At 36.6% G+C, this 144179-nt stretch overlaps 1 protein-coding gene across 1 annotated transcript; it reads right to left on the reverse strand.

The window, feature by feature from the left end:
* Positions 1–87402: 87402 nt before the first annotated feature.
* LOC145165182 (uncharacterized) lies at positions 87403–88850 on the reverse strand. The gene has a single exon (XM_079083869.1). It carries the CDS (start codon positions 88758–88760, stop codon positions 87651–87653), a length of 1110 nt encoding a protein of 369 aa, XP_078939995.1. The 5' UTR covers positions 88761–88850; the 3' UTR covers positions 87403–87650.
* Between the last annotated feature and the right edge of the window lie 55329 nt (positions 88851–144179).

Genomic DNA, 144179 nt, shown 5'->3' on the forward strand with positions numbered 1-144179 from the left:
GCCCGGTTAAAGGTCATTCTAAGGAGTTTTGAGCCTAATACACTTAAGGAATAAGTGTTAGAAAGTAATTGCTAGAACGACAGTGTAGCAATTCAAACCCTAACCTCATAAAAATGAGTTCACGGCCACAAGACCATGAGTTTACGGCTGTAAACTCATGTGGCCGTAAACTCAAGGGTATATAGATGATACTTGGCCATTTTTCTCATTCTTTCCTTTCCTTGGCCGATTTTCTTCAAATCCTCTCAAGTATCATCAAGACTTTCTTCCAAGATCTTCATATAAGTAAGTATTCTTCCTAGATTTGTTGATACATCTCTTAATCTAGTATCCTTCCATGATTTCATCCATAGAAATCATTCTTTTCTTAGATCTTCAAGTTTCACCAAGAACACACACTAGTGTTCTTGGCCAAAACCGACCATTTCAAGCTTCTAGATCGTAAGTACTCTCCCCTATACTTCTTATCTAGTTAGTATCCATGCTTAGAGACTTGAAACATGCCTTTTCCCAAGAAGATCATGAGTTTACGGCCCAAGATCTTCCTTGGCCGTAAACTCCATGTTGAAGCATGTATGGACCATAAACCCTATAAGATGCAAAGTTAGTGACCCAGAACCCTTCCTTGATGATTGAAGGACCTTAAACTTCACTCAAAATACATAAAGGATTATGAGTTTACGGCCGTAAACACCTTTGGGCCGTAAACTCATCAAAAGCCTCATTTGAGGTGGTCTCCTTCATACAAGTGTAGAACAAATGTCCCTAAAACATCCCAAGCTTTCAAACCAACACTTAGCCATGTTTGACCATGAGTTTACGGCCGTAAACTCCCTTGGGCCGTAAAACCATGGGCATAAACTCATGTGAGTGTCATTCTACTCTCCTTTGTTGAATCACATGTGATTCCAACACTTGGTCAAAGTGTTTCCTAGTCCCGGAAGGTGTTCCCTTTCATATAGTTGCTTATAAACACTATATTCATGCCAATATATGTCATTTACGACTTATTGTGTCTCGGGACTTCATTCGTGGAACTTCTCATCCTTACACGCATACCCGTTTGAATCACCCACATCAGGTGAGTTCATACCCCGTAATGAATCTTTTAACTGTTTAAGGGGGGAATACAAGTTGAACACAATGATAATTGTGTAAATGTTTGTTATTAAACATCTTTCAAAATGTTACTTATGTCATTTATAAGTTGTCAAAACATTTCAAAAACTCTTTTAAAGTTATGTTACTTTATAGTTATACAAAACTCCGTTTTTTTAAAGTACAATCATAACTTAGTAGATAAATGAGTCTTTTCAATAACAGTCCAAGTAGAACATTAGTAAACTATAATAGGTATAGTTTAGGAGAATGCTATTCATTACTTCTAGTACAATGAAGCATACAAAGAGTCAGTTCATACATGAGTCAGAACATACATACATACTAGACAGAGAGAACATACAATACAGCTAGTACAAACAGAACATACTATGATGAGAAACAAACAGAAAAAACATATTAAGTTGCTATAGCATGGAACTACTACAGGATCTAATTATACCAATGAATCACTAACTCATTGTTTTAAACAAAAGGTGATAGTTATATTGGGTATACATGATCATATAAAATGTGAATTACACGGCTTGCAAGAATTTGCAGAGGTCGCGTTTGGTTCCCTTAATCTCTAGACAGGGAGAGCGTTTAGTAGGGGTACTAGCCTTCACATTATGACCATAATAAAACAAACATGTTTTAGGTCATTAGTACATCCGCATGTCATTTTAAACGACAACCGTGTACTTACATTTCCCATTTCTTTCATAAAGTGACAGTACCACTTGAAAGACAAAATCAAACTATTTTCGAGTTAAGATAGTTATAAATTAGGGAAAACATACATTTTTACAAACGACAAACGGAACAGTCGATTCTAGCACATAACAGTAGATGCCTTGGTAGAAGGCTACGTTTAACAGAAGATGCCTTGGTAGAAGGCTACGTTTAAAAGAAAGGACCATAATGCTAGTCTTATGATTCCTTAATGTATACATCACAGGATATATATATATATATATATATATATATATATATATATATATATATATATATATATATATATATATACCAATAGGGTCCGACAGGTAATAGGATGTGTGCTCTCCGCTTCATTTCTTGTTCCTTGTTTGGTTGTGGGCTTGGAACGAATTTGCCCAATCTATTTTCTATCCGATTCTATATATATGTATGCTTAGTATACATTAAGTCATCATAAGGGTACCAGGTATGGGTCAGGTTATAGGACACAAAGTCAAAGCACAGTTTTTCTAGTACAAAACATACTTTCCAAAATCAGTACTTTTGGTATTCAAAACTAGAAACTTCCCAGTAAAGGGTTTAATCCATTTTATTAAACCAGTACAATTTAAAGGACCTTAGGTGAGTAACTCTATAATACCTTAGTTTATACACCATGTTTATATATAAAACTAATACCCAATAGGTAGTTGGATGGGTGCTTTCCGCCTTACTCCCTGTTCCTCATTTGGTTGTGGGCTTAGGGCAGATTCACTCACTTAACTTTCTATCCGATATTAGATTATATATAGCAGTATAAACTAAGCTATTATAAAAGTAGTCACTGTTGTCACCATTTTACTATAAGAAATATAGGTTTTCTTAAAGAACTTTTCATTAGATATAAAGGAACCATTACAATTAACTCCATGAGTAACAAGTGACTACACCAGGGTTATATATATGACGATGATCTAACAACCAATGGGGTGTGTGCTATCCGCCTTAATTTATGTTCCTCGTTTGGTTGTGAGCTTGGGGCAGATGCGTACAATCGATTGTTTGTTTACTCTGAGTCTTATATAACTTGTACCCACTTAGTACCCATAGAAAGGGTTGTAGTGTCATTTTACTTAAACTTCCACCAAAGTAGGAAATATAGGATTTTCTAGAGGAACAGACGAACTTTTCAAAACAGAACTTACAACTTACAACATTTTACAACTACATGTTACAACTACATTTTCAACACCATTTTACATCTACATTTTCCACAACACTTTACAACTTACTTACATCACTAAACTCTAATGAACTCACCAGCTTAATTCCTGATCAACTCTTTCAAATAACTTGTATTCTCAGGAGACTATTAGACAGGTGCTCGTGCTGGGAATTCAGAAGATGGAGCATTATAGCTTCAAGTCTTGTTTTGTTATTTGTTTATGAATTCTATGTTTTGTGAACACACACTTTGTAAACAATTTCTTTCGAAATGAAATGGTTGTTCATTACTTGCTTACCATATACATATCTCGTGATACTAAACATGACGTCCTCCACCCCTGAACGATTCTGCCGTTCCGGTTTTGGGGTGTGACAGATTGGTATCAGAGCATTGTTTATAGTGAACTAAGTATATCAACCAATAAAAGATATACAACTATAAATACAATGGGGCTTAAGTGCTCTGGATAATGAGATATTTTTAGAGTATAACTACAAGTTATAAAAATATACCTACTTGCTTATACATGTACATAATAGAACTAGTGTCACGAGGAGAACAGAACTAAAGTATTTAAAGGTTGGGCACTGTCATCAACCCGAACAGTTTTGTAATCATAGCTAGGATCAATATAGCCTGATCAACTATATTCATTCGAGATGTGACCGACATGTGTTTGGGAAGGATGTGGTGTTGCAACAGTGTTAAAACATACCTGAACACCAGTCAAGAGAACGCCAGAACAAGTACATTTAGAGTTAGAATACTATAGGAGTATTCTATGATACGATAGCGCGATAGCAAGTTTAGAACATACCAAGTACATTACGTTGAAATACAATAGGAGTATTTTAGTCCATATAAATAACTTATGTGATAACTTAAAGACCCTTACGGATAGGTCTATAATCTTGCAACGTATATTCCTAAAGTTTTATATATAATCAAGATCTTATAAACTTAGAATCTGTGGTCTACACTTCGCTATCCATTCCTCTTAAGGGTGTAGTTTTGGAGTGGGATCACTTATTCGAAGTAAGACGGTCGGAAACATGTAAACAGGAAATCAACCGCTTTTGAGGATGGGACGTTAAATCCTCAATCATTTCATTTTTGTCATCATAAGTGTAATTGATTGGAAACATGTAAACACATACTATTGTATAACTTTTTCAATTATATTTATGATGGTTGTATTTACTTTGAGCACTATTATACTCGTTGTTGTGATACTATACATGAAGTCCTCCACCCCCGAGCGTTTCCGCCATCCTTGGTTTGGGGGTGTGACAGATGTGCTTGAGAACGAGAGAAGAAACAAAACCTAAAAGAGTTATCAGCAGAAAACATATCTAGAATGTAGATATCGCTAATAAGATTCGTTGATAGAACAGTAACACTATTGGAATCAATAACGTTTTCTTCATGCTTGTTGAAGTGAACTTCATAACCAGCATCACATAACTGACTGATGGAGATAAGGTATGCTTTAATCCTTTGACATAATACACATTTAAGGATTGAACCAACTTGAACTTGATGGCTCCAAAACCTTTTGTTTTTCTTTTTCCATTATCTCCGAATGTGACTACAGGGCCATCTTTCTTTACATAATCCTCCATAAGAGACTTAACTCTTGTCATATGTCGAGAACATCCACATTCGCGATACCCGATATGCTCTTGACCCTGCATCATTCATACACAATTAGAACACTTTTCTTGACCATTTTGCAATGGGTTTTATGACGGAATTGTTAGCAGAACCAAAGATGTTGTAACATTCAACAAGAAGGCAATTCAAGGAATTTTCTTTCTTTAACTAACTTTTGTTTCGAATCAAAATTTGTTCTTTCCTTTTTGTATTTTTCCCAAAAGTACAATTATCAGCCTTATGAGAGGGATCACCACATCTATAGCACTTCCTAATTCAAAAACATGGTTTTACTTTTAGGGCAAGACTTTATTTTTTAAATAACTTAGATTTCCATGCAGTAGGAGTATTTTCGGTCAATTTAAAAACCCTTTCTTTTATTCTATAAAAATGAGAATGATCAGAACTACAAGATGTGGATTCAGTGGTATTATGCTTAGAAGATGAACATTCAGAATCAATAGTGTTAGAAGGCAACGTACAATCATGAGCATTACATTTACTGGTGGTACATTCATGGAATTCACAAAGAATATTTCTAAAAGTATGAATATGACAATTGGATAGAGAAAAATTAGTTATAATATTAGTTTTGGGATTCACATAATCATGATCAGCGGGTTTGACAAAAGGATCAATAGCATTTAGAGGAGAAATGCACGAGGTAAGGCCATCAAAATTAGTGACACAATTCTTGTTTATAAGGTCTTGATGATTTATAATACCACTACTTACAAATTTAGTTTTATATTCATTATTAAGTTTAGTTTTTGTTGGAAAGTTTGGTCCAGTTTCAATTTTGTTTGGAAATATCAATAGATTCATCAAAATTTCCTCAAATAATTTTCTCGTACTTATGAGGTATTTGATCATTAACAATTTGAAGGTTTTAAAGTGAGACTGAGACCAGTTATTGTTAATACTTTTGCATTTTTCGGCAAATTCAATGGCAATACTTTTTAATGTTAAGATCATGAATGATAATAGAAACATTACGAAACTCAAGCCTTATTAGTGAAAAAGACTTCTCATTGTTGGATAATTCAGTTTTTAAAAATTCAATTTCCTTTTTCAAATTAATCATTTCTTGATTTGATTTTGAAGGATCATAACGCAGATAATCAAATATAGTAGAATTTTCACTTGCAAAATAATTTACAAATTTTTTAACCTCATACAGGGATGAGGACTCTCAGTTCTGAAATTTTGAATCACTAGCAACTTTACAAGATCAACTTCAAACGTACTTGAGCTGCTACTATTTTCATCAATGACAAACTTGTCAGTGCCAACCATAAAACAAACATCCTTCTTAACTTCTTCATCTGATAATTCTTTAGCATCAACCAACTCTTCTTCTTTAGCGACAAGAACCTTTAACTCAAGATTTTGATTTTTTAGAGCGCCAACCAAACACTTGTACTTTTCTTCATAGTATTCATCGTTTGGATTGTTCTTCTTGATTTTGCAATCACAAGCAAAGTGAGCATTTCCTCCACAGTCGAGACACTTTCCATCATCTTGTTTGGTAAATAATATAGAAGATTTTTGTTTGAAGCTGTCTTTCAGTATCTATTTCCTCAGAACGTTTGTTTCTTCGAAAATTTTCAAATTTCCATACAGGTTGTGAAGATACATAGAGTGGATTTTCTCACTGTTCTTTAGTACATCAACATGATTTTCCCATTTATCATCGAGATAATCTACAAACTTTAGGACTAAGACAGATTCATGTTTGAAAATATCAAATCTTCTCATTTTGCTAATTAAACATTTAAAAAGATTAAATGTCTGAGTAAGAGATTCATTCCTTTGAGCAAAGAAGTGTTCATATTTGTGATTTAGATTGCTTTCCCTGGGTGATTTGACTTCCTTGGTTAATTCATATGCTACTGTCAGCATATCGATCATCTCTATCGTAAAAACACGATTCTTAACAAGGTGATAATATCATAAGGAAGTCATTTTCCTATAGTATCGCGAGCTCGAACATCAAGGCTATGCAGACGCCTATCTTCCTCACTAAACAAATGTTTACGAGTTTTCTTAATAACACCGGTCTTCACGCCATCTTTTTTCATCAACAGTGGACCTGCTCTGATTATGTCTAGCTGGAACATGTGGACCTTTTTTTGATTATGTCTAGCTTATCATGATCCATGGTTTCAAGAACAGCCATAGATTCGTTTTTCCACATGGGAATGTTCTTTTCATCGAAAGCATGAATCTTGTTTCCAGAAGTGGTACTAGAGAAGATTTTAGAGTCGGAAGAAGAAGAAGGTTTAGTCATTGTGAGATAAAGTAACCTGCTCTGATACCAATTGAAGGATCGAAATAAGAACAAAAGATATCAAACAAAGACAAGAACAAGAAAAGATTAATCAAAACCAAATTTCGATTAAGATAATCTCTCATAAAGAGAGAGTACACAAAGCTTTATTTTACATGCAACCCTAGTGTAACTTATATACTAGGTTGATGATTATTCTAGATTCAAATCCCTACATATAAGGGATTTGAATAACTACGATATCTACCCTATATTAAAGATATATACTATACAAAACAGATCCTATCACAAAGATAACATCTATAGAATTGATGATGTGTTTAACCTGATAAAGGTTTTACACATTACATTATAAGGTTTGACCTTACATCCTTTCCTATAAATAGGGGGGTCATTGGTCGGATTTGATGATGAGTTTTTCACAAACCCTAAGCAAAAATCGATTGCCTCCTTCTTTTTCCTGTAACCACCAAAATCCCACCACCGTGGCGTGGTGGATACACTACCACGGTGCGGTGCCGCTGCAGCCAACAATTCCAGGTTTTAGTGTCCTAGTTCAATGTGTTCGTTGGATCGGTTGTTATAAGATTTTCCAGATATGAGTGCCTTGGGTGAGACTATGAAAGAGGATTCTACGGGGGACTCTTAGCACTCTTCAATCAACTAAGGATCTATGAAGGTTTCGACGATTAAAAGGTATGTATTCTCACATAATAAAGTTGCAATTGATAGGTTGTTCATAGATCTGTTTCCGGGCCTATTAAGGATTAAATTTATGTTGCTTCCGTTTTCCGTTAATGTTATATAAGGATCCTCGTATCCCAACAATATGTCCCTTTTGCAAAATTATTATCACTAGTGGTATTTTCTAATTCCATTTCAATTTTAACACATACAAAACATAACCCATGTAATTTTGATTTTTTACAATCAATGTTGACTTCAACAGAAAGTTAAAGTTGTCAAAGTGTTTTCTTGTTAAAAATTGTATGCCATTTCCATTAATTCAATCTTCTATCCATGTTTACAATACTATCCAAATCTTTTGTTCATGCATAGAATATTATACACATGTCCATGTGTCAATTTAGGATAATCATTAACCATTTCCAAGTATTTTTGTAATCTTTTTCAAGGCCTTGAGAATATACCTTTAATATTTCCAAGTATTGAAAATGAAGACATGGAGTTGTTCTAATAATAAAATCATACCAAAGATGCCAACCCCGACCATATACTGTTGTCGGTAGCCTCCTATTGTCGTACAAAAGACCATCAACAAACATGAAAGTAGCATCAATGTTTTTGTGCCCCTTTGTTATTTACCCTCTCTCTCTCTCTCTCTCATATTGTGGTGAGTATCATTGTCCTCATCAATTTCTCCCTTTTCTCTCATTCTGGTTTTGTTGATTTCATTGTATTTATCTATCCCTTTCTATGATTTCCAATTAATAACTTAATTTTAGCATAATACTATAAACCATGGATCGAACCTATTATAGAATCATCAATATATAAAGGAAATTCATATCTTTTATTCATTGATTAATTATGACATCTTATTGATGCATAATTTGGACGACAAAGTAGAATTTGTGTGTGATGGTCTTCCTCAACAAAGACCTTAGTATTTCTTCAAGAAATCCATGATGATGGGGATCAAAGATTATGCAATAGATGGGTGTGGACTTGCTTGTTGCGGACCATCCACTATTTATATACAAAAGTTTAGAGTTCCCATTAAACTCTAATTTATGAAATTAGTTTAATGATAAAGAATATCCCTTTGTAGCCATCAAACATATAATACACATATTAATGGTTAGTATTTATATAATAAAATAATCTTTATTATTATAAATTCTAACAATCTCCCACTTGATTGTTATATGTTTAAGATTGTTTTACAAATTCTATAGGCATGTTGCTATTCATTTGAACTTTATTTCCTAACTGACTATTTTGGCTATCTTATGCATAAGTACGGGACCAACACGGATTTGGCAATATACATGATTAAACCACAATTATTACTATGCATACACACTTAATGACATAGATAAAAAGTGGATGAAAAATACATGTAACATAATATTATGCATTTCCATTTCCACGTGGCCAAATTATAATCTTTAGTGAGGTCATTTATTTATGCAACATAAATATTGCAAGTTCTTGAATTCTTGATAATGATCAAATATATCATCAACTTTATTATGTAGAAATTCATAACAAAAATTTCTCAATATAAACACATACTACATAACTACTCCCACTAAACCAAAGTATTATCTATAATAATACACATACGAGAAACATGCCCACAAAACACCTTATGTGTTAAACCTTAGTTAGTGAGCCTATTAGCACTAAATCATTTCCCATGTGTTATATCGAAATTTCTCCACCCTGAAATCTCTTAATGATGTCGATAAAATTTGACTTTCTTAAGCTACCTATATGAAATTAGGTAGATCATTTTCTTAATAAATCTTTAATGGCTTATCAATGTCAACTACTACTCATAGTTTAGTGACAAAGGCACAATCTGTAAAATAGATACATCAAGACAAGATATAAGTATTTGTTTAGCATACTTCCATAGTTAGACTTCTCTAACCACCATAGTATGATGTTGTAATACCCATTTTCGTTAACAGGTATTGTTTCGAGGAGTATAACTTGTTTATAAGGCAAGTAGGAGACATAAAGCATGGAGTTTACCGTAAGTCATTTATAGAATGTGTATTGGTATTAAGTTGTGAAGTAGAAGGAGAAAAATAATGAATACTAAAGTAGGTTGGCATTTTTAGAAACTTGTGGTGTGAGTTTACACATGTGCGACACGATGGGTTGGGTCAAACCTTGGCCAGTGGGTCAAGGTCAAAGTCGTGGTCAACGAAAGTCAAGAACCATCCGTGAAGAAAGTGGTTTATCATGACGCAATGAAGTTTTTGGTGTTATCAGAGCCTTAGGCTTGTTCTATAATTTGCACATTTGTGAAACCGTAAAAGAAACTACGAAAATTGAAAATACCTAGCCCTCTAGGGTTTTCTAAAATTGTCTTGCCTCCCTGCCTTTTTCGAAAATTGCTAGGGTTTCCTAGTTTCCTTATTTGTTATTTTAATTTCCTTAAAATTTGGACAACTAAAATTAGATAACATAAAGCCCAATTTTTTAAAATAAGGAAGGGATTAAGATTAAATAGATTAACTGAATAATAGTTTAATTAAAGATAATTATTTCCTTCTTAAGTTATTTAATTAATTTAATAATTGTTTAATTAAAGGATAAATATTAAATCAGATGGTTTAAATGATACATTAATTAATTGTTAATCACGATAATTAAATTTAAAACTTGTATTTTCAAAAGGTTTTAAAATACACCCTAAAAATATATAAGATTATAATACTATATGTATAACTAAAAGGTCAGTCAAATCGTTAGTAGACCTCATTCACGAAGCCACACTATAAGGTAGGTATAAATTAACGCCTACAAAATGACCGTTGAATGAGTTTCCTTTTCACCCACCGCTTCTTTGTGTAGTGGATGGGCATTAGCCGAACGGGTTTAATAGTACATAATCATATTAAAAGTATAATATATAATTACTAGAACCTTCCAAAATCCCACTGTAGTTACTTAGGGTAAAATGTGAAATTATATGTTAATCCTTAAAAACGCACATTGGTTCTTTGTGAATCGTTAGTAGAGTGTGCGTGGTTAACTGTCATACTAATTAGGGACTACAAAGTTGATCAATGACACAACTCGAGTTATGGTTGTTGATGGAGTGTGTGTGGTTAATCGATACATCAATCTGATATCAGAAATGGGAATGAGGTTATCACGCGGGTTTGCATGGTTATTCACATCTTGTTTGTGAACCTCGGCATCCTAGTCACAAATCGAAGAGCATAATCTGAGATTAAACATGTCATTGAAAAGTTCAATGAATCTCAAAAGGTCTTGGAATTTCAAAATATATTAAAATTGTAAAGTTCCTTACATACCTTAAATAAATTCGAGATTAAATTATAGCATCCCTATTCTTATTTTCGAATTGTATTTCTAAAACCTAGCCTTGAATATTAATTTGGATTAAAATATTTAAGGTTTATCAACTAACTAAAATCTTATCTTCTGTTTTGGATGTTTGGAAATGGTGATCTTCTTCTTCTACCTCCTCCTCGTAATCCACCCACTCAGAACTGATGGGGTTTATAGGTTATAAAATACATGTACATGCAAAAAAATCAATTCACATTTAAAGCGCACATGCAACCTACAAGGATCTATGTCACAATACTTTGATGGTAACATACAATGAACAACAAAACTTACAAGAACCCTAATATAATCAAAATTCATAAGTTAGGGTTACATACCTTTGTGTTGTTATAGCAAAAAACACTTTTCAATCCTTTTTTATCTTGAAAGCTAGCACCAAAATTATGATGCCTCTAATGGCTCACACCCAAAACTAAAGAAACACTAGATGAAGAGGAGAGAGAGGAAGGAGAAGGAATATTCGTTAATAAGCCTCTTAGAAAGGTTGTGTACGAAATTTGGCTCCCAATGGGTCCTATTTATAGTTTAGGAAACTTGCATACAAAGCCAGATTTGAATTTATTAAATAGTAGATTTAATCCTAGTTAAAATTATTTCCTTATATGCAACCCGGAGGCTTCCAGAAACCCTAGGAATCCCTCCAAAACCCTCCATGCCCTGATGGTTATAGAATTGCTTCTTTTGTTCAACTATTGAGCAATTACAATTCACCTCTTGCACTTTTAATTAATTCCGAATTAATTCTAGATTACATTGATTAATATTTAATATAATCTTATTGTTTTATATTAATTAATTAATCATATAAATTGTCACACCCCCAAACCGGAACGGCGGTAACGTTCGGGGGCGGAGGACATCATATGTAGTATCACAACACATGCATCATAGTAATCAAAGTAACAAACAACCATTGCATTAATATTAAAGTGTTTACAATGTATTAGATTCACAAAAGATTGATTCCAAAGTAAATAACAAAACAAGAAATGAAGCTACTATGCTCCATCTTCTGAATCCCAGAGCGCGTACCTATCTACTAGTTTCCTGAGAATTTAAGTAGATCAGCATTTAAGCTGGTGAGTTATAAGTATTTTAGTTATGAAAAGTAAACTGTAAGTTCTTTAGAAAAGTTCGCCTGTTCCTCCAGAAAATCCTATATTTTCTGATGTGGTGAATGATAAGTAAAAATGACTCTACAACTCCTTCTATGAGTACTAAATGGATACAAGTTATATATAATCCAGAGTAAACAGACAATCGATTGTGTGAATCTGCCCTAAGCCCACAACCAAACAAGGAACAAGAAATGAGGCGGAAAGCACACATCCCGTTGTTTGTTAGATCTTCATTTTATATAACCCTGACGTATTCATTTGGTACTTACGGAGTTAATTGTAATAGTTCTTTATATTTTATGAAAACATTATTTAAGAAATCATATATTTCCTTTAGTAAAAATGGTAACCACAATAGTTCCTTCTATAATCACTTAGTTTATACTAGCTATATATAATCTAATATCGAACAGACAGTTAAATGTGTGAATCTGCCCTAAGCCCACAACAAAACAAGGAACATGAAATTAGGCGGAAAACACACATCCAACTGCCTGTCGAATATTAATTATATTTAACCCTGATGTATAAACTAAGGTATTATAGAATTAACCACTAAAGGTCCTTTAAGTTACACTAGTTTAATAAATGTGAATTAAACCTTTTATAGATAAGTTTCTAGTTTCTCTTACTTAATGTTCTATCCGAAAAGTATGTTTTTGTACCGGAAAGCGGTATACTTAATTTGTATGCTATGACCTGACCCATAGCTGTTACTCCCTATGATTACTTGGTGTATACAGGGTATATATAGCTAAAATCGAATAGATAGTAGACTGTATGAATCTGCTCTAAGCCCACAACCAAACAAGGAACAGGAAATGAAGCGGAAAGCACACATCCTACTGCCTGTCGGATCCTATTAATATATATCCCTAATGTATCCACAAAGGAATCATAAAGTTAGCATTATAGGCCCCCTTCTAACTGAATGTTCATGTTACTAGGAAGTTATGTGGCGCTGTTCTATTTGTTAAGAAGACTACTAGAAGTAATGAAATCATGTACTTTAAACGCCTCATTCGATACTGTTGTGAGTTTTATATACTGTTATGTTTTATTTATTATTGTCCGGTACTTTGTAGATGTACCCTTTTTAAATAAAATCCAGTACTTTGTAAATGTACCCCATATATAACTCCGGTACTTTGTAGATGTACCCCATATATATATATATATATATATATATATATATATATATATATATATATATATATATATATATATATATATATATATATATATATATATATATATATATATATATATATATATATATCCTTATACCTTGTATATTATCATATTTTGTTTTAAACAATGAGTTAATGATACGTTCCCTTCCTAGGTTACTGGGAGTGTAAAGTATAAGTTCATGAATCATGATTTGTTCCTCTGTTCTAGAATATAGTACGTTCCTTCCTGTTCTTGTTATAGTATGTTCCTTCCTGTTATAGTTACAGTATGTTCCTTCCTGTTCTAGTTATAGTATGAACTGAACCCCTAAACTATACCTATTATACTTTACTAGTATGCTTGTTTCAACTGTTACTGACTTGAAGAAAAGACTCAATTATCTACTGAGTTAAGCATGTACCTTAAAACCGGAGTTTTGTAAACAACAAACTAACATCTTTTTAAAAGAGTTTTTGAATTGATTTGATCACTTACAAAAGCATAAGAAATCCTTAAATGTGATGGTTATCATAGGTAAATATTAACATAATAAAATTGTATTCAACTTGTATTCCCCCCCCCCACCCCTTAAAAGCATTTAAAAACATTTAAAAGATTGATTATAGGGTATGAACTCACCTTATGTGGGTGATTCAATTGAAGATTCGAGTAAGGATGATAAGTTCCACGAATGAAGTCGTGAGGCACAAACGAGTCCTAAATGACATATATTGATACATATAGGCATGTAATTAGTGAATCTAACTACAATGGAGATTGGGAAAAAACCTAGGATGCAAGAATAACTCACCAAAGGAGTGTTTGAAGCAAGATAAGAGGCTGATAGGGTGTTCACGGCCCAAAGGAAGAATGGTTCACGGCCCAATGGAGTTCACGGCCCAAATTGATGGGTGTTCACGGCCCACTTGATGAGTTGTTCACGGCCCAAGTTGATGTTCACGACCCAACTTGATGAAGAACACTTGAAGATATTGGTATTTTGGTGAGTGTTTGAAGATCCTAGTAAGCTTTTATGAAGTATCAAAGGAAAGAGGGTGTTTAGGAGTGAAAGATGGTGTTCTTGAACTATGATACTTGAGAGAGAATGGAATGATTTCGGCCAAGAGAAGAAGAAGTGAAGGAAAAGTGGCTAAAACTCATCTATATACCATGAGTTCACGTCCTAAGAGGGGTTCACGGCCGTGAACATGGTCCTTGGCCGTGTACCTCTCTTGTTGAGGTTTTATGGCTCAAATGTTGTTTTAGGTTCTTGGTTCTTACGTGGTTCACTTCCTAACACGCAACCCTTACGTATACTCGGTCTAGAAGCCTATAAGTTTGACCCTAAGTTGATGTGTTTGACCTAATCAAATAAAAAATTTCGAGTTGTGACATTATCCCCCCGTTAAATGGAATTTCGTACCGAAATTAGCTTTCTCAGCAGTACTCTTGGGGTCGTGCTCCTCTGAGTGGTAGAATACCCATTTCGTAGACCTGGGCAACTTTGCCCTGACGTTCATGATAGGATTCATACCTGGTCCATCTATCATCACCTCGTGTATACAAGTCTTATATAATTAAGATTAGTAAGACGGTCGGATGTGCGACTCTGCCCCAGGTCCACAACCAAACAAGGAACATGAGATAGGACGGAAACACACATACTAAATCCGCATAATCATAATTATATACCACCCTCGCGTATACACTTAATAGTGATAGGTGGGCTGTATTCGCCCTTAGCCTCTGTGTTTGAACTTGATCTGCTGGACGAGTGGTAGTTCGGGAAGGTCTGCTGAGTATACGGTGGCAAGGTTTCGGAGGGCAAACTACTCCTCGCGTGAGTACTTCGGGGTTGAGAAGACAAGAGAAAATTGTGAGGTCTGGGGTCGGGTTGTCGTTACGAATGACGAGGGCTTCATTAATTTGTTGGTTAAGGCGATGGGTTTTCGAAACACATGAACTTGGTATTGTGAGGACCACGCCAATCCACGACGAATGATGACGACGGACTCTTTATAGAAACAACTGTTAAGTCGATTTGAAAGAAACGTTTGTTATACCATGGTGTATCCCTAGTGTGCTCGACAATTTATTATGTGAAGACTTTCTAGTGCTTTCAGTTTTCTCCTTGATATTACCACTGCCACAAATCGTACCGCGATAAGCGAGTACTAACAGTGAAAGTGCTTTGATAACTAGTGTCGGTACTTTATATTATGATACTCCTCGGTACCTCTATGATCGCTTGGCATATACAAGTTACGTATAATTAAGATGAATAAGACGGTCGACTGAGTGACTCTGCCCTAAATCCACAACCAGACAAGGAACAGGAAGTAAGGCGGAATCACTCACTCTTAGTCTGCAAAATCTTAGCTATGCACAACCCTGATGTACATACTAAGCCATCATAGCTCACCTGAATGGATCTTTAGTTCACTTATGAATGTTGTGACTTGTTCGGATTAATAATTTATAACTACTTTTTAAATTTTCCCCAAGTTTTAATCTTAATATCAAATATAAATTAAATCTTTAAAGTAATTTTATTTAGAAGACGTACCAAAAATCTCAAAAAAAGGGGTTCCTCGTTGCTCCCTTATGTTTTGTCGTTAGAGTCCTCCTTCTCCTCCGTCATTTCTCTCTGTTGGGCAGTCTCTCTTGACATGTCCCATTTCACCATATGCATGGCATACTTGAACTATACCAGCATCGGTGGTTGAAGTGATGTGCTGAGTCGGAGTTCTACAGAAGCGAGCTCCTTCGTAATTTCTCTCTATTAGACATTCCTTCCTGAAGTGTTCAGATTCGCCGCACTTGAAACAAACCTGGTTTACTTGGGAGATTGGTCGTGTCGGTGCCTTGCAGAAACAGGCAGTGTGCCCCTTCCTGCGACAATTCGTACACTGCATCTCTCGGAAATCTCGGCTGTGGTGGTAGGTGCATTTGTCACACCTTGGAAGATTTCCAGCATATCGTTTGACGGGGGTTGTAGTGGTAGGTGAAGTGCCAGATGTTGTGACTGCTGTTGTGACCGCAGGGGTAGCCACGAGCTGTCGTCTCTCGGTAGAACCTTGAGCCGAATTTTTCCCCTTTTTATACCAGAACTTTCGTTTCTTGTTCTTAGGTTTGTGGTCTGGGGTGTCCTTGTCAACACACACTTGCTGGTTCCCTTGATTGTTACTGCGCTTAGCATAACCGGCACCGCTTCCGCTTCTGCTGGTGTTATTAGCATTGAACTGTGCCATGACGGCTGTCACAACAGCTGTGACCGCAGCCTGAAAAGTAGCGGAGTCTATCTGCAGAATTGGTGCCTCGCCTGTTGGTTGGTTTCCTCCTTGTGAAGACATGATTCTGTTGTATGGCGAAGAATGATCTCGTGAGTAATGATGGTCATTTCTAGTTGTATTCCATCAACTTAAATGTACTAAAAAATTTCACGCTTTGCTGGACTATTCTCAATGTTTCTGTCAACATTTTTGAGATATGTCCATGGTAGTAAGTAGAAGTAGGTATTGTACGAGTGATATTTAAACTAAGTTATCCCTGTTTCCTAGTGTATCTGGTTCTGACTTTCATAGGGTTCTGAAAAACAATTCATAATGGGAGTCTATATAGAATAAACTTTATGAATCAGAAGTGGCTATCCTCGAATGAATTCCTGGGAATTGAATAACTGTTACTGGCTGCATGAAAAAGAAATAATCCTAACATATAGTGCGAGTAGTGTATTCACTAGCTCACTAAGTCATTGAAGGTTATTATTTATTAGTGTGACGCATAAGACGTTTTGATTTCTTCGGCTGATCCCTTATTGGAAAACTCCTTATGAACCTCTTCTTGTTCCTCCTCGGCTCCTCTATTGACTGCTATGATGGAGTGGTTACATCTATCTGGGTTTGTCGTGCGAGAATGGAAGTGTCTAATGAATCTATGAGATTAAGTGAAACATTATGGGGTGATCCTTACCGGGTCCTCCTATAATGGCGCAGTGTATACAAGTTGTATATAATTTAAGATTAAATAGACCTTCGAATAAGTGATCCTACTCTAAAACCACAACCAAACAAGGAACATGAAGTAAAGCATAGATCACAAATTCTAAGTCTATAAAATCTCAATTATATAAAACCTTGGGAGTATACACTCCAAAATTATAGACGTACCAATAAAGGTCTTTTTAATTTTCACATAAGTTATTTATAGTGCCTAAAATACTCCTATAGTATTTTAATAGTTTGAACTTGGTAAGTTTTAAACTCTTTGGTATCTTATAGTATCATAAAATACTCCCATAGTATTTTAACTTTATGTTCTGATCTAGAAATCCCTTGTGTATAGAGTTACGTAAGTTTTAAGACTGTTGCAACACCACATCACTCCCAAACACATGTTGGTCATATCTCAAATGAATATAGTTGATCAGGCTATATTGATCCCAGATATTATTACATAACTATCCAGGTTTGACCGCAGTGTTCAACCTTTAAATACATATATGTTGTTCTTCTTGTGATACTTGTTTTAGTATGTATATATGTATTCACGTATGTATACTTTTATAAGAATATTGTTATATTTTAAAAATATACTTTTAGTCAGAGCACTTCGGCCCCATTGTATTTATAGTTGTATATCTTTTATAGGTTGATATACTTAGTTCACTATAAACAATGCTCTGATACCAATCTGTCACACCCCCAAACCGGAACGGAGGAAACGTTCGGGGGCGGAGGACGTCATATGTAGTATCACAACACATGCATCATAGTAATCAAAGTAACAAATAACCATTGCATTAATATTAAAGTGTTTACAATGTATTAGATTCACAAAAGATTGACTCCAAAGTAAATAACAAAACAAGAAATGAAGCTACTATGCTCCATCTTTTGAATCCCAGAGCGCGTACCTGTCTACTAGTTTCCTGAGAATACAAGTTATTTTGAAAGAGTAGATCAGCATTTAAGATGGTGAGTTCATAAGTATTTTAGTTATGAAAATTAAACTGTAAGTTCTTTAGAAAAGTTCGTCTGTTCCTCCAGAAAATCCTACATTTTCTGATGTGGTGAATGATAAGTAAAAATGACTCTACAATTCCTTCTATGAGTACTAAGTGGATACAAGTTATATATAATCTAGAGTAAACAGACAATCGATTGTGTGAATCTTCCCTAAGCCCACAACCAAACAAGGAACAAGAAATAAGGCGGAAAGCACACATCCCATTGTTTGTTAAATCTTCATTTTATATAACCCTGACGTATTCATTTGGTACTTACGGAGTTAACTGTAATAGTTCTTTATATTTGATGAAAACATTCTTTAAGAAAATCATATATTTCCTTTAGTAAAAATGGTAACCACAATAGTTCCTTCTATAATCCCTTAGTTTATACTAGCTATATAGAATCTAATATCGAACGGACAGTTAAATGTGTGAATCTGCCCTAAGCCCACAACCAAATAAGGAACAGGAAATGAGGCGGAAAACACACATCCAACTACCTGTTGGATATTAATTATATATAACCCTGATGTATAAACTAAGGTATTATAGAATTAACCACTAAAGGTCCTTTAAGTTACACTGGTTTAATAAATGCGAATTAAAACTTTTATACATAACTTTCTAGTTTCGCTTACTTAATGTTCTATCCGAAAAGTATGTTTTTGTACTAGAAAGCGGTATACTTAATTTGTATGCTATGACCTGACCCATACCTGTTACTCCCTATGATTACTTGGTGTATACAGGGTATATATATAGCTAAAATCGAATAGATAGTAGACTGTATGAATCTGCTCTAAGCCCACAACCAAACAAGGAACAGGAAATGAAGCGGAAAGCACACATCCTACTGCCTGTCGGATCCTATTAATATATATCCCTAATGTATCCACTAAGCAATCATAAAGTTAGCATTATAGGCCCCCTTCTAACTGAATGTTCATGTTACTAGGAAGTTATGTGGCGCTGTTCTATTTGTTAAGAAGACTACTAGAGGTAATAAAATCATGTACTCTAAACGCCTCAATCGATACTGTTGTGAGTTTTATATACTGCTATGTTTTATTTATTATTTTCCGGTACTTTGTAGATGTACCCTTTTTAAATAAAATTCGGTACTTTGTAAATGTACCCCATATATAACTCCGGTACTTTGTACATGCAACCCATATATAACCTGGTACTTTATAGATGTACCCCATATATATATATATATATATATATATATATATATATATATATATATATATATATATATATCCTTATACCTTGTATATTATCATATTTTGTTTTAAACAATGAGTTAATGATACGTTCCCTTCGTAGGTTACTGGGAGTGTAAAGTATAAATTCATGAATCATGATTTGTTCCTCTGTTCTAGAATATAGTATGTTCCTTCCTGTTCTTGTTATAGTATGTTCCTTCCTGTTCTAGTTATAGTATGTTCCTTCCTGTTCTAGTTATAGTATGAACTGAACCCCTAAACTATACCTATTATTGTTTACTAGTATGCTTGTTTGAACTGTTACTGACTTGAAGAAAAGACTCAATTATCTAGTGAGTTAAGCATGTACCTTAAAAACGGAGTTTTGTAAACAACAAACTAACATCTTTTTAAAAGAGTTTTTGAATTGATTTGACGACTTACAAAAGCATAAGAAATCCTTAAATGTGATGGTTATCACAGGTAAATATTAACATAATAAAATTGTGTTCAACTTGTATTCCCCCCTTAAAAGCATTTAAAAACATTTAAAAGATTGATTATAGGGGTATGAACTCACTTATGTGGGTGATTCAATTGAAGATTCGAGTAAGGATGATAAGTTCCACGAATGAAGTCCCGAGGCACAAACGAGTCCTAAATGACATATATTGATACATATAGGCATGTAATTAGTGAATCTAACTACAAAGGAGATTGGGAAACAACCTAGGATGCAAGAATAACTCACCAAAGGAGTGTTAGAAGCAAGATAGGATGCTGATAGGGTGTTTACGGCCGAAAGGAAGAATGGTTCACGATCCAATGGAGTTCACGACCCAAATTGATGGGTGTTCACGGCCCGCTTGATGAGTGGTGCATGGGCCACTTGAGTGGTTCACGGCCTAAGTTGATGTTCACGGCCCAACTTGATGAAGAACACTTGAAGATCTTGATGTTTTGGTGAGTGTTTGAAGATCCTAGTAAGCTTTTATGAAGTATCAAAGGAAAGGGGGTGTTTAGGAGTGAAAGATGGTGTTCTTGAACTATGATACTTGAGAGAGAATGAAATGATTTTGGCCAAGAGAAGAAGAAGTGAAGGAAAAGTGGCTAAAACTCATCTATATACCATGAGTTCAAGGCCTAAGAGGGGTTCACGGCCGTGACCATGGTCCTTGGCCGTGAACCTCACTTGTTGAGGTTTTATGGCTCAAATGTTGTTTTAGGTTCTTGGTTCTTACGTGGTTCACTTCCTAACACGCAACCCTTACGTATACTCGGTCTAGAAGCCTATAAGTTTGACCCTAATTTGATGTGTTTGACCTAGTCCAATAAAAATTATCGGGTTGTGACATAAATTAACAAATTAATCATTTAAATATTGATCTCATATTAATTTATTAATCACATAATAAATAATCAAATCAATTACATATTTCTAATTAATATATTAATCACATAATATATTAACAACCCATTTTCCCATAATTTCCAACTGGTTTTTTAGTAATATAATAATTTAATAAATTATCATTCTCTCTCATAATATCATTTCTAGCTATTTCTAGTTATGAGGGCAACCCAAAAGGACTTTGCCTTTAATTACAAGTATATATCAAGTTAGCTATAAGCATACACACCTTAATCCAACAAGAACTTCCACCTCTTGTTGATCCACTAAAAAGAAAAGATTATTGGTCCAAATTTCATGGAACGAATGTGAAATTTGAAGATGACTTTCCGATACGAGAACAAACAATATTTTCTTGAGAATCCAATCGCAAAAATTGACAAAGAAACTTCTACTCCTGAGGAACTTATTGATTATAATCAACCATGGAACTTAACCTTAGAAAGTCCTATGAGAACTACTGGCCTTATAAGATGAACTTGGAGCTTGATCAACTGTTCCATAAGAAAGCAATAGGTTATAAAGTTGTAAAGGCCCTCATGGCATGCAAGCTGAAAGAAAGGGAATTTGTGTGTACTCATGTGTAGAAGATGCAGAGACACGTAGAGAGGCTAGAGAAGCTCAATGTGAACTTTGACAATGAGCTTTCCATTGGCATGGTGCTCAACTTCCTGCCCAGTAGTTATGATCGGTTCATTTTGACTTACCATTTAAACAATACTGAGACCACATTCATTGAGCTTCATAACCTATTTCAAACTGTTGAGGCTGGAGTGAAGAAGTCACATTCTAACTGTTCTGCAAGCGCCCTAGTCATGGTTATTCAACAAGGAAAGGGCAAGAAGAAAAAGGCCTATTCCTAACCCAAGTGGAAAAGGAAAGCCCATACTGGAGATTCCAGTGGGTAAAAGGGAAAGGTCAACTTTGATGCTCCTCCTTTAGGTAATATGAAAGAAGTCATGTAGTTTCATCGTAGCCAGAAGAGACATTGGAAGAGAAGTTGCCCGAAGAACTGGCAAGAAGTGAGAGAAGCTAAGGGAAAGGTGTCTGGCTCTACATCTGGTATGTACTCTATATTAAAATCAATAAACACTTATGTTTTGAACTCTTGGATCCTTGATGTGGGATGTGGTTTTCACATTTGTTCAGATATGCAGCGACTAAGGGAAAGTGAAGAAATCAAGCATGGAAAGTTGAACCTAATCATGGGGAATAAGCGAAAGTCGGCTGTTACCAGGATTGGGACTTATGAGCTAATGTTTGATAATAAGGTTAGGGTTGACTTAAATAATTGTTGTTAATCATCATAAATGACAAGAAACATAATTTATTTCATGTTTTATTTAGACAAGTTTATCGCTATGGTTTTGATAATGACAATGGTGCAATTTTAGTTCATAAAAATGGTGCATTTATTTTCATAAATTTTTTTTGTAATGGTGTGTATGAAAGTATTGTATGCGTGAATAAACTTGGAAATTGTGTTTATAATATTGATTCTTCTAATGGATTAGACAATGCATGTTTATGACACCATCGTATTGGACACATAAACAAGAAACGCATTGCCCAACTCCAAAAGAATGAAGTGTTGGAATTGTTTGACCTAAATTCGGACGAACAATGAGAGTCTTGTCTATTAGCTATTGAGCCTATTAACAATTCATTACCTCTTCTTAGATCCAGTGGAGTTACCATGCCACGTTTGTTTTATGGCTTCCATATAACGATAGATGGGGACATATTTATCAGTGATAGTATATTGGTAAATTTGGATGAGCCAACTAACTAAAAGGAAGCGATGGCAGACCCTGAAGCTACAAAATGGATAGAGGAAATGGATAGCGAGATCCTATCCATGTATGATAACCAAGTATAGATTTTGGTTGATCAGACATCTGGTCGAAAGACGGTAGGGTGGAAATGGATCTTCAAGAAGAAGACAAACATAGATGTTAATGTACAGACCTTCAAGGCAAGGTTTGTGGAAAAAGGATTTACTCGAACACAAGGGATTGATTATATGATCCCTTTTCACCAGTTTCCAAGATTAAGTCAATTAGGGTTATGCTTGCCATAACTGCCTATCATGATTATGAAGTGTGGTGGATGGATGTTAAAACTGCTTTTCTTAATAGGAAACTAACTGAGGATGTTTATATGGCTCAACCAGAAGGCTTTGTGTGACAACCCGAAATTTCTATTCTGTACAACCATTCACTTCAATAGGATTCAGAACTGTTTCTGCTAATTTTCAAGCTTTTTGGAATAAGTTTGAGTATTTTAAGATTAGTACTTCAGGAGATAACAGGAGAGAGGATGCCCTAGGGTTTATTGTGCAACAATATTATTCCAAAACTCCAAGAGTTTGGAGTTTACGGCCTAAACAAAGGTGTTTACGGCCGTAAACCCTAAAAGAGGGTATAAATATGACACTTAGTCATTATTTATCACTTTTCACAATTTCAAGATCCAAAACTCAATTCTCTCTCAAGTATCATCGACTTTTCTTCTTGATCTTCAACATTGTAAGTGTTTCTAGCCCTAAAAAGTTGATATCTTACTTAATCTAGTGATCTAACATGATTCCATGCGTGAAATCATTCCAAAAGTGTAGATCTTCAAGTTTCACCAAGAACACACACTAGTGTTCTTGGACTTTTAGCACCTTTTCAAGCTTCTACCTAGTAAGTACTTCTATCCTAGAGTATTATAGAGCTTGTTACACTTCTAAACATCAAGAAAACACCCAAGAAACCAAGGATCAAAGGTGTTTACGGTCCAAGATGTTCTTGGACCGTAAACCCCAAAAAGGGTGCCAAAGTGTGCCCTAGTCCCTTCTAAGCCTTAGAAACTAGCCTAGATCCATTCCTTGATGTTCTTAGTACTTGAAAACATCAAAAGACCATAAACCATTTGGGTTTATAGCCGTAAACCCAAAGGGAAATGGTCCAAGGACCGTAAACTCCTAAAAGGAGTGAAATGGTGCCCTAATCTCTTCCTAAGGCTTAAACATGAAGTAGGAATGCTTCTTGTGATCTTTAAGGCTTCAAAACACAAGATGGACAAAGAAACATGAGTTTACGGCCGTAAACTCATGGGTTTACGACCGTAAACTCAATGAGTTATGGTCACAAAACCGTAAACTCCAATAAAGGGTTCCCTTGAACCCTAAACTCAATAGCAATGTCCTACAACACTTAGATGCAATCCTTAGGACTTATAGCACTTAAATCAGGTGTTTTACATGTCCTAGGATGTCTTAACTTTGTTAATTAGTTGTTTAAAGACTAATTGGATACATATATGTGATATTATATGTTAACTAGGATCATCGTGTGTGTACAAGTCTTCACTTGACACCTAGCATCCTATACATTCCGTTCATCCAAACCACTCACTACAGGTGAGTTCATACCCCTTAATTAACCTTTTAAATGTTTTTAAATGCTTTTATGGGGGGGGGGGGAATACAAGTTGAACTATTATAGTTATTATATCAATCACATGAGATTAATAACTACCAAACAAGTGGATTTCTTACTTTTCAAACTGTGTTACCAAACTGTTTTACTTCAAACTGTCTTACAAACTCTTTTACATACCAAATGCTTTTATCAAACTCTTTTACATGTTAAATACTTTTACTTAAACTCTTTTAACTTATATTTTGTGTATCTATATGGATATAATTATATAAGTAGGATTGAAAAGACTTAGGACTGATAGCTCACCTTACTTCCTATTCCTTGTTTGGTTGTGGACTTAGGGTATTCAGGTTATTTGTCCGAAGGTCGTTTGAATCCTAGTTATATATCATGTATATGTGTATAGATATAAAAGGTTACTTCTTTCGTTCAGTTCAATGCCTTTGGGGTAGCAAAGGTATACAAACATGTTCATATACACAAACAACATTACTAGTAACTATAATAGGTATAGTTTAGGAAGATACTATTACTAGAACAATGAAACATACAATGAGTTAGTTCATTCATGAGTAATACATAGTGATGAGAAACAAACATAATACATAGTGATGACCCGTTTTGTATCCAGAATCTCCTTAAGTGGAGAGCATATGAGTTTGTGTATAGATCTATACTGTATTGACTATCCTACACCTTGCTGCTCGCTACAGTGGGACTTGCAAGTCTACGGGTGCCAAACGTCATTTCTTACGACGTCTTACATCGTCGTTTTTCTATAGAGTCGGTAGCAGGATACAGGCCGATCACATGGTACTTTAAATAACAATTGGTTTTAAAGTAATTGGTACAGCAGTAGTTACTTAATACAACACTACAGTACTATTTCATTTTCCCTTTACATTTACTTTGTGATATTCACACAATAAACAATAATGTAAAAACTATATTTTTGGTTAATGATAGTCAGATTTAGGAAAATACACACTCTTACAAGAGACACACACAGATACTAGATGCCTTGCTAGAAGGCTACTTTTAGTAGGAAACATAGGGTTTTTTAGGAGAGTTCAAACAATTACAAACTTTTACAAAACTTATACATTACAGACTTACAAACACTTTCATACAAATACAGACACAAATATACTTATGAACTCACCAGCTTTAAAGCTGATAAACTCTTTCAAAATAACTTGTATTCTCAGGTCACCAGTAGACAGGTATCGGTGCCAGGTTTTGAGAAGATGGAGCTCGTTCAAGACTCATCTTTTATTTTTCATGTATATTTTTGGTGTCTATATAACTTGACAGAATACACTTGTATGAAATTATATTATTAATGCAATGGATGATGTTGTTGCTTGTTTACTACTTTGCATTGTTGTGATACTGAACATGACGTCCTCCACCCCCGAACGTTTCCGCCGTTCTGGTTTTGGGGTGTGACAGCTTGGTATCAGAGCATTGTTTATAGTGAATCGAGTGTATCAACCCATAAAAGATATACGAACTATAAACACAGCGGGATTAAAATACTCTGATAAAGAGTTTATACTTTTAAATAATAAAATATTTAACCAAGTATACATACCTGCATTCATACTAAAATCAGTGTCACTAGGACAGAACAAAAGTATTACGATTGTTGGGCAGCACAAGTAGACTTAGAGACATATGGTCAACCCTGGGAAGAAGTAGCCTGATCAACTACATTATCCGAGGAGTGATTAGCATGTGTCTAAGTGTGGTTGTGAGGTTGCAACAAGTCTAAAAACTTACCAACACTACTACAACGAGAACAGTAGAACAGAACATAAACTTAAAATACTATAGGAGTATTTTGTGTTGCTATTAATTACCTATCTGAGAACTAAAGGTCTTTATTAAGTATGTAAATAGTTGCGGAGTGGATACGGTAAGGTTATATGTGTCTAGGATATCATAGACTTAGAATCTATGATCTTTGCTTTACTTCCTGTTCCTTGTTTGGTTGTGGTCTTAGAGTTAGGGTCGCTTATTCGAAGGTCTATCCTGTCTAGGTTACATATGACTGGTATGCACTACGCAAATGTTGGAGTAACTGATAAAGATCATCTTATAATTATCTAGTTAGTTCGTCTATTAATTATTTCCTTATCCCTTTTCTCGCGTAGATATAATGGTTGGATTCCATCTTCCCGGAGACCGTACTATCCCCACCACGGCAATGCAGGATGGCTGGGAGAAGAGCCAGAAGATGATCACCCAATCCCTTTGGATGATAACGAAGTTGAAGGCTTTTCTGATGGTTCTGACTCAGAGCCTGAAGTCAACAACCTACCCCCAGCTGCTCAAGACCCAAACCTGAATCCTCGTCCAGCATTTCAAGGACCCACTCCTCTGTGGGCCACAAACTTGAATAGATGGAGTCAGGAACAGGGTCAACCCATTCCCTACAATGGAGACATAAGCTTTTACAACCTCACCGAGGGAGGTTCAGCTGACAGGGTCCTACCCATAATGGTCCGTAGGATTGCTCGGAACACCGAGCAAGGTCGACCAGCTATCGACCGAGTCGTGGAGATTGACGCCAATTCCGGCATTAACACTGTCCGCATTCGCCAACGAGAGTCTGCTCATGAAAGGACTCAGGTCCGCAATGTAGTTCTACAGAGGGAACTTGCTAAAACCCAAGCTGAAGTCAGGGAACTTCGAGCTCATCAAGCAAGATCTGATAGGCACGTGAGAGACATAGAACGTCTTCTGTCGGAGTCAAGAACTCACTCTAGTAGTTCTCGTCGCCGTTAGAGTCTCATCGACTTCTCTTTTGGATGTAACCTAGTTAGTGTAAAAACTCTAGTCTAATTTCCTATCCTTGTAAATCTTAGACCCGTTAGGTATTGATTAGGTAGTAGTCTGTCAAAATTTTCCATCTTGGTTGATGTAAGACCTACTTCTAGGTAATTTTTCCCGAACTCATTACATCTGTAATTCCAGTATTATTGACAGATATCTAATCTTATGGAAATCGATATCCAATTGCTATCATCTGTTAGTACTAGATCTTCATTCAATCATGCTATTCAATCGTGCTATTCAATTGTGCTGTTGGGCTATGGAGAGTTAGTCCATGAATCATTTTCATCAATTTCCCTTTTAAATTCTTATCAATATCTTCGTCTTTGTAAACTTATAGTTGAAAGATGCCTCCACGTCGATCGATAAGACGCGATCCTCCCGCACCAACACCACCTGCTCCTCAATTCGACACGGCAGCCCTGAATGCTGTTGTAGTTGCGGCTGTGGCTACAGCCATGGCTCAATATCATTCGTCTGGTTCCACTGGAGGAGGAACCCCTGTTCACTCTACTCATGGTGAAATCCCTGTGCGCTTGAGAGAGTGCTCCTACAAGGACTTCACAAACTGCAAACCATTGTCCTTTAAAGGGACTGGCAGAGTCATTGCCCTATCGCAATGGTTCGAAAAGACAGAGTCGGTCTTCGAGATCTGCTCCTGTCCAGAAGGGAGCAAGGTCAAGTTTGCTGCTTGCACCTTCGAGGCAAAAGCCCTAACATGGTGGAATAGCCATGTCAAGTCACTATCCCTTATAGTGGCAAATGCTATGGGCTGGGAAGCCCTGAGAGAGCTAATGGTTGAAGAGTACTGCCCGAGGGGCGAAATCCAAAAACTGGAGGAAGAACTGTGGAGCCTAACCATGAAGGGCTCCAACATAGTCTCCTACACCGCCAGGTTCTGTGAACTGGTGGCCCTCTGTCCCAACATGGTTCATACAGAGGGGAAGAAGATTGAAAGATACATATGGGGGCTGGTGCCTCCATTCCAGGGAAATGTTTTGGCTTCAAACCCCACTACATTTGATAGTGCCAAGCGATTGGCACAACGGCTCATAGACCATGGGGTTCGTACCCCGGCCGCAACAACAACCCTGGCCATCTCAGAACCCGCCAGAACCGCTGATTCCAAGCGGAAGTTTTGGGATGACAAGAGAAAGACAAAGACTGCCAAAAAGCAGCAGGTCGTGGCAGTTCATGCTGCGATAGCACCTGACGCTGCTGCTCCAGTAAAGCAGTACGCTGGAAGTTTGCCCAAGTACAACAAGTGCAACTTCCACCACGTAGGACCCTGCCGAGAAATGCAGTGTTTGAACTGTAACAGGAAGGGGCACACTGCTCGTTTCTGCAAAGATCCGGCGAGGCCAATCACCCAAGTTCCCGGCGCTGGTGTGAGCCAAACTTGCTACGGTTGTGGCGAGGTGGGCCACTACAAAAGGAACTGCCCGAAGGCAGGGAATGTCGGTGGAGTGGGAAGAGTTCTGGCCATAGGCCACGAGGAAGCAGTTACCGACCCCACAGTGGTCACTGGTACGTTTCTCCTCGATAACTCTTATGCATGCATTCTGTTTGATAGTAGAGCGGAGAGGAGTTTCGTGAATCAAAAATTTGCTCATTTACTTAAGCAAAAATCACGAGCACTTAAAGAACCGTTCACTGTAGAAATGGCTAATGGAAAGACGGAGAGTACTAGCAATATATTCATAGGGTGTACCCTAACACTATATAGCCATTCATTTTCGATCGACCTCATGCCGGTTTCTATTAAAAGTTTCGACGTCATTATCGGCATGGATTGGTTGAGTCTTCATCGTGCCGACATCATGTGTTACGAAAAGGCTGTACGCCTTAATATGCCGTCTGGAGAAACCTTAGTAGTTTATGGCGACAAACCCGGCACGAACCTTCGTATCATCTCGAGCATTCAAGCTCAGAAATTCTTGCGAAAGGAATGTTGCGCATTCCTTGCTCATGTGGTCGATGTGAGCCAAGAAACGAAAGACATTCAGAACATTCCAGTAGTACGCGACTTTCCTGACATCTTTCCAGAAGAACTCCCAGGATTACCTCCGCAACGTCAAGTCGAGTTCAGAATCGACTTAGTTCCAGGGGCTAGCCCCGTAGCCAAATCGCCATATCGTCTAGCACCTGCAGAGATGCAAGAACTGTCCTATCAACTTAACGAACTGCTCAGCAAGGGCTTTATAAGACCAAGCTTCTCACCCTGGGGAGCTCCAGTCTTGTTCGTCAAGAAGAAATGCGGATCGTTTCGTATGTGCATCGACTACAGGGAACTCAACAAACTGACCGTCAAAAATCATTATCCCTTGCCTCGTATTGACGATTTATTCGATCAACTTCAAGGGGCAAACTTATTTTCAAAAATCGACTTAAGGTCCGGATATCACCAACTACGAGTGCTAGGGGAGGATGTTCCGAAGACAGCCTTCCGAACTCGTTATGGGCACTACAAATTCGTAGTGATGTCGTTCGGATTAACAAACGTGCCTGTTGTATTCATGGACTTAATGAATAGCGTGTGTCGTCCTTACTTGGATCAGTTCGTCATCGTCTTCATCGATGACATACTTATCTACTCTCGTAGTAAGGATGAACATAGTCAACATCTGCGACAGGTCTTAGAAACATTACGCTCGGAGAAGCTCTATGCGAAGTTCTCGAAATGCGAATTTTGGATCCGACGAGTCGAATTCTTAGGGCACGTAGTTAGCGAAGAGGGAATACACGTGGAACCTTCCAAAATTAAAGCCATTGAGAGCTGGTCAGCACCGAAGACGCCTACAGAAATTCATCAATTTCTAGGCCTCGCTGGCTACTATCGCAGGTTCATTCAGAACTTCTCCCGCATTGCGAAACCTCTTACAACACTGACCCAGAAGGGCGTGGCCTTTGACTGGGAAGAGAAGCAGGAGAGAGCGTTCCAAACGCTCAAGAGAGCCTTGTGCACCGCACCAATACTATCCCTCCCCGAAGGGATAGAAGACTTCGTTGTCTATTGCGATGCGTCGAATCAAGGACTCAGATGTGTTCTGATGCAGCGAGGCAAGGTCATCGCCTATGCCTCGAGACAGCTAAAGACACATGAGGTCAACTATACTACCCACGATCTTGAGCTAGGAGCAGTTGTGTTTGCTCTGAAGATGTGGAGACACTACCTGTACGGTACAAAGAGCACAATCTTTACAGACCACAAAATCCTACAACACATATTCGACCAGAAGGAGCTCAACATGAGACAACGACGGTGGGTCGAGCTACTCAGTAATTACGAATGCGAAATTCGTTATCATCCGGGTAAAGCCAACATAGTAGCTGACGCCCTAAGTCGGAAAGAATATTTTGGTCGTAGAGTCAAATCATTGACTATGACTATCCATTCACACTTGTCCACGCAAATTAAGGAGGCTCAGCTCGACGCTTTGAAACCTGAAAATGTGGCGGGAGAATCCTTGAGAGGGATGGATAAGAACTTGGAGGTTAAGGGTGGCGGAGCTTATTTTCTCATGGATCGGATCTGGACCCCGAAACGCGGTGGTTTCAGAGACTTGTTCATGAACGAGGCGCACAACACTCGTTATTCCGTCCACCCGGGTTCAGATAAGATGTATCTAGATCTTAAAAAGTTATACTGGTGGCCTAGCATGAAAGCAGAGATTGCTACCTTCGTGAGTAAATGCCTTACTTGCGCAAAGGTCAAGGTCGAATACCAGAAACCCTCCGGTCTACTACAACAGCCAGAGATACCGGAATGGAAGTGGGAGCGGATCACTATGGATTTCATAACCAAGTTGCCCAAGACAACGGGTGGACTTGATACCATATGGGTCATCGTCGACAGGTTGACCAAGTCCGCACACTTCCTGCCTATCAAGGAAACAAACAAGATGGAGAAGCTTACAAGAACTTACATTAGGGAGATTGTACGACTGCACGGTGTTCCCATATCCATTATCTCGGACAGAGATAGTAGATTCACTTCGAGGTTCTGGCAGTCGTTACAAAAAATCTACGCTGATAAACGAAGGAAACCGTTGGAATTCCAGGTGGGCGACCGTGCTCTATTAAAGGTCTCACCCTGGAAGGGCTTGATACGCTTCGGAAAGCGTGGAAAGCTAAATCCAAGGTACATAGGGCCTTTCGAGATTCTTACCAGAATCGGCCCTGTAGCTTACAAACTTAACTTACCACGCGAACTCAGTAACGTACATTCTACTTTCCACGTCTCGAACTTGAAAAAGTGTCTGTCCGACGAGACTCTTGTAATCCCACTCGACGAGATCGAGATCAACGAGAGCCTCAACTTCGTGGAAGAACCAGTAGAGATCATGGATCGGGAGGTCAAGCAAACGAAATAAAGCCATATCCCGATAGTGAAGGTTCGCTGGAACGCCAAGCGAGGACCTGAATTCACTTGGGAGCGAGAGGATCAGATGAAACTGAAATATCCTCGTCTTTTTACTTAGTTATTTGTAACTACTTATTTGCTTAAATTCTAATTTCGGAACGAAATTCCTTCTAACGGGGGGATGATGTGACAACCCGAAATTTCTATTCTGTACAACCATTCACTTCAATAGGAGTCAGAACTGTTTCTGCTAATTTTCAAGCTTTTTGGAATAAGTTTGAGTATTTTAAGATTAGTACTTCAGGAGATAACAGGAGAGAGGATGCCCTAGGGTTTATTGTGCAACAATATTATTCCAAAACTACAAGAGTTTGGAGTTTACGGCCTAAACAAAGGTGTTTACGGCCGTAAACCCTAAAAGAGGGTATAAATATGACACTTAGTCATTATTTATCACTTTTCACAATTTCAAGATCCAAAACTCAATTCTCTCTCAAGTATCATCGACTTTTCTTCTTGATCTTCAACATTGTAAGTGTTTCTAGCCCTAAAAAGTTGATATCTTACTTAATCTAGTGATCTAACATGATTCCATGCGTGAAATCATTCCAAAAGTGTAGATCTTCAAGTTTCACCAAGAACACCAAGAACACACACTAGTGTTCTTGGACTTTTAGCACCTTTTCAAGCTTCTACCTAGTAAGTACCTCTATCCTAGAGTATTATAGAGCTTGTTACACTTCTAAACATCAAGAAAACACCCAAGAAAGCAAGGATCAAAGGTGTTTCCGGTCCAAGATGTTCTTGGACCGTAAACCCCAAAAAGGGTGCCAAAGTGTGCCCTAGTCCCTTCTAAGCCTTAGAAACTAGCCTAGATCCATTCCTTGATGTGCTTAGTACTTGAAAACATCAAAAGACCATAAACCATTTGGGTTTATGGCCGTAAACCCAAAGGGAAATGGTCCAAGGAACGTAAACTCCTAAAAGGAGTGAAATGGTGCCCTAATCTCTTCCTAAGGCTTAAACATGAAGTAGGAATGCTTCTTGTGATATTTCAGGCTTCAAAACACAAGATGGACAAAGAAACATGAGTTTACGGCCGTAAACTCATGGGTTTACGACCGTAAACTCAATGAGTTATGGTCACAAAACCGTAAACTCCAATAAAGGGTTCCCTTGAACCCTAAACTCAATAGTAATGTCCTACAACACTTAGATTCAATCCTTAGGACTTATAGCACTTAAATAAGGTGTTTTACATGTCCTAGGATGTCTTAAATTTTTTAATTAGTTGTTTAAAGACTAATTGGATACATATATGTGATATTATATGTTAACTAGGATCATCGTGTGTGTACAAGTCTTCACTTGACACCTAGCATCCTATACATTCCGTTCATCCAAACCACTCACTACAGGTGAGTTCGTACCCCTTAATTAACCTTTTAAATGTTTTTAAATGCTTTTATGGGGGGGGGATACAAGTTGAACTATTATAGCTATTATATCAATCACATGAGATTAATAACTACCAAACAAGTGGATTTCTTACTTTTCAAACTGTGTTACCAAACTGTTTTACTTCAAACTGTCTTACAAACTCTTTTACATACCAAATGCTTTTATCAAACTCTTTTACATGTTAAATACTTTTACTTAAACTCTTTTAACTTATATTCTGTGTATCTATATGGATATAATTATATAAGTAGGATTGAAAAGACTTAGGACTGATAGCTCACCTTACTTCCTGTTCCTTGTTTGATTGTGGACTTAGGGTATTCGGGTTATTTGTCCGAAGGTCGTTTGAATCCTAGTTATATATCATGTATATGTGTATAGATATAAAAGGTTACTTCTTTCGTTCAGTTCAATGTCTTTGGGTAGCAAAGGTATACAAACATGTTCATATACACAAACAACATTACTAGTAAACTATAATAGGTATAGTTTAGGAAGATACTATTACTAGAACAATGAAACATACAATGAGTCAGTTCATTCATGAGTAATACATAGTGATGAGAAACAAACATAATACATAGTGATGAGAAACAAACATAATACATAGTGATGAGAAACAAACATAATACATAGTGATGAGAAACAAACATAATACACAGTGATGAGAAACAAAACATACAGGCTAGACAGAGAAAGAACACACAATACAGCTAGCACATACATATACATATACATATACATTACTTACAGTTATATGAGCCACTTAACGGGGGCATGGCACTACCTGTCATGACCGGTTTTGTATCCAGAATCTCCTTAAGTGGAGAGCGTATGAGTTTGTGTATAGATCTATACTGGATTGACTATCCTACACCTTGCTGCTCGCTACAGTGGGACTTGCAAGTCTACGGGTGCCAAACGTCATTTCTTACGACGTCTTACATCGTCGTTTTTCTATAGAGTCGGTAGCAGGATACAGGCCGATCACATGGTACTTTAAATAACAATTGGTTTTAAAGTAATTGGTATAGCAGTAGTTACTTAATACAACACTACAGTACTATTTCATTTTCCCTTTACATTTACTTTGTGATATTCACACAATAAACAATAATGTAAAAACTATATTTTTGGTTAATGATAGTCAGATTTGGGAAAATACACACTCTTACAAGAGACACACACAGATACTAGATGCCTTGGTAGAAGGCTACTTTTAGTAGGAAACATAGGGTTTTCTAGGAGAGTTCAAACAATTACAAACTTTTACAAAACTTATACATTACAGACTTACAAAAACTTTCATACAAATACAGACACAAATATACTTATGAACTCACCAGCTTTAAAGCTGATAAACTCTTTCAAAATAACTTGTATTCTCAGGTCACCAGTAGACAGGTACCGGTGCCAGGTTTTGAGAAGATGGAGCTCGTTCAAGACTCATCTTTTATTTTTGATGTATATTTTTGGTGTCTATATAACTTGACAGAATACACTTGTATGAAATTATATTATTAATGCAATGGATGATGTTGTTGCTTGTTTACTACTTTGCATTGTTGTGATACTGAACATGACGTCCTCCACCCCCGAACGTTTCCGCCGTTCCGGTTTTGGGGTGTGACATTTTGAACATGCCAAATTCCCTAGTAAAGTGTGCAAGCTTGAGAAGTCCATCAGTGGACTGCACTAAGCATCTCGTATTTATAATCTTTACTTTTATGAAAAGGTCAAGGAGTTTGGATTTTCTAGAAATAAAGACGAGTCATGTGTATATGTTAAATCTAATGGGAGTGTAGTGGCCTTTCTAGTTTTGTATGTTGATTACATACTCCTTATAGGAAACGACATTCCAACTTTGCAAGAGGTGAAGTCTTGGCGTGGAAAGTATTTCGCTATGAAGGATCTAGGAGAGGCTAGATATATACTTGGAATAAAGATTTATAAATATAGGCAGAGACGTTTTCTTATAGGAAACAACATTCCAACTTTGCAAATGGTGAAGTCTTGCCATGGAAAGTGTTTTGCTATGAAGTATCTAGGAGAGGCCACATATATACTTGGAATAAGGATTTATAGAGATAGGCAGAGACGTTTTCTTGGGCTTATCTGGGTTACTTACTTAGATAAAATATTGAAATGATTCAATATGGAGAATTCCAAGAAAGGGGATTTACCCATGCATCATACTGTTAAATTGAGCAAGAATCCATGTCCCAATAGTGATAAGGAAATAGATATGATGATTCTATTCCCATATGCTTCGGCTATAGGATCGATCAGGCATGCTATGACATGTACTCAACCTGATGTATCTTTTTGTTTGAGCATAGTTAGAAGGTATTAGGGAAATCCTGGCATGGCTCATTGGACAACAGTGAAGAATATACTTAAGTATTTGTGAAAGACAAAGGTTATGATCTTAGTCTTTGGTGGCAAAGATGAACTTAAAGTGAGTGGTTATAGTGACACCAGTTTTCAAACGGATTTAGATAACAATTATTCACAATCTGGTTGGGTATTTCTCTTGACCGGTGGAACGGTTACTTGGTAGAGTTCCAAGCAACAAACGGTGGCTGATTGTACTTGTGAACCATAGTACATCGCAGCAACCGAGGTAACAAAGAAAACAGCATGATTAAGCAAGATCAAGCACTTCGAGTGCTAAGAGCATTGGGCTAACAGTTGATGTTAGATTCTAGATTTTAGTAGTTAGTTGATAGTTTGAAACAATGTAACAATAATAAATTGTAATTGAATGGAGATTAAATACTATAAATTTATTTATGTTCAAAGTTTATGATACCATTTATCAATTATTTATTCTTGTGTTTCAGTTTTCATGTTTTACTTCCTAAATATTAATTTATTCGAAATGACACAGTCGGTCATACTTGTGGGAAGTTGGCATTGATTTAAGATTTTCATGAATTATTTGTAGACTGTTCATAGGAATTGAAAATTTGATAAGGATTGCTACAATATTCGTGAGTACTTAGAAAATAGGGATTTTGAGTATTAGTTAAACTCTTGCTTAGAGATTGTTTCATGGATTTTAGTCACAAGTAATTCTAAGACGATAATAGCTACAATTCTTAAAACAGAGATATGTAAATCATAGTTTACTAATCTGTTATACATTGGTTTGTGTCAACACATCCGTAACTGGATGTCATAAAGTGTATTGCCATGTATGACATGACAAGTAAAATGAGTGATTATATAGTCAAAGTTTATTCGTTCCTTTTGCCTATTTAGGAAAAGTGATATATTGGCCCTCAGTGATTTGATGTCGACATTGTAGTATTGGGCCCAACCGAGACTGAATTGATGTATTCAATTAGTAGTCTGATGACGTCATCTTAAATTGGGAAATCGAGAAACATAATCTTAGACCATGTGATTAAATCTAATCCATGTCTCGTATCCATACAATATTATGAAAATGAAGGAATACTTTATCACTTATCTTAGGGCTGACGTCTGATTTAATTAGAGTTTAACAGTGGTTTGGAATGCACACTTTACTAGTTATTTAAAGAGTTGTATTTGCAATTCTAGTTCACGACTTATCCAAGTGAGAGACTATTGGATTAGGGTGTCTAAGGTATTAACTAAATTGTTATATTGAATGAATAATAGTGAAGTCCTTTTTGGGTTTCCTCATAACCCGAAAATGGTCCGGATTAATATTAAGAGAGAAATAAGTACTTTGTTAATATATTATTGGATTAATATATTGATTAGAAATAGAAATAATTAATGACGAATTAATCAGGTTTAATTTAATTAATTATTTTGGATTAATTAGAATTAATTAATAGGTTTAAGGGTTAGATTGTTATTGTTCAAAAGTTGAACAAGGAAGCATTTTAAAACCTCCCTAGGAGCGGACGGTTCTGGAACCCTTTCTAGGGCTTCTAGAAGCCTCATTGGTTGATAAAGAAAGTGAATTTGAAATTTAGTATAATATTATTAATTTGAATTCAAATTAGGGTTTCCTACAACTATAATAGGGACCTCCATAAGACTTAAGAACCCTGCATAACACAAGGAAATTTCGAAATCCCTCTTTATCTCTTTCTTGTTTCGATCTTAGGGATTTCGTAGGGTTTGAGTGTGATTCATTAGTGGCTTCCACACTATTGGGGCTAGCATTCCGAGAAGGGTTCTTCTAACTACATTGTTATTTTCGATAATAGCAATAAGGTATGTAATCAAACCTTTGTGATTTTTGATTTTTCTAGGGTTATTTAGTTTTTCAAAGTATTTTCTATTATGAGAAAATCCATAGAATTCTAGGTTGCATGTGCCCATAACTTGCTATGTGAAATTCCGCAAGTATATAGAAGTAATCTAGAAAACCCATAAATGGTGGGCCCTAAGGCTACAAATGAGAAAGGTCTAAGGATAGCGAAGTTCAGTCCATGAAGGATTACTAGGCTTGAAACAAGTTGATCTTAAACCTAGTCTTATGAAATTGGGTTGCAATTAGATCTTCATTATGAAGACTAACATGGATAGGAATGTGCTTACATTCAAAGCTAATATGGTGGAAAAGGATTTCTCTCAAACTCAAGAAATTAATTATGAGGTAACATTCTTACTAGTAGCTAAGAAACGGTCTATTTGGTTATTACCATTACTGCCTTATTTGATTTTAAGATATGGTAAAGTGGATGTTTAAATGACTTTCCTAACAAGTAACTTTCAAAGGATGTATGACACATTCTAAAAGGATTTAAACATACGAAGTATCCAAACAAAGTTTGTAAGCTTGCGAAATCTATTTATAGATTAAAACAAGCATCACAAGGAAAGAATTTGTGTTTCTCTGAAAAGAGTCAAAGATTATTGTCTTTAGAGAAGTCTAGATGAGTTTGGAGTACATGTAAAAGCTAGTGGGAGTGTTGTTGTCTTCCTAGTATTGTATGTTGATGAAAATACTGCTCATAGGAAACATTGTCCCTAATTTGCAAAGTGCAAAAGCTCAGGAATTGTTCCAATATGATGGACATAGGGGAAGCGATATTGATTATTGGACTTTAGATCTAATAGTATAGATCGAAATGTTTAATAGGATTCAGTCAAAGCATATATATGAATATGTGTTGAAAAGTTTCAACATGGAAAATTCCAAGAAAAAGATTGTTTATTTGCATCATAGCAAGGACTTTAGTGAATCTGAAAGTCTTTTGGTCTAATCATGAAAATGATAGGATGAGTCAAGTCCCATATACTTCAGATATAGGATTGATCGTGTATGCTATCAATAGTTCTTGTTCTGAAGTCTCAAATTTTTTGAGCAGTGTAAGATTGTATAAGAAATTTATGCGACTGAATCGCTAGACAACTATCACGGACATTCTGAGGTATTTGAGAGATACAAAGGAATGGTTGTTTGTAGACAATAGAGAAAATAATTAAGAAAAGCTATGTAACATGAATTTTTAGGGATGACTTTGAGTCATAGTTTAAATGGACATTCATTTTGAATTGTAGTGCGATAACATGAAATGAATCATGTAGGAGATAGTGGTGGACTCAAAAATGTGAGTCTGATTACATTAGTGTAAGAGAAGTATCCAAGGAGCGTACCTAGACTAGAAAACATCATAGTTGACCTTGGAATTATTTTGAGTAACAAATTGCCATTAGAATTATTTTGTGAAGGTGCAGTCGTGCTGACTAATGATCCTTAAGATAACAGAAGGTCAATGCATAGAAGGAGGGAATTCCACTACATTCAAGATAAAGTTGAGGATGGAGATCTAGTTGTGAAGTGAGTATCTTCCTAATGATTCATTCACAATAATGACGACCTAAAGAAATCATGATGTATATGCTAAGAGCATTGGTAAGAGAAATGTTGACAAATTTTGTTGTTAAGTCGATTACCCCGAAACATTCATACAATCAATAAATCTATAATTGTATGGTGATTAAATACTGGAGATTTATTTATGTTCAGAAGTATGATACCATAGACAATTAGTTTAATATTATGTTTCGTTTTGCCTGTTTTTCCTGAGTAATTAATTTAGTTGAAACTATATAGTCGGTAATACTTTTGGGAGTAAGTGATGATTTAAGACTGTCATGGAGTATTAGTATATTGTCCATGGTGATTGAACATGACATATAGATTGATGTTATACTCGTGAGTACTTAAATGGGGATTTTAAGTATTGGATAAACCTGCACTTAGAGATTACTTCATGGATTCAATCACGAGTAAGTCTAAGACGATAATATCTTTTATTCTTCAAACGTAAATATATAAGTCATAGTTTGCAAATCTGTTATGAACTGGTTTTATATCAACACATCTGTAACTGGATGTTATAAAATGCGATTCCATGTATGGCATGATAAGTAAAAGTTATTATTATGTAGTCAAAGTTTATTCGTTCTTTTGTCTTAACAGGAAATGCGATATCTTTGGGCCCCTTGTCGATTTAATTTTGACATTCATGTGCAAGGCCTTGCCTAGGCTAAATTGATGTGTTCAATTAGTAGTCTAAATTCAGTCATTATAAATCGAAAATCGGGAAATAGAATCATGGAGCATAAGATTGATTTATATCTATGTCTCATTTCCATATGATATCTTGAAGAACGAAGGAATAGTTGATCATTTATCTTAGGGCTGATGTCTGATTTAATCAGACTTTGGTAGTGGATTTGGAAAGCACTATTTACTGGTTATTCAAAGTCTATACTTGCAACTGTAGTTGACGACTTATCCAAGTAGGAGACTAAGTTCTTAACAAAATTGCTATAATCTTAGCGAGTAAAAGTAAAGTCTTTTTGGGGTTGCCCTCAATAACTTGAAATAGCTACAAATGACTTTAGGAGAGAGATTAAATGATTTGTTAATTTATTATATGATTAATATATTAATTATAAATAGTTAGAATTAATTAATTATTGATCAGAATTAATCTATAACTAATTCGGGATTAATTGGAATTAATTAAAGGTGCAATGGTTAAATTGTAATTGTTCAATTATTGAGTAAGGAAGACATTCTAGCAACCTCCATCGTGTGGACAGTTTTGGAGGAGTTCTGGAAGGGTTCCAAAAGCCTCCTGGTTGTTGATGTGGTAAGTTTAAATAGATAAAATCTTACTATTTTATTATTCAAATCAAAGCTTATCTTTGATATTCACCAATTATAAATATGAGCCCTTGTCATGCAATTAAAGGTGCAATTATTGAGTAAATTGTAATTGTTCAATTATTGAGTAAGGAAGACATTCTAGCAACCTCCATCGTGTGGACAGTTTTGGAGGAGTTCTGGAAGGGTTCCAAAAGCCTCCTGGTTGCTGATGTGGTAAGGATTTAAATAGATAAAATCTTACTATTTTATTATTCAAATCAAAGCTTATCTTTGATATTCACCAATTATAAATATGAGCCCTTGTCATGCAATTTTCGTGGTTAATTATACCTAGAAAGTGAAATATGACTTTCATTTCTTTCTCATATCTCCTTTCGATTTCTAGGGTTCTAGGGTATTGGGTGTGAGTCATTAGAGGCGTTCACTCTTTTGGGCTCTTTCTTTCCATGAGCTATTGAAGATCGAAGGAGTTAGTATATTGAATTATACTAAAAGGTATGTATTATAATCTAGTTGATATTCGATTATAGACGATTGGATCAATTGTCTCGTAGTATGTTGCTATAATGAGAAAATGCCATACATATCTAGGTTGCATGTGCCCATAAGTTGTTTTATGTAAATTTCGTTGTGAAAATATATTTTAATTGTAACCTAGAAAACCCAGCAGTAAGTAGCTGGTTAGTAGTAATATTTAAAAGGTGTAAATTTACCACCAATGTTATGTGACTGTATATGTTGTATTAGTGAGCCTTGTAAATGAAATATTGTTAATAACACCAAAAAGGTGTTAAGTGGTGATTGGATGTGTAGAACCGACAGTGTAGAATACACAATAAGGTGTATTAATTATTGTATTCGAGAATAATTGGTGTAAGTATTGAGATAAATAAATAATAATAGCTAAAAGTTGTAACTATGTAAGGGAGAATTATTAAAAAATTATAACTTAGTTTAAAGGTATTATTGAGAGTAGTAGGTGAAATACTACTAAATTATTAGAATTAAAATATGTAAATATATATATATGTGGAATATTAGTAGTCTCAATTGTCGAATATTTAATCAATGATGATTACTGAGAGGTGAAATATTTAATCATGACGATTGTAAGCTGAAATGAAATTTTATCAGTTGATTAAATGTTGAATTGATAGAAGACTAATTAGTCATTTAAATATCCATGGTTAACGAGTTCTATACTAAACAACGAGGATAACAGGAACTGGTGAAAAGTGAAAAATAGAAATTTTATAGGTGAGATTATGGAGTAATGAAGTCCATTAAGAACTATCGAGATGGATATCTCAATCCAGAGGAAAGAATTGGCAGAATACCATATTTTGAGAAAACGAGATTAAAGATAGGAAGAAGGCGAGCTTCTGGTTGAGCATATCAAGAAAGATGATAGTAAAAGTTGATAGGTTTAAAACTTGTGTATGTTAACTAAAGGAGTCTAGATGCAAATAAAGTTGAAAAACAAAAAGGCGTATATTTTGATAGTCCAAAAGTCTAACAGTTGATGTCGTAATACTAATGTGAGTGATAATTAATATTTATTAGGTGACATGTAAGTGACAATACCCAACATAATAAGTATGGGTTTCCATTTGATAGAGTGCTACTTATATGTTACTTACTCGGGCCTTGGGGATAATATGTAATATGAGTACATGGTGGTAATTGAAATCGATAAAGGAACTAAGAATTTTGAATGAAGGATGAGGTGAAATTGCAAAATCTTAGTTAAGAATGGTGTATGTGTTTCTATTTCTCGGTATATAGAGTTAATTATGATCTATTTTATTGTGGATTTACCATATAAGTATGTTGGCTAATGATGTGTAGAAGATAGTCTATAAAGTTAGTATAAATTGAAAACCATTCAATTTGATAATGGCGCCAAAAAACTTATAACATAAAAGATATAAAATTAAAAATACAAATCTAGTTTTACAATTATAATTCCTAACAAACCAAACTGACTATCTATACCAGGCAGTGAACCTGATCAATGACAGCATAACTTAAGTAAGTAAGGGTGTTGAACACATAAAGAACAGAAGTGTACTAACATATCAATATCATATTATTAATCTATCTTAAAAGAAAGCATATAAAGGTGTTTATTATAAATGTCACTCAAATAAACCAGAAAACAAATAAACAAATAAGCAAATAACAACTAATCTTATCAATCATGGCTAACTATATAGATAACATAATCTAAAGGTATTCATATTTGTATTTAATCACTCCTCATTCTATTGATGATTTCTATTGTGTGCAATCGATATTAGTATGTTGTTCACTGATCCCTACATTGATTAGATCAGATGGTCAAGTCATTAATCTTATGATTATAAGTTGTCTACCATCAGGGATAACTCCCCTAGACCCAGTCTATTCATTCATAATATGTAATAACTCAATTAGTATGATCAGTCCCAGGGTTAATGGAAACTTATAAAATTGTCCAATTTATCAGATCAATCATGAACATTAACTAGTCCGACTTCCTACCTCAATAATGGAGTTTTGGGGCACTAATGTTAGCAAAACAGCATGATACAAGATACATAATCTGAACCTAATCTTAGATCATGCACTTAGTTACATAAACATAACAAAATTAATATCAATACACATGGGTCTTTAAATGAGCATAAACATAACGGATTAAACAACTTTCAATAACCAAATATCAATCACTCATTTAACTAAATTTTCATAAATAAAAAATACTCATAAAGGATTTAATCTTAAATCCCAACAAGAACATATATGAGACCAAATAGTTGACTAATTATAGATAAAAAAAGTAAACTAATTGATAATCAAATGATTCTTCATTCGATCTTCATATTCATGCTTTTGTATCAGCCTGTTGGGTGATACCACCGAGAGACTCTCAAAACCGCCTCTCTGGGTCGTCTTCTACAACTCTAGAGTTTCTGTAAATTGACCTACTAAATTCTATTATGTGTTACATGTAACGCCCGGGTTTCAGGGCTAAGCATTTTAGACGATGTAACAGTCTAGGTCAACTATTGTAACTCTTTTGATATAATAAAGATGAAATATTTGAGTATTTTGTGAATTATGTGAATTTCTATGCTTATTGTTTAATTATAAATGTATAATTAATAAAGAATAAAAATAAGAGTCAAAATTAAAGTATGAGATAAGCCCGATATCTTTGCATAAAGTTGTAGTGGTCGAAACAAGGATTCCGGAGATATAAAGAACACTGAAATCCGAGTTATAACGAAGAAGTTATGACCCGTCGAAGTTTCGTGATGAAACCGGCACGGCACCAGGAATCGTAAATAGTGAATTTACGATAGAGCGAGTATTAGCCTTAGCAATCTAAACAAAAGTCGTAGAATACGTTAAACCGAGAGCGTCCATAAAAACAACGCCCAAATCTGACTTTGTATGAGGAAGTTATGATTTTTCGAAGTTTCGGCTTAGCAGTGTATAGCCCGAAGTTCGAATATTAGATCGAGCGGTTTTTAGCCGACACAACCTAAATGAGAATCGAAGATCTCGTTAATAGTAGCATAACGATGAAAAGATAGACGAAAACGGACGTCGGATGAAGAAGTTATGAATTTTTAACGGACCAATCCTGTCCTGGCCTGTTAAAAATATAACTTTTAAAATAAATTCAAAATTAGCCGACGGAGTCTAAACGAAAGTTGTAGAGTACGTCCCTGCCTACGCGTGGATATAAAGAACATCGAAAACAGAGCTCGTATGCGAAAGTTATTAATTTTAGAAGTCGGAATGTCAATCTAAGAAATATGATGACGTGGCAAGATCCTAGCCGTTGCTTGCTCCCCACGGTCTCGCTTCGGATGAAGGACACGTCGCCTCGCTTCGCTCTACGCCCCGCGTCCGAGGTTGGGTACGCCCAGCGTACCTCGATCTTATCCGGGTCCGATGCAAGTGCGAGACAGCTGGATCCGAGCTGGGCCTTATCCGAAGACTACGCCCCGCGTAGCCAAGGACTACGCCCAGCGTACGTCCGAGGCTCGCGGCTATAAATACCTGCGAGGGCTGCCGAGAAAATCACACCAATTCTCTTTCTCTCTCTAGTTTCTTTCTCTCTCTAGCTCTCCAAACCACCCCTAAACCCTAGGAAAAATCCCTAGCACCCAAAGGAAGCCCCGAGGCTCCCGGAGTCCCGAGAAAAAGGGTCTTTCGGTTCGGAAACGCTGCTCCGAGCAAAGCCCAGTTTTCTTTAAAATCCGCTGTAAGTGAGCTACGCCTATGAGATTTTTAATATAACTTTTAAATAATTATAGTAATGTTATTAGGTCCTTAAAATAGTTATTTGGGCTATTATTATGAGTTATATAGGGTGTTATTTAACGTTTATATAATAATAATAATAGCTAGACTATTAATTAGTCGCGGTTAACGTTAAAACTAAACTCTAGTGGTATTGATACTAGGTTTTGGTCAAGGAAAAATTGTTTTGAGATAACGAAGTGCTGTTCAAGTACCGAGTCACCACCTAATCAGGTGAGTGCATAGTTATTTTCATCTTACACATAGATATGAAGTATTTTATATAAATTACGTGCTATGTGTGCATATTATCTAAATACTTGTTGTCTCTGTTGGATGAATGATTTTATACACGTTTTTCGTTATTTAAACTGTATATGTATTTTATATCTACAAAAATGTTGGGGTAAAACATGGGTAGATGTAATAAGACGATGTGTGATAAAATGATGAGAGGCCTCGATGTTGTTGGTGATCCAGTCATCTAGCGGAGTATAGATGACGACCACGGACTCTTCTAGACAGTCCAGTGGAACGCTAGCAGGCTCGCAACCTTTAGGTGTTTGTGAACGATGTGTTCACCAGTGTACTCCATCCCCCTCATGGTTGCCTTTAGGACATTTATTGCTGAGGAACCCCCTTAGCAATAGTGTCCATCCCGATGATGATCCTTAGGCTAGGTCCCTTATGATAGGTGTTTAGGGACGTAAAGTGAGGATAACGGGAATGGGTAATCGGGTTATTGTTGGTTGATGAAATTAATAAACTTATTTATTGTGGGTTGAAAACCCTATGTGCTCACTAGGCCCCCAATCCTGACCCACTCAGTTTCATGTATTACAGGTAGTGGCGCTCGAGCATAGATGTGATGTTTTGGATGAGGGATTACAGATATAGGCCTGTAGATACGAAATAATGTAGTAAGGCTTATATTGTACTGTTTATGCTTTTGATCTGTATCGAACATGACATCCCGAGTCTTTTAATGAAATACATTTCTTTGGAAATGCTTTTGATAAATCTTTATCAAATTTTGTTTTGGGACAAATTCCGCAACAGTTTTATTTAAAATGTTACTCTGATTTTCAAACAAGCATAAACAAAATCGGTCTTTTCTGGCCGTGAAAACGGGGATGTCACAGTTGGTATCAGAGCATTAGTTTAAGCGAACTAGGAATCTGTAGGATATTGTAGACTTAAACTTAGAATGCTAAGCGATGATTGTGAGGTGTGAGCACTAGCTTATTTTAGGAATTATGCCTAAAATGCTTTTATGTGCTAAAAGCTTTGTGCCTGATATGCTGTTATTTGTTCGGATCTAAGGTCTGTTGCCGACCGAATCTGGAAACCTTATGTGTTTAGGATTCTAAACGTACGACTACGATATTAGAACTAGCATGTAAACGTTTCGGAGAGATAAGGATTATTTAAACGTCTATCCTGAACAAAGATCTAAATTCACCCTATTCGGTGTATAGATCAAAATGGCAAGAACCCGCAGTGGAACGGGGAATGCAAATGGGAATAGGAATCAACCCCCAGTGATTCAGCAAATACTTGTTGTAGCAGATGTTCCTGAGCCAATCACGATGGCCGGAGCGCAACCGATGATCCGGATGATGTTGGATCGTCAAATGGAGGAAACTAGGCGTTTGCTCCAACAAAATCGCGAGGAAGCTACCATACCAAACGTAGAGCCCGAGCTGAATGATGGGCAGTCAGAAGGAGGAAACTACAGTGGGACTGTTGGTCAAGCCAACCCACCGATAGTTAGGCAAACCCACTAGGATGGAGGAAATGACGGACGTGGATGCAAATACAATGATTTCATGGCATCTAAACCACCGTGTCTATCTGGAAGCCCGACGCCGGTGGAAGTCATGAACTGGATCTCCGAGATGGAAACGATGTTTGAGAGTTGCGAATGTAGCAACAGGCAGAAGACCGCTCTTGCGGTTCCTCTGTTGAAATCTGGAGTACTAAGCTGGTGGAAGCTACTAGCTGATTCAATGCCCAAACGAGAAGCGAGCAAGATGTCGTGGGAGGATTTTCTGGTGCAGTTAAAGATGCAATACTGCTCTGAGCAGGATCTTCTGGAGATCAACAACGAATTCCTGAATCTGAAGAAGGGAAGAATGAGCGTTACTGAATACGCTGCAAGCTTTACAGAGAAAATGAAGCTTGTTCCTCACCTCGTCCCAACTGAACTCTCCAAGGTTAACAAGTTTGCCCTCGGATTACCAGCGGACTTTGGTCCAATGGTCAAGCAAACAACCACTCTGAAAGCCGCCATCTGGGCTGCTAAGAAGGTGGAGACCCAGATACGAGAGAAGGGTCTGGAGAGAGCGGAGGTGGGAGAGAAAAGGAAATTTGATGGGTCGTCGAAATTCAGCAAGAAAAGCAAGTTCTCAAGGTCTGGTACGCAGAAGTCTGGAGGAGGTGAAGCCAAATGGTGCGACAAGTGCAAGAAGAAGCACCAGGGGAAATGTAACGGAGGAATCACTTGTTTCAAATGTGGAAAACCTGGGCACTATGCCAACGAGTGTACGTTCACTAAGAAGGTCTGTTATGAGTGCAACGAGGAAGGGCACATTTCGAGGGACTGTCCGAAGAAGGAGGCAGGAAGACCCAACATTCCACCGAAGCCGAAGGCAAGAGCCTTCCAGATGACGCTCGTGGCTGCAAAGGAGGCAGCAGACGTCACTTCAGGTACCTTTCTTGTAAATGGATTGCCTGCCAATATACTATTTGATTCGGGAGCAAACTATTCATTTGTATCGCATAGATTTGGAGGAAAATTAGCATTGCCTGTAGAAAAACTTGATAATGCCCTAATTGTGGAAGTTGCCAGTGGCAAGTTCGTAGCTGTTAGTAATCGTATTAAGAGCATCGTCATCGACCTAAACGGAAACGAATTCCACGAGGAGCTGTTACCCATAGAATTGAACGGTTTCGACATCGTTCTGGGAAAGGATTGGCTTAGTGCCAACGATGCTGAGATTCAATGCCGAAAGAAGATAGTAAGGGTAAACCCACCCGGAAAAGAGTCATTTATGGTGTACGGGGACAAACGTCGAGTAAATTCTAGAATCATCTCCCTGATGAAAGCCAGAAAATGTTTGTCCAAGGGATGTGCATCATACTTGGCATTCGTAATCGATGCTAAGAAGGAAAAGAAATAGGTGCAGAATATACCGGTTGTGTGTGATTATCCAGAAGTCTTTCCCGAAGATCTTCCCGGATTACCACCTGATAGACAAGTGGAATTTCGGATAGACTTGTTACCAGGTACAACACCGATAGCAAAGGCACCGTACCGATTAGCACCGACGGAGATGAAGGAGCTTATGACGCAACTTCAGGAGTTGTTGGACAACGGTTTCATTCGACCTAGTTCATTACCCTGGGGAGCTCTGGTGCTATTCGTGAAGAAGAAAGACGGAAGCATGAGAATGTGCATAGACTACCGAGAGTTGAACAAGGAAACGGTGAAGAACAAGTATCCATTGCCAAGGATTGATGACCTATTCGATCAGCTGCAAGGTTCGAGCTATTTCTCAAAGATTGATCTTAGGTCCGGATATCATCAGCTGAAGGTGAGAGATCAGGATATCGAGAAAAATGCGTTCAGAACGAGATATGGACACTACGAGTTCTTGGTTATGTCGTTTAGACTAACCAATGCTCCAGCAGCATTCATGGATTTGATGAACAGGGTTTGTAAACCATTCCTCGATAAATCCGTGATAGTGTTCATAGATGACATTCTCTTCTACTCGAAAAGCCAGGAGGAGCATGGCCAGCATCTACGAGAAGTGTTGGAAGTCTTGAATAAAGAGAAATTGTATGCAAAGTTCTCCAAGTGTGATTTTTGGATCCGAGAAGTCCAATTCTTGGGTCATGTGGTTAACCAGGAGGGGATAATGGTTGACCCAGCAAAAATCGAAGCTGTAATGAAGTGGGAACGTCCAAAGAGTCCCACAGAGATTCGAAGCTTTCTAGGATTAGCCGGATACTATCGACGATTTATCCAAGGCTTTTCTTTGATAGCTGCTCCGTTGACAGCTTTGACCCACAAAGGAGCTACGTATACATGGAGTGAGAAGCACGAAGAAGCATTCGAGAAGCTAAAGAAGAAGTTATGTGAAGCACCGATTCTTTCTCTACCAGATGGAGTTGAAGACTTCGCGGTCTATAGTGACGCATCTAGAGTCGGGTTGGGTTGTTTTCTGACCCAAAGAGAAAAGGTGATAGCATACGCATCTCGACAATTGAAGGAGCACGAAAAGAACTACCCCACTCACGATTTGGAGTTGGCAGCGGTAGTTTTTGCTCTAAAGATATGGAGGCATTACCTCTATGGCACGAAGTGCAAACTTTTCACTGATCATAAGAGTCTCCAGTATCTCTTTAATCAGAAAGAATTGAACATGAGACAGCGACGCTGGCTAGAATTACTCAAGGACTATGACTGTGAGATACTTTACCACCCCGGTAAAGCAAATGTTGTTGCTGATGCTCTCAGTCGGAAAGTCAATCTTGAAAGGAAAAGGCCAAGAGCATTGAGAATTGAAGTTGTCTCGACAATTGTGGAAAGTATCAGGAAAGCTCAAGAAGAAGCTTCGGAAAAGAATAACCGAAAAGAAGAACGTTTGGGAAAGACGTTGGTATTCGGTGCAAACCGTCAAGGACTAAAGGTATTCCAAGATCGGATTTGGGTACCTAAGACGGGAGGAATAAGAGAGCTTCTGATGGAAGAAGCTCACAAGACCATGTACTCGATTCATCCCGGTAGCACTAAAATATATAGGGACCTAAAATCCTACTACTGGTGGCCGACGATGAAGCTCGATGTTGAAAAGTATGTGGCCGAGTGTGTAACTTGTGCAAGAGTTAAGGCACAACATCAGAAACCGTATGGGAATTTAGAACCTTTACCTGTACCCATGGGTAAATGGGAAGACATCACCATGGATTTTGTGACTAAACTTCCCAGGACGAAGAACGGACACGACATGATTTGGGTGGTCGTGGATCGTTTCACTAAGAGTGCACACTTCATAGCAGCCAACGAAAGGTGGTCTACGGATAAGCTCGCAAATGCTTACGTGAAGGAGATGGTAAGACTTCACGGTGTTCCTCTAACGATTGTATCCGATCGTGATAGTCGTTTCACGTCAAGGTTTTGGAGAAGTCGACAAGAGGAATTGGGTACGAAGTTGTGTTTGAGTACTGCTTACCATCCGCAGACTGATGGTCAGAGAGAAAGAACGATTCAGACACTGGAAGATATGTTGAGAGCATGTACCCTCGAGTTCCAAGGGAACTGGGACGAGCACTTACCTCTGGTAGAATTTTCCTACAACAACAGTTCCCACTCAAGCATCAAGATGGCACCTTATCAAGCCTTGTACGGACAGAAGTGTCGTACGCCGTCTTCTTGGCTTGAGGCCGGAGAAAAGCAGTATATGGGCCCTGAGATAGTCCATGAGACTGCTGAGAAACTGAAAGTGATCAGGGAAAGAATGTTAGCAGCTCAAGATCGTCAGAAGAGCTATGCTGACAAGAAAAGACGACCAATGACCTTCGAAGTTGGAGATTCGGTTTTGCTTAAAGTCTCACCGTGGAAGGGACTTATAAGATTCGGAAAACGAGGAAAGTTGAGTCCAAGGTTTATTGGACCGTTCAAAGTTCTTCAGAAGATTGGGAACAAAGCTTACAAGCTGGAATTGCCCGAAGAACTCGATGGTATTCATAACACCTTCCATGTGTGTTATCTGAGGAAATTCACGGGAGAAGTTCCCGACATAATTCCGATCTCAGAGTTAAGAATGGATGAAAACAAGAGGCTGATTGAAGAGCCCGAGGCAATTGTTGACCGTAAGACTAAGAAGTTACGACGTAAAATGGTCGACTTAGTGCTATTCCAGTGGAAACATTCGAATGGGCCGAATCTCACTTAGGAAACAGAGGATGACATGATGAGTCGCTATCCGTATCTGTTTGCTGACGCATGATTCCGGGACGGAATCATCCTAAGGGGGAGAGAATTGTAACGCCCGGGTTTCGGGGCTAAGCATTTTAGACGATGTAACAGTCTAGGTCAACTATTATAACTCTTTTGATATAATAAAGATGAAATATTTGAGTATTTTGTGAATTATGTGAATTTATATGCTTATTGTTTAATTATAAATGTATAATTAATAAAGAATAAAAATAAGTGTCAAAATTAAAGTATGAGATAAGCCCTATATATTTACATAAAGTTGTAGTGGTCGAAACAAGGATTCCAGAGATATAAAGAACGCCGAAATCCGAGTTATAACGAAGAAGTTATGACCCGTCGAAGTTTCGTGATGAAACCGGCACGGCACCGGGAAGCGTAAATAGTGAATTTACGATAGAGAGAGTATTAACCTTAGTGATCTGAATGAAAGTCGTAGAATACGTTAAACCGAGAGCGTCCATAAAAAGAACGCCCAAATCTGACTTCGTATGAGGAAGTTATGATTTTTCGAAGTTTCGGCTTAGCAGTGTACAGCCCGAAGTTCGAATATTAGATCGGGCGGTTTTTAGCCGACACAACCTAAACAAGAATCGAAGATCTCGTTAATAGTAGCATAACGATGAAAAGACAGACGAAAACGGACGTCGGATGAAGAAGTTATGATTTTTTAACAGACCAATCATGTCCCGGCCTGTTAAAAATATAACTTTTAAAATAAAGTCAAAATTAGCCGACGGAGTCTAAACGAAAGTTGTAGAGTACGTTCCCGCTTACGCGTGGATATAAAGAACGTTGAAAACGGAGCTCATATGTGAACGTTATGAATTTTAGAAGTCGGAATGTCAATCTGCGAGATATGATGACGTGGCAAGATCCTAGTCGTTGCTTGCTCCCCACGGTCTCGCTTCGGATGAAGGACACGTCGCCTCGCTTCGCTCTATGCCCCGTGTCCGAGGTTGGGTACGTCCAGTGTACCTCGATCTTATCCGGGTCTGATGCAAGTGCGAGACAGCTGGATCCGAGCTGGGCCTTATCCGAAGACTACGCCCCGCGTAGCCAAGGACTACGCCCAGCGTACGTCCGAGGCTCGCGGCTATAAATACATGCGAGGGCTGCCGAGCAAATCACACCAATTCTCTTTCTCTCTCTAGTTTCTTTCTCTCTCTAGCTCTCCAAACCACCCCTAAACCCTAGGAAAAATCCCTAGCACCCAAAGGAAGCCCCGAGGCTCCCGGAGTCCCGAGAAAAAGGGTCTTTCGGTTCGGAAACGCTGCTCCGAGCAAAGCCCGGTTTTCTTTAAAATCCGCTATAAGTGAGCTACGCCTACGAGATTTTTAATATAACTTTTAAATAATTATAGTAATGTTATTAGGTCCTTAAAATAATTATTTGGGCTATTATTATGAGTTATATTGGGTGTTATTGAACGCTTATATAATAATAATAATAGCTAGACTATTAATTAGTCGCGGTTAACGTTAAAACTAAACTCTAGTGGTATTGATACTAGGTTTTGGTCAAGGAAAAATTGTTTTGAGATAACGAAGTGTTGTTCAAGTACCGAGTCACCACCTAATCAGGTGAGTGCATAGTTATTTTCATCTTACACATAGATATGAGGTATTTTATATAAATTACGTGCTATGTGTGCATATTATCTGAATACTTGCTGTCTCTGTTGGATGAATGATTTTATACACGTTTTTCGTTATTTAAAATGTATATGTATTTTATATCTACAAAAATGTTGGGGTAAAACATGGGTAGATGTAATAAGATGATGTGTGATAAAATGATGAGAGGCCTCGATGTTGTTGGTGATCCAGTCATCTAGCGGAGTATAGATGACGACCACGGACTCTTCTAGACAGTCCAGTGGAACGCTAGCAGGCTCGCAATCTTTAGGTGTTTGTGAACGATGTGTTCACCGGTGTACTCCATCCCCCTCATGGTTGCCTTTAGGACATTTATTGCTGAGGAACCCCCTTAGCAATAGTGTCCATCCCGATGATGATCCTTAGGCTAGGTCTCTTATGATAGGTGTTTAGGGACGTAAAGTGAGGATAACGGGAACAGGTAATCGGGTTATTGTTGGTTGATGAAATTAATAAACTTATTTATTGTGGGTTGAAAACCCTATGTGCTCACCAGGCCTCCAATCCTGACCCACTCAGTTTCATGTATTACAGGTAGTGGCGCTCGAGCATAGATGTGATGTTTTGGATGAGGGATTACGGATATAGGCCTGTAGATACGAAATAATGTAGTAAGGCTTATATTGTACTGTTTATGCTTTTGATCTGTATCAAACATGACATCCCGAGTCTTTTAATGAAATACATTTCTTTGGAAATGCTTTTGATAAATATTTATCATATTTTGTTTTAGGACAAATTCCGCAACACTTTTATTTAAAATGTTACTCTGATTTTCAAACAAGCATAAACAAAATCGGTCTTTTCTGGCCGTGAAAATGGGGATGTCACATTACATATGTTGTGGACAAAAATTAGCTCTATTCATAGGATTTTGTGACTGACTTATTTCTCAGCGCGACATAAATATCACGAAACGATTTGGGTAAAACTAGGATTGCTTCTAAGACAAGGAAATATCACGTAAACCTCTGAATTTAATTTGTTGATGTGGAGTTTACATGGTACATAGAGCTTCTACGTAGAGCGTAGATGACGTTTTCAACTATTTCTTGAATCTTCTGCAGTCTAACTCATTTTCAACATTTTTAGCTTCTTTTTCACCAGAGCACCAATTTTACCTACATTATACAATTAATAATGAATTAAGTAGCTTTTGTGATATATATATTACAAAAATGCCTAGATATTTCCCTTAAAATATTTATAATTTAGGACATATAAAAATACCCCACACTTGGCTTTAGCTTGTCCCCACGCAAAATACAGAATAATTTATGTCATATTATAGTGTATATTACATAATATAACCCTATTCTAAACCCACCAATTTCATTCAGCTTCAATGTGCGTATTTGTGTCTAAAACCCAATAACTTTCCCAACTTTAAATACTCACAATCTTCTTAAATGTTCCCCACTTAGTATGAACAATACACACTTTTTGCATCCCTTTGAAAATACCTTTATTAATAACTCCCTAATCTCAAGGTATTTTTATCAATTTCCCATACTTTAGATACTATCCTAGAATGATTTTTTTATTTGAGATACCACTTTCCATATTTCCTTGTTACATAACTTTCTCCTTGATATAACTTTATTACATATAATACCAAATTTACTCGCTTTAGCTTGTGACTTTCTGTGGGAGATTTTTGGATACATGTTATTGTTCCTCCCAAAGGCCACTAAAGAAATCCATGACTTTTAATACAATCCATTTAACAAGAATTATACCCGATGATCCTTCACCAGATGGCTCATGGATACTAGAAATTTAGTTTCCTTAAGGGTTTACTATCTAGAATTGTAAAGGCCACATATTGACTTCTCATCTTGAGCTCAACTAGAAAATTATAATTTTTTCACATTTCATATATTTCATATTTGGAACTTTTCTTTCCTTCCTTTCAATCCTAATTGGAAACTTGACATCATCAACCTTTATTGGTTAAAATATATTTTGAAGTAGGGGTACATTTCAACAAATAGTGAAAAATATATAGTATCCTTTATACCACATAAGTTCACATTTTGTTTCATGATTTCACTAAAGCTGGAAAGCCACAAATATACTATAACATATCTACTAAATAAAACCTTAGGATATATTTCATATTATCCTACATAACTTTATTAACGTAAAAATTTGATTTGGACTTCAACTTTCATCTAACATGCTTTTGGACATTTTTTAATCATTTATTTCACATGTAACATCCTAACACACACTTAAATCATATAACTTTTATATCACATATAACATCCTACCCCACACTTGAGTCATACAACTTTCTCATTGTATATTTAATAAGTTCAAGATCAAATGTAGGATTGTTGAGATTCTAAAAGATAGAAATCATAATTGCAAAGATGAAATTTGAATGAACAACTTTCTCATTGTATATTTAATAAGTTCAAGATCATAGTTGTTAACTGAGTCAGGATCCGTCTGCGTCTAAAACATTGATTGCATCTGGTTTTGACTAAAACCATGTTCTTTGATCACGCATCTGACTGGCTGTTCTGACTGCTAAAAATGACCAATATACACTTATGTTCTATTTTTTACTGAATAAAATGTATATATTTGATAATTGACAAAATATATTAATATAATTGATGCATATGATGGGTTTTGAGCACTACAACATTCCTATGGTGTACATGCAAACCCTAAAGCTTTAGATCTAGTTTGTCTAATGAACATGCAATAATCATCCAAAGCCATAAACCCTAGATCTAGCATACAATAATGGAATTAACATATGAATTAGGGTTTAGATCATACCATGATTGGTATGTAGCAATAACAATCTCAATTTCTCCTTGTAATTGGCTTCTGAAAGCTTAGTGTCACAAGTGTCACACCTCTAATGGCTCACAAACACCAAGAGCAAGAGGATGACTTAGGAGAAGAGAAGGAGGCACCAAGAAAACGTCCAAGAACCCTAAGGAACACTTAGCCACGTTTTTGGTGCCCTAGGGGTCTTTAAATATGTGAGGCTATTAGGGTTTTGAACTAGGAAACCCTAATCTGACTGCTTAGGCCCTAAGCAGCCCATGGACTCCCTCCTTAGAGGCCTTGGACGAATTCTAATGGGTTTCCCCATAGATTTCGTCCACTCCATCCTCTATGGAGTCCATTAGCCCAATATCCAACTATCACATAATTGAAAGTTCTAGTCCCCTTTATTTAATTAATGTCTTTTAGTCACAAAATCAATTCTTATTAATTCTTGACTAATATTAATTAAATAATATGATTTCTCTCTTAATATATTATTCATATAATATATTAATAAATCATAATTATTCTCTTTTTCCATAAATCATCCTATCAAGTTGCTCTGGTGAAGGCAACCCAAAAGGACCATGCTCGCAATCGGGTCAACTACATACCAAAATAGTTATGGGCTTAGACACTAATCCAACAGTCTCCCGCTTGGATAAGTCTAATAACTATTCTGCATATGACTTCAGATCCTGATCAGCAATCGTAGCTTTCAAAAGCCGCTGTCAACTTTGATCTTATCAGATACGCATCCTTTAGATAAGGGATCATATATACCTCCATTCTAGATATCGTATAGACGTGAGACATGGATTGAAATCATTCTCTCAGTCTATGTGTTGTTTCCTGATTTCCGATTTACGACGACTGACTAATTGAACAAATCAAATCAGTCCTGGTCCGGCCGAGCACTTTTCTTTGTCATCACTAAATCATCGATGGGCCCACAGATATCGCTTTTATCCTACATTGGGTAAAAGGAACGGATATACTTCGACTCAATGCTCGCTTGTACTCACTCACCGAATTACACACAACAATATGTTTTATAACACCAAGTTACTGGTGCGTTTACATATTATCAATGTGCAACCGACTCGCAAGATACAACTCACACATCTCGGTTTCAAGAATATAAGATATTATCGTCTCACCAATCACTCGTGATAAAATCCATGAAGCGATCCAAGTGAGCGTGGGTTTAATCCAATGCTCAAATCATATTCATAAGCACTCATGAACATTGCAGCAAACCTTTGCTATGTCTAATACACTTTAGACAATCTACAACCAATTCATGACAATCTCCTTTCATACCTACTTCCAAAGTATGAGCGACTGTGGAACGTTCGAATAATCTTATTATTCAGGAAGTCAAAACATGCAAAGTGAAACACAAGAATAATACTAATACTATATGGGCTCAAACCTTTGAGTATAAATAAAACACTTTTATTTAATCACCATATTGATTACTCATTATTTGTTGTTTCGGGTAATCAACTTATTACTTGAATTATAACCACAGTTGTCCCATGCACCAAGCATGCACACTATGTTTACCTATGGTCCTTACCTTGTGAAATAGATCTATTGAGAACATTTTCAACAAAAAAATCATTTCACAATTCCTAATCCTTATCAATTAGTGTAAGATTACAAAATTCTCGCCACTACTAGAATATATTAGATTCTTACACTTTATGCAACGGTCCTTTCGAAATGTCACGGCACAAAAGTCACCAAGACTCGGCCAATGAAATTACAAAATGCTCTATTGGAGATTGTTACAAGACAATTCTGTAGATGTGAAGTCTCACATTCAAAGTACATTCCTTTGAACATCCTTCTTGCATAAAAGTTTCTAATCTAGACATAAACTCTTAACGTCCAACTCCCAATATGGAAACATTTCCATATTTCCCATATGACAACTCATCTTAAATAGAATCTTATCTATTCATAATAATGTCAATATGGTCCATCCATGACTATACTTCTAACTGTCCACAAGTGACCAATCCTTGGCGAACCTTAGATTATCCTTGACAGTTGTTTAACTAATTCAGTCAAATCCGATTCTAGTCCTCTTTCCCTCTTAATGCCCTAGGCATTTGGAAAATTTTAGGACGGTCGTATATTACAGCATATGCAATCGATCCTATACCTGAAGGTATGGGATACGATTCATAATGAGAAACGTGATACTTTACCAGTTTCTTGCTATAATATTTTCATAATATTTCTATTTGACGTGTTCTCAAAATTCGAACTATGAAGAGGGATGCCGTAATTATAATCGAACTTTGAGAATGCAAATAATAAATATATCCTTGACTAAATTCAATTAAAATTTCTCAATCTAAGCTTTTAGATTGGAAACGAAGTATAACATTCTCTCCCTTAATTATAGCAAAAACAACTTTTCAACCCCTGCAACTTTGCAAAGTGAAACTTTTGTTTTTCTATAATTAATATTGCTAACTTGCAATAATAATCATGCTCCCACTACCATGATGATTATATCCATACCAGCATAACATTTATGCTCCCAATAGCTTTGACACGTATTCAGAAAACAGTTGGACTTCTGAAAGACAATACTAATTGACTTCCAAAGTTCATATTTCCAATACGATGTGCTTCGATAAGCCTTTATCTAAGCTTCTCAAACTCACACACCTTTCCATAGACAGCTCACATGTGTGTCTAAACTAATTCAGAACTTATATTACTAAGTCCCAAATGTTCGGACTAATTGCCAAATCTCACAATTCGAACTATAAAGAGGGATGTCGTAATCATAATCGAATTTGAGAATGCAATTTACATAATCGCTATCTCCTTAAAATCTCTCTTAGTGAAAGCGTTTCCTCACAATCATTTTCATGAAGGAGAGAAACCTTAAAATCTCTCTTAGATTTTATGGTGCATGTGTTCCTATCCATGCAAATTTGTCATAAGTATAATCGTAAGATAATGTTTGTGACAAATTCAACCTCTTATGGACAAAACTTGTTCATTTTTAATTTATTGCCATCAAGGGTCCCACCATTGCTTCCAAGTTATTTAGCAGCTCACCTATGCCAGTCAATGTATCAAGGTGTTTGCCCTTATGCATTCAATTGAGAACTCGTAGAACTCATATGCATAATCACTCAACTGGATTGGCACAGAAATAAAATTTTGTCAACACGATATGTTACAATCCTCAAGTCGTGTGCTAGTGTTTAACAGGTTTACTTCTTGATTTGTTCTTGAAACTTTTCAAGATCTTTAGAGTCCCACTGACCTCTTGACATATAAGATTCTCTTATCAAGAAATATTTCTTGACAAAACAAATATTCAAGAGCCAGTGTGTGTCTTTATCAAGACAAACCTACACACAATTTGGTACTGGTTGGTCTTTGTCTTATCCAAGACATCACAACTTACCAAATTCAAACATGCAAGAGCAAGAAAACATTTTCCTACTTCACAATTGATGAGTGTCTTAAATTTCTTAAGATGATGTCACTCAAATCACAATTTTGGAGTACGACTCTAAAATTTGATTTTGGAACGAAGTATGATTCATCTTATTGACTTAACCCATTTTGACAATTCTCGACTCCTCTTCTTAGCCATACTAGTGCACTAAGGTGTCCTTAGAGGATGAATTGTAATATGGTTCTTAAGACGATCATAAACATGATACAAAAGTACTCTCCCTTCTTGTTAGATTGGAGAAACTTTTATCTTTGATTCTTCTTATTCGTTCTGCCATTCATTGAAACTTTTCAATGCTTCAGAATTACACTTAATCTTGTAAGAATAATCATATTTACTAGACTTTTAGTAAATCATGACGAATAATCTCATTTGTTATTTATGGTGGACTTGACCAGTGCACAACATTGTGAACTCGATCTCCTAGTCCTTCACTTGACTCTTTGTCAAGGAATTGGCCTTAAAATTTCTAAGTACCAAGATTTCCATACATCACATGATTCAAATCATATGATTCCAAGTTTCTGTCCAATTGAAACTTGTGCGATGGGAATCTTTCCTTACTTATAAAATCACGACGCTTCCATAAATAACATAACTAAGAATCACATCCACTTAATATTGCTTATAATAGAAACACACAGACATCAATTTTCACAATTGTCATTGCAAGGAAATATAAATAAGATAAAATCAAAATTTATTTTATTGCGGAAAAAATATATCCTTACAATGCAAACGAAAACTATGCTATTACGTATTCCTAAGCAATCTATCATAACTCTAAGTAGCAGCTCAAAAATCCGATCATCGAATCCATGCGATCGTAATCCATTTTTTCGCGATCAGACTCAGCTCGCTCCTTCCTCTAAGCTTCCTTTCCTTTCTTCGATCCTTCAAAACATCAAAATGTAATCTTATCACATCATGTATTAAGGATCTCCAAATAGGAACTTAATGGAGTTAGATAGTGGATTTTACCTGAAGAAGAGTCATACATCTTGACTCTCCCATCTCATAGATCTCTCAGGTAGTCAGGACAGCTTCGTAACCAATGCCCCTTCTTTTGGCAGTAGAAACGCATGGATTCTTATGGAATGGTACACAGGACTATCTCAGACTCAGCCTTTCTCTTGCGTAGAGAAAACTTTTCTGGACTTCCAATGTTACCATTGCCCATAGAGGGTTGGGATATTGATTTACCAGACAAATTTGCTGACCAGTGCGCCAAATCATTTCTAATTCAGCAGCAATAAGCAAATAAGTCAAATCAATAAGGGTCATGTCGTGGTCCATCATATAGTACTCTCTAACGAACTTACCATATGATTCGAGAAGTGACTGAAGAACCAAGTCAACAACCAACTTCCTTTAAACATCGACACCCAACATCCTTAACTTGTCCATGTGTGACTTCATCTTTAAGACGTGTGCATACACAGAGTTTCCATCTTTGTGTCTTATTGTTAATAGGGCTTGAGTGACCTTGAACTTTTCAAGTCTTCGAACACGTGGGTCAGGGAGAATTATTGGAGGAGGTGGAGGAAATGAAGCATGATTTCCATTTCCACAATACAATCGTGGAACATCATCTTCACGTTGAAAACTTTTCCAACGGATTTAGGAAGACCATAGTTGTCAGACTTTGACATCTATGAAACGGCAGAAAATTCAAGTTTAGCTGATTGAGTCCTTAATAAAACACCCAAATGAGATATTAAGGCTAGGACCCGACACAGTATCCTACAAATTGGAAGAGGGATGCCGTAATCCAACTCACAGAACATTTGAAGGTAGGTAAATGACGATTTTTCAATTTCCACCATGAAAAACGAAAAGAAGGTTAAGTTTTAAATGAATTGAAACTCCTAGATCTTTTGAGATTCATTGAACTTTTCAATGTCATGTTTAATCTCGATTATGCCCTTCATTTGTGACTGGGATGACGAGGATCACAAATAAGGTGTGAATAACCATGCGAATGTACGTGGTGCCCTCAATGTTACAGTCACCTAATCGACGTGTCGGTTAATCACACACGCTCCATCGATCTATGACAAACATCGAGTCACCCTTCGCTACCAATTCCAAACCCAACTTAGTGTGCCGGTTAACCACACACGCTCCACTAATTGTCTCGACAAGGGTACAAAGTGTAATTCCATGGAATTGCATCGATTTCACTTTTTCCTAAAGTAAATAAGATTGGGAATTTTGTAACAAACATTTAGTTATTTTATTCATTATACTTTTAATGAGGAGAGGGTTTGCCCTATCCTACCCGTTCGGCTAACGACACTCCACCAATCAAGGAAGCGATGGGTGAGAGTGGACACCCATTAAACGGCCATTTTATAGGCCATAACCTTATACCCCCCTTATAGATTGGCTTCGTGAGTGAGGTCTACTAACGGTAAGACTAGCAGTTTAAGTTATACATATATATATATATATATATATATATATATATATATATATATATATATATATATATATATATATAATATTAGACTTTTAATGTTATATATAGTATAAGGGTGTATTTTACACTTTGAAAATACTATGTGGTTTAATTTAATAAATTATACCTTTTAATTTAATTGAACATAAACCATGTGATTACGGATTTATTAACTCTCTTTTAATTATACTATTAATTAACTTAATAAAACCATAAGAGTGTAATTTGAACATTTTTTAAAAAACTAGGGTTTTAGAATTTAAAATTTCAAAAATTAAACTTTTAACCAAAGATTTAAATTCCAAAACTTGAGGGAAAGTTTTGAAACATTTCAAAACATTTGGGTTAAGAATTTAAATATTTCAAATTTAAACTTTTAATCAAAAATTTAAATTCCAAAAACTTGAGGGCAAGTTTTGAAACTTTTCAAAACTATCTAGATCAAATTACAAATAATTAAAAATTAATCAAATAATTGGTAATTATCTAAATTTGACCTAATTAAAATTCTTACTAGATAATTCAAAACAAAAATTACAAATAATTAATATTTATCTTATAAAACAAGTAATTATCTTAATTTTGACAATTATCTACTATTTTGGTAAGGATAATCACCCCAAATCAATAAAAATCGGACTTTATCAATAAAAAACGTTTTTGGTAATTATTCCACAGCAAAATAGGTCAAAATCCCGAAAAATCTCGAATCTGATGCTCCGACTCGTCGAGCCAACAATGGACTCGTCGAGTTGCCTGTGAACTCGGCGAGTTCACCTATGGACTCGGCGAGTCCAGCCTCCAGATCCAAGAAATTTCGTTTTTCAACTTTGAATAATCATCTATAGCATCAAATACATCAAACAAATACCCTAAGCTCTGATACCACCGATGGGTTTTGAGCACTACAACATTCCTATGGTGTACATGCAAACCCTAAAGCTTTGGATCTAGTTTGTCTAATGAACATGCAATAATCATCCAAAGCCATAAACCCTAGATCTAGCATACAATAATGGAATTAACATATGAATTAGGGTTTAGATCTTACCTTGATTGTTATGTAGCAATAACAATCTCAATTTCTCCTTGTAATTAGCTTCTGAAAGCTTAGTGTCACAAGTGTCACACCTCTAATGGCTCACAAACACCAAGAGCAAGAGGATGACTTAGGAGAAGAGAAGGAGGCACCAAGAAAACGTCCAAGAACCCTAAGGAACACTTACCCACGTTTTTGGTGCCCTATGGGTCTTTAAATATGTGAGGCTATTAGGGTTTTGAACTAGGAAACCCTAATCTGACTGCTTAGGCCCTAAGCAGCCAATAGACTCCCTCCTTAAAGGCCTTGGACGAATTCTAATGGGTTTCCCCATAGATATCGTCTACTCCATCCTCTATGGAGTCCATTAGCCCAATATCCAACTATCACACAATTGACAGTTCTAGTCCCCTTTATTTAATTAATGTCTTTTAGTCACAAAATCAATTCTTATTAATTCTTGACTAATATTAATTAAATAATATGATTTCTCTCTTAATATATTATTCATATAATATATTAATAAATCATAATTATTCTCTTTTTCCATAAATCATCCTATCAAGTTGCTTTGGTGAAGGCAACCCAAAAGGACCATGCTCGCAATCGGGTCAAGTACATACCAAAATAGTTATGGTCTTAGACACTAATCTAACAGCATATTTATACAAAATATACAAAATATTGTACAAGTACAACCATTTATAATATATACACAATATGCTACCAACAAAGACAAAGCAAAAGTATTCACATGATCTAGGTCTTTGAGTTGCAAGGTATTTTCCAAATTTATGTCCATAAACCATAATCTAACAAAGGAACCGTATAATTTTAGACCAACACTTCCACCACCATACAACAAGTCTATCTTCACACTCACATGCAATTAAAAAACAAAATAATAAAGCAAAATTTAACCAATTCATTCACTAAGCTCCAACAGATCAACTTAAATTTGTTTTCTTCTCACTCTAAAAAACCTTCCATTAATGTATGCAAAGCCTCAAATATGTTGTAATTTCCATCTTAATTTTTGAATTTATGCTAATCTAAAACTAGTAGTCATGAAGGAATAAAGTTTTACATTTATAACAAGAAACATACCAATTAATGGCAGTTATGCCCTTCCATATGAGTGTGAAAAATCATAATGGTTCATCTAATATGTATATGAGTCTATGACTTTATGTAAAGAATGATAAGTGATTTAATAAAGACTATTTATTGCACATAAAAGCATCTCTTTATTCTTGTTCGACCTGTAACCTTCTTCTTCTTCATATATTTCCTATACCTATTCAAATTGTTGTCTATTTCTGGTTTGAATATTCTCCTCATTTCCATTGAAAACAAAATCAACTTCATTATCATCAGAATGATGATCGTCATTTGGCATAGAATCTATTTGTAATGGCTCAAAAGTAGTATTAAGAACAACTGGAGGTGTGGGTGGAATAATAGTCGTTTCTGGTGGAGTTTGTGGAGTTGTTGTTTCGTGTGTATTTGGTGGAACAATTGTTGTATCTTGAAAGGAAGTGATTTGTGAAATTGTAGAATCATTAAAGACTGGAGTAGATGGAATCGGTGAACTAAGAGGTGGAATAGGGATGTTGGGAATGACAGAGGATTGAGATTGAGACAAACTGATAATAATTTTATTCATTTGTTGTTGTAAAATCTCTGTCTCGATTGGATGCATAGAAGAAGTAGTGATATTGGTAGAAACAGGTGACACCTTATCAACATGCAAAGAGTTAGGATTCGTAGGAGCAGTTGGTATTGTAAAAGTTATTGGTTGCTCAGTAGCCATTGGTTGTGCCAATGAGCTTGTAGTATCATCATTTTGATGATTCTCTACGAGATGAGTATCACTAACTATTCGTTTAACTTCATCATCTGTCTCTTCATCCAAAACAGACACTTAGGCATTTTTCTTAATATTCATCTTTGATCTAGGCTTCTTAGGAATATGTTCTTCTACCGCTTTCTCTTTTTGTTTTCCACCAACCTTTCTTTATGTAATACCAGTATCAAGAACAACTTGTAATTAATGTGGAATACTTCATTCACCAAACATAGGAGTTTGCTTATATATCTTGAGAATTTCATTGGTTTCTAGAATAGATCCAATATGCAAAAAATTGGTATCATCAGTAGTCACAAATGTGCCGGTATTCATCTTCGAAATAACAACCACACGAATACCATCAGGTTGAGGAACATGATAATGATCACAAACATTTTTTTTACCACTACTGACCAAAACCTAGCCCATGATATTTCTGATTTCTTCGTAGTAGAAGTATTACTTTGAACAAGTTGAGTCCACAGTTCCTAACCAATATCAATCTGTTCACCAGTGTGTAGGCCATACATTACAATATGAAACAACTTGCCTACATTATCTGATCATGTTGTTCATTTAGAGAAACAGTTGAAACAGATTATGAACATCACATTCCAAACAGCTAGTGGACACGACGTCTTGAAGCGAGATAACACCGTCAACACTGGACTATAACCCATTTGATGAAAAACCCTAATCATATTTGTATTGGGAACAAGTTCTGGGTTTGAATATGCCTCTCCAATAGATAGCCCTAGTGACTTGCAGAAATTAGACATAGAGGTTGCCATTTTGTGACCTTCAACTTCAAAATTCATCATCTCTAAAGATGAATTTTAAACCGTCGTTGAGTAAGCTAGAGTCAAATACAACAAAGGAACTTGTTCGTAATGGGTTAGAGCTTTCTTTAGAACTGGGTGATTGAGTCATTCAATCAATGGTTGAACAACATTAGAGTATTTTGAAGAATCTGGATCAACAATTATATTCTGATTAGGCTTCACAACGAGCATAACTGACGATGCATTCTGATCCATAAAGGAAATGTTTTCAGTAGAAGAAGCCATTGATGAATGCTTGAGAGAAAAATAAGAACACTTGAAGATTCAAAAGGGTTTATTGGTAGGTTCGAGTAAACAACTTGAAAAGTATAAAGTTGGCATTAGGTTTGGAATTAGGGATTTATAGGTATAGGAAGACCAAAGGTTTAAAATTTTGAATTTCAAAAGCCCCAGAATAAGTAAAAAAGAGAAACCACCAAAGATACGCATTAAATGCATATCCAATCCCACGTCAGAATAACTGCATTGTAACCCATGCTCATCATCACTTTTTATAATGATCTATTAAAACTTTACCAGCTCATCATGCATGTAACGATAAGAAGACAATTTTTTTACCATCATCTTTGCAAAAAAGATCTTCGTAGTTTAAAGATCAATTGGGTTCTCGCAATATAGACCAGCACCATAACAATTGTTTCATATAAGAAACATTTCGTAACCAAAATAAGGGTCAAGTTTGTGGCATTTTATTGCAATCATGTTGAAAATGATTAGAATCATAAACACAGCATTTGTAAAATCTTGGTTCAAGTTGTTTTTACTTTAGACCTCAAGGATTTTAAGAGCATTTGTATGAATGTGCGAGAGAAATATAGAAAGAAGTAGGTATTGATGGGAACCTCATATATATCATGGTGATAATGATATATAATCATAAAGTCAGACTTTGTAAAAATGTAGCTCAAGTTGTTTTAGACTTGAAACCTTATGGATTTTAATTGCAAGTGTGTGATTTTGCTAGAGAGTATATAGAAAGAATTACTTAAGGTTTTTCATGTCTCACATTAAATACATTGATATTAGCAAGATCATCAACACAAAATTTATAAAACCTAAGTTTCAAGTTGGAATTAACCTAAAACCTCAAAGGTTTTAAATGAACTTGCGATAGAGATATAAATGAAAGAAATGTATGAAGTTTAGTTGGTACTTCGAAACATAGTTCATTTCTTCTGCCAATTCATATAGTTTCATGCTAGAATTTTTTACCAAATTCATTGTCAACTCATTGTGTAAAGATGGTGGTTTTTACTAAAATCATGGTGACCATGATTAAAGATCATTGACACGGAATTGTGAAACCTATTTTCAAGTTGGTTTATACTTGAGATGTTAAGGGTTTTGTCGATTGGTAAAAGAAAGAAATAATTGTACCCTTGTTGAAATATGGACCAAAGAAAGCTCATAACTCCACATATGAGTAGAGATGGGTAGCTCTTTTGTCTCTGTAAATATAGCTTATTTGGAAGAAAATCTTAGACCAAGAAATTTCATTAAGGCTTAGGACAACATGTTGCAGCATGCTTCTAGAGACATTGATTGTTCATGGTAATACGAAACATAAAATGTTTCCCCGTCAATTCCTTAGTTGCATACTTGAACAACATGTTCACCACCAATTCCATTAAGTTGATATCATCAGAAAGGAAAAATCTTTTTGGTTTTTCAAAAACTTAAGAAGAAGAAAAATATGTTTGGATTTTTAAAATTTTAAGAAATACAAAATATTTTTTGGATTTTTGAAAATTTTAATAAAGCAAAATTATTTTTGGATTTTTGAAATTTTAATAAAAAACATTTTTGGATTTTTCATATTTTCTTTAAAAAAATAAAAAATAAAATAAAAATAAAAATAAAACCCTGGAATAGGCTTCACTACGACGTCTCACAGGCTGTCGCATTTAAACGGTAAACACAATAACAAAAACAATATGCAATGAACAGTAACTATAAACTACCAAAGCAAGGTGTAACTGTGACGATGAACAAACTGCGATGAGCTACGACGTCTCGCATGCCTTTGCAGATAAATAGTAACTTCATCTCGTTGTTTCAAATTAAGACGATTTAGGAGCAGATTCAACCTCCATCATTCCTAGCCCTTGAAGAATACGATTAAATGTTGATTTCGGTAATGCCTTTATGAAAATATCAGCCAATTGATTTAATGATCTTATAAAATGTACTTTCATATTTCCATCTTCAACATGATCCTTAAAAAAGTTATATCAAAGTGTGATATGCTTTGTATTTGATTGTTGTACTGGATTGTGACATATGCGAATTGCGCTTTCTGAATCATAGTACAATGGGATCTTTTTCGTACTCAAACCATAGTCTCGCAGTTATCTTTGAATCTATAAATTTTGCAATATGCAAGATGCAGCAACAATGTATTTAGCTTCTACAGTAGACAATGAAACAAATGTTTGTTTCTTTGATTGCCAACTTATGAGTTTGCTATCCAATAATTGACAACCACCTGATGTGCTTTTTCGATCAAGTCCACATCCACCCAATTCTGCATCAGAATAAGCCTACATAAAGAAACATGTATTAGTCGGATACCACAACCCTAGAGAAGTAGTTCTACGAATATATCTAAAGATATTCTTCACTACCGTCATTTGAAGTTCTCGTGGATTATCTTGAAACCTTGCACAATAACACACAGCAAACATTATGTCAGTTCTACTAGATGTTAGATAAAGTAATGACCCAATCATTTCTCAATATAAAGTAATATCGGTTGCCGTTTTATCAAGCGAATGCGTTTGCTTTGTTCTGACTGCCATTGGGGTTTTCACTTTTGTTTCCCTATTCATGCCAAACTTTGTAATTAGTGTCTTCCTAAAATATTTTTGATTGGTGAATATGCAATCCTTACTATGTATTATGTTCAAACCAAGGAAAACGTAAATCGGACCCATTAAGCTCATCTCAAATTTAGTTTCCATTAATTTTCAAAATTCAGCAGGCACATTTGGATCTGTTGAACCGAAAATAATATCGTCAACATAAATTTGGACAATCATAAAGTGATCACCAACCTTTTTGCGAAAAAAAGTAGGGTCAATTGTTCCTTGTTTGAATTTTGACTATTTAAGAATTCGAGTTAGAGTTGAATACCATGTACGAGGAGCTTTCTTAAGACCATAAACAACATTATTCTAATATGTAACAATGATCTGGATATATTTCATTCACAACACCTAGAGGTTGCTCGACATAAACTGTCGTTCACCATTTAAGAATGCACATTTCTCATCCATTGAAATACTTCAAAGTTTTTAAAAGCAACATATGCCATAAAAATGCGAACAGATTCAAGCCTTGTAATTGGAGCAAATTTCTCTTCATAGTCATCTTGCCAACATACAAGATTTGCATACATCATCCAATCGGAAGTTGAATAATTCCAAGTTCAGTCTTTGCCTTCTTCTTGGCAATATCCTTTCACTACGAGGATCTCCTTGTTACATACAACATTTCCTTCTTTATCTAGTTTTTGTGAAAGACCCACTTAAGACCGACTACAAAATCATTTGGAGGTGTTGGAATTAACCTCCAAACCTTATTTCTTTCAAATTCATAAAGCTCAACTTACATTGCTTCAACCTAATCAGAATGATCAAGAGCAATTTTGACTGTCTTTGGTTAAATTTTTGAAATAAAAGAATTGAACATGAAAAACTCTTGGTTCGCATTCAGAAAATCTTGTTTTGCTTTTTGTTGTGCACGAGTAAGAACATTTGTGGATGTTTCACCAATCACTGGTGATTTTGGATGATCTTTTGTCAATTTCACTAAAGGTGGATGGTTGAGATCATAATCATGAATCACTTCCGAATTGACATCTTCTACTTCAGAAGAGTCACCAACGTCATCATTCATTGAACTCTCCCCCTAAATATTAGCATTATTTGAAAGATTCTCCCCATGGATTTGAACATATTGATTTTTTAAATTCTCCCCCTACAATAGTGTACCAACATTTGGATTTTCACATGGAGTAGACTCTGCTTTGCATGCTTTTGAAGCTGGAGTTTCCATGATCTCCCCTTCAACTAGAGCACATGATTGATTAGGTGTGATAAAAGTCTCCATTTCAACATGAACTTCAATCTCATTAATTGCCTCATCAACCAACTTCATCAATTCATCTCCTTGATTATCAGTTACTTTTGCTTTGGAAGAAATTTCCATGCTAGGTTCATTAAATATATTTAAGAAATCATCATAAAACATCATAAGAGGTGTTGTTTTAGAACAAGATGAAGGAAAGTATTTCTCCGCATTGTGTGACTTCTTTCTGAAAAGATTTGATGTACTTGTCATCAAAAGTGACATAATAAATTTCTTTAATTTTCCTTGATTTCTTAGTGAGAACACTATATGCCTTTAAAGTAAGAGAATGTCCCAAGAAAATAGCCTCATATGCTTTCGTATCAAACTTGTTGCGATCCTCTTTTGAGTTACAAAGAATGCACCTAGAACCGAACACGTAAAAGATTTCACATTAGGTTTGCCATTATTCAATATCTAATAAGGAGTTATTATGTGTAAAGCGTGATGGTCCAATGACATCTACCTAGAAATAGAGTGGTAGATATTTGCGAACGAAAGCATTGTTTTTGCAGCTTCACATAATGAACGATTTCTCCTTTCAACGACATTATTTTGTTGCGGTGTATAAGGAGATGAGAAATTATGACAAATGCCTTTGTTTGTCTAAAATTCCTCAAATATCTGATTCTTGAATTCAGTTCCATTGTCACTGTGAATCTTCCTCGCTGGATTACGTAACTATAACTAAACATTCCTCACAAAATTAATCATCTTCTATGTGGTTTCAGATTTTTGTTTAAGAAAGAAAACCCATGTGAATCAACAAAAATCATCAACAATAACATGTATATACTTATTACCACCAATGCTCAAATTAAAGATGGTCCACACAAATCGATGTGAAGTAATTCATGTGGTTCAACAATCTTAGTATTCATGATTGATGAATGATTTTTGCGACTTTTCTTTCCCAGTCCGCAAGCAACACACAAATGATCTTGGTCATATTTGAGCAATGAAAGTCCTCACACAAGATCATCCAAGAGTAGTTTGTTGATATCCTTGAAATTAAACTGCGAAAGTCTTTTGTGCCACAACCAACTATCATTAGGAGTCTCTTTCACAAGCACGCAAATATATGGCTTTCCTTCAATAGGCTTCATATCAAGTGGCTACATTTCTCCTTTCCTTTTTGACTTAAGAAGAAAAATCTTGGACTCCTTATGTTCAATTACTGATCCTTCTTCATCAAACGATACTCTCAATCCTATACCTACAACCAATTAAGAAACACTTACTAAATTGTGTTGGAAACCTTCAACATAAGCTACCTTGCGAATAGTGAATTCTCCATTTTTTATAATGCCATATCCTTTAATTTTGTAACACTCAGATTTGAATAGTTTCATTATTCGGGACTATGGCCCGATTATTGGTCTTCATAAGGCGTAGGGCATTGGGGAAGAAAGGATTTGGCCCTTTTTGGATGTGTGTATTATATATTAGATGATTCAAGAGTTCGATGGTGTTTCAGATCCCAAGGGTAGAATCGTAATTTGATAATTTGGTCTTTTATGAATTTTGGGTTCTCGTTTAGGAAGTTTTAAGGCGAGGGTGAATTGATAGAAGTGTAGGGCTTCTCATTGCCTTTCAGTGGATTTAAGTTCATTGGAAACGGACTTAGGACGAAGGAGTTAAGGCCGAATGAATCTTTAGGGTTTTGGAGGACCATCTATTAAACGGGGCGTACTAGATGTGTATGTGGGGCATACCGAATAGATTGGTCGTGGGTTGTCCATGAGTTCGCATGGCATACTAAGGGGTACGCAGGGCGTACTCCCTTCAGCGCGAAACCCTAATTTTTGGGGTTTTACCCCTATATAAGCATCATTATAACCTTCCTTTTGGTCTTTTAAGTCAGCCCCCACCCCTCTTATCAATCATTGAAACTCTAGAGTGCTTGGAGTGAGTGTTGAAGCTTGGAAGAGTGTTGGTGGTGGTTTGTGCAAGAGAAGGAAAAGTTTGAGGACTTAATATTTGGAGAGGAGCTTAGAGATCTGGTATTTGCATCATCATTTCGTGACTTTAGAGGTATAAAGTCTCTATCTTGCTTACTCATTGTTTAGATCTTCTTTTGGGCTTGTTATAGTCCTTTTAGTCCCTCTTGGTTGGTCATTGTGAGCTTAGGTTGTTTCAGAAGCTTAATCTTGTAGATCTGATCATTTAAGAGGTCCCTTAAGCATAAAGATGTCTGCTTTATGCTGTATTTGACCTCATGCATGTGTTCAGACCATTTATTTAGCTCTTTTGAGCTCTAGAGCCCCATTAAGCCATGCATGCAAGTAAAGTTGCCAACTTTACGTGATAAGCCATCCATAGGAATCAGATCTGAGAGTTTGAGGCAAGGGCTTAAGTGATTAAGTGCTTTTTGGAGTTGGTTGGGGTTCAGAGGAGTACGTTGGGCGTACCCATCTGGTACGCCACACGTACTGGCCCCAAAGGGTGTACGTTGGGCGTACTTGTTGAGTACGCGGGGCGTACTCGGCCAAGTTGGGTTCTCTTGAATTGTTGACCTTTTTGGACATTTGACCATTGGCCAGAAGTTGACCAGGGTTGACCATTGAATATCTTGGGCCTTTTAGGATATTAGGCCTTTTCGAGATAAGTATGTGATGGGTTCGAGACCAATTTAGATGTTTGGGCCTTATTAGGCCTTGTAGTGTCATTTAAGGTATTTTAGGCTTTTGGACATATGGATGGGGCCTTGGCTTTGGGCCAAGTTATAAAGAGGGTAAAAATGTCTTTTACCCTAGTTTGGACATTTGGTATGGGTAGGATCCGATTATTGATGGATGATTAACTTATGATTGATAGCGCGGGGACTCTTTCGGGCCAGCAGTCAGAGATTTCTTTTGTGAGATTCGGCGTTCGATGTGAGTTTTCTCACTATATCCATGGGTCGAAGGAACCAAGGCCGACCCATTATCTTGTTATGTAGTAAGCTAGTTGTTGTATGATACATGTTGTGATTGGGTTGAAATACACCCTAGTGTTGGGCCCAATATAACATGACGGGTTGAAATATACCCCAGGGCGGGGCCCATACTTGTTTGTTTTGGGTTGGAATGAACCCCAGGGCTGGGCCCACTTGTATGATTGGTATGTGGTATTTGGGAAACTCACTAAGCTTTGTCCTTACAGTTTTCAGTTTATGTTTCACGTACTACTATTTTCAAAAGGAAGAGCTCGGGATGATGGCAGAGGACCCACCACATGTTTTTGTATTTTGTGATTTACTCTGATATTGATGATGTACTGATACATTTTGATAAACTTGGTTTTATGATAAATATATCGTTTGATGTTTTATTAATTTAAAAACGAAAAATTTTATGGTCTAATTTTTGGGACGTTACAAATTTCTCATGTCACATTGTTTCAATACTTGACTCTTCCAGCATCCTTTAAACTTTTAAACTCTTGTAGTCGAGATTTCCTCCTGGTTATATGACGAGAACATCCATTATCAATGTACCATTCATAATCTTACTGCTCATCTTGAATCACCTGCACAATTAAGTCAAATTAGGAACCCAACCATCTTGGGCCCTTGTGAGATTTTGGATTTAGAATTGGCAACACGAAAACTCTTGGTCTTTTCAATCCAAAACAATTTTGCAACCGAAACATTATTCATATCATGCATAGTTTTGTAAGCTTGAGTTTTTGTATCATAAAGATTTATTTCAACAAATGATGTTCTTATTTGAATGAAAGCTTTTACTTTTGGAAGTAAGCAACTTGAATATTCCTTTTTTCTTTCTTTTGCTTTGAAAATTCTTTCTTTAAAACAACCTTTGGATTTTAAACAACATGCTTTTGAACAAATGATTGTCTTGAACCAATTTTCTTTGGAAAATCACTTGGTTTCTCAACAATTTTGTTTGGTTTTACACTTCTTGAATATAAAGAGTTTAGACCAAAATGAGATTTTATTTTCACAACTTGTTAATTTTTTTTTTCTGATTTAAGAGACTTTGATGGATTGTTGGACTTTTGATTTTGAACATGAGATGATGAACAAAAACAAGAATAAGTAACATCTTGAGATTTACCAAAATTTGCTATTTTTTTCTTTTGTTTCCAATATTTCTTTCTTTCTTTCAAGTTCTTTTTGTGTCTTACTCTCCTAACTTTGATCTGTTCTTTTCTATCCTTGTTGCTGTGATCAAATTTGATAATTTAATTTTTACTTCCCTTTCAAATCATTTGTTTCACAATATTTCTTTGGAATGGATTTTGCATCTTGAGTATCTGAATTTTCTATAAAATCTTGTTTAGTAGAATTTACATTTAGTGGTTCCAAAATGTGTCTACCTTTCACTCTCCATGATATTTTCTCAGAAACTCATATTGTTTCCTCACTATTGTCTATATGTTCAAACTAAAAATGATTCTCGCAAAAATTCCCATTATCAGTTTTCACTATAGAAATCAAGTCATTAGTATCTGATTTGTCCAATCCTTTCGTAACAAACACTTGATTTGGAGTACTTTGGACCCTTTGAAAAACAACTGCCTTTTCTTTTAGATTTGTGATACTGTCATTCTCAACAAATTGTTCAAATTCAATTGAATCTTCAAAAATAAAATTTCTTTTTGGTTCATCATCAGATATCACAAAATTAAAACATTCAACCTCATATATTTCACTCATTACACTTTCATCTGAATCTGAATTGATTTCAAAATTATGATACTCTTCTGAATTTAATTTCTTACACAACACATTATATTTTTTATTTGAATTATTTTTTATTTGATTATTATCATCTTCTGTTAACACACTTTTCATCATTTCCTTTATGTCCTTATATTTAAAAAAGTCTTCAACCTTTTCTAGACCAACCCTATAAGCATCACTTAAGGATTCATCAGAAAAGATTAAAGATTCACATTCACAACATTCAACATTTATTTCATCTTCTTTAAACTCTAAAAATGGAAGCATTTTTTATGCATATCATTGGATATTTTGCAGTGTATATATAACTGAGTAATGTGTCTATAGAGATGTTTCGCAATCTTACAGAAAATGTTATGTTGTTTCATAAGAATCTTATGATCAGAGTTTAAGATATAAACATCATCTTTAGTTCTTATAACTTCTAGCTCCAACTTCTCTATTTTAATTCTTCCCCCCTCATTTTTAAACTGGTACCTGCTGAGATTGCCATTGAGATTATTTACTTTCAATCTATTCCATCTTAAACTTTCACCTAATTCAGAAATGTTGTCTTGTAATTCAGTCAATTCATCACTATAATGATAAACATTAATATATAAAGATTTAAGGATGTAACGTACCTTCTCTGTTACCTTGTCGCATACCTCCATGTGCTCTCATGTGTTCTTTGCAGAAAAACAAGAATCATAAGAGTTCGCACCATCAGATGTATCACCATTCTCAGACTTATCTTCCCGATCATTAAAACTTGTGCTTCACATCATTAAGCACTTACTCTCCTTCACACCTGCATCATAAGCATTCACTGTAAAACAATTACAATGAGTAGCTCTACGAACCTCCTCGTCTTCTGATTCGGTTAACCAGACCTTAATATTTCCATCGTTAATGTTGTCTTCTTCAACAAGTAATGTTTTTCCTTGGATTTCCAGGTTCTTTAGATCTTCAATCTTCTAAACATAATAAGCTTCATCCTTCTCTTTATCTTTCTCCTTCTTCTCTTTTTGCTTTCGCAGCATGCATTCTTTTGCAAAGTGATTTTTTTTCGTTTGCAATAGTTGTTGTCGTAGCCTAAATCTCCAATAATTTTGTTTCCTTCTTCTCATTTTCTTGTTTAAAGTTTTTGACTCCTTCACTTTTTTTCTTCTCAGTGTATGAGCTTCCTCCTTTGTATTCGATCCCTCCATTATCAGTCCTTGCAGTATTGTTACCTCTAAACGTTGAGAAATTCTTCTTGAAAAACTTCTTCGGATTACTGACCATGAGAGACTTGTCTTCGCTTGTGAACCTATCATCTCTCACATCTGAGTCAAAATCATCAATAATCTCCTTTAATTTCTTTCCTTTCACACTTCCATCTTTCGCAACTAATGCCATAGGTCCTACATTAGAAATTAATTTCACATCTTCCATGATTCTTGCTTCATTACGCTTCAAAATTCCAATCACTTGAGGCATACTATCATTTTTGAATTGCTCATGTGCTTTCACAATTAAACTTTCATTCTCCATTCTGAATGTAAAGCATTCATGAAGGTTACTTTCTGCTCGATCTTCTCTCTTTTCAAATTATGCTTCAACATTCAGCTTAGCAAATGATTGAATGTCTCAGCAGCTTGATCAATTGATTCTTCAGCTGCAACATTCCGTTTAAAATAAAATAAATTAAACAAGACGAATAAAATAAAATTAGTAAATATACAAATAAGGTAAATAAATAAATAAATAATAAACCCTAAAACCCCGAGATGAAATTTATATTTATATTTTTATTTTAGCCTTAAATTCGTAATAGTTGATCAGTGTTAGCTATGGGAGTTAAATGTCATAATTTCCAGAATTTGGGGTCTATTTGGTAATATTAGGACTTGAAATGTAAACGATTTTGTGAGGAAAGGGTTGTTTAGTAAGTATTGAATTTAGATAGAAAAGAATTGTTGAGGCAGGGACCAATTGTGTTAAAATGCGTCCAAGTTTGGTAAAAACACGAGACTTGAACCCGTGTTCCTTACCCATCTCGTTTATGAGTGCAGCAACCTCCAAACCCTAACCCTACATCATCTCCAGCCATCATCTTATCTTCCCCTCTCCTCCAGCCGCCGTATTGCTACCGTGAACCACCGAGCCACCGCTACAGTGTTTGTCGACGAAGCCGGAAAGACGGAAACCCCGATCCAACCCCCCGTACGCTACTGTTGCCGGCAATAAGCGAAGGTCGACCTGCTGTTGCATCTCTTTCTCCGGTAATGGCGCAAACCTTCCACCGCTTATCTTCATTTCTGATGTCGCTACTTCGCACCAATCGATGTCGCCGCTCCGACGGCTACCCCGTCGCCAACGTCTTTCTGTCAACCGCACGCCACCGTGAGTGGGTGGCTGTGTGGTGTTAATGTTCGGCGTGTATGTGCGTTAATGCTGCAATTCTTCTCTCTCTCTTCTCCGTTCCTTTGAAATGTTGAGCTCGTCCGACCACTGCCTGCCACCACGAAGTGGCTGTGTTGTGTGGGTTTTCGTGTGTGTATGTATGTGTTTCAGTCGACGTCATGTATGTGTGTATTAGCTTCAGCCGATTTTGTGTGGCGTTATTAGGTGTTGTGGATGTTGTAGGGTGTGTTTGTGCCTTGCTCAGCCGTAAAATCGAGTTTAAGACCACCATGGCAACCAACCATGGTGGCTGCCGATCGTACTGCTCTTTCTGCCACCACCCGCCACCATGAGGTGGTGGCTGGCACTCCGACCACCGCCTGCCGCCACAGTGCGGCTGTGTGTGTGTGTGCTTATATTAGTACGTGTGTAGGTGTTGTTGTGTGTGTACGGTTATTTGGTTGTCACGTTGTAACATTGTATTGATCGGAATAATAAAAGAAAATTTGTCACCACCACCGTTAGGTGGTGGCCACCGCCGTGAGCCGCCATTGACCACCACTACCCGAGGTGGTAGTGGGTGGTTCCCGACAAGCGAAACCCTAATGGGCCTAGTGAAACCCTAATTGACCTAATAAAACCCTACTGGGCTTAATGAAGCCCTAATGAACCTAAAAGCCCAACCATGTGACTAATGGGCTAGTATTAGGCTGGAAACCCTAATTAGGCTTTGGAAAACCCTAATGTCATGAAACCCTAATTTTGGGGAAATGATCGGGAATTATTTATTAAACTTAAACTATTATTTAATAATAATCGGCAAATTAACCTAAGGCAATATTGGACTTAATGGATTAAGTCCTTAATGGGTTAAGTGAGGAACACTAACCCTAGTTATCATTCTATGTGAAACCCTAATCGTCATTTCGTGAGAAGTGGTCACTGTTGCATGTGACTATGACCTGTGATCAGGTATTGACTCAAGTATCTTCCTGTAGGTGATTAGAAGTGAGTTGAAGCTGGTAGAGCCCTTCATTGCTACAGTGGTTTCTGCACGCACATCCAGGTGAGTTTCGCCTCACTGTACCCATGGGTCTAAGGCACCAAGGTCAGCCCACTAGTATTGATTATCTGCTAGTAGAGGGATGCCATAGGGACTATATATTGTTATGTAGGATAGACTGAGGAATCTTGATCTGAGCTCTCTTACCTGTTCCTTGTTTGGTTGTGGTTTTAGAGTAGGGTCACCTGTCCGGGTGACTATCTCACCTCTGAGTATATACAGTTATGCATTCCTTGGATTGTTGATATTTAGTATGTTGTTACGCTATAGTGATCTATTAGATCTGTTTTCTGGTATTGAGTATGCTGTTATGCTATAGTGATCTGCTAGATCTGTGTTCTGGTATTGAGTATGCTGATATGCTGTAGTGATCAGTTAGATCTGTCTCCTGGTATTGAGTATGTTGCTTTGTGGTAACAACCTGTAGAATTGTATGTTATATGAGCTTGCTGGTTATCATCTATGGATTGCCCTTAGGGACTGTCGGTGGTCATGTAGGATAGTCTGAGAACTCTTGGTCTAGGCTCTCTTGCATGTTCCTTGTTTGTTGTGACTCTAGAGTAGGACTATCTGTTCGGGTGGCTATCTCACCTCTGGTTACTTATGGTTACGCGTTCTATGGGGTAGCTGGTGACAGGACTGTATGTGGTGAGAGGATTAGTAGGTAGTAGTGAGCTGTATGAATGTTGTTGCATGTTTTATGTGCCTACTTGATCATGATTGTTTATATGTCGACATATTGTGTTTGGTTGGGTTGAGGCGGTCCAGCTTTGTGCGGTAGGCCAAGATACCCGGTGTGGGCCGGCTGTAAGCCGTAGGCACGGAGGCTCGGGAGGAGCGGTAGGGTTGAGGCGGTAGGCCAACAAACCCTGGGTATACCAACCCGGTGGTTGATTGGACCCGACATACGGGTATTCCATCCCGAGGCTGATTGGGCCAGGCATGAGTATTTATGTTTATGCTTGTTTTGTGTGGGGGTATTTTGGGGGAAACTCACTAAGCTTTGTGCTTACGGTTTTAGTTTATTGTTTCAGGTACTTCTGATAATTTTCGCAAGGCGAAGGCGTGACCGTACACATCCTCGGTTTTACAACAGATTAGATCTTAGGAAACTCTGATTTCTAATTAATGTTAAGAATACTATTTTGTAAACATTTCAATAATAAAAGGATCGTTTTGAAAAGTTTAAAATTTGTTAAAATTTTCGGGTCGTTACAAGTTGGTATCAGAGCCTTGGTTTGAGTGAATTGGAGGACACTCGTGTGAATCCAATCTCAAACTAAGGAAAGGTTTTCAAAAATGATTTTTAAATTGTTTTCAAAATACAAAAGAGGATGCGAAGTGTGCGATCAGCCAGAGTCAGTAAGTAGACCCCAAAATACCATACAATTATCTAATATTGTGATATGTTCGAACAACATGCTAGTACTAGGCTAGGGATCTTCATGAATTGCATGATAGAATTTCTTGATTGTATGATGCCTGGTAGCCTAGGGTTTTCTTTATATGAAATTGACATCATTACTGTAGTTGCTTAGTGTATGCATCACGGCTGTACATAATTAAGATCTTATAGCCTGAGAATGTTTGGTTTGGCCTTATTTCCTGTTCTTGTTTGATGAAGGGCTTAGGGTAGGATCAGGTACTCGAAAGTCTATAGGGTCCAACGTTATGTATGGTTAGCATACACAAGTGCTGCAGGCTTGGTGGAAGTTTCATGGGTGGGTTGTGTTAGGACGGTAGGCCAGTTATGAGATATAAATATATAGCCTTCCTATAGGAGTGAGGATTGAGCGTTCGTTTATGTTGTGTACATTGTTAGGGTGCTGTGATGATCCTTGAGACAAATATGGGTAGGTGTGGAAGGTAGTATGGGCCCGTACTACTGAAAGCACAGGACCCATACGCGTAGCAAGGAAGTCACAAATCCCTAGGGTTTAGTTGGGAGTCGGTTCCCTGTTGTTTATGAAGTTTATCTGATATCTTCCTGGTATATTTTCAGTATGGTGGTTACGAGGAGTTTTATGATTGGATCCGGATCAGGATAAGGGCAGGGCGGTCAGGATGCCCCGACAGAGCCCGAGACTAGCGGCCAGGGTGGGCCAGTGTTGATAGAGGATCACGTTAGGGAGGTTAGCCGGGAGGAGATGGATGCCAGGATTCGGGAGATACTTCTGGATGAGGTCGCTGCTCTGTTCCGGGCTTAGTTGTCGGAGATGTTCGGGTCTATTAAGACCGCCATGATGGAGTATTTTGATGGCAGATATGCAGCTCTCGCTGAGACGGCTGCCGCAGCAGCTACCGTAGCTGTATCAGCGGCATGGAGAGGATCCAGTCGGACTTTTCAGTACCGGGACTTCGATATCACGAAGCCCCCGACTTTTGATGGGACTCAGGATCCGATCATAGCCATGAGGTGGCTGCCTGACGTAGAAGGATGTTTCTTCACGTGCTCATGTCCTGCTGACCAGAAGGTCAGATGTGCCCTGAACTTGCTGAGGTCTGGGGCAAAGGACTGGTGGAGGTTGATGACTGTGTTGCATACGGATGATCAAAGAGTTGCGGTTACTTGGGAGCAGTTCAGGGAGATGTCCCACACTCGCTACATTCCACAGGTCGAGCGCGAGCGACTGGCACAGGAGTTTTTGGAGATGAGACAGGGTACTGAGTCGGTGACGGAGATCACCGGCATGTTCACTAAGAAGGTGATGTTTTTCCTGGAGTTTGCGTCTGAGCAGGCTCAGATGACTCGTTATCTATGCATGCTCAAGGTTGACATCAGACAGTTCGTTGCTACTCAGCGGTGTGATACCTTACTGCAGTTACAGGAGGCCGCGATGAGGCGAGAGATTGAGATAGAGACCCAGGTGAGGGAGCCGTGTCAGGCTCTGGATCAGTCCCAGCATGCAGCAAAGCGGTTCAAGTCTGTCGGCCAGAGTTCAGGACCAGTTGGAGGGAGGCGCAGATCTGTTACATATCGTTGGTGTGGCGAGGAGGGTCATTTTGGAAGAGATTGCAGGCGGAGTGTACGAGCTTGTTTTCATTGCGATCAGGAAGGCCACATTAGGGCTCATTGCCCGCTTCTCAGCGAGGTTTTGGATCCTACCCCCTTAGCTTGGCAGTTACCCGATGGTCGTCAGGGGTCCGTCGGAGTCCCACAGACTGAGATTTGAGTTGGCAGTTCCTTATTTAGCAATTATAGTAGTATTAGTATTTATCTGTCATTTCTGTTTGTATTTCAAGGTTCTGTTGTAATCTTGGATGATCAGTTAAACGAAATTATCTTATTCAGCTTGTTACAATCGATTTCTCGTTATGTATGGATTAATTATCTTTGTACTCAATTGTATACGCATTGGAAGTTGTGAATGTCGTGTGGTTTCAGATTCTGCTATGTATGTGGATTACAGTGGTTGAGACCAAGTAGTAGGGTTCGAGTTAGTCGGAGCGTCGACGGACTATAGATTTCTCAGGTTCTAGCATATTTCAAGTGGGGGAGAATGGAACTTGGTAGCAGGAATACTCTTAGCCAAGTTTCGGTTCTCTTTCAGATTTCCCTAGGTTCCAGATTTCTGCATAACTGCTAAATCTTCGGGTTTGCGACAAGATCACTGTTAGCTGTCGGATTCCCTTCGATTCGTATTTGTCTCAGTTGTGATAGCATCTCTAGGGCGTGCTAGTGATTAGTCCCTAAGGTGTTAGGAGATCAGGTCGGGGGTGTGCTTTTCGATTATCGTCTGATCGGGGGAACCCCAATATTGATAGTGGATAGCTCAGCTGGGCTGTCGGAGCAGAGAAAGAGTGTGGTTCAGATCAATATGAGATCATGTAGTTTCATTGCGGTGAATCCCTTTTGGTGCGGGATTAGAGCGCTGGCATTTAGCCGAGAAGATCGGAGACCAATCCATTCAGGGAATGTTCGTTCATCTTGGTTGTTGTGAGGGAGTGCATCTTGAAGTAGAAACGAGAGCTGATTTCGAGGACGAAATCTAATTTAAGTGGGGGAGAATTGTAACATTCCGTTTAAAATAAAATAAATTAAATAAGACGAATAAAATAAAATTAGTAAATATACAAATAAGATAAATAAATAAATAAATAATAAACCCTAAAACCCCGAGATGAAATTTATATTTATATTTTTATTTTAGCCTTAAATTCGTAATAGTTGATCAGTGTTAGCTATGGGAGTTAAATGTCATAATTTCCAGAATTTGGGGTCTATTTGGTAATATTAGGACTTGAAATGTAAACGATTTTGTGAGGAAAGGGTTGTTTAGTAAGTATTGAATTTAGATAGAAAAGAATTGTTGAGGCAGGGACCAATTGTGTTAAAATGCGTCCAAGTTTGGTAAAAACAAGGGACTTGAACCCGTCTTCCTTACCCATTTCGTTTATAAGTACAGCAACCTCCAAACCCTAACCCTACATCATCTCCAGCCGTCATCTTATCTTCCCCTCTCCTCCAGCCGCCGTATTGCTACCGTGAACCACCGAGTCGCCGCTACAGTCGTTGTCGACGAAGCCGGAAAGACGGAAACCCCGATCCAACCCCCCGCACGCTACTGTTGCCGGCAATAAGCGAAGGTCGACCTACTGTTGCATCTCCTTCTCCGGTAATGGCGCAAACCTTCCACCGCTTCTCTTCATTTCTGATGTCGCTACTTCGCACCAATCTATGCCGCCGTTCCGGCGGCTGCCCCGTCACCAACGTCTTTCTGTCAACCGCACGCCACCGTGAGTGGGTGGCTGTGTGGTGTTAACGTTTCGCGTGTGTGTGCGTTACTGCTGCAATTCTTCTCACTCTCTTCTCCATTCCTTTGAAATGTTGAGCTTGTCCGACCACTTCCTGCCACCACGAGGTGGCTGTGTTGTGTGCGTTTTCGTGTGTGTATGTATGTGTTTCAGTCGATGTCATGTATGTGTGTATTAGCTTCAGCCGATCTTGTGTGGCGTTATTAGGTGTTGTGGATGTTGTAGGGTGTGTTTGTGCCTTGCTCAGCCGGAAAATCGAGTTTAAGACCACCATGGCAGCCAACCATGGAGGTTGCCGATCGTACTGCTCTTTCTGCCACCACCCGCCACCGTGAGGTGGTGGCTGGCACTCCGACCACCGCCTGTCGCCACAGTGCGGTTATGTGTGTGTGTGTGTGTTTATTAGTACGTGTGTTGGTGTTGTTGTGTGTGTGTGGTTATTTGGTTGTCACGTTGTAACATTGTATTGATCGGAATAATAAAAGAAAATCCGTCACCACCACCGTTAGGTGGTGGCTGCCGCCGTGAGCCGCCGTTGATCACCACTACCCGAGGTGGTAGTGGGTGGTGCCCGAGAAGTGAAACCCTAATGGGCCTAGTGAAACCCTAGTTGACCTAATAAAACCCTAGTGGGCTTAATGAAGCCCTAATGGACCTAAAAGCCCAACCATGTGACTAATGGGCTAGTATTGGGCTGGAAACCCTAATTAGGGTTTGGAAAACCCTAATGTCATGAAACCCTAATTTTGGGGAAATGATCGGGAATTATTTATTAAACTTAAACTATTAATTAATAATAATTAGCAAATTAACCTAATGCAATATTGGACTTAATGGATTAAGTCCTTAATGGGTTAAGTGAGGAACACTAACCCTAGTTATCATTCTATGTGAAACCCTAATCGTCATTTCATGTGAAATCCTAATCGTCATTTCATGAGAAGTGGTCACTGTTGCATGTGACTATGACCTGTGATCGGGTATTGACTCAAGTATCTTCTTGTAGGTGATTGGAAGTGAGTTGAAGCTGGTAGAGCCCTTCATTGCTACAGTGGTTTCTGCACGCACATCCAGGTGAGTTTCGCCTCACTGTACCCATGGGTCTAAGGCACCAAGGTCAGCCCACTAGTATTGATTATCTGCTAGTAGAGGGATGCCATAGGGACTATATATTGTTATGTAGGATAGACTGAGGACTCTTGATCTGAGCTCTCTTACCTGTTCCTTGTTTGGTTGTGATTTTAGAGTAGGGTCACCTGTCCGGGTGACTATCTCACCTTTGAGTATATACAGTTATGCATTCCTTGGATTGTTGATATTTAGTATGCTGTTACGCTATAGTGATCTATTAGATCTGTTTTCTGGTATTGAGTATGCTGTTATGCTATAGTGATCTGCTAGATCTGTGTCCTGGTATTGAGTATGCTGATATGCTGTAGTGATCAGTTAGATCTGTCTCCTGGTATTGAGTATGTTGCTTTGTGGTAACAACCTGTAGAATTGTATGTTATGAGCTTGCTGGTTATCATCTATGGATTGCCCTTAGGGACTGTCGGTGGTCATGTAGGATAGCCTGAGAACTCTTGGTCTAGGCTCTCTTGCATGTTCCTTGTTTGTTGTGACTCTAGAGTAGGACTATCTGTTCGGGTGGCTATCTCACCTCTGGTTACTTATAGTTACGCGTTCTATGGGGGTAGCTGGTGGAAGGACTGTATGTGGTGAGAGGATTAGTAGGCAATAGTGAGCTGTATGAATGTTGTTGCATGTTTTATGTGCCTACTTGATCATGATTGTTTATATGTCGACATATTGTGTTTGGTTGGGTTGAGGCGGTCCAGCTTCGTGCGGTAGGCCAAGATACCCGGTGCGGGCCGGCTGTAAGCCGTAGGCACGGAGGCTCGGGAGGAGCGGTAGGGTTGAGGCGGTAGGCCAACAAACCCTGGGTATTCCAACCCGATGGTTGATTGAACCCGACATACGGGTATTCCATCCTGAGGCTGATTGGGCCAGGCATGAGTATTTGTGTTTATGCTTGTTTTGTGTAGGGGTATTTTGGGGGGAACTCACTGAGCTTTGTACTTATGGTTTTTGTTTATTGTTTCAGGTACTTTTGATGATTTTCGCAAGGTGAAGGCGTAACCGTACACATCCTCGGTTTTGCAACAGATTGGATCTTAGGAAACTCTGATTTCTAATTAATGTTGAGAATACTATTTTGTAAACATTTCAATAGTAAAAGGATCGTTTTGAAAAGTTTAAAATTTTTTGAAATTTTCGGGTCATTACATCAGCCTTTTGTTTGAATGATCCAAATTCTGAAAGTAAAGTAGTTTGAACTGAATGAGTCTTATCAACATCATCGAAATAAAGTTCCTTCAATCGTTTCCAAATATCATGTGTTGAATCAAGTGAACCGATTAGCCTAAATGTGTTTGGAGTTAGAGCAAGACGTAAATCTATTTTTTCTTTGAGATCATTTACAAGTTTATCTTTTTCTTCCCATGTAACTTCATATTTTTCAACGATTTCAATGAACTTGCTTTGATGACAAATAAACTCTTTTATTTTTTAAAATTGATGTGGCCCTTCTATGATCGATTTCCACATGTATGATCCATGTTCTTCAATTTCAGTAATGTAATCTTCAAAATGTAATGCCTAAGCCTCATAGTCTTCTAGAAATAGAATAGGAATTCGACTAGTAAATCCAATACTGCTTGGTAAATTGAATGCAATAGTGTGTGAATCCTCTTTTGACATGATTTCCAATGAAAAATTTGAGTAAGAATCTAATTAGTGAGAAAAAATAGATTTCAAACCGAAACGAGTAATCTGAACAAAGAATTTCAGATCAAATTGCAATTTGTTTGCAAAATGCATAATAGATCTAAAAATTCAAAGTAAAAAATGCAAAACTCGACGAACAAGAACATATTTAAGGATTTGAAAAGAGCTCGGAGAAATTCCTGCTCTGATACCACTTGTAGGATCTTTGAGATTCTAAAAGATAGAAACTATAATTTCAAAGACGAAATCGAATGAACACAACAAGGTAAATAAGATATGGATTTGATTAGAGATAAAGAAGTTCGATTACAAGTTGCGTTCAATTATATAACTAACTACCCTTTTATATATATATATATATATATATATATATATATATATATATATATATATATATATATATATATATAGAGAGAGAGAGAGAGAGAGAGGACAATACAAGGGAATCAGTTAGGACATAACGAATGATGTCACGACACCTAAGCTAATACAGTTGTCATAAATAACTAGCCAAAGTTGTGAAGCCTAAGCAGACAAACTACAAAATCAAACTAAAAATTTCGCATAAAGTGAAGACATAAGATATTGAGAGACTTTTACATACACACTCAAACACAATATTACAAACTGCGAGACCTAACATCAAAAAAGGAAGAGAAACAAACAGACTCCCCCGAGATAGTGGTTGAATCCAGCTCAAGTGGGCATCTTCAAAATTGTTGGTGCTTGGTTGATCTTGTAAGACTGAAAATTTGGAATGCATGTCTTTATTCTCTTATTAGGACTCCAAAGTGCATACGTCAAGTGGCAGTTACATCATATCACTTATCGCTAACTTGGAATAAGAATTTTCACAGTTATTGGGAAGATTGTTCGTGTTTATGATGAATAATCGTGGCACGGATATGCATATTTTGTGTTGCGATATTAATCTGTGTTGTTTCGTCACGAACTAAAATTGACTCGAGTCATGTCAGCCAAACACACATCCCATCTCTCGTGCATGCTTCTTCCTCTTGTAGTTTTTACTAATCATACTATTGAACTCCTTTCTTATGTGTGTTAGTGACCCCACACTTATTTAATGCAACGCTTAAAAATCTATTCTTTATAGAATTGCACTTGATCCTAACAGTTGAACTTAATTCCAGACACTCACTAACACTTCTGCACAAGTATGAAAATCAAGAAAATAATCATACTATAATATTTACGAAGGGCAAGAAGCTGGTTTGATTGGGTTATCTGGACATTATTGGGGGAGGGGGGATGTCATCCATTTATGTTTATCTTTTGTGTTTTGGTTCCAAAACAAGAACTTAGCTTCCGCATTTGATGATGCTTTTGTGATTCTATGGTTTATGTTGTTATGGATGAAAACCCTGTTTTTGGAAATGACATACTCTGATTTTGAAAAAAAACAAAAATTGGTATTCTGGATGTTATATTTGCCCCTCTTTAACCATCCAACATACCTTCTATTTTTTCATATATTCCTCTACTTTTTTTATCACTATATTAAGCAATGTTCTAAATAACGTGAGGTGTGGCTTGGCGGCAAGGTCAAAGTTAAGCCATGACAAGCTTTGGCGAGCCATGACGTTTTTCAAGGCGTGACTATTTTATATATATTAAAAGAGATAAATCATATAATTATTGAGTTTTATCAAGTATATCAAGTTTATAGATGTGTTATATTAGTATTTAATATTAAAAGTTAACAAAAACTCAATTATTTTAGGCGCGATAAAAAAAAAACAAAAAAAAACTCGCGCCTTGAAAAAAACTTGCGTCATAACGCGATAAGGCGCGCCTTGACGCGTTATTTGGACGTCACGCTTAACAAACCCGCCTTGAACGTTTTCGTAACGGCTACACCACGTCTCGCGCCATGGCACGCCTTGAGGCGCGCCATGGCGCACTTTTTAGATCCATGATATTTGTAATTAAATGTCTGTAATACCCTTCTTTGACATAATTAGTTATTACTTACTTTCCATGCATTGCACACATACTAAACCATTTAGTATATTACATAATGTTTATACTATTATTTCGAAATATGGTGTTACAGTACTAGAAATTGTTTTCACGATCTAGCATACCTTATATAGTATTCATCACTAACGTTGATAGATGGGAGTGTGCGTTGAAATGAAGATGAGATGTTCACAGTTAGGAGCGCTAGAAGTTATATTGATGATGCTAGTGGTACTAGATGGTGTAATTTAGTTTCGATAAAGACTAATGTCTTACTTTGGTGGATTTTGTTGAATAGGCATCCTATTACGGAGAATATGGTAGATAGAGGTGTTGATGTTCATACGGTTCTTTTTCCTTCGTATGATCTGTATTCGAAAGATATCAGACATGTGTTCTTGGGTTGTGAGGCGGCAGATCAGATTTGGTTGAAGATTGTGAAGTGGTTGGATCTCCTCTTTCCGTCAGTCATTAATGTGTCTGAGCTTATATTATGGGTGAATTCGGTGAGAATGACTCAGATGAAGATATAGGATTTAGATGTGATTGTCATGACTTCGGTCATGGATGCTTTGGAGGTAGATAAATAGTGTGGTGTGACTTTCCGATCTCATAGTATCAAAAAGTAGTATTTTTAAGAACATAATGATTACTTATGTTGATCGGTTTTCCAATAGGAAAAATAAAGTTAGCATTATTTTGACATTGTGCAAAAACCTAATGTTCAATATTTCCTTGTAATTGTTTGTTCATTCTAGCTCTTTGCTAGTTGATCGTTCTTAATTATTTAGTTATCATAATAGAATTTCCTTTTTAACCAGTAAACCTGAAATTTTTTTAACACTTTTTTGTATATTTCCTAAAAATAACTACAATTATATCTATGTTTCATATAGTTTTTTAATCTGTTAAAGATTACTTTTTTCGTTAAACAGTGAATTGATACTTGCCTCCTTTATGGCCCTATCATGAGATGCTCATTATCAAGAAACAACCAAATGCACAACATGCGTACAAATAAAAGTTTAAGTAGATCAATTCCACCAAGGGCGAATTACCAAAACAGTCCTTAGATATACACAATCTTACGTGGCACATCTTCACGTGCATCCTGACGAATATTAACATATCCTGATCCTGACATTGGATTAAAATTTTATAATTTTTATTTTTTTAAAGAGAAAAAAAAAACACACACACATAGTGCACCGTCAAGTAACGGTAAATAATGAACAGGGAACACAATACGACGTCGTGGTACTAGCATACACGCATGAGCGGCGATCCACATAGGCAGTCATTGTTGGTAAACGATGACGCTTCAAGGTGATCAAATGGGAATCCCATCGGAATCGAACCACAGAGGTGGTTGTTGCTGAGGTCCAAATGGCCGATGTACTTTGCCGACGACAGAGATTTCGGTATCGCGCCTTTCAATTTGTTGAATGACAAGTCCAGCACGGAGAAGTACGTCCGTGGAGTGAAAACGTCCGGCAAGTAGCCGTCGAGAGAGTTTCGGCTGAGATTCACAATGTTTAGACCAGTGTTGCTTAGTAGACTTACCGGAATTTGTCCGGTGAGTTGGTTGCTGTCTAAGTTGAGTGTCGAGAGGACAGGCATTGAACCGAGTTGAGCAGGAATTGAACCGGAGATCCTGTTCATTGACAGATCTAAGTCTGCGAGACGGTAAATGCCGGCGATTGAGCTTGGAATGCTACCTGAAATTTGGTTGCGGTTTAAAAGAGCTCTGCTCATCATCGATAGCTTTCCGAGATCCACAGGGAGTACGCCGGTGATCTGATTGTTGCTCAGATCTAGGTGCATTAGCCTCGCGAGGTTCACAATGGACGACGGGATCTCACCGCTGATTTTGTTGTCAGCGACGTTCAGAACAGTTAATTTCCCTAACTTTCCGATGTCGGCAGGGAGTTTTCCGGTGAGCTGGTTCCCGATGAGGTCTAGGATGCGGAGGTGAGGGAGAGAAGTTATACACGCCGGTATCTCACCAGAAATCCCCTTCCAGTCGGCGACAACAAGCGTCGTAAGCCGGTCCAGCGAACATAGAGAAGGAGAGAGTGAACCGGTCATGTACCCAGACCGGCCGGCCTTCTCGAAAATCTTATCTTCCGACTCGCCACGTAGTACAACGTCATTGACCCGACTGTCAGTCGGGTCGCAGCTGATACCATACCAGTTACTGCAGCAGTCTGTGCCGGTCCAGGTCTTAAAGATGCCCAAATAAGGTTCATTCAAGGCCGATTTGAACGCCAACAATGCTTCCCGGTCCGACGGCGGGCATGAGTTGACGACGGTGGAGCTAAAGGCTGCGACTAATACTACCACCACCAGATATACACCGGTAAATTTCATTTCCTCCCTCTTTAGTTTTACCTCCCAATGCTTTAATGTAGTCCGGTACTAGGGTGAGTTTAAGAGGGGTGCATTTGTTTTTTTTGAGTGTGGGGGAGCTATATATAAGTTGAGAACAAATATGCCCTTGGAATTATGGTAAATTACGATTAAGGGACTATGGGACAGTTGATTGGTCATTATTGTCGTGGGGTGGGAATACCACGTGACCAGTAACACCATTCTTAGCTGGACCGACCTAATCTACACTCTCAAAATTTGAAGTTATTTAAAATTATTTTTTTTCTTTATCTTTCAACTTGTTAAACTGTATATATTCAGTTTTTACAACCGGTTACTCACGATTAAAATGATTTAATAAGATAATATATTTATCATTTTGTACACATTTTCTTAATATTTTTTTACACATTTAGTCCTTAATTTTATTATTATTATTATTGCAAAATAAGTTATTTTTATTTTTGTACACATTAGTATTTATGACTGATTTCTTTAGTTTTTTTTTCTCATAACATCTTACGTGAGACAATTATCAATGAAGTGTTTGGGGCTGTTGATGTTTATGTTCATCGCAGCCTCGACTACTTGGTTGTTTAAGTCTTATGGTTTGACTTAGGTTTTGTGTTCTGAGATCTTAAGTTTTTTATATGATTTCGACTTTTAACAATCTTTATATCCATGTGTTTGTGTTTTATTCTACTACAACATTCGTTTAGATTACTCTGGTTAAAAAGTAATATATTTTTAGTTACGATCTTTGTATCCATACGTTTTTTTATGAATACATGTATCAAAGTTTTTTGTGAATACGTTTTCACAATCTTTATATCCATATGTTTTATATCCATACGCTTTTTATAAATACATGTATCAGTGACCAAATGTGTACAAATCGAAAAAAAAACTAGTTATAAATAGTTAATAGCAAATATGATTTAAAATGACAACCAATAACACACAACTTGTTCTTTAGGTCACTAAACTTTTAATTGTACTACTAAAGAAATCAACTTTTTATTTTGGTTTTAAAATACCAATGATTACGATTTTTATTGATCCAAATGACAACGAACACCGTCATTGCCCTTGTCATATCTAACTAAAAGTCTCTTGTAATCATTTTTCTTAAACCACAACTGATAACCATTAGCTACACCACATTGTTTTGTCACCTTGCCATTTTAATCGGTAAAAAACTATGTAGTTAAATTTATGGTTTGAAAAAAATAATTATAATAGGCTATTAGTTTGACGTGGCAAGAGCAATAACAGTGTTCGTTGTCATTTTAATCGATAAAAATCATAATCGGTGGCATTTTAAACCAAAATAAAAAGTTTGTTTTCTAATTTGATATAATTAAAAGTTTAATGACCTAAACAGCAAATTTTAGGTTATTGATTGTCTCATTTTCCCTTAGTTAATAATGACTTTTCATGAAAGATAAATGAAGTGTCTATTTAGTAACACCCAGCACCCCTGAATAGTGAGTAGTAAAAATGAAAAAATAAAAATTATAAATGAGGACAATGCCATTGACTTCTTTTTGTAAAGCAAAACAAAAACCATATAAAATCTTTTTTTCAAAATGAATGACCATCTTTTGAAAGTTCCAAAAAAGGAATACAATTTATTTCGGCCATTAACCAAATATTAATCATAAAAACTTTGCATAATACAAACTAATAACATTCTTCAATAAACCAAATTCATATTTTACATAAACATATATAAATCTTTTATAATATCATATTAAGAGTTTGTGAAGAAAAAAAAAACCTGTTCAACTGTCTATTAAAGAAAATGGGAACCACGTGTGCGGTCGTGAAAACTGAAAAGTGTGGATATGGAGCACATTATGATTTATGAGTACTTTATATTTTGTAGATTCTTGCGGTTAAATGTCACATGGAAGGTCGTCTTTGATAACATGGCCTTTCGGATTAGTACCCAAAAGAAGATTACACCCTATTGCCATCGGATACGAAATGGGCCCAATTCATACTTAAAATTTGTACCCATGTTTCGATAGAGATATCGATTTTTAATTATTATATATTCATATTCATAGAATTAGATCAAAACAGAATTCTATAGTACATAAAAAAAAGTTCCAATTACATGATAGCGGAAAACTATTCGAACATATATAAGCATTCAAAGCAAAATATTAGTGCAAATATTAAATACTTGAGACAAAATACAGATGTTTAGATAAATGTAATTTTAATTGAGATATTTTACTTTGTTTGGGTTGGGTACGATATTTCACACCCGCAGGCACATGTTGTGGCGTGTGTGTACACCCCCATCCACACAATATATCGAGTAATATCATTTACGCACACATGACAAATTTTATTTTGTTAAAAAAATATACTAGCGTTGAGAGTTCACAATGTGACGGGCATATCAATAGTTTATTTCCGATGATTAATTTCCTTCTAGAAAAATGTCATATTCCAAAGAACACGTAATGTGTTGACAAGTATCACTTACAGTTATAATATATCTATAATATATATACACATTTGAACCCTTTTTCGATGAATAGTTTTATTTAGGTTTATGGCTTAGTGTCTTCATTTTTGGGTTTTGGGTGTAGTTTCCTTTCAACACTAGCATCCTTTGAATCTTGTTTAGATTGCATCGTATTTTCTCTTTTCTTGGCTTCATCTTTAAGGAAGCCACTATAAGAAAAACGAATATCAAAGACTGAAAAATCAGTCTGTGTTGAATGATAATTAGTCTTTGATGGGCATCAAAATCAGTCCCTGATAGCTAGTCCTAGATACTCATTTTTTTGATGAATCCAAGACTGAAAGTCAGTCCCTGATACTTGTTAGTATCAGACTGATGTTGGTCCCTAACCAACAGATTCAACACGTAAAGTATATTGAAAAAAAACAAGAACAAGCAGGAATAATGAAACCAAAATATTATGATTGATAGGTTTCAATAACCAAGAGGTAACCAAAGAATAGACTCTGATTATGTACACACTCTTGATCGATAACCTCTTGCACAATGGGGTATTGATATATAACAGAAGACCTAAAGTTCTATGCTAACATATATGATAGATAAACAAGGAAACACAAACCCATACAAAGTGGGAGTCTCCTGTTAGGGTGTAACACAAGTTCTAGGTAAATATTTCTTTTGATGTTTATGGCAGTTAAAGACTTCATATGTGGATATTAGGGTGGCCACGACATGGTGGAGGAAACACCACGATGTGGTGCTGGCTGAGAAAGGAACGCACGTCTTTTGGACGCCACGACGTAGCAAGGTCCATGCCACGACATGGAGGCGGTCAACATGCAAACCCTAGTTTTTCAGGTCTTAAGCCCTATTTAAGGGATGTGATGGGTAGGGTTTGCTCATCATCATCCTCCATCGCCTCCTTTTCGACCTAAAGCAACCCTAGCCTCCATTGTGGACCTCTTGAAGCTTTTTGTTGGTTGTTGGTGGTCTTGAAGAAGAAGAAGGTTCCTTGGTGCTTAGATCCAACAAGCAAATCTCTTTATCTCTTTCTTGCATACATTTTGGACTTTTGTAACTCCTCAAGTTTCTACCTTTATGTGTCATCCTTCTAGATCTAAGATTTTAAGCACTTTTCTTCATGTTTAAAGTGGTTTGGGTGGATGGATTACATAAAGTTGGTAAATTTATGGATCCTTGAGGTCCCTTTGTGGTTTCATGTTTCACAGCGTAGTTGCCAACAGAGTTGGTTTTGACTATTAACTTTGATCGTTAACAGTTGAGTTTTTAACCAAGTCGACTTTTAGTCAACCTGAGGGTTTTTAGACGGTAGATTGAGGATATACCTCTGATTGTTGTATACGTGGCTTATATCACCCGTCTTTTCTTCGTGAGAGCTATGTTGTTGTCTAATAGCTTACAAGGTGAGTTTTTTCAATATACTTTGTACTGTAGTATGTATCCTTATTTGTAGGATGCTGATTTGTTGTAATGATCAGTTAGATTGATATACTTATATTTCTATTTATTGTTTATTTGTTTGCGTATGTCGACATATTATGGTTGGGTTGAGGTGGTCCTGATTTGTGTTGTAGGCCAAGATACCCGTGCGGTCCAGTTGATCTTGTAGGCCCAAGGAGAGCGATCCAATCCCATGTTGTAGGCTTAAGAGAGCGGTCCTACTATATGTTGTAGGGTCAGGAGAGCGGTCTAAGTGTACAATAGGACTTACGAGGCGGTCCAGTTCGACTGTAGACTCATGTGTACATGCATTCTATATGTATTGTTGCGTGGGGTATTTTGGGGAACTCACTAAGCTTTGGCTTACAGTGGTGGATTTAAATGATCTAGCACTTTTGAGTATCGGGGGAAGGCAAAGCCGTGATTTTACACATCATCCTGTGGATTTATTTTTTAGAAATGTTATTTGATACTCTGAATTTATGATTACGTTTTAAAACAATTAATTTGATGACTTATGGTTTTTATGAAAATGTCTTTTGAAAATTAAAAATTTTACTATGGTTTTGGGATGTTACAATATGGTATAAGATCCCTAGTTTGAGGGATATGGATGAACATTTGTGTGATTCCGGACTCAAACTATGGATTTGCAAAAGATTTTTCACAACACTTTTCTAAAAATAAAATTTAAAAGGGGGAGGGGGGATCGATGTGTACAGTCAATCGAAGCTCACGAGAAAGTTATTCTCCAAGATACCCACACTTGTTATATGTATATTGGTGATATGTTAAAGTCTTAGAACTACATGATAGTTTATAGGCTAGGGATCTTCAGTAATTACATGATAGAAATGTCTGATTTGTAATGTCTAATAGCCTTAGGGGATTTCTTATTTATGCTATATGAAATCAACAATATCGTTGTAGTTGCTAAGTATATGTGTAACAACCCAAAAATTGTAAAGTAAAAGTTTCATTTTTAATACAATCAAAACACCAAATATCTTTTGCTCAAACATTTAATAATATTTCATAATAAAACAGTCATCAGAGTACAATCCCAAAATCATCACAATGCGGAAACATGGGCGGATGCGCTACGATCAAACTGGGCCCTTTCTTTTCGAACCGGAAGTACCTGAAACCATAACCATAAAATCGTAAGCACAAATCTTAGTGAGTTCCCCAAAATACCGCATACCATACATACCATTGGGCCCAACCCACCATAATGGGCCTAACCCTGCCAAACCAATAGGCCCAGCCTAATCATACAAATGTAAAAGTCACAAAAACAGTTAGCACCTACAAAACATACAATGGGCCTAGCCCTTCCTGGTCCATGGGCCTAGCCCAGCATACCTATGGGCCTAACCCAACATACCATGCAAGAGTCACAAATACATCTAACATATCAGAACCTAGTGGGACGACATTGGTGCCTTCGACCTATGACTACAGTGAAGAGACTCACCTCAATCCGCTGATAACCAAATAACTGTGCGAGTTACTGAACCAGATAACCCCGCACCAACTAACAAATAAATACAACCTTAATTAGTAATTAACCTGATCCATCCAAAATCCAAGGCCCACTCCAAAGTCCAACTTCCTAAACGGTAAAAGACCAATTTACGCTTTTCTTACATCGCCCAAAACCAAGGCCCAACCCATTTGCTCAAAAGCCCAATTTCCTAAATGGTAACCCAAAGCCTAATATGGCCCAACTTCCTAATTGGGCCCAAAAACTATCACGGGACCAAAACCAAGAAAGCCCACAGTCTATCCATGGCCCAAAGTCAGAAGTCCATTGGCCCAACAAGGCCCAAGCTTTAAAAGGCCCAAAATAGCCATCCTTAGCCATCCTGGGGAGTACGTCTTGTGTACTCGAGACGTACGCCCTATATACTCAGTCATGAAGCACGATATACAAGTGATTGATGCAAAATTAAAGCATTACGCTGAGCGTACCCCCACGTATGCCCAACGTACTCGTCAGAAGCCCAAAAATCAACATTAAGCTCTTAATGGGTTAAGCCAAGATGTCCAAACACAGATCTGATCCCTAGACAAGGTCTTAAACAATAAAGTTGCCAAATTTACTCTCTCACATGCCTTAAAGGGACTTAACACTTAAAAAGAAACTTAATAAAGGTCTTAATATTTTCATGGACCAAAATATTTCACGAAGTTTGCATTTTTATGATCAAGGGACCCTCATGTAGCTAAGATCTAACATCCATTGCTTCCGGAGTAGATCAAAAGCTCAACTTTAACTCAAAAGACTTCAACATGCAAACAGGACTCCATAAAACGAATCTAGCACAAATGATCATCAAGGTGAGAGCTTTTTACCTCAAAAAGCTTGCAAATGAGAAGTAAATCCTGGATCTACAAGCTCAAGCTTTACCTCCAAGAGTTCCTCTTTTTTTTCACCACAAAACACCGACAAACTCACTTTTAAGCTCAAATCTCACCAAATGCACTTAGGGTTTCGAATATAGGGTTTAAAGGGATGGAGGTTTAAGATAATAGGGTTTGGTGTTGAGTTAAGGAGCTTAAATAGGGTCCAAGACCCTAGATAATGGTTTGCATGAAACTGGAGTACGCCCTACGTACTTTCAGTATGCTCAGCGTACTCCGAATGATTCTCGCAATCCTTCTCCCTAGTACGCGCAGCATACTCCCTATGTACGCCCCGCGTACTAGGGTTAGGCTAAATTCCACCAACTTCTGAATGTCATAACTTCTTCTTTCTAAATCCGATTTCGACGATACTTATATCCATGGAAAGGTAACGAGAAGCTCTACACTTATATCAACTCATCCTTGCCTTAAAACTTCCCAAAATAAAATCCAATATTTATAAAAGCCCAAACTGTCATTTTACGGTTATACCCTTGGGCTCCAAATCACAAACTGGACTCCCTGATCCTCTTACTTGCATTACCCACACCCAAATGGGTCTAAAACTCCCTTTTCCAAAGGCCCTAAGCCTTATGATTCCCGATCTTCGGGTCACAGCCCCAAATTAGGAAATGATTAAGAACGGGGTGTTATAACTCTCCCCCACTTAAGATTCATCCTCGAAATCATTCCTTACCACTCTCCTGGAAAAAAAGCTCTGAATAAAACTTCCTAATGTTGAACAAGTCACTAATCCTTTAACTGCCGAACCAATACGCTACTGCTATAATTTTGAAGCCCTATAACTTGCCTGACATCCACATAGGTAAAACCATTTTGAAACACAATCACAAGGGCCTTTTTCTACCATCAGAACTGAAAACATTCTTTTCACCCTGAACCTTCCAACTGATATCCGAACCATATAGATCCCTTAATCCATAACTTGTTGAAGTAAAGATCTTGCATATATATATATATATATATATATATATATATATATATAGTTATGGGCTTAGACATCAGTTCAAGTTTATACCAACCCAATTGTTGTATTAGGTGTCTAAGCCCATAACTATAATTGGTATAAACTTGAACTGATGGTAGCATAGTCCTTTTGGGTTACCCTCAAACCTAGCAATTGAATATGATATCTTTTAGAGAGAGAGACTGGTTTATTAATTTATTACTTGGTTAATAAATTAATTAGAAATGAAAATAAATGATTTGTTAATATATTATGAGAATAATATATTAACTGGAAGTAGTATTATTTAATTAATCATTAATCAGAAATTAATTGGAATTAATTTTGGGATTAACTGGATTAATTAAAAGTAGGAGGACTAAAGGTGACAATGTTCAATAGTTGAGCATGGAGGAATTCTAGAACCTCCCATAGGGGGGACAAATTCTGGAATCCCTTTTAGGGTTTCCTTGGGCTTTAAGGGTGCCTTGGATGCCTTAGGGAGGAAGAAAAGGGATTAGGGTTATCTTGGAGATACCTGCCTTATCCAACACCTTCCTATCACCTATATAAACCCCCATTGGGGTTGAATTTAGTCTAAGCCTTCATTCCTAAGAAGAATTTCGATTTTTGCATCTCTTTTTATTCTTCTTCTTCTTCTTCTTCTTATTCTCTCTCTCTCTCTCTCTCTCTCTCTCTCTCCCCCCCTCTTTCTCTCTCTTCAAGCTCTGTGGTTGCTAGGGCTTGGGTGTGAACCATTAGAGGCACGACACTTGTGGTGCTTGCTTCCAAGAGATCAAGAAAAAGGTTTCTTTGTTATTCTCTACAATAACAATTAAGGTATGTTTCTCCTAACCCTAATTAGTATAATTTTGAAAATATGCTAGGTATCCTAGGGTTTCTTATTTGTTGTTCAAAGTTGTATGTTCAATTAGAGAAAACATAGATCAAAAACTAGGTTGCATGCACACATAGGATTTTATATGTTTTGCATAATACCCATCATTAGTATAAGAGAATAGGGTATGTTTTCTATTGAATTGTTGGAATTGTTGAACTTGAACAAGGAGAAGAAAAACAGAATCGTCATTCTGTTCCGCCATCACGACGTGGTGACCTGCAAATTCATTCAAGCACGACGTGGTAATTGTTTAACACGACGTGGTGGACGATCAGATCCACAAATTCGGATTTTTTGCTTATCTCATGAATTGATTAGGATAATTGCCTTAAATAATGTTTTAATTATGTAAAAGTGAATAATTATCTAAGTAATTAGATATCATTATCTTGAATTCATGATTGGTTTATTTTTAAATTAAAATTAATTTCTTAATTTTCGAAATTTAAAACATAAACCCTGGTATTTTGAAAAGTTTAAAATACATCCCTATGGATCTTATTATTAATTTAATTAAGTAATTAATTAAAAGATAATCAATAAATCCATAAAATGGTTTAAATTTAATTAAATTAAAAGTTTAACTTATTAAAAGATTAAACCCTTGCTATTTTAATATGTTTTAAAATACACCTTATAGTATGTATATATAATTAAAAGTTTAATATATATATATATATATATATATATATATATATATATATATATATATAAGAATAGTCAGTCAAATCGCTAGTACGTCTCATTCACGAAACCATACTATAAGGGGAGTTTAAGGAAGCGGCCTATAAAATGATTGTCACTGGGTATACTCTCTTACCCACCGCTCTCTTGTATGGTGGATGGTTGTTAGCCGAACAGATTTGATAGGACATAACCTCATTAAAAGTATAACGATATAAAGTAACTAAACTATTTTCTAAAATCCCACTCTGAGTTACTTTAGGAAAATGTGAATTTGTATGCTAATCAATGAAATTGCACATTACACTTTATAAGTCGTTAGTGGAGCGTGTGTGGTTAACCGACATACTAATGGGGACTAATAAAGAGTAGTAATGGGTGTCTCGAAAATTATCGTTGATTAATGGAGCGTGTGTGGCTAACCGACGCATTAAAACAAGATGATAAATGACATCGAGAGTGCCAAGGTAATTTTCATGGTTATTCACATCTCGTTTGTAATCATCGGCATCCCAGTCACAAAAGTGAGAGCATAATCGAGATTATACATGCCATTTATTAGATTCAATGAATCTCAAAAGATCTAGGAGTTTCATAAGATTGAAATTGGTAAAAGCCTTGCCTACCTAAAATAGATTCGAATTTAATTACAGACATCCCTCTTCAAAGTTCGAATCGAAGATATGGCTCCTAGCCTTAATCTAAATTTATGGGTTAATAATTAAGGATTAAAATCAACTAACTTGAATTCTCTTTTCTCCATTTGTAGATGTCAAGTCAAGACAACAATGGTCTTCCTAATTCTTTTGGAAATGGTTTTCCTCTTCCATCTGAAGATGATCTTCCACATTCTGATCAAGGTGAAAGCATGTTCCCTTCTTCGAGCAATGGTTGAAATGGATATCATGCATCTTCAAAAATTCCTCCTCATCCTCCAGTGACTCTCTTCATGTCACGATTCCCTCGAGTCGAAAGATATGAAATTACTCAAGCCCTATTGGCATGTAAACATCGAGATGGAAATTATGTATGTACACATGTTCTAGAAATGAAATCGTACATTGACAATTGGATAGAATGGGTGTCGTTTTCCCAAGGGAGAAAGCCATTGATTTGGTTCTACTTTCGCTTCCAGAGTCATATAGTCAGTTCATTGAGAACTTTTATATGAGGAAACTTGACGTGACCCTAATTGATCTGACACATATGTTGATTGTTGCTGAAGAAGAAATGCTAAAGAGCACAAGTGAAGCAAAATTGTTTGAAGGATCAAATTCCAAAGTTTCCATAGACATTGACAATGGTAACAATGGTCGTCCAGAAAAGATTTCTCTTCCCAATGGAAAGGGATCGGCCAAGGTCAAACTGTTTGATCGTATGGTAAAGAGAAAGGCTAGTTTTGAGATAGTTCCATGTGTTATCCCCAAAGAGTCTATGTTTTTCTATTGCCAATTGAAGGGACATTGGTTGCGTAGCTAACCAAAATATCTGAAAGATATTTTGGTTTGATGATGGAATGATTGGTGTAATTCTTGAAGTTGTTCCATCGTCTGGAATTTCCATCACCAACCAAGTTGAAGTAGAATTGATGATTGAAGATACGCATGGAAGAAGTCCTAGTAGAGTCTAGGAAAATTTTATGATTAATTGGACACATTCGTATGTGTTAAATTGTTTTGTGATTTTAGGACTTGGGGACTGCGAGACAGTACTTGGGACGAGTATGAGTAGGTGTGAATAGTAGTAGAGATTTATACTACTGGAAGCACAGGACTCACACTTGGATCAGGGAAAGTCACAAGGTTACCAAGGAACTAGTAATTGATTCCGTCTTATTATAGTCTGTCGTTACCATCGTTTCGGTAATGACTAAGAAGATGATTATTATTCCGACCCTAGTGGTCATATCAAATTGAGTCCGACTACGATGAGTTTGTTACGTGGTTCAGAGAACCAAGTTCGATGTAGCAGTTGACTTAAGCCAAATTGAAGTAAAGGATGATCAAAGCAATCAATAGAAGTATCCCGTTCGTTGTTAAAGAAGTTGGGTTAGGTTGTGTTCTGACCCAAAGGGATAAAGTGGTAGCGTATGCATCAAGGCAATTGAAAGAGCATGAAAAGAACTATCCCACTCATGATCTGAAGTTGGCAGCGGTAGTATTCGCCTTAAAGATATGGAGGCATTATCTTTATGGCACAAAGTGCAAACTTTTCATTGATCATAAGAGTCTTCAGTATCTCTTTAATCAGAAGGAATTGAACATGAGGCAACGACGCTGGCTAGAGTTACTCAAGGACTACGACTGAGAGATACTTTAACACCCTGGTAAAGCAAATGTTGTTACTTATGCTCTCAGTTGGAAGGTAAATCTTGAAAAGAAAAGGCCAAGAGCGTTGAGAATTGAAGTTGTCTCGACCATTGTGGAAAGTATAAAGAAAGCTCAAGAGGAAGCTTTAGAGAAAAATGACCGAAAGGAAGAACGTTTGGGGCAAAACGTTAGTGTTTGATACAAACGGTCAAGGACTGAAGGTATTCAAAGATAGGATTTGGGTACCTAAGACGGGAGGAGTAAGAGATCTTCTGATGGAAGAAGCTCACAAGACCATGTACTCGATTCATCCCGGCAGTACAAAAATGTATAGGGACCTAAAACCCTATTACTGGTGGCCGACGATGAAGCTCGATGTTGCTAAGTATGTGGCCGAGTGTGTAACATGTGCTAGGGTTAAGGCACAACATCAGAAACCATATGGGAGTTTAGAACCTTTACCTGTACCCATAGGTAAATGGGAAGACATCACCATAGATTTTGTGACTAAACTGCCCAGAACAAGGAACGGTCACGACATGATTTGGGTGGTCGTTGATCGCTTCACTAAGAGTGCACATTTCATAGCAGCCAACGAGAAATGGTCTATGGATAAACTTGCGAATTCTTACGTGAAGGAAATTGTGAGGCTTCACGGTGTTCCGTTAACGATTGTATCCGATCGTGACAGCCGTTTTACCTCAAGGTTTTGGAGGAGTCTATAAGAGGAATTGGGTACCAAGTTGTGTTTGAGTACAGCTTACCATCCGCAAACCGATGGTCAAAGCGAACGAACAATTCAAACATTGGAGGATATGCTGAGAGCATGTACCCTAGAATTCCAAGGTAACTGGGATGAACACTTACCTCTAGTAGAATTTTCCTATAATGATAGTTTCCACTCGAACATCAAGATGACACCTTATCACGCTTTGTATGGAGAAAAGTGTAGAACGCCGTCATGTTGGCTGGAAGCTGGGGAAAAGCAGTTTATGGGACCTGAAATAGTCCATCAGACTGCTAAAAAGTTGAAAGTGATTAGGGAAAGGATGATAGCAGCTCAAGATCGACAAAAGAGCTATGATGACAAGAAAAGACAAGTGATATCCTTCGAAGTTGGAGATTCGGTTTTACTTAAAGTCTCACCGTGGAAGGGACTTATAAGATTTGGTAAAAGGGGAAAGTTGAGTCCAAGGTTTATTGGACCGTTTAAAGTTCTTCAAAGGATCGGGAATCAAGCTTACAAGCAAGAATTGCCGGAAGAACTAGAGGGTATTCATAACACCTTTCATGTGTGTTATTTGAGAAAGTTCACGGGAGATGTGCCCAACATAATTCCCATTTCTGAATTAAGGTTGGATGAAAACAAGAGGTTAATTGAAGAACCAGAGGCAATCGTTGACCGTAAGACTAAGAAGTTGCGACGCAAGATGGTCGATTTAGTGCTTGTGCGTTGGAAACATACGAATGGGCCAAATCTCACCTGGGAAACGGAGAGTGACATGATGAGTCGCTACCCACATTTGTTTGCTGATGTGTGATTCCGGGGACGGAATCATCCTAAGGGGGAGAGAATTGTAACGCCCGTGTTTCTAGGCTAGGCATTAATATTGACATAATAGTCTAGGTTAACCTTTGTAACTCATTTTGGAAGAAATGAAAAGGAATTATGTGAATATTATGTGAAATATGTGTTTTATGCTTAATTACTAGGATTTAATTAATTAAGAATAAAAATGAGCGTCGAAAATAAATATTAGATAAAGCCGATATCTATTAAGAAAGTTGTAGTGGTCGTGACAAGGATTACGGATACATAAAGAATGCCGAAATCCGAGTTATAACGAAGAAGTTATGAGCTGTCGAAGTTTCGCGACAAAACCGGCACGGTGCCGAATGACGTAAAAAATGAGTTTTTGATAAACTACTTTTTGGCCTTAGTGATATAAACGAAAGTCTTAGTGTTCGTTAAACCGAAAGTATATATAAAAAGAACGCCCAAATCTGACTTCGTATGAGGAAGTTATGATTTTTCTAAGTTTCAGCTTAGCAGTAGACAGCTAAAAACTCAAATTTTAGATCGAGTGATTTTTAGCCGACACGACCTAAACAAGAATCGAAGGTCTCGTCAATAGTAACACAACGGTAAAAAGACAGACGAAAACGGACGTCGGATGAAGAAGTTATGAATTTTTAACGGATTTCTTGTCCCGGTCTGTTAAAAATAATAATATAAAAATTAAATTCAAAATTAGCCGACGAAGTCTAAACGGAAGTTGTAGAGCCTAATTTTATTTACGCGTGCATATAAAGAACGTCAAAAACGGAGCTTGTATGCAAAAGTTATGGATTTTAGAAGATTGGGGCACAATTTTCGAGAATATTCGCATGGATAAGTTTCATCCGGACCAGCCACGTCACCCTCGCTCCGAGCTGGCCACGTATCCGAAGCAGCTGCGTCATCCGAGTCGTGGCGCGTCCGAGGAGCGACTCATGTCGCACAGGTGTCCGAAGCCGATGACGTGTCCGAAGCGCTGGCACCTCGCATGCGCGCCATCTGTTCGAGCCACGTGTCTTCGCCTCCTGCTGCCTCGTGCCCTCGCTGCTGACTCACTCCTCTCGGCCGACCTTCGGATCTCCCCTATAAATAGAAGGCTGCGAGCCTTCCCGAGTAATTTTGGAAAATTGTCAATTTTGACCCCTAAATCCATTTTTAAGCTATTTCCACTTCCCCCAAATCCCCGGGATTAATTCCAACGCCCGGAACATGCCCCGAAGTGCCCGAAGACCCGAAAATTTTATCTTTTCGGTTTCGAAGCCCGACCCTCGCAGAGCCCGATTTCTGAATAAAACTCTCGGTTTTATTAGAAACGATCGTTTTAGGAAACGAAGTGCTGCCCGATTATCGTTAAATCATGTGAGTGTATAGTTACTTTCATCTTACACATAGATATGAAGTATTTTATATAAAATACGTGCTATGTGAATATATATTGTTTGTTTATTTGAGATGGATATTGAAGGAATGATTTATACAGGTTTTTAAACTGTATATGTATTTTTATCTACAAATATGTTAGGTAAAACATGGGTAGATGAATTAGATGATGTGTGATGAAATAAAAATTGATGAGAGGTATCGATGTTTAAGATGATCTAGTCATCTAGCAGTGTATAGACAACGGCCACAGACTGCTCTAGATAGTCCAGTGGAACGTTAGCAGACTCGTAATCGGTAGGTATGTTTGAACTATATGTTCATAAGGTGTTCTCGAAGTATATGTTCAGTAGGTGTTTTTGAACTATGTGTTCATCCGATAGTTCTTCTTTTTGACACTATTACGTGTCGGGGTACGGGAGTGTACGGGAGTACTTTATTAGTATTTTCCCTATACTTTTTATTTTGAAGAGCTTTGGAGTCTTCGTTTCTTTTATGAAGTGATCGGACGAGCTTCATGAGTCAGCGTTTCCGTTCTCGATGCCGGATAGGGTAAGTCTGGGGGGTAAAATACCTCACCATATTCAGACCACTGCCTAGGCAAAGTTCGATGCTGGATAGGGTGAGTCTGGGGGTTACATACCTCACGATATTCAGACCACTGTCTAGGCAAAGTTCGATGCTGGATAGGGTGAGTCTGGGGGTAAATTACCTCACGATATTCGGACCACAGCTAGGCATTGATAACTACCCCTGACTTAATTATCTTGTGGTTCTTTCTTTTACGAACGAAGGTTCATGGTGAAACTTATTCCATTCCTCTCATTTGATGTCTTTATCGATCCCCGTTTGCTGCTAGGGAATTTCCGAAGCAGCTTCGTCAGTTGGTTGTTCATATCGATCCTTTAGGCTAGATCTAGTAAGATCACTGTATAGGATCAGTATGTGGGGATCGACGTTTGTTAGTGCTTGTAGTATAAACCTTGGGCAGCGATGGACTTCATGCCTATTCCTTAGGAATGAGTGATAGATGATTCTTAGGGTAACTCCTTAAGAAATAAAGGAGAAAATGGGGATTGGGTAATTGGGTTGATTGTTTGATGTTTAAACATAATAAATTTATTTATTGTGGGTTGAAAACCCTATATGCTCACTAGGCTCACAAGCCTGACCCACTCAGTTTATTTGTATCACAGGTATCGATACAATGTTGCTTTACACTGAGAGATTAAAAAGGAGAAGTAGATCACTAGTGTAAATGAATGTAAGTTTTGTTTATGCTTATGTTTTTGTATTGACAATGACATCCCAGTGGTTTAAATGAATAAAATACTTTTCTTCAGAAATGATTTGATAACATATTTATCATGTTTTTATGGGAACAAATTCTGCAACACTTTTAATCAAATGATTACTCTTATTTTATTTTAAAAAGCATAAACGAAATCGGTCTTTTCTGGCCGTGACATTGGGGATGTCACACTTGGTACTCTCAATGTTACAAATCACCTAATCAATGTGCCGGTTAACCACACACGCTTCATTGATCCATGATTAACATCAAGCTACCCTTTGCCACCCTTTCCAGTCCCAAATTAGTGTGCCGGTTAACCACACACGCTCCACTAACGACCTAGCAAGGTGCAAAGTCCAATTTCCATGGGATAGCACCATTTTCACATTTTTCCTAAAGTAACTAAGATTTGGCAATTTATAAAAGTTTAGTTAATTTGTATATTTTCATTATACTTATTAATGAGGATTAATGTCCTATCCTACCCATTCGGCTAACGACCCTCCACCAGTCAAGGAAGTGGTGGGTGAGAGTAGACACCCATTAAACCACCATTTTATAGGTAGTAACCTTATACCTCCCCCCCCCCCTTATAGACCGGCTTCGTGAATGAGGCCTACTAACGGTAGGACTGACTTGTCTTATACATACATATATATATATATATATATATATATATATATATATATAAGTATGAAACTTTAATATTATAATAGTAAAAGGATTGAATTTTAAACTTTTAAAATTCTAGGGTTTGGAATTAAAGTTTCATAAACGAGACTCTTCAAGTTCCAAAACTTGAGGGCAAGTTTTGTAACTTGTCAAAACTTTTGATTTCCATAACCTATGGATTTTAAAGTTCCATGAATGAGACCTTTCAAATTCCAAACTTGAGGACAAGTTATGAAACCTTTCAACATCTCTTGAGTTCTATAACTTACAATAGTTAATTATTTCATAAATAAAGACTTTTCATATTCCATAACTTGAGGACAAGTTATGGAACTCTTTAAGAAACACATAGATCAAATTAAACTAATCCAATTATCATATAATTCATCATTTACCAACTTGACCTATTTGATTCATATTACATGATAACTTCAAATTTTACAAATAATTAGTTTTTCACAAAATAAAGTAATTATCTTAAAATTTGACAAACTTCATGTTTTTGGATGGGGATAAACATTACCATATTAGTAAAATCAATTTTTATAAACCAAAACAGTTTGTGGTAATGATCCTAATCCAAAACAGGCCAAAAACTCGAAAATCCTGCCACCTGATGATCCAACTCGTCGAGTGCACTTATAAACTCGACGAGTTCATCTTCATAGGGCACCTACTCGTCGAGTAGGCCCTGGCAGAATCTAGAAATGTCATTTTTCAGCTTTTGAAAATCACAAAATTGCATCAATATAATAGAAAACACCCATGGCTCTGATACCACTGTTGGGTTTTATGTACTCTAGCATCCCTATGGTGCACATACAACCCTAATGCTTTGGATCTAAGTTTTCTCTAATTATACATGCAACATTGGTTTCCAAAGCATGATGCCTAAACTAGCATACAAAATTTGTCATATGAATCGTAAAACAAGTTAGAAGGTTACCTCTTGATGTAGCTAGTAGAACTTTGGCCTTAAGTGAGCTTAGCACCCCACGTGTTGTGCCTCAAACAAGTCACAAACACCAATAAACAACTAGATGAATATGAGAGAGGTTTAGGAAACTAGAATCAAATTCTCTTCTTGAAATGCAAGGGGTTAACCGATTTTAGTGCATAGGGTTACATATTTATAGAGTAGAATTCCAAGAGTCATGTGTAACCCTAATCTTACACTTAAGCTTATGATCCATGCATTTGATTTGGATTATCACTTCATGAATTAACCCATAATCATAGCCCATCACAAATCAATTATGGATGATTAGCCCAATCCATATGTATTACTTGATTTACATAACCAGTCCCTATTTAGTCAATTAGTCTCTTTTAATCACTAAATTAATTCCAAATTAATTCTTGATCAACACTAATTAAATAATATGATTTCTCAATTAATATATTATACTTATAATATATTAATAAATCACTAATAACCTCTTACTCAAATATCCATGTATCAGATTGTTCTGGTGAAGGCAACCCGAAATGGACCATGCAATGCTACTATCGGGTAAAGTACATACCAATCATAGTTATGGGCTTAGACACCTAATCCAACAGATGTGATGATCACATTTTGATGGTATTGCAGGATCTAAGAGAAAGAACGAAGCTTAAGAAGAATGAGCTAATTCTGATCGTGAGAGATGGATTTCGGTCACATGGTTCGATGGTCAGAATTTGGAGCTGCTACTTTGGAGTTATGATAATAGATTGTTTAGGAAATGTCTACAAACCTATTTTTCATTTTATGCATTATAAGGACAAGTTCCAAATTTTCGTTTATTATCAATAAAAGTGAAATTTTGGTTTATCTAGTTGGTTTACTTTATATTTCCTTACAATGGCATTTATGAAAGTGTTGGTTACATTTCTATTGTTAGCAATGTTAAATGTGGATTTGATTCTTATTACATCGCTTGTGGAAATATCATAATTGACTAAGTGATAAAGACTTCTCATCATCCAAGGTTCAATAGGACAGAAACTTGGAGTCATGCAATTTGAATTGTTATATGTATGAGAATCTTGATCTTTGGAATATTATGACTAATTCATTGATCATATGTTTTATGTGAGTGAAAGTGAAGGACTAATGGATCTAGTACATGTTGACATGGACTATTCAGATCCACCAAAAAGGACGATAAGTCTATTCGTCATAATTTACTGATGTTTTAGTAAGTATGGTTGTGTTTATAAGATTAAGCATGATTCATATATTTTGAAAAGATTCAAAGAGTAGCAGAACGAATATTAAGAATTTGTTAGGCAGAAAGATAAAAGTTTCTCCAATCTGAAAGGAAATTAGAGTACTTTAGTATCGTGTTTTGTGATCATCTTAATCATTGTGGAACTATATCTCAATTAATCCTCGAAGAACATCTTAGTGCAATTGTTTGACTAAGAAGAGGAATCATATATTGTTGAAATGGTTCAATCGAGAGATGGGTCATACTTTGTTTCTAGTCAAGTTTTAGAGCCATGTTCTAGTTACTTTGAGTCGTATCTTGAAACATATCTCATAATAAGTATGTTTATAATACCTCATGAAATATGGAGTAATAATGTTTTCTTACTCTAGTACATTTGGAATTGGTAGTTGTGATGTTTTTGGTTAAAACAAAGGATGAACTAAGGCAAATTCCATGAATTTTTTCTTGTCGATAATCCACACTAACTTTTGATTATTTGTTATTCTCATCAAGGAATGTCCCTTGAGAGAGAAACCTATATGTCAAGAAGTCAGTGGGAGTCTTAATGATCTTGAACAATTTCAGGAGTCAATCAAGAATAAACCCTTTAGTTATCACTAGCACACGACTTGAGGTTGATAACCTATCGTGTTAAGTTGACACATTATTGTTTTTGTACACTTCCAGTTAGGTTGGAAATGCTTATGAGTTCTATGGTTCTCATTTGACTGCAAAAAATAGAGCACATTGGTCAGTGAAAGTACATTGATCAATATGGGTGAGCTGCTTAACAACACGGAAGCACTGGTAGGCCCTTATGCTACCAAAAGGCAAGAAATTAAGAATACGAAAAGTTCAGTCCATGAAAGCTAAATTTGAGTTTGTTTTTTTCCTAAACCTTGTCTTATGGTTGTAGGTTGAAAAATGATAGATTCACATGGATGGGAACATGTACACCATAAAAATCTAGGTTGCAAAAGGTTTCGCTCTAATTCATGAGAATGATTATGAGGAAACACTTTCGCTAGTAGATTTTAAAGATCTGATAAATATCATTATGGTTAGTAGTTGTGATAATTGCATTCTCAAATTCGCAATATGATTACAACATCTCTTTTCATAGTTCGAATTGTGAGAGATGGCAAAGAATTGTTTGAACTTTCAAGACATATAGCTATAAGTTCTGAAAGGGTTTAAACACACACATATGTTATCTAATGAAGGTGTACAAGCTTAACAAGTCTAGTTGGAGACTTATCAAAGCACCACATATCAGAAATCCGCACTTTAGTAAGAAAGTCAAGAGCATTGATTTCTAGAAATCCAATTGATTTCTGGGTCGTGTCAAAGCTAGTGGGAGCATCATTGTTATACAAGTGGAAGCATGGTTGTTATGCTAAGTGTTGCAAGTTGGAAGTTATGGAATCGTCTCACAACTCATTCAATAAAGAACAATAGCTCATTATTTGTACAGTTCTTGTGGTCTTGGATCACCTAACCACTTGGATTTTGTCTTATTATATTCGAGGTAGTTTTTATATTTTCTAGTGGGAAAAAGTTCACTTAACCACTGGTTAAATGTCGATACTACTAGTCTTTTAAGACGAGGAACAAATTTTATATGATATAGTCTGCTCTAAAAAAAGTTTTTCTTTACCCTTTAAAAACCATAACATCTTTATTTGCAGACCTAGTATATTAAAACATTTTGAGTACAATTGATTGTTTCCAAATATCAAAATTCTAAGGATGTCATAATCGATAAACAACATAAGTACAACATAAATACCTAACGGTCCTAAACATTATTGGAGGTGTTCTCTTTAATCAATCAACATCATATTCAAGTCTCCAACAGTCTTATCACTGTTACCTATCATGCATATAAATTGAGTGGATCCGATTATGATATTGTTTAATTAAAAATTACACAGAAATTAATTGGAATTAATTTTGGGATTAATTGGATTTATTTGCAGAAAATCCAAGAATACTAAAACATTGTGAGTACAATTGATTGTTTCAAAATATCAAAATTCTATGGATGTCATAATTGATACACACCATAAATACAACATAAAGACCTAACGGTCCTAAACATTATTGCATGTGTTCTCTTTAATCACTCAACATCCTATTCAAGTCTCAACCAATTTTATTACCGTTACCTATGATGCATATAAATTGAGTGGACCCGGTTGGGAAACCTAGTGAGATACATAGGGTTTTCAATCCCACAATGTTATTATGATATTATTTAATTAAATATTAATAAGAAATTTATTGGAATTAATTTTGAGATTAATTTGATTAATTAAAAGTGGAAGGACTAAAGGTGACAATGTTCAAAAGTTAAACATTGACCAATTCTATAACCTCCCACAGGATGGGGACGGTTCTAGAGAAGTTCTAGAGGGTTTCTAGAGCCTTTCTTGGGCTCTAACGGAACTTGAATGCCTTAGGGGGAAAGCAAAAGGATTAGGGTTATCTAGGAACTTGCCTTATTCTTAGCCTCCCTATCACATATATAAACCCCCTTGGATTATGATTTTCAAATTCACCTCATTCCAAACAGAATTTCGAAAAGTCCCTTCCTACTCCTCTCTCATCTTTAGCCTCCAATTTTCTAGGGTTTGGGTGTGATCCATTAGAGGCCCGAGACTTCTTGTGCTTACTTTCTAAAGACCAATCAAGAAGGAATATTTGGTTATTTTCTATAATAAACAAAAGGTATGTTTTTTCTAATAACCCTTTCATAATTTCGAAAATGGCAATGTACTTTTGGGGTTCTTGACATTCAACAAGTTTGCAAATCATAGTGATAACATAAATCCTTTAGGATGCATGTAAAATTATGGTTTGTTTTTTTCCGCCAAAAATAGATTTTTTGTAACATATAAAACCTATCATAAAGTTCACTTAACCACTAGTTGAATGTCGATACTACAAGTTTTTTAAGAGGAGGAACAAACTCTATATGATATAGTATACTCTATGATGATTTGTGTGACATCCCCTATTTTCCACAACCAAAAAAAACTTTTTCATTACATTTTAAAAACCATAACATCTTTATTTGTAGAAAATCTTAGTATATTAAAACATTTTAAGTACAATTGATTGTTTCAAAATATCAAAATTCTAAGGATGTCATAATCAATACACAACATATGTACAACATAAAGACCTAAATATCCTACACATTATTGCAGGTGTTCTCTTTAATCACTCACCATCCTATTCAAGTCTCCACCAGTTTTGTCACGATTACCTATGATGCATATAAATTGATTGCATTCGGTTGGGAAACCTAGTGAAATATATAGGGTTTTCAATCCCACAATTTTATTATGATATTGTTTAGTTAAAAATTACTCATAAATTAATTGGAATTAATTTTGAGATTAATTGGATTGATTAAAAATGGAAGGACTAAAGTTGACAATGTTCAAAAGTTAAACATTGACCAATTCTAGAGCCTCCCACAGGGGGGATGGTTCTAGAGAAGTTCTAAAGGGTTTCTAGAGCTTTTATTAAAAAGGAAAGCGAAAGGATTAAGGTTATCTAAAAGGAACCTGCCTTATTTTTAGCCTCCCTATCACCCATATAAACCCCCTTGGGTTATGATTTTCGAAATTCACCTCATTCCAAATAGAATTTCAAAAAGTTCCTTCCTCTTCCTCTCTCATCTTTAGCCTCCAACTTGCTAGGGTCTGGATGTGAGCCATTAGAGGCACGAGACTTCTGGTGCTTACTTTCTAAAGACCAATCAATAAGGAATATTTGATTTTTTCTATAATAAACAAAAGGTATGTTTTTCTAATAACCCTTTCATAATTTCGAAAATAGCAATATACTTTTGGGTTTCTTGACATTTAACAGTTGTTTGCAAATCATAGTGAGAACATAGATCCTTTAGGATGCATGTGAAATTAGGGTTTATGTTTTTTCGACAAAAATAGATTTCTTGTAACATATAAAACCTATCATAAAGTTCACATAACCACTAGTTGAATGTCGATACTACAAGTATTTTAAGACGATGAACAAACTTTATATGATATATTCTACTCTACAATGATTTGTGTGACCACCCTTATTTTCCACAAAAAAAAACTTTTTCTTCACATTTTAAAAATCATAACATCTTTATTTGCAGAAAATCATAGTATATTAAAACATTTTGAGTACAATTTTTTGTTTCAAAATATCAAAATTCTAAGGATGTCATAATCGATACACAACTTGTACAACGTAAAGACCTAAATGTCCTAAAAAATATTGCAGGTGTTCTCTTTAATCACTCAACATCATATTCAAGTCTCCAACAGTCTTGTCACCGTTACTTATGATGCATATAAATTGAGTGGACCAGATTGGGAAACCTAGTGAGATATATAGGGTTTTCAATCCTATAATGCTATTATGATATTGTTTAAATTAAAAATTAATCAGAAGTTAATTGGATTAATTAAAAGTGGAAGGACTAAAGGTGACAATGTTTGAAAGTTGAAAATCGACCAATTCTAGAACCTCCCATAGGGGCGGGGGGGGGGGGGGGGGGGTTCTAGAGGTGTTATTGTAACACCAGTCAAATTTTGGTCAAAAATAAATTGATCAATAATCGTAATTGGGATGAACCAAGTGGTAGAGATTGTAACAAGGTTTCCAAAAATAACAAGAACACTGAAATCCGAGTCATAACGAAGAAGTTATGACCAATCGAAAATCTGCGACAAAACCGGCAAAACACTGTTCAGTGTAAAAAGTGAATTTCGATAAAAGGCTTTTTAGCCTTAACAATCTAAATGAAAGTTGTAGAATATGTTTAACTGAGAACGTTCATAAAAAGAACGTCAAAATCTGACTTCGTATGAGGAAGTTATGATTTTTCTAAGTTTCGGTTTAGCACTAGACAACTAAAAATTCGAAATATAAATCGATCGATATTTAGCCGATGCAACTTAAACGAGAATCGAAGGTCTCGTCAAAAGTAGCACAACGGTAAAAAGACAGATGAAAACGGACGTCGGATGAATAAGTTATGAATTTTTAACGGATTTCCTGTCCCGGTCTGTTAAAAATAATAATATTAAATATAAAGTCAAAATCAGCCGACAAAGTCTAAACGAAAGTCGTAGAGTATAATTTTACCTACGCGTGCATATAAAGAACGCCAAAAACGGAGCTCGTATGCGAAAGTTATGATTTTCGCAAGTTTTTGGCACAAAAATCAAGAAAATCTTGAAAACCGGGCAATTTCGCATAGGTGGCTTCGGCCACGTCATCCCTCGCATGCAGCCTCCACGTGGCGTCTTCTGATTGGACCACAGCCTCGCGTGTCGCCTTCTGATTCGACCAAGTTCGCGGTCCACTAAGCCTCAGACACCTTCGCATGAGACACCCTGTAGATACTCCTCGGACACCCCTCGGACCTTCGTGCCCTCTTCCCATTGGACCGAAGTCCGGTCCAGTTCGAAGCCTCCACCTGTCCGAGCCTCGCACGTGGACCTCGCTGCTGACCGACGCGTGGCTGCTGACTCCTTCGCTTCGCCAGCTGTCCTGCTGAGTCATCCTTCAGACCGCACCCTCGCACCCCTATATAAAGGGTGCGAGCCTTCTCGGATTTAAGGGATTTTTCACCCCAAATTTCACCACTTTTCACCTTTTCACCCCCTAGACTTTCTCACGACCCCAAGGCCTCGGTATCGTGTCTAAAGCCCGAAGCAAGCCCCGGAGCCCCGGAATTTTCGAGAAGTTAACCTCTCTCCAGTCGAAACTCTGCCCGATTTGAGCCGGTTTCTCGTCAAACAAACTCCTTTCCTGGAAACGAAACGCTGCCCGAATCACCGCTTATCAAAGTGAGTTCATACCCCTATAATTTACCTTTTTAATGGTTTTTAAATGCTTTTTAGGGGGGGGGTGGGAATACAAGTTTAACACAATAATAAATTGTGTTAATGTATGTGATAATAATCACACAAAGGGTTTCCGTATGCTTTTAAGAATTACCAAATACTTTCAAAATGACTTAAAGCCATGTTAAATCTTTAAAGTCATGTAAACTCCGGTAAATTCTTTGAAAAATGTTTTATAAACTATTTCAAATTATATATGCCAAAATCATGTTTATATATGTATAAATATATAAATAAGATTTGAAGGGCTTAGGACTAATGAATTATCTTATTTCCTTTTCCTTGTCTGCATGTGGAATTAAGGTTGTATTATTTGTCCGAAGGTCGTTTCCTTCTTAATTATATATATATATATATATATATATATATATATATATATATATATATATATATATATATTATACATATATGAGTATAAAAGGTTACTCCTTTTGGTATCATTACCATTGTATCAGGCTGAGCAAAGGTGTTCATCCATGAGAAATCATGCTAATCAGATAGAACATATAAATTATAATAGGTATAATTTATGATCCAAAACTAAATATACAACTATGATTCACGACTGTATACTTTCCAAGGAAATTACCAAAATTCATTCAACTATACCAAGATATGTATAATACCTTTAATATATGAACAACATATTAAGAAGTAAAGATACATCATACCGGGTTTGCATTAACAAAGGTACTATACAGAGTACCAGAGTTAGCAAACACGGGGTAATAATACATCATACCGAGTTTGCATTAACAAAGGTACGATACAGAGTACTAGATTTAGCAATCACGGGGTAATAATACATCATACCGGGTTTGCATTAACAAAGGTATGATACAGAGTACCAGAGTTAGCAATCACGGGTAATAATACATCATACCGGGTTTGCATTAACAAAGGTACGATACAGAGTACCAGAGTTAGCAATCACGGGGTAATAATACATCATATCGGGTTTGCATTAACAAAGGTACGATACAGAGTACCAGAGTTAGCAATCACAGGGTAATAATACATCATATCGGGTTTGCATTAACAAAGGTACGATACAGAGTACCAGGGTTAGCAATCACGGGGTAATAATACATCGTAAATCTCGTTGAAACATTAAATTCGTGAGACCCTTCACGGTGTACTTATCTAAGTACGACTTTTAAGTCCTGACCTATTAACCAGAATATCTTGTAGGGAGAGCGTGAATTTGTGTATAGATCTATATGGGACTGACAATCCCGCACCTCTACTGTTCGCTACAGTTTGGTTACCCGTACTATTCGATCACCACTAACCTATTCCCTAGCTATCACCTTTCACGAACCATCATTGATAAGGGGTTTCATCCATTCGAGAAGAGCATGACGCTGAGAAGGGTTTCACAGTACCCAATTTTGCATTTTGAAGCTCTGAAACCATTGGTGAAGTAAGTGTTGGATAAGGTGTCTAAGTCCATAACTATTTCTGGTATGTACTTGACCCGACCCGGCATGGTCCATTTGGGTTGCATGGCATCATGCATTTAGATAGACTAAATGAGAGAAATAACACTTGTGGTTTATTAATATATTATAAGTTCTAATATATTAATAATATTATTTAGTTAGTATTGATCAAGAATTAATCTAGAATTAATTAAGTGATCAAAAGAAGACTAATTAAATATATGGGTTGATTATGTAAATCATCCATAACTTGTATAGGGGGCTAAAGGCTTCATGGATTATCAAGTTGGGCTAAGGTCCATAGGATGCTCCATGGATGCTCCATGGGAGTTACAAACCCATGGGTCATGGAAATGAAGAGCCATGTTACATTCGGGTTTACATGGTGTAACCCTAAGTGTAACACACTATATAAGGAACATAACATCCACCAAAATCGGTTACACTAAAAAGAATAGAGGGCAAGCCGAATTTAGAAGTGTTCTACATTCTCTCAAAGTCATTCCAAAGCACTTGGTGTTGTGTGAAACATTTGAGGCATCACACTTGGGGTGCTAGGCTCTCAAGGTTTTTCAAGGAATCAAATCAACTACAAGGTATGTAATTCTAGCCATCCTTTATGTTTAAAGTTCCCCATGTATGCTAGATAGGATTATGAACCTTGGAAAAAGTATTTTGCATCTATTTTAGACAAACATAGCTCCAAGGTTTTCTAGGGTTGCATGTACACTTAGGAGTGTTAGAATGCTCAAAACCCATCAGTGGTATCAGAGCCTAGGCTTGTTTGTTTGATACTTGATGCAAAATTGTGAAAAAACTCGTTTTTATGCATTCTGAAGCATGAACTCGCCGAGTCCATGAGGGGACTCGACGAGTCCATGAGTAAACTCATCCTACTCGTCGAGTAGGTTCTTGCACTCGACGAGTAGGAGCCCCTGAGTGCAGTTTTTCGAGTTTTGCTGCCGGAAATGGACTAAAAACATTACCCTAAACTGTTTTGGTGTTTTAAAACTTGTTTTAGATGGTGTAATGATTGTTCTAATCCATTTACAATGGCTAATATCAAAATTACATGATTATATGTGTTCATATGTTCTTGAAATTTTGATATGATTATTCATGTTCTTATGAGTTCTTGATAGATCATAGAAATTAGTTGTTTAATGCTGAATTCATGATCTTTATGTGTTTTAATGGAGTCCATAACTTGTCCTCAAGTTATGGATAACCAAAAGTCACTTTGTATTAAATCCATTAAAAGAACACATAAGTTACAAAAATGAAGAGTCTTCATTTTAATAACTCATAAGTTATGAATTGAAAGGTTTTGAAAAGTTACAAAACTTGCCCTCAAGTTTTGGAACATGTAAAGTCATCTTGTAAACTTTAGTTCCAACCCCTAGAATTTTAAAAGTTAAAATTCAACCCTTATACTTTATAATATTATAAGTTAATAATATATATATATATATATATATATATATATATATATGTGTGTGTGTGTGTGTGTGTGTATAAGATCAAAGTCGTTTTACCGTTAGTAGGCCTCATTCACGAAGCCGGTCTATAAGGGGGGTATAAGGTTGTTGCCTATAAAATGGCAGCTTAATGGGTGTCCACTCTCACCCACCGCTTCCTTGACTGGTGGAGAGTCGTTAGCCGAACGGGTAGGACAATGACTTAAAATTCTCATTAAAAGTATAATGATTATTATAAAGTAACTAAATGTTTTTTATAAATTCTCAATCTTAGTTACTTTAGGAAAATGTGAATAAGGTGCTAATCCATGAAATTACACTTTGCACTTTGATTTAGTCGTTAGTGGAGCTTGTGTGGTTAACCGGAACACTAACTTGGACTTAACAAGGTAGGAAAAGGGTGACTTAAGGTTTTTAATAGGTCGATGGAGCGCGTGTGGTTAACCGGCACATCGATTAAGTGAAAAAAACATTAAGGGTACCAAGTAATTTGCATGGTTACTTCACACCTTGTTTTGTGATCCTTGGTATCCCAGTCACAAAACATGAAGGGCACACTCGAGATAGAAACACGCCATTAAAAAGTGCAATGAATCTCAAAAGAATCTAGGAGTTTCTAAAAAAAACAAATAAAACCTAATACTTTATATATTTCGTTTTTCGTGGTGGAAATTGGTAAATCGTCATTCACCTACCTTTCAAATATGTTTTAGCTTAGATTACGGCATCCCTCTTCTAAGTTATAATATATTGTGATTGGATCCTAGCCTTAATATTATATTTGGGTGTTTTATTAAGGACTATCTTTATATCTAAACTAAACTTGTCTTTTTCTTCTTTTTCAGATGTCTTCCAACAATGTTGCTTCTGGCTCAAACCCTACCAGCTCCTTCTCTCTCATGAACCTTTGTGGGAGAGACATCTTTGATGGATCCAACTTTACAGATTGGATCAGGAACATCAGGATGGTCACTCGGTACGAGAACAAAGAATATGTTCTCGACAAGGAGCTTAAGGTACCCGAGCCGACTGCTACTCCTGAGGAGTTTGCTGAATATGAGGCACATGAAAGAGATGCTACCAAAGTGGCATGCATCATGATGGCCACTATGACAGCCGAGCTCCAAAAGTCCTATGAGGACTACTATCCTTTTGAGATGCACCAGGATTTGATGGACCGCTACCATCAGAGTGCTCGTCAAGAGCGATATGAAATCATCTCCTCCATGATAACAACCCGAATGAAGGATGGTGAACCCATCACGAGCCACATGCAGAAAATGGAAAGGTATGTAGACCGTTTGATGAAGCTGAATGTGAACTACCCCGAGGAGTTAGCAATAGATATCATTTTGCACTCCTTACCATCGTGTTATGATCAATTCCGCATGACATACCACATGAATAAGGAAGAAGTCACCCTCAGCAAACTTCAAGGACTCTTGAAGACCGCCGAAAGTGGTCTTAAAGGTAAGTCGGTTGTTACCACTCCTACTCCTACTCCAAACTCCGCACCTGTCCTGGCAATCGGGAAAGGTAGAGGGAAAAAGAGGAAGAACCCTTCGAAGGGTACCAAGGGTAAGACCCTTGATGGCTCCTCTACAAGCGGAACCAAGAAAGGTTTCGTCACTCCTTCTTCTGATCCAAAAGAGGCTGAATGCTTCTATTGCCATGAAAAGGCGCACTGGAAGCGGAACTGCCCAAAGTACCAGCAAGATTTGAAGGATGGGAAAGTAAAACCCAACCATGCAGGTATTTACACTATATTATCTAATAACTCACCCTATTCTAACTCTTGGGTCCTTGATACTGGCTGTGGTATTCATATTTGTTCTAATTTGCAGGGACTAAGAAGAAGTGAGAATGTAGAGCATGGAAAGATAAACTTGATCATGGGGAATAGGAAAGCTTCACCTGTCACCAAGATTGGAGTTTACACTTTGTTGGTAAGTAGTGGGTTTACTTTAGATTTGAATAAATGTTGTTACTCGCCTGAAACGGCAAGAAATATTATTTCCTTTCATGCTTTGTACAAACAAGGGTTTACCTTTTCTTTTAATAATGAAGTTGGTGGAATAAATGCTTTCTTTAATAATGTGTTGTATTTTAAAGCATTACCTTGTGATGGTGTGTATGAAGTTGTGTCTGTTGTAGATAACTTAGGAAATAATGTGTTGTGTATTGATTCTACTAATGATAATAACTTGGATAAAGCATCATTATGGCATTGTCGTCTTGGACATGTAAGCAAGAAATGCATAGGACAACTCCAAAAGGATGGAGTCTTGGAGTCAATTGACCTAAAGTCAGATGATAGTTGTGAATCATGCTTACTTGGAAAAATGACAAAGTCACCCTTCACAGGTTCTTGTGCTAGGGGTGAAGGTTTGTTGGATCTAGTACACACAGATGTGTGTGGACCCTTCAAAACTACCACAAGGGATGCTAATCGTTATTATGTGACTTTTACAGATGATTATAGTAGATATGGATATGTCTACTTAATTAAGCATAAGTCAGAGACTTTCGAAAGGTTTAAAGAGTTTAAACAGGATGTCGAGAATCAATTGGACAGGAACATTAAGATGCTTCGATCCGATCGTGGTGGTGAGTATCTTAGTACAGAGTTCCTCGACTATCTTAAGGAATGTGGGGTTGTCTCACAATTGACACCTCCCAGGACACCATAGTTGAATGGTGTAGCTGAGAGGCGTAATCGAACCTTGTTGGACATGGTTCGTTCCATGATGAGTCGAGCTTCGCTACCAATCTCATTCTGGGGGTATGCCTTAGAGATTGTCGCCTATATCCTTAATCTGGTCCCTACAAAGAAGGTTGCGAAAACACCTCGCGAGATGTGGACTGGAAAAGTTCCTAATCTATCCAACATCAATATTTGGGGTTGCGAAGCTTTCGTGAGACGCGAGACTCACGATAAGCTCGAACCTCGAAGTGAGAGGTGTATTTTCATCGGCTACCCACAGAAATCCTTTGGTTACCTCTTCTACAGACCTAGTGAGAATGTAGTCTTTGTAGCAAGGAGGGGTGTCTTTCGAGAAAGAGAGAGAGTTCATAAGCCAAGGACACAATGGGAGGCAAATTGACCTTGAAGAAATTCAAGAGTCAAGTGGTGAAGGAACCTCAAACCCTAGCAATCAACTTGAGGAGGAAACTCATGTTGATCCAATTGACGAGTCTGTACCTCTGAGGCGTTCCACGAGAGTTAGGAATGCACCTGAGCACTACTATGGTTTCCATATTACTGTGGAAGGTGAGACACTTATCGGTGATGAGACACTGGTAAGTCTGGATGAACCTAACAGCTATGCGGAAGCCATGGCAGGCCTCGAGTCTGCTAAATAGAAAGAGGCAATGGACAGCGAGATACATTCCATGTATGACAATCAAGTTTGGAACTTGGTTGACAATGTACCAAGTCGTAAGACAGTTGGGTGCAAATGGATCTTCAAGAAGAAGACCGACATGGATGGTAATGTACACACTTATAAGGCGCGACTGGTTGCAAAGGGCTTTTCTCAAACTCCAGGGGTTGATTATGATGAGACCTTTTCACCAGTAGCCAAGATTAAGTCTATTAGGGTATTGTTAGCCATTGCTGCATTTCATGACTATGAAATATGGCAAATGGATGTCAAAACCGCTTTCCTTAATGGAAAGTTGGCTGAGGATGTTTACATGTGTCAGCCAGAGGGTTTTGTCAGTACAAAGTACCCTAATGGAGTGTGTAAGCTTGAGAAATCCATCTATGGATTGAAACAAGCACCTCGCAGATGGAATCTTTGTTTCGATGAGAAACTCAAAGAGTTTGGCTTTTCGAGGAGTGAAGATGAATCTTGTGTATATGTCAAGGCTAGTGGGAGTATAGTTAGCTTTTTGGTACTGTATGTGGATGACATACTACTCATAGGAAATGACATCCCAACCCTGCAGGAAGTGAAGTCCTGGCTTGGGAAGTGTTTCGCTATGAAAGCCCGAAGAGAAGCTGCCTATATTCTAGGGATAAGGATTCTGAGAGACCGGAGTAAAAGTCTGATTGGACTCAGTCAGAGTACCTACTTGGATAAGGTGCTGAAGAGGTTCAACATGCATGATTCCAAGAAAGGGGAGTTACCTATCCAGAGTAATGCCAAACTGAGTAAGACTCAGAGTCCGAGTACAGAGGCTGAGATAGCAGAAATGAGTCGAATACCTTATGCTTCCGCGGTAGGATCAATCATGTATGCTATGACTTGTACTCGTCCTGATGTGGCCTTTGCATTGAGAATGGTCAGCAGATTCAGGGGAACCCTGGCAAGGCTCACTGGACTGCGGTAAAGAACATTCTCAAGTACCTGCGGAGGACTAAGGATTGGGTCCTTACCCTTGGTGGGAGTGATGACTTGAGAGTTGTAGGGTATAGTGATGCTAGCTTCCAGACTGATAGGGACAATTTCCACTCTCAGTCGGGCTGGGTCTTTACCTTAAACGGAGGACCAATTACTTGGAAAAGTTCCAAGCAGGAGACAGTGGCTGATTCAACTTGCGAATCAGAGTATATAGCGGCAAGCGAGGCAGCAAAGGAGGCAATATGGCTGAAGAACTTCATTGGAGACCTTGGAGTAGTACCAGCTATATAGGAGCCTATGGAAATTTTCTGTGATAGTGAAAATGCAGTTGTCTTAGCCAAGGAACCAAGGGATCACGGGAGATCCAGACACATTGACAGAAAATACCATTTCATCAAACATCGAATAGAAGAAGGACTCCTCGTGGCAAAGAGGGTATCATCGGATGAGAACCCAGCAGATCCCCTCACCAAGGGACTGAGTAGGGATAAGCATCTCCAGCATGCAAGGCGCATAGGGCTGAAGGATGATATTAGATTTAGTAGTTAGATAATTTTGAAATTTTTAAAGTATAATTGACATTTGATGATGAATAAAAGTTGCATTTATTTATGAGTAAAGTGTTGCTATCTTCTGTCGATCGTTTACTATTATTTCTTTTGCATGTTTTGACTTCCAAAAATTTTATGCTATGTTTTACATATTATTCAAATTATCCACAGTCAGTCATATGTTGGAAGTAGATATGAATTAAGACTGTCATGAAGTTGTCTTGTAGAGGGCGATGTGGTTAGACATAGCAAGAGATGCTACAACACTCATGAGTGCTCATAAGTTCTGAGTATTGGATTCAACCCACACTCACTGGTATCACTTCATGGAATTTATCTCGAGTGATCGTGAGACTGTAATATCATATAAGTCTTCAAACCTAGAAATATGACTTGTTGCATATGAGTTGGTTATGCATTGATCGTACGAAAACGCATTGGTAACTCGATGTTATAAAACGTGCTTTTGTGTGTGATTCAACAAGTAGTAGAACAAGCATATGAGTCGAAGTTTATCTATTCCTTCTTGGATTAGAAGCGATATCTGGGCCCCTCGATGATTTTGTTTTGACCTATGTACCGGGCCCGGTCAGAACTAAATTGATGTGTTCAATTAAGTTCTATGTCAAACAAATCGGAAATCGAGAAACAAACTGTTGGACAATAAGTAAGACATTGTTCCATGTATTTGTTCGGCTGATATCTAGAACAGAGGATTATATGATCACTTATCTTAAATGGCGTATCATCATCTTCTTAGTTCCGAGAGTCCTTGAAAAGAGCTACGATTGCTGATCGGTTCCTGAAGTCATACTTGCAGTTATAGTTATTAGACTTATCCAAGTGGGAGACTGTTGGATAAGGTGTCTAAGTCCATAACTATTTCTGGTATGTACTTGACCCGACCCGGCATGGTCCATTTGGGTTGCATGGCATCATGCATTTGGATAGACTAAATGAGAGAAATAACACTTGTGGTTTATTAATATATTATAAGTTCTAATATATTAATAATATTATTTAGTTAGTATTGATCAAGAATTAATCTAGAATTAATTAAGTGATCAAAAGAAGACTAATTAAATATATGGGTTGATTATGTAAATCATCCATAACTTGTATAGGGGGCTAAAGGCTTCATGGATTATCAAGTTGGGCTAAGGTCCATAGGATGCTCCATGGATGCTCCATGGGAGTTACAAACCCATGGGTCATGGAAATGAAGAGCCATGTTACATTCGGGTTTACATGGTGTAACCCTAAGTGTAACACACTATATAAGGAACATAACATCCACCAAAATCGGTTACACTAAAAAGAATAGAGGGCAAGCCGAATTTAGAAGTGTTGTACATTCTCTCAAAGTCATTCCAAAGCACTTGGTGTTGTGTGAAACATTTGAGGCATCACACTTGGGGTGCTAGGCTCTCAAGGTTTTTCAAGGAATCAAATAAACTACAAGGTATGTAATTCTAGCCATCCTTTATGTTTAAAGTTCCCCATGTATGCTAGATAGGATTATGAATCTTGGAAAAAGTATTTTGCATGTATTTTAGACAAACATAGATCCACGGTTTTCTAGGGTTGCATGTACACTTAGGAGTGTTAGAATGCTCAAAATCCATCGGTAAGTTGGAGTAGGAAGGTACGTACGTGTATGGAAACAAAAAATTGATGCTTCTGAGGGTGGTTATCTTCGCCTATGGAGTTCCAAGTTTGAACTAACAAGTTGTTTTTTAAGAAATAGATGGCTTCTACTTTGGAACATATTAAGGAGGAGTATTGATGGAATGGTAGATGATGGAGACAATCCTAATGGCCAAAAAATGAGCATGCCCACTTAGATGAGGACGATGAAGATGTTGGCGTCGAATATACGGTGCATGATCCCAATGTTGACTGGAAAGAGATGAGGCCCTGATTAGGAGACTGTTATGAATCCCCTGCTCAACTCAGGTGTTATTTAATAAACTATGCAGTCCATGGAGGATACCTGCATTATTTTGAAAAAAGTGATAGATTGATGGTTATAGCTAAGTGTGGTAGTGGAAGCAGTGACAATAAAAAAAATACAGTGTCCATTTAGGGTTGCAGTTGGATGGAAGTACAATGAAAGGACATTCCAGATTAAATTACGTAATGAACTTCATTTGTGTGCTAGGAATTATCAATTTGGTTCCCTAGTTACTAGCAATTAGTTATCCAAACACTACCTGAAAGATGTAATAATGAAGCCCAAGATGACATTGCTAGAGATGCAAATAGATGTGCTACAAAGGTTTTCGGTGAGTGTCTTTATTGGGCAATGCCAAAGAGCAAGGGCTACTGCAATGGGGATGATAGAATGGAAGTTAGAAGACCACTATGCTAGGGTTTGGGATTGTGGGTACTACTTGCTTGGTGGGGGTAGAAAGTAATCCGGGGTGTAACTATTTCAAGAGGTTTTATGTTGGCTTCAAGGCTTTCAGAGATAGATGGAACAGAGGTTGTAGAAGGGTGATACGACTAGATGTTAGTTTCTTGAAGGGGCAGGTAAAGGGGGGATTTTAACTGCTATTGGGAAAGATACAGACAACCATGTCTACCCAATGGCATGGGCAGTTGTTAATGTTGAGAATAAGGATAACTGGACATGGTTTATTGAGAATCTGGTTGCTGATTTGGATCATGGTGCTGGCAATGGATTGGTTGTTATCTCAGACCAACACAAGGTACATACAACACACATATATATATATATATATATATATATATATATATATATATATATGTAACACTCATTAATTTTTACATTACCTGGGTTTGTTTGTTAGTTATAGGGACTTCTACACGCTGTGGCAGACCTACTCCCCCATGTTGAGCACATACAATGTGCTAGAAACATCTTTGCAAACTTTAGGAAGAAATACATAGGATTGGAGCTGAAGAATTTGTTCTGGGAAGCTGCTATGAGTACAGTGGAAGGGGACTTTCTTTCTACAATGGAGAAGATAAAGAAGACAACATAAACACGATACAACTATCTTATGGCAAGGAAACCTGAAAGCTGATGCAGAGCCTTCATTCCTCATGGGTATGCTTGTGAAGTAGTAGAGAAAGGCGTCTCAGAATGTTTCAATGGCATGATCAAAGAAGTGAGGAATAAGCCTCTACTTACAATGCTTGAGGAAATAAGGATTCTCCTTATGAAAAGGTTTTATCATCAAGGTCAAGAGGTATCCAAATGGAGGGGTAATTGTGGGCCTAAAATACAACCGAATATTGAGGAATTTGCGAAAGATATAAAGTAATGTTAGTTTTTATGGTCATGTATCCAAATGTATTATGTATTTATTGTTTGTGTGTAATTTTTTTGTTTTGTGTGTAGGTTGTGGATAGTGGTGTCAAGTGGAGGTGATGTGTTTGAGACAAGGTAGATTTAGCTACTGATACTTGCACCTGCAACTTGTGGATGTTGCAATCAATTTCATCCACAAAGATCTAATTCATGGTCAAATTGCACCTGCAACTTCTGGAATACCATGTCTTCATGGTCAAGTTGCAATCAATTTCATCCACAAAGATCTAATTCAGTTTATTTCTTCTTAGTTCAACAAGGACAAGTATGTTGCAACATATATGGAGAACATACTACCTTTAGGTGGAAGCAACTTGTGGCCAAGGATTGAGTTTATTAAACCACTACCACCCCGAGTTAAAAGGATGCATGGAAGACCCAAACTAAAGAGAGTGAAGCATGCATCTGAATCACCAGATGCCAAATACCCCTTACAAAGGTTAAAGGTGCCTAGGATTGTAAGGTGTGGAAAGTGCGAAGAGCTTGGGCATAATAAGATTTCATGCAAAAATGATGAGGCACCTAATCCCCCTGTCCCAAAAAGGAAGCTTGGAAGACCTAGGAAAGATGGGGGGAACTATATTTGACCAATTCTCTTTAGTTAGGCCTGCTATACCAAGAAGGGATGGTGCTCCTCTTGTTTCTGGATCTGGTGGTCAAGATGGTGCTCCTCCTGTTTCTGAATCTGGTGATCAAGATAGTGGTCTTGTTGTTAATCGTATGAAAAGGACTAAGATAATGGCAAGGAGAGGAAGGAAAAATAAGGTTTCTGGACCAATGCAAAAAACACCAAAGAAAGCCCATAGGGTTTTTGATGACTTTTTCACCCATACACGTAATGGTAAGCAACCTATGAGTCAAGTAAAGGAGGATATGTCCCTAAGTTGTGATGAGGCTTTTGATGACGCTTTTGCCCATACACCTAATGGTAAAAAACCTATGAGTCAAGAAAATGAGGATGTTTAGGAATAAGAGAATGACAATGTTGTGAAGGTGAATGAAAGACTAACTTTAAAGGATTTGATACAGTCTCGATATACACATGCTAATGTAGTGGATGCTATGAAAGAGGTATGTGTTGTTACATTATTTTGTTACTTTCATATTGTAGATTTACTAACTAGACTGACATATAGGTTTATGGAGAAGTTGAGGAAAGAGATGTTTAGGTAAGAGAGATTGACAAAAGAGAGGCTGAGGAAGGAGAAGTTGAAGAAAGAGAGGCTGAGGAAGAAGTAGTTGAAGAGAGAGAGGTTAGAGCAAGAGTGGTACCCTTGGGTCCTGGTTCTTACAATATCCGTTGGGAGAAAACGAGGACTCCCTGAGAAAGAATTAGGAAAATGAAGCTTAGGAAAATGGTTCAAGATCCTGATGGTGGTGGTTCTACCAATACCCCTTGGGTTTTTGATTAAGAAGTTGTGTTTTAAGTGTTGAATGGGTAGAATGGGCATTAGTAAATAGGTTGCCCTTTTTGTAAACATCTAATTTTGGTACACTTTTCTTTTGGTAACAAGCTTCCAATTCCTGTCCAAAATGTTTGGTAGAATTGGAAGTTTGGTTCTAACTAGGCTACATGGTATAATAGTGGTTTGTGGGAAGCTTTGTAAAGTACATTCCCATTTTTGGGCTGCTAACTGACATTAACATTTGGGAAGCTTTGTAAACTACACGGTATGATTGTTAACTTATCAATACATGTGCCTTGATCACTATAATTGTTGTTACCTTCCATGTCTTGGTTAGTTTGTTGAATAGCAAGATTTGGTCCTTTTTATACATATGTATGTGTTAAAGGTATTGCCATTACTATGATATAACAAATTGTTATCATGAAGACATAAAAAGTTGTTATCATTGCCATCTCTTACAAAACCAAAAAATTACCATACATAACACAAGCATCAACTTACTGTCTAACTTGACCAAAATACCCTTACACCTAAACTACTACTACCATTCCACCTGAACCTAACTAATCCCACAACCTCACAGTGCTTCAACCACAACATTGTGAACCATAAACCCCATTACAATCCCCACCACCAAAGGCATGACCATCATACATAGAACCACCTTCAACATGTTTAAAATATCCACTTGAACTGTTTTGTTGTTCATGCCCTCCTCTGAAAGCTTCAAAATCTCCATTTTAAATGCTCTATTGTTCTTAGTATCCTCCAAATCTATATGGAACTTCCACATACTTTCCTTGTAGTAAGTGTTTGGCAGTGATGGATCAAGCCATGAAAAAAATTCACACTTTTTTAGAAACATGCACAACAACCACTTCTTCATACTGGCTCAACAAGAAAAGAAAAAGAAGTGGGAAACTTGATATTACCTGATGCAACATCCCGATGATAAGATGCTTTTAATTTTAACCCTATGATTTATTTATCTTGCAATATGGACCCTAAGTATAAGAAAGAGGGAAATAAGTGCCCTAGTGGCATTTTCATAATTTTGGGTTTGGGAGAATACATCATGCATACGTGTGTACACTGAGCGTACTAGGGTGCACCTTAGTACGTTGGGCGTACACCTGTACGCAGGGTGTACGTTCCAGTCATTCAAACCCTAATTTTTAGGGTTTGGCTCATATTTAAACCCTATTATAGCCTCATTTCCCCACACCTCATTAGCCTCCATCCTCTTGGAACATTCTTGCAACCCTAATCCATCTTGTGCATCATTTCTAAGCTTGGGTGTAGGTGTTTTATGCCTTTGAAGTAGAAGGAAAGGAGTGGAGACTACCTTGGAAGAGTGAAGCTCTTTAGATCAAGAATCTCATTACCTTTTGGCATCATTTGGAGGTATAAAGTTTTGAACTTGGTGAAGTTTCATGTAGATCTTGTGTTGGGTTGGTTTTTGGTTCCTTGTTATCCCAAATGTGGTGATTCCTGAACATAGCATGTTTTTGACCCATTAATCTGTCCTTCAGACCTTAGGATGGGTCTTAAGTCATAAAAATGGGATCTAAGTGGTTGGTTTTGCTCCATACATCCTTTAGAGGTTTTGCTCCATACATCCTTTAGAGGGTCTTAATGGATTAAGATGTGGAGTTAAGCTCTTAATGGACATGCAAAGTCATAAAGTTGGAAACTTTATGAATCCAGAGGGTATTTTAGCCTTGGATATGAAAGTTGGATGTAAGGACTTATGACATTAAGCAGTTACTGAAGTTTGGGAGATCTGGGCGTATGCCCTGCATAATTTGAGTACATAGCGCGTACGTGGTCAGAGCCCTGGATAGCGGTCAACGATGGAGTACGCCCTATGTACCCTGGGAGTATACCCTGTGTACGTCTTCTGTGTCAACTCGGCTGAGTTGACTCGGCTGGGTTGACTAAGTTGACTAATGGATTTTTGACTAGTTTGACTTTGGACATTGACTTTTGTTGACTCCGTTGACTTTTGACCAAGTTTGACTGTAGGTCAAAGTTGAGGGTTTGGATTGGTGATTAAGATTTTATATGGTTCTAATGTTAGTGGATCCACGGGAGGAAGCAATGTAGCAGGGAGCGGATCGCGATATTCTCGAGTTTCTTCATTTCAGGTGAGTTTCGCCTCATTGTACCATGGGCCGAAGGCACCAATTGTGTCCCACTAGTTTTCAGTTATCTGTTAGTAGAGAGATGTCATAGGGACTGTATATAGTCATGTAAGATAGACTAAGGACTCTTGATTTAGCCTCTCTTACCCGTTCCTTGTTTGGTTGTGGTTCTAGGGTAGGGTTATCTGTCTACGTGGCTATTTCACCACTGATTATATATGTTCAGGATTTTCTTAGATTGTTGCTACTTAGTATGACACGGTGCTGTAGTGATCAGTTAGGTCTGTATTATGGTATCGAGTATGTTGATAGGCTGTAGTGATCGGTTAGGTCTGTATTCTGGTATCGAGTATGCTGATAGGCTATGGTGACCGGTTAGGTTTGTATTCTGGTATCGAGTATGCTGATAGGCGGTGGTGATCTGTTAGAACAGTATTCTGGTATTGAGTATGCTGTTAGGTTGTGGTGATCTATTAGGTCTGTATTTTGGTATCGAGTATGCTGGTAGGCTATGGTGATATGTTAGAGTTGTGTTTTGGTATCGAGTATCCTGATAGGCTATGGTGATATGTTAGATCTATATTCTGGTGTCGAGTATGTTGTTATGCTATAGTGATCTACTAGATCTGTTTTATGGTATTGAGTATATTGGTATGTTGTAGTGATCTGTTTGATCGGTATCCTGTTATGTAGGATGTGGCTATGTTATAGTGCACTGTTGGATCTGTATGTTATCTGTACTTACTGGTTATCATCTGGTAGAGTGCCCGAAGGACTATCTGTGGTTATGTAGGGTAGCCTGATAACTCTTGGTCTAGGCTCTCTTGCATGTTCCTTGTTTGGTTGTGGCTCTAGAGTAGGATCATATGTTCGAGTGGATATCTCACCTCTGGCTACTTGTGGTTACGCATTTCATAGAGGTTAGTTGGTACTGGGAATGTGTGCTTGAGAGGACTAGTAGGCGGAAGTGAGCTAAATGATTGGTTTTTACATGTTTTATGTGCCTGGTTGATACTTGTTTGGTTATATGTCGACATATGGTGGTGGTGGGTTGAGGCGGTCCTGCTTTGTGCTATAGGCCAAGATACTCTGTGCGGGCCTGTTGGGTTTTGAGCATTCTAACACTCCTATGGTGTACATGCAACCCTATAAACCTTGGATCTATGTTTTCTCTATTATACATGCAAATATTAACTATTCCAAGGTTTCATCCTAACTAGCATATTATGAAGCACCTATACTACAAAGTTCTAGTTAGATGACATACCTTTTGATGTAGCTTGATGTCTTCAAGCTTTAAGAGCTTAGCCCAATAGTGTGGAAGCCTCAAATGGAATCACAAATCACCAAAACACCTTGGAAGAACTTGAGAGAATATGTATGCACACTAAAATCGGCCCACTCTTATTTTCACACACTTGTGCCAATTTTGTGAGCCAAGGACCCCTTTATATATTATGGAGGATTAGGGTTACATCCATGTAAACCCTAATACCCATGACCTTTCATTTACATAGGATCCATGGGTTAAAAGCTCCATGGACCATCCATGAAAGCTTAGCCCAACCTAAATGAACTTGGCCCATTCCATATATATAAGAGTCCATATTTAATTAGTTCTTTTTGATCACTTAATTAATTCTAAATTAATTCTTGATCAATACTAATTAAATAATATGATTCCATATTAATATATTAAAACTTATAATATATTAATATAAATCATAAATATACTATTCTCAAAAGACTATCCATATAAATTGTGCCGGTGAAGTGCAACCCAAATGGACCATGCCGGGTCGGGTCAAGTACATACCAAATATAGTTATGGACTTAGACATTAATCCAACAGTCTCCCACTTGGATAAGTCTAAAACTATTATTGAGTATGACTTCAAAACCTAACTGGCAATCGTAGCTCTTAAAGCCGCTGTCGAACTCTGACCTTGTCAATGACTTGTCCATTAGATAAGGGATCATATATTCCTCCATTCTAGATATCATATGGACTGAGACATGGATTATAATCATTCTCTCTGTCCATTTGTTGTTTCCCGATTTTCGATTTATGATGACTGACTGATTGAACAAATCAAATTAGTCCTGGCTTGGCCAAGCACTCACATGTGTCATCGCTAAATCATCGAGGGGCCCACAGATATTGCTTTTATCCCGAAGGTAAAAGGAATGGATAAACTTCGACTCATATGGCTTGTTCTACTACTTGTTGAATCATACACAAAGGCACGTTTTATAACATCGAGTTACCAAATGCGTTTTTGTGCAATCAATGTATAACCAACTCATAGTAACAACTCATATCTCTAGGTTTGAAGAATATAAGATATTATCGTCTCATGATCACTCGTGATAAAATCCATGAAGTGATTCAAATGAGCGCGGGTTGAATCCAATACTCAGAACTTATGAGCACTCATGAGCAACTAATCTTTGGTAAACCTCAGATTGTCCTCGACAATTGCTTAATCATTTTAGTCATATCCAGTTCTAGACCTTTTCCATTCTTAATGCCTCTGGGCATTTGGAAAAATTTAGAAATGACAAATATTATAGCACATGTAATCGATCCTGTACCCAAAGCAAATGGTACACGATTCATGATGTCTCACATAAAGACATGATTCTAGACCAGTCTTTTGCTACAATATTTTTATTTGCCATGTTTTCAACATTTGACTATGAAGAGGGATGCCGTAATCATAATCGAATTTTGAGAACGCAATATATAGAATTTCCTTAAGTTGAACCAATCCAACATGAAATTCATATATATATTCTTGACTAAAGATGATTAAGGTCTCAATCTAAGCCTTTAGAACTGAAATGAAGTATATCCTCTCCCTTAATTATAGCAAAACAACTTTTTCAATCCCTGCAGCCTCACGAATTGAAACTTTTGTTTTCTATAATTAACATTGCTAACTTGCAACACTAACAATAATTATCATGCTCCCACTAACATGATGATTATTAGCATAACACTTATGCTCCCACTAGCTTTGACATGTACTCAGAAATCAGCTAGACTTCTAGAAATCAATACTTTATTGACTTTCTTACCAAAGTTTAGATTTCTGATACGAGATGCTTTGATAAAACTTTATCAAAATCATACACCTTTCCTTAGATAGCATGCATGTGTGTCTAAACAATTTCAGAACTATGAAAATGGATGCCGTAATCATAGTCTCAATTGTTTAGACCTTTTGTCATCTGCTTCAAATCTACTTGGTGGAAGTGTTTCCTCACCATCATTTTCATGAATCGGAGAGAAACCTTATGACCCTTAGATTTTATGGTGTATGTGTTCTTATCCATGTGAATCGTCAAAACCATAGTCACAAGACAAGGATAATGACAAATCCAAACTCATATGGACTAAACTTATGCAATCTTAACTTCTTGCCACCTGGCAGTACAGGGCCTGTCATTGCTTCCAAGTTGTTATGCAACCAATTGAGAACTTTCATAACTCCTATGCAAAGCCAACTTTAACTGGAATGGGCACAGAATATGTCAACACGATAGGTTATAAACCTCAAGTCGTGTGCTAGTGAAAAACCTCAGGTTTTATTCTTGATTAGTTCTTGAAATTCTTTTTAGGATCTTTAAGACTCCCACTATCCTCTTGACGTATAAGACTATCTTGCCAAATATTCAATAGATAGTGCAGATTCTTTATCAAGACAAACACTTCACACAATTGGCCTTAGTTGGTCTTTGTTTTATCCAAAACATCACAACTTACCAATTTCAAATGTACAAGAGTAGGACACTTTTACTCTTACATTTGACAAGTGTTTTAAACCTTTCTTTAAGATATTTCACTCAAGTTACAATCTTGGAGTATGACTCTAAGAATTGTTTTGGAACGAAGTATGACTCATCTTCCTGATCTAACCATTTCAACAATTCATGACTCCTCTTCTTAGTCATAAGAATGCACTAAGATGACCTTTAGAGGACTAATTGTGATATGATTTCTAAATCATTAAGATGATCACAAACATGATACTAAAGTACTCTCCCATCTTTTCAGATTTGAGAAACTTTTATCTTTCTGCCTAATTTGATTCTTCCCATTCGTTCTGCCATACATTGAGACTTTTCCAATGTTTTAGAATTATACTTAAACTTGTAAGTATAACCATATTTACTAAACTTTAGTAAATCAAATAGTCTTAACGAGCTTTGTGGTGGACATGACCAGTACACAAGAATGTGTACTCGATCCCTTTAGTCCTTCACTTGACTCACACATCCATGTGAACAAGTAATTAGTCTTGATTTTCCAATGCTTGAAAGTTCTCATTCATCATACTATTCAACTTGCATGATTCCAAGTTTCGGTCCAATTGAAACTTGGGCGATGAGGAACTTTCCTGATTTGGTAAATTTAGACACTACCACAAATGAAAGAATCAAATCCATTTTCCAATATTGCTGTCAGTGGAATCATATAAGCAACAATTTTCCACAAATGCCATTGTAAGGATACTTCAAATAAATAAAATTAAACAATTTTCTTTTATTTTAAAACTTTGCGGAAAAACTTATCCTTACAATCCACATGGAAAATTGTTGTTATCTATTCCTTAGCAATATATCATAACTTCTTAAGCAACTGCTCAAAATTCTGATGCGATCGAAATCCACCTTCGTGATCAGAATCAGCATATACTTCCTTTAAGATTTCTCTCTATTCTTTGATTCTTAAAACATCAACATGTGACCCAGTCACATCATGTAATGAGGATCTCAGAATAGAACTTAACAGAGTTAGATAATGGGCTCTACCTGATGTAGAGTCAAACTTATTGACTTTAACATCCTTAGGTAAATTTGGCAGCTTTGCAATCAACGCCCCTTCCTTTGGCAAAATTAAACATATGGACCCTTTGGTAATAGGACTATCTCAGACTTAGCCTTTCTCTTTACCATTTGGTCAACCGGGTTGACTATGGCCAATCCCTTTCCATTGGGAAGAGAATGCTTTTTCTGGATTTCCAGTGTCACCATTGTCACTGTCCATAAAGTTTTTGGGAAGTTGATCTTCTAATCAAATTTGCTTTACTATCGTTCCAAATCATTGCTGATTCAGCAGCACCAAGCAAATAGATATGATCATTAAGGTTCATGTCATAGTCTGTTTCATAGTAGTCCCAAAGGAACTCACTATGTGACTTAGAAAGTGATTGAACATCCAACTTTCTCAAGACTTTGACACCCAACTCTCCCGGCTTGTCAATATGTGACTTCATCTCTAAGATGGGATCACACATAGACCTTGCTTGCCATTAGGGCTTGAGTGACCTTGAACTTGTGGGTTAGGGAGAATAATTGGAGGAGGTGGAGGAAGAGAAGTATGACTTCCATGAGCCAAACTCGGGAAGTCATATTCATTAGGAAAGCTTGGTTTGGGAAGATCATTGTTGTCTAAACCAGACATCAACAATGGGAGAAATTCACGTAAAGTTGATTTAAGTCCTTAATATAACACCCAATATGATATATTAAGGCTAGGACCCAACAAACTATTTTATAACTTGGAAGAGGGATGCCGTAATCCAAGCTATAAAATATTTGAAGGTGGGTGAATGACGATTCACCAATTTCCACCAAGATAAACGAAATGTATTATTAGGTTTTAATTGGTTTTGAAACTCCTAGATTCTTTTGAGATTCATTGAACTTTTCAATGGCATGTTTCAATCTCGAGTGTGCCCTTCAGGTTTTGTGACTGGGATGTTGAGGATCACAAAACAAGGTGTGAAGTAACCATGCAAATATACTTGGTACCCTTAATATTTACCCCTCAATCGATGTGCCGGTTAACCACACACACTCCAACGATACTATGATAAACATTAAGTTACCCTTTGCCTACCTTGTTAAGTCCAGGTTAGTGTGCCGGTTAACCACACACGCTCCACTAACAGCTTAAACAAAGTGCAAAGTGTAATTTCATGGATTAGCACCTTATTCACATTTTCCTAAGTAACTAAGATTGAGAATTTATAAGTGTTTAGTTACTTAGTATTTATCATTATACTTATAATGAAGGGAGAATTATAGTCCTTGTCCTACCTGTTCGGCTAACGACCCTCCACCAGTCAAGGAAGCGGTGGGTGAGAGTGGACACCCATTAAACTGCCATTTTATAGGCAGTAACCTTTTACCCCCCTTATAGACCGGCTTCGTGAATGAGGCCTACTAATGGTAAGACGACTTGCTCTTATACATATAATATATTAAACTTTTAATATTATAATAGTATAAGGGTGTATTTTAGACATTTAAAATACTTGGTGGTTTAATCTATTAATTAAACTATACTCTTAATTTAATTAAATTTAAACCATGTCATTATGGAATTATTAATTCTCTTTTAATTAAACACTTTAATTATCTATTAATAAAGTCCATAAAAGTTAATTGAATTATTCAATAAAAACATCATAATTCCAATTATTAAATTCAAAATTAAAACCATTTAATTAATTGTTTAAGTTATGAACCCAAGAGTTTTAGAATTCAATTCTTTTTTTTATCATAAAAAACTTTTTCCAAATTCCAAAACTTGAGGGCAAGTTTTGTAACTCTTGAAAACTTTTGGATTCCATAACTTATGGAGTTAAATACTTGTTTTATGATGAAACTTTTCATGTTCCATAACTTAAGAACAAGTTATGGAATTCTTTAAAACATTAAGACCAAGTTTTGTAACTCCATAAAAAACTTTGAATCAATTTTTTTAAAAACCTTTTCATATCCATAACTTATGGAGGTTTCAAAAAACTCTTTAGATCAAACTTTTAAAACTAATAAAATAATCATATCATTTTATCTTTTACTAAATTTGACCTAATTCAACTCATATAGAAAATGATTCAAATTTTACAAATAATTAGTTTTTCACAAAAACAAGTAATTATCTTAAAATTTGACAAACGTCATGTTTTTTTTACCTTTTTTTTCCAACTTGAAAATAAAACATTTGCATCAATATAACAGAAAACAACCCATGGCTCTGATACCACTGATGGGTTTTGAGCATTCTAACTCTCCTATGGTGTACATGCAACCCTATAAACCTTGGATCTATGTTTTCTCTATTATACATGCAAATATTAACTATTCCAAGGTTTCATCCTAACTAGCATATTATGAAGCACCTATACTACAAAGTTCTAGTTAGATGACATACCTTTTGATGTAGCTTGATGTCTTCAAGCTTTAAGAGCTTAGCCCCGATAGTGTGGAAGCCTCAAATGGAATCACAAATCACCAAAACACCTTGGAAGAACTTGAGAGAATATGTATGCACACTAAAATCGGCCCACTCTTATTTTCACACACCTTGGAAGAACTTGAAAGCTTCATGGACCATCCATGAAAGCTTAGCCCAACCTAAATGAACTTGGCTCATTCCATATATATAAGAGTCCATATTTAATTAGTTCTTTTTGATCACTTAATTAATTCTAAATTAATTCTTGATCAATACTAATTAAATAATATGATTCCATATTAATATATTAGAACTTATAATATATTAATATAAATCATAAATATACTATTCTCAAAAGACTATCCATATAAATTGTGCCGGTGAAGTGCAACCCAAATGGACCATGCCGGGTCGGGTCAAGTACATACCAAATATAGTTATGGACTTAGACATTAATCCAACAGGGCCAACTATAAGCCGAAGGCTTGGAGGCTCGGGAGCAGCGGTTAGGTTGAGGCGGTAGGCCAACAGACCCTGTTATTCCGGCATGGATAGATTTAAGGCCTGCGAGGCAGTCCAGTCAGGCCGAAGACCGGCAGTTATTGATGGGTTATTAGGATTATAACTACAATTCCTTAAGTGGAAAACAATTAAACAATTCAATTGATTAGGGCACATGCAACCTAATTTGATCTATGTCTTTCACATATAGCAACATACTATGAATGGCTAATCTACAAAACTTTTCACTGAACAAACTAATTCATAAGATAAGTAAAATAACCTCTAAGATTTTTATTGCAAACAATCTTGAATTCCTCCTTGAAAGACTCTTGGAAGCAAGCGCCACAAGTGTCGCGCCTCTAATGGTTCACACCCAAACCCTAGCGACCAAGGATCTTGAAGAGAGAGAGAGAGAGAGAGGAGAGAAGAAGAATTTTCAGCCTAACCCTCTAAGGAATAGCATGGCCAAAAATATTGGGCTAGGAGTCTTATTTATAGTGTAACAAGAAACCCTAGATAAGTCCCAAAAACAATAAAATAACATTATCTTATTTTTGGTATTTATCTCGCTTCCTAATTATCCTCCAAGAATAATTCTAGATATTGTAGAACCTTATTAAAACCGTCCAAAGCATAGGATGGTTCTAGAATGCCTCTTGCTCAACTATTAGACGATTACACTTTAACCCCTATACTTTTAATTAATCCAATTAATCCCAAAATTAATTCCAGTTAATTTCTGATTAATTCTTAAATAAATATTACTATTTCTAATTAATATATTATTCTCATAATATATTAACAAATTATTTATTTGATTTCTAATTAATTTATTAACCAAGTAATAAATTAATAAATCGATCTCTTTCTCTAAAAGCTATCCTATTCAATTGCTAGATTTGAGGGCAACCCAAAACGACTGTGCTACCATCAACTCAGGTTTATATCAATTATAGTTATGGGCTTAGACACCCAATCCAACAGTTATGTATGCTTGTATGTTTATCGTATGGGGTATTTTGGAGGAAACTCACTAAGCTTTATGCCTACCCAGTTGTTTATGGTTTCATGTATTATCAGTGATTGCGGGAAGGCGAAGGCAGGACTGTACGCACTAATCAACAACATTGAGGATTTCGCGTTTTCTATGATACTCTAATTTTTAATAAATGTAATTTGGGAAAATTGGTTTCAAAAATAATGGATTAGTAAATTGGAAAGTTTTACCTTAATAAAAAGGCAATATCTTGGTTGTGAAAATGGGACGTTACAAGTTGGTATTAGAGCCCTGGTTTGAGTGAGTTGGAGGAACACTCGTGTGAATCCAGTCTCAAACTAGGATCCAAGAAATTTTGGAAAATGTTTTTTGAAAGAAATAATTTGTAATAAAAGGGTTGGGTTGAGGATATGGGCTCTTTCTCTTGTCATGTTCTTGTTTGATTGTTGGCTTGGGATCCGGAATGTGGGTCTTGGCTTAACTTTGAGTTTTTTCAGGAGGATGCAGTGTGTACTGTCAGCTAGAGCCCAAACAGGAGAGTAGTTCCCAAAATACCCATACTGGTTATGTTTGCTGAGCTTTGATTTTGCTGATATATGAATCGTTAGAAAAGCATGCTAGTGGATAAGGTTCGTTTAGAAACTATTGTATAGAAATGCCTGATTTATGTGATGCCTTATGGTATAGATAGTTGCTTGTTCGATGTATATTAGTTGATTTGTGATTGTTGCATGTATGTTGATTAGTTATATATGGCCGAATTGGATAGCCCTAGAATGATCGACTTGGCCGTTCTGTTGGGTTTTAGTTCAAAATAGTTTCATAAACAAGAAAATATGGCAATGGAAGACTTTAATTTTTTTGAAATAACATAAACATTTTATACCCACCAAGGATCTTCTTGCAAGTTATAGAATGATTAAACACCAACCAAAGGAAGGATGAATAAATAACAACCTTTGTAGTTCTTTGGGTCCTCTTGGGAGGCTTGGAAGTTGATGAAGAATGTGGACCCTTTGAGACACCAACAATGACTCAACTTAATGTAGATGCTAGTCCAAAACTCTTAAACCCTTAAGCTTTAAGTTCATAACCAATATGAACTTAAATAGGGCATGAACATGCAAGTGTTCTTCAAGTTTTCAAACCAAAACTAGAGAGAAAGAGAGGGAGAGAAGAGGTTTTGGCCATATGCCTCAAGGAAGGAATGAGAAACATTTCAAGTATGCAAGCCTCTTATTTATATGCATAAAGTGAAAGTATTAACCATTAGGTCTTAACACTTTAAGCACATATGTCCCCATGTCATAAATATGTCTCCCATGCTTGATTTCTTTTTGAATAAACTAATAGAAAAGACATACTTCTCTTCTTTACATCAATTTTCGAAACTTGATTATAAAATGAAGAAAGTTAAAAATTTTATAAACTCAAGGTTTATAAAATATAAACTTTGTCTTTTGAGTAAAAGACAAAAGGTTTTCAGCTAGTCCAAAAAGTTGTGCATGACTTATTAATTCATACCATATGAAATAATATAATGTTACTTGCTAATGAAAATTATTATTTCCATGAAATAAATAAGTTCCAATTTAATTATAAGATTTTTATTGAATATTTATTAAAATCAATTTCTAATAAATAATCAATTATATCAAGTTGTTGTTAGTGTGACTCATTAGTATCATATGTTATGTAGCAATATCACTTTAATATGACTCTTAAGCATACTAGACCTTTGAATCTTCCACTTGCGCAAGACTCATATTAGACTGATATAGAGAGTGGTGAACGTCTAGCAACATTTCACTACCCCAAAGACCATACGAATTTTTGTGCCATTCTATCAACACCTAATTCCCAAAAAGCTCAAAGCTACAATTGGTGTGTAAGGTACGTTTATCATTTATCCCTACAGACATCATGTTGAACATGAGATTCGGATCACAATCAATCTTATTAGGTGTTCAACTTTTGGTAAGGCGCCTTAGATATCTAACTCTCAACACATAAGAAGAACAAATCTCATCTTGACTACATAAGCCTCTTGCATAGTTCACACCATACCTGAAAATGGCTTTTATAACTGCCTATTTAAGAAACGACATTTGACCATATCAAAGCATAGTACTCCCTACACTCAAGTCCCACTATGTATCTCAGGTGTTAAGGATACAAAGATAGTACCTTTTAATCAATTATCATTCATGATAGCGATCCATGAAATGATCTTGATGCGGGTCAGTTCAATACTAGTTCTCTGACAAGTACCTATGAAACTTGGTTACAACCACTTTCCTACTTTCATCTAGTGAGAGTCAACCATTCCAATTCTTCATAATTGCTCCCACAATTATAACCGACTATGAACCTTTAGAATAATAACATTATTCATGGATTAAATATGTTAATATAGAACACAACAAGTATTAATGTGATGACTATATCCCAATATATCATAACATTATCTAATAGTTGGTGTTATAATGTTCCAAAATCCACATACTAAATCCAAATCAAAAACCCATTTCTAGAATTATAAAGTCGTGTAGCTGAAGTGTGACCATGCATACCTAGCTCAAAAGAATGACTTTATCACGGGATCTGACAAAATTTATTTTGTGTGAATTTTGTGAATACTATCATCTCCATACTTAAGTTTACCATAAGTATAGTTAAATATCTTGGAGAATATGATCGGTGTTCTTTCCTGGCATAGAGTTTCTTAGCTTGATTAAGTATACTCTCGAAGTCACAAAGATTTTTATGTGATCCTTGAATGGCATTAATCAACATAGTTTTTCAATGATCCCATTCATCCAATCATATTTGAATTCAACTTCTAAAGTAGTGTATTCTTATTCTGTAGTAGATTGTGTCATTATGTTTTGCTTCGACCTCATTCCAACAAAACTTATCCTTCATTCCATAATGAAGTCAAAATCCAATTATAATTCATAATTATTTATATATGTTTAGAAATTAACATATTGTGTAGCTTTTTCCATAAAGATCCTTTCTAAACAGATTGTCTCATATACATTCTCTTAGTTCTTCTAAAGTACTCTTACAATGCTCTCTTAATCATCTAGTGACTTAACCATGTATTCAATTGGTATCCTATGACATGCTTACAACATGATCAAATACCATGTCATGTGCATAATATGACATAATGATGAATTCATTTGCCAAGCAAATAAAATATAAATAATTTCATCTAGTTCAAGCCTATGAGCTATGTACTTTTGAGGCTAGCTCAAAACGGTGCCATTTGACAATGCCAAGAATTCTCCAAAAGAATCTTGTGTCTTGATCCCTTTCAAGATATTGCCAATATATGTGTAAGGACCTAAAACTTTTAACATTCTTTTTACCTATCCCTTATAGATTTTACATTCCAAGAATGTATCTTCTTCTTCCTAAGTCTTTCATTTTAGAAACACTTTCCGAGTCAAGGTGAAAACGACCTTGCTTAGTCAGAATGTGATTCCAAATAATTAAGTATGTATCATTCATACAAGATTAGGAATTTCACTATGTTCCCACTAGTTCTTAGTAAACACACATGTTCTATTCATTTTGATATAAAAACATACATTGTGGTTTTACATAAAATGATGATTGTAACATTGAGATGCTTGCTTTATATCCACAAGTGGATCTCAAGCTCTATACATTTTATTAGGATAGCTTGGATTAAGAAAACCTCCAGGCTAATCTATATAGATATCTTCTAGTAGATGTCTATTAAGAAAAAGCGTTCTTTCTTGAAATTCTATTTACTATATCTCATATTAAGGATATGAATTTATAGTAAACAATATCCTTGTTGATCTAATCATAGTTACTTGTGAAAAAGGTTTGATCACAGTCAATGTCATGAGTATGATGAGAATCATAGTCAATGACATGAGTATGATAAAAACCTTTTATAACAAGTCTTGCTTTAAATGTGTATGGTTATCCATGTAATTTATTCTTTCTAGAAGAATTATTTACTCCTTCTAGCCTTGCTATAGGGATAAATTTTAATCAATCCCCTACTTGATTCTTATACAGGGATTACATCTCATGTTCATGACTCGTAGTCATTTATCAGATTCGAGATCTGACATAGCATCTTGGTATTTGATGGATTTTCCAGAAACCATCAATAAAAGCTCATGAATGATAGATTCCACATTTCTCAAGTCATAGATTATTTCTACCATTAATGCGAATAATTTGTGTTTGTGAATAGCTGTTATTCAATTTTAACAATCCTTGTTAAGACTAGTGCCAACTATTACTACATAAGCTTATGGTTATTGAGCTGCTTCAAGTTCCATGTACCTCCCACTTGCTTTGTCATTAGAAGCTTGCTTTCTACTAACTTAGCTTACACAAGAATAAAAGAAGTTATTCTTGGTGGGTTTTCATATGATAATCTAAGCCGCATCTAGAGTATTACACAAATATGTATTTAGTAGATTTTTGGGTTTAGAAGCTTTAGTCCAACATCGGCTTCAAATCCACAAAACATTAAGTAAGATTAGGATGGAGCCTTTCCATACTAAATCTTATAAAGTGTTTAATCTACTTATTAGTTGGTATTTGTATTCAAGATACAATTAATAGTGATTGAAGTATTATCTCAAAACGGTTAAAGGAGGATATTTCTACCGATTAGAAAGTAATTCATACAAAGTAAGATTTAATTCATCCTTTATTATCATTAAGGCCTTAGATGGTTCTTACCGGTTTGCATCTCAACTTTTGAAACCTTCAACAAAGATTTCACAATTATGCTTTACCTTGTAAAATATAATTAAAACTACTATAGTTGTTAATAAAGTTGATTTGGTATCTTGTGCTTAATCTCATACATTTATTAGAAAGGAAGTAGCACATCAAAGTGTATAGTTCCATAATAATTTTCTCTACACCTTAGTGAAAATATCATTAAGAATCCTTTACATATAAATAGGGTTCACATATGTCAAATAAACTACATTATTTGCCTTCAAAGATCCCTTTCTTGAAGTTGGAATATGTGAATGCCATTTATATAATAAAGATAACAATGTCAAAGATGAGTTTGATTTAAAACAAGTTTAAGTCAAAAGTGTTTGCATATAGAACTTAATTTTATTTATAAAATGTTGATATTTAATTCATAATTCTATTAAGAGATCTAGTCTCATAAATAGAAGTTAATCATTTCAGAATATGAATATTATCGTTATGAAAAAAGATTGAGTAATGATCAAACATTTGAATAAAATAACTGAGACATAAATTTAGACATGCTAAATTCAAACATACATTGTTCTAAAACAAATATTATTTTACATTACAAGTACTTTATGTTCTAATCATAAATAATAAACTAAACTCTGAGAGTGTAGTTCCAACTTGGTTGTGCTCAGCTGGTTACTCTCAAATAAATATCTGCAAGCCATTTACAAATATTATATTAACATTTAAGTACCAAGTACCTAGGTGTTATATGAAAAGTATGAGTTCTATCTAGTAGATACTAGAAGTACTAGTCTATTCCAGACTTTCTTTCCAAATAAGAGGAATAAATCCTCTTCCAGTGTCCAGTTTCTTCACAAAAGAAACAAGATCCATCTATGTGGGCTTTAGTAGATTTCTTGGGCTTAAAGGTGTTTAGTCCATAAAACATGGGCCTCTTAGATCACATTAGGTGACTCTTTTAGCCTTGCATTATTCCAATGTTTAAACTAGCTTTAAATTTTTACAAAAATAAATCAAAAACGAGTTAACTCGCTTAAGATAAAAAAGTTGACAGAAATTCAGTTATGAATAATAGTTCGGCGATATTTTTAGGATCTCAACGAGATGACAGACAAAAAAGTTTCTTTTGCGGCATGCTGATGATTATTGCGTCACAATTATCAGTCAGAAATGAAAATGAATGATTTAGTAGGGAATGCCCACAAATTTGGTTTATGAACTTAAATATTGGTTGAAATCAGTTCCTCAACAACGAAACCAAAAACTTGATGTTGAGATTGACAGTGTATTAAAATAAACATAAATTAAACCTCGTTTTAAATTTTTAAAACCTAACTATCCAACCGAGGCTTATCAATCACCATGTATTATACATGATCATGAATAGTATAGATAGGGTTAGCAAGTACGTCGAACACAAGGGTCCTCTGAGTGAAAAAAATGTTTCTTTTGTGGCATGATGATGAATATCTCTTCACAATTATCAGTCAGAAAAGAAAATTAATTAGTTAGTGGGGAAAGCCCATAAATTTTTATGAACTTAAATATTGGTTGGAATCAGTTCCCCGACAACTACACCAAACACTTGATGTTGAGATTGATAGTCTATTAAAATAAACATAAATCAAACCTATTTTTAAATTTATAAATCCTAACTATCCAACCGAGGCTTATCAGTCGCCAAGTAGTATACCTGATCATGAATAGTATAGATGGGGTTAACAAGTGCATCGAACACAAGGGTCCTCCTACAGTATAAAACCAAAATATCCAATTGGTATTGATTTAGGTCTTATTGAGGATATTTATGTAGCATTCACTTATAGCATTTCCATTCTTCATACAATATTTATTCCTCTCTCCTTGTTGAAAGTTTTTAATCTCTCTTGGTGATTTTTCTTGGATGACTGCATCTTTTATTAAATTTTGATTTTAGATCTTCCTAAGTTGATATCTCTGCTGATGGAGTAGTTTTTATATAGTCATTATTTGCCCCCATTGAGTGTAATTGGAATTACATGCAACATCACCCGATCTTCAGAAGCGTTCAAAATGTTAAAATAGCTAGCGATTTTGATTACATCCTCCACATGTTTATTTGCATCTTCGTGTTGTTTTTAAGAAAATGGGGTATCATTAACCAAGTGTAGGAATTTCGCTTTAAGTTTGAAAATCAAGTTATGGAGATCTGACCTTCTTACTGCAAATCTTTTGTTCTTGCTGTTGCATGTCATGTATTGTTCCAGATTCATTGCTTCATTCATGTTCCTTCCTTCGTTGTTGTCAAGAAACTCTAATGTTCTTTCATATGAATCTATTCCATTTCCTTTCTTCTTATATGACTTAATAAATTGCTCAGGGCTGTCAACAATTGGTTCTAGTCGTGATGTAGAGCTTCTGGTCATATATTTTTTGCAAAAATAAATCAAAACTAGTTAACTGGCTTAAGATAAAAAGAAAACCGACGGATATTCAATTCTGAATAATATTTCGGTGAGATTTTTTGGATCTCGACGGAATGAGCGACAAAAAGGGTTTATTTTGCGGTGCGGAGATGAATATCGCTTCGCGATTATCAGTCAGGAATGATTTTTTAGTTATTTAGTGGGGAATGCCTATAAATTTGGTTTAGGAACTTAAATATTGGTTGAAATAAGTTCACCGGTAATGAGATGAAAAACTTTATGTTGAGCTCAACAGTATATTAAAATAAACATAATTCAAAACTAGTTTTAAATTCAACATAGGCTACACGATTAACAGTAAAATTTCCATTCGTGATTGTGCGATAGCCTTTGATTGTTCACTTATTGTTGCTTCCAAACTTCACTACTCCAACATTCACAAGCATCCTAAAAACTCTTAGACACTCCTTTCTTCCAGTCATGTGACGCGTGCAACCACTATCGATATACCAATTCTCATCATATTGCTCGTCATATTGCATCTACAATCATTGATAGAGATTTAGGTACCCAGG

The sequence above is a fragment of the Lactuca virosa genome, chromosome 1 (assembly GCF_052849685.1).
Source record: "Lactuca virosa cultivar CGN04683 chromosome 1, Lactuca_virosa_CGN04683_v6, whole genome shotgun sequence".
NCBI lineage: Eukaryota > Viridiplantae > Streptophyta > Magnoliopsida > Asterales > Asteraceae > Lactuca > Lactuca virosa.

Excerpts from the sequence above, each read along its gene's own strand:
- LOC145165182 (XM_079083869.1), bottom strand. The coding sequence starts at position 88,760 with ATGAAATTTACCGGTGTATATCTGGTGGTGGTAGTATTAGTCGCAGCC.